Source organism: Anomaloglossus baeobatrachus, chromosome 7, assembly GCF_048569485.1.
Source record: "Anomaloglossus baeobatrachus isolate aAnoBae1 chromosome 7, aAnoBae1.hap1, whole genome shotgun sequence".
Lineage (NCBI taxonomy): Eukaryota > Metazoa > Chordata > Amphibia > Anura > Aromobatidae > Anomaloglossus > Anomaloglossus baeobatrachus.
This window is the reverse complement of record NC_134359.1, coordinates 17,688,492-17,832,670: the sequence shown is the minus strand read 5'-3', so window position 1 is coordinate 17,832,670 and position 144,179 is coordinate 17,688,492. Positions and strand designations below refer to the sequence as shown.

The window sequence follows — 144,179 nt, the reverse complement described above, 5'->3', positions numbered from 1 at the left end:
ATGACAATGAAGTCGGGTGAAGTTCACCCGAGTTCATTCTGACAGTGCGGCTCTGTCTGTGTCTGCTGTCATCTGCCATTAAGCTCTGCTGCATGGCTGTCTGTGTCTGCTGTCAGCGGCCATGTAGCAGAGCTGAATGGCAGATGACATAGTAAAAAATACGCATTACACACGCATTACACACGCATTACACACGCATTACACACGCTAGTAAAATCATTAATTTATTCAGAAAAAGCATTGCACTTGCGTTGCACTCGGACCTAACGTGAACTAAAATCAGCCGAGTTTTTTTCAGCCCAGTCGGACCGATTTTACTCGCATAGATGTGTTTCCAGCCTTAGCAGGAGCTGAGTGCGCACACACAGGGTCAGTGCGCGCGCACACACACAGGGTCAGTGCACACGCACACAGGGTCAGTGCGCGCGCACGCGCACACAGGGTCAGTGCGCGCGCACGCGCACACAGGGTCAGTGCAGGTGCGCCTTCATTCCACTCTGCAGCCTGCAGCAGTGGCTAGGTGCACACAGGATCACCCAGTATCAAGTGTGCGCTGCAGAAAGGAGAGATATAACAGAGTGCACTTGCACTAACATGAAAGGACGGTGATTCAATTTAGCAATGCTCAGCGAGCTCTGTCCATCAAGTACCCCGCAACATAATGATTAAGTGGGTAAAAGAGGGAACTGAGCCCTTGGTCTCACTGAGGGTCCATGGAGCAGCCCTTGTTTATATGCTGCTTGCTCTCTGGCATGCACAGGGTAACACAACCAGGGTATAATAAAAAAAGACACACAAGGCAAAAACTGTATATAAATAAAAGAGATAAACACAGAAGCATCATACGGATTGGATCTGTATTGGGCTCCGTTCACATCTGCACTAGGATTTTTCATCTGTATAATGTAAACTTACTTTTCAGGCCCAAATACAACATAACAACATACGCCAGTGCTGCCCCAGTGGCATAAAATGGGGTCGGCTGCAGCGTCCGTCATTGCAGAGTAATGGGGTTCGCTGTAGTGTCCGTCATTGCCTAGTAATGGGGTCGGCCGTAGTGTCCGTCATTGCAGAGTAATGTAGTCAGCTGCAGCGTCCGTCATTGCAGAGTAATGGGGTCGGCTGCAGCATCTGTCATTGCAGAGTAATGGGGTTGGCTGCAGCGTCCGTCATTGCAGAGTAATGGGGTCGGCTGTACCGTCCGTCATTGCAGATTAATGTAGTCGGCTGCAGCGTCCGTCATTGCAGAGTAATGGGGTCGGCTGTAGTGTCCGTCATTGCAGAGTAATGGGGTCGGCTGCAGCGTCCGTCATTGCAGAGTAATGGGGTCGGCTGCAGCGTCCGTCATTGCAGAGTAATGGTGTCGGCTATAGCGTCCACCATTGCAGAGTAATGGGGTTGGCCGTAGTGTCCGTCATTGCAGAGTAATGGGCTCGGCTGAAGCGTCCGTCATTGCAGAGTAATGGGGTCGGATGCAGCATCCGTCATTGCCTAGTCACGGGGTCGGCCGTAGTGTCCGTCATTGCAGAGTAATGGGGTCGGCTGCAGCGTCCGTCATTGCAGAGTAATGGGGTCGGCTGCAGCGTCCGTCATTGCCTAGTCACGGGGTCGGCCGTAGTGTCCGTCATTGCAGAGTAATGGGGTCGGCCGTAGTGTCCGTCATTGCAGAGTAATGGGGTTGGCTGCAGCGTCCGTCATTGCAGAGTAATGGGGTCGGCTGTAGTGTCCATCATTGCAGAGTAATGGGGTCGGCTGTGTTTTCCGTCATTGCAGAGTAATGGGGTCGGCTGTAGCGTCCGTCATTGCAGAGTAATGGGGTCGGCTGCAGCGTCCGTCATTGCAGAGTAATGGGGTCGGCTGTAGCGTCCGTCATTGCAGAGTAATGGGGTTGGCTGTAGCGTCCGTCATTGCAGAGTAATGGGGTTGGCTGTAGCGTCCGTCATTGCAGAGTAATGGGGTCGGCTGCAGCGCCCGTCATTGCAGAGTAATGGGGTCGGCTGCAGCATCCGTCATTGCAGAGTAATGGGGTCGGCTGTGTTTTCGGTCATTGCAGAGTAATGGGGTCGGCTGCAGCGTCCATCATTGCAGAGTAATGGGGTCGGCTGCAGCGTCCGTCATTGCAGAGTAATGGGGTCGGCTGTGTTTTCCGTCATTGCAGAGTAATGGGGTCGGCTGCAGCATCCATCATTGCAGAGTAATGGGGTCGGTTGCAGCGTCCGTCATTGCAGAGTAATGGGGTCGGCTGTAGTGTCCGTTATTGCAGAGTAATGGGGTCGGCTGTAGTGTCCGTCATTGCAGAGTAATGGGGTCCGCTGTAGTGTCCGTCATTGCCTAGTCACGGGGTCGGCCGTAGTGTCCGTCATCGCAGAGTAATGGGGTTCGCTGTAGTGTCCGTCATTGCATAGTAATGGGGTCGGCCGTAGCGTCCGTCATTGCATAGTAATGGGGTCGGCCGTAGCGTCCGTCATTGCATAGTAATGGGGTCGGCTGCAGCGTCCGTCATTGCAGTCTGCTGAGACTTTATCACATTATTTGGATCTCCATGTGTGATATATCTAAAAACCGAGAAAGAGAAGAAAAAAAAATCAATAAAAAACCCCAATAAAGCCATAGCCTGCTTGTTGACTGTTTCCTAGACTACTTGTTAATGGCATCCATATAACCACAGTTTTTTTCTACACGGTATAAAAAAAAAGGGAAAAATAAACATGCATAAAGCCAGTGTGATATTTTACAAAAATAGAACACAGAGGCTGCCGTCTCCCCCAGGTCCAAATAATATCCCTCTGCCTTATATAGGGATTAGAAATGACAAAATATAATCCAGGGGTTGCATGTAATAATCCAGGAGGACTGTGGCCGGACTCTGCACCAATCTTCAGGTAACAAAATTGATGTCAAATTATTGCATGAAGATCCGGCAGCAGCCATTGAAGTGTTGGTTCTGTATCACATGCTGCTATACAACACCAAAGCGATAGTTCTGTATACTGCTGAAATAATACCCCGAGGGTACGGCGCCGTGTGGCCCCGAGGGTACGGTACCCCGCATCTTACCATCTTTCTTCGCCTTCTCCAGGATCCTCAGCGCTGGACATGCTCCTCCTGTCACTTCTCACCACCCCGATATTCCTGGGGGGATTATTCGCTTTTATTTTAGACAACACAGTTGAAGGTGAGAACGAGCCGAGACCAGACGACGCCTCCAACCTCTTACATGTGATTATATCTAACCATTACATAGAAGCTCCAGAGCGGTCACCACGGAAGCTCAGGCCACGGATTTGTGTCATTAAACTAATGAACTCTGAAAATAATTTATAATATACATCTATGTCTATTTTCTGTATTCTGCACCTATGCAGACCTACAGGTGAAAACAGAGGTTTCCCTCCGCTCTCTATACAGACACATCTGCATGTTTTTCCCCTCTCCTCTCTATACAGACACATCTGCATGTTTTCCCCTCTCCTCTCTATACAGACACATCTGCAGGTTTTTCCCCTCTCCTCTCTATACAGACACATCTGCAGGTTTTTCCCCTCTCCTCTCTATACAGACACATCTGCAGGTTTTTCCCCTCTCCTCTCTATACAGACACATCTGCATGTTTTCCCCTCTCCTCTCTATACAGACACATCTGCAGGTTTTTCCCCTCTCCTCTCTATACAGACACATCTGCAGGTTTTTCCCCTCTCCTCTCTATACAGACACATCTGCATGTTTTCCCCTCTCCTCTCTATACAGACACATCTGCAGGTTTTTCCCCTCTCCTCTCTATACAGACACATCTGCAGGTTTTTCCCCTCTCCTCTCTATACAGACACATCTGCAGGTTTTTCCCCTCTCCTCTCTATACAGACACATCTGCATGTTTTTCCCCTCTCCTCTCTATACAGACACATCTGCATGTTTTCCCCTCTCCTCTCTATACAGACACATCTGCAGGTTTTTCCCCTCTCCTCTCTATACAGACACATCTGCAGGTTTTTCCCCTCTCCTCTCTATACAGACAAATATGCATGTTTTCCCCTCTCCTCTCTATACAGACAAATATGCATGTTTTCCCCTCTCCTCTCTGTACAGACACATCTGCAGGTTTTCCCCCTCTCCTCTCTATACAGACACATCTGCAGGTTTTTCTCACTATCTGACATGAAATGAGAATAAACCTTTCTTGTTTTCGGTCAATTAGGAACCAAAATTATTTCTAGTTGCTAAATGCCAGAATAATGAGAGAGAAAATGATTTCAGGCATTTATATTACTTTCTGCAAAGTCAGAGGTTTCCATACACTAAGAGTACTGTGCCTTTAAACAATATGGGACCGCCCATATGATGATGTCATGTCTTTGTAAGCTTCTGATAGGATTATTGGCAACATCTGAGTTAATTAGAGACACACCTGTGGATGTATTTTAATACACCCATAAAACACACGGCTTATTTGTGTAGCATCATGAAAAATCAAAAGAAATTAGTCAAGATCTCAGGAAGAGAATTGTGGACTTGCACAAGTCTGGTTCATCCTTGGGTGCAATTTCCAGATACATAAAGGTGCCTCATTCATCTGTACAAACAATTATACACAAGTACAAACAAGATGGGAATGTCCAGCCATCACACCGCTCAGGAAGGAGACGGGTTCTGTGTACCAGAGATGAACGTGCTTTGGTTAGACATGTGCATATCAACCCAAGAAAAAAGCAAAAGACCTTGTGAAGATGCTGGCGGAAGCTGGTAAGATTGTGCCATTATCCACAGTGAAACGAGTCCTGTATCAACATGAACTGACAGGCCGCTCTGCCAGGAAGAAGCCATTACTCCATAAGAAACAGGAGAAAGCCAGATTCATGTTTGCAAATGCAACAGGAACAAAGACCTGAATATTTGGAAATGTCTTGTAGTCATAAGAAACTAAAATTGAACTGTTTGGCCATAATGACCATCGTTACATTTGGAGGAAAAAGGGAGAAGCTTTGAAGCCTAAGGCTAGTTTCACACTTGCGTTGAACGGTATCAGTTGCATTGCGTTGTGTGACGGATGCAACGGATGTGTTGCATATAGTGGCACAACGGATGCAACGGATGCTGCAAAACAACGGAATCCGTTTAGATTTTTTTTTTTTACAGTTTTACCGGCGGCAGACTATTGTGAACGATCAGCTGATCGCTCCCAGTAGCCGGCCGCCGGGTGATCAGCTGATCGCTCCCAGTAGCCGGCCGCCGGGTGATCAGCTGATCGCTCCCTACAGCCGGCCACCGGGTGATCAGCTGATCGCTCCCTGCAGCCGGCCGCCGGGTGATCAGCTGATCGCTCCCAGTAGCCGGCCGCCGGGTGATCAGCTGATCGCTCCCTGCAGCCGGCCGCCGGGTGATCAGCTGATCGCTCCCTGCAGCCGGCCGCGGGGTGATCAGCTGAGCGCTGTCACTTGCCGGCCACCGGGTGATCAGCTGATCGCTCCCTGCAGCCGGCCGCGGGGTGATCAGCTGAGCGCTGTCACTTGCCGGCCACCGGGTGATCAGCTGATCGCTCCCTGCAGCCGGCCGCCGGGTGATCAGCTGATCGCTCCCTGGAGCCGGCCGCCGGGTGATCAGCTGATCGCTCCCTGCAGCCGGCCGCCGGGTGATCAGCTGATCGCTCCCTGCAGCCGGCCGTGGGGTGATCTGCTGAGCGCTGTCACTTGTTGGCCGCCGGGTGATCAGCTGATCGCTCCCTGCAGCCGGCCGATCAGCTGAGCGCTGTCACTTGCCCGACGGCTGGGCGCTCAGCTGAACGTTCGGCCACCGCGAGCCAAAATAAAGTTTGTGATTTAAAAAAAAAAAGAGCATGCGCAGTGAAATCCAGAGGATTCCGCTGCTCAAAACAATGTTACATGCTGCGTTCCTCCCGCTGGGCGGAAGCAACGGAGCGTCGCCCAGCGGAAGCAACGCAGATCCTTTTGGTACAATCTGTCATCCATACAAGTCTATGGGAAACAGCGGAATCCGTTAACGGATTCCGCTGTTTTCCAAAAGGGCGGATTGTAACGGAAGGAAAACAACGCAAGTGGGAAAGTACCCTAAGAAAACCATCCCAACTGTGACACACGGGGGCGGCAGCATCATTGCGTGGGGTTGTTTTGCTGCAGGAGGGACTGGTGCACTTCACACAATAGATGGCATCATGAGGAAAGAAGATTATGTGGCAACTGAAGAACATCTCAAGACATCAGCCAGGAACTTAAAGCTTTGGCGGAAATGGGTCTTCCAAATGGACAATGACCTGAAAAAACTGCCAAAGTCAATGTTTTGGAGTGGCCATCACAAAGCCCTGATCTCAATCCTATTGAAAATATATGGGCAAAGCTGAAAAGGCTGGAGCGAGCGGCGACCTCCAAACATGGCTCAGCTACACCAGATCTGTCAGGAGGAATCGGTCCAAATTCCACCAACTATTGTGAGAAGCTGTGGAAGGATCCAGAATATTTCCCCCAAGTCACACAGTGTAAGGGCAATGCCACCAAATACTAATGACATGGACGGATACCTCTGGTTTCAACTGTACTTATGTACATGGATCGGGGCTGAAAATAAACCCTGTGTATTCTGAAGTCAGTTACAGCCCATTCATGTGAAACACTAGGACTCCAGGACCAGAATACTCATGTCTTTTTGTAGTCTGCAGCCATAGAGACACATAGGTCTGCATAGGAGCTGCGTACACAGTACAGTACATTTCTTATCGCAGCTTTTTGCGCTTAGATTATTTTTCCACTTTGGCTAGTTTCACACTTGCTTTGGACGGGATCCGTAGCATTGCGTTGTGTGACGCATGCAACGGATGTGTTGCATATAGTGGCACAACGCAATGCTACGGATCGTACAACATAACGGAAAGCTTTTTTTTTCTTTTCTTCTTACAGTTTACCGGCAGCCGACTATTGTGAACGATCAGCTGATCACTCTTAATAGCCGGCGGCCGAGCGCTCTCACAAGCCGGCGGCCACATATCCATTCACCCAGCTCTGCCCCCCGACAACTGACAACTCCGTGATTGTAGAAGGAGAAGACAGCAGACTGTTGTCAGGACCAGGCACAGATGTGGAGCTGGGATGTATCCGGAGCCCGGACCCTCCTGAGGCTTCTGCATCTTTACTGCAATAGTTATATGGCTTTGTAAATGGTTTAACTCCATGTAACGACTCCTGCCCGTCTCCTACAGAACTATCCCCCAAAGATTCATCATTACCGAACAGAATCCAGATCTACAAGGAGGACTGACAAGACTAAAGATGTAGGAGAAAGGGAGAAGCCAAGAAGTTAGTTTTATACTCCAGAGCTGAACTCACAATTCTGCTGGTGGAGTCACATTCCTTGAGTGCAGCTCTGGAGTATAATACAGGATGTAACTCAGAATCCGTACAGGATCAGTAATGTAATGTATGTACACAGTGACTGCACCAGCAGAATAGTGAGTGCAGCTCTGGAGTATAATACAGGAGGTAACTCAGGATCAGTAATGTAATGTATGTACACAGTGACTGCACAAGCAGAATAGTGAGTGCAGCTCTGGAGTATAATACAGGAGGTAACTCAGGATCAGTAATGTAATGTATGTACACAGTGACTGCACCAGCAGAATAGTGAGTGCAGCTCTGGAGTATAATACAAGAGGTAACTCAGGATCAGTAATGTAATGTACACAGTGACTGCACCAGCAGAATAGTGAGTGCAGCTCTGGAGTATAATACAGGAGGTAACTCAGGATCAGTAATGTAATAGATGTACACAGTGACTGCACCAGCAGAATAGTGAGTGCAGCTCTGGAGTATAATACAGGAGGTAACTCAGGATCAGTAATGTAATAGATGTACACAGTGAGTTGCAGTCAAACCCGCCCCCACATTGAGTGACAGCTGTCTCACTGCAACCAATCACAGCCGCTGGTGGGATTGTTTATATCGTGCAGTACAATAAATAAATAATTTAAAAAAAACAGCATGCGGTCCCCCCAATTTTGATACCAGCCAAGGTAAAGCCACACGGCTGAAGGCTGGTATTCTCAGGATTGGGAGCCCCACGTTATGGGGAGCCCCTAAGCCTAAAAATATCAGCCAGCAGCCGCCCGGAATTGCCGCATCCATTAGATGTGACAGTCCCGGGACTCAACCCGGCTCATCCCGAATTGCCCTGGTGCGGTGGCAATCAAGGTAATAAGGAGTTAATGGCAGCAGCCCATAGCTGCCACTAAGTCCTAGGTTAACCATGGCAGGCGTCTCCCCAAGATACCTTCCATGATTAACCTGTAAGTGAAAATAAATAAACACATACACCCGAAAAAATCCTTTATTTGGAATAAAAGACAAAAAAACCCACCCTCTTTCACCACTTTATTAAAATCCCCAAATACCTCCTCCAGGTCCAGCGTAATCCACATGAGGTCCCGCATCCAGCTCAGCTACATGAAGCTGACAGGAGCGGCAGTAGAACACCGCCGCTCCTGTGAGCTCCACGCAGCAACTAAAGTGAATCGCGCTGTCAGCGGGGACGTCACTGAGGTAATGCCGGTGAGTGTGTGTGTGCGGTGATGATGGGTGCGGTAGTGCCGGTGTGTATGCGGTGATGATGAGGGCTGTAGTGTCGGGATGTGTGTGGGGATGTCGGGATGTGTGTGGGGATGTCGGGATGTGTGCGGTGATGTCGGGATGTGTGCGGGGATGTCGGGCTGTGTGCGGGGATGTCGGGATGTGTGCGGTGATGTCGGGATGTGTGCGGTGATGTCGGGATGTGTGCGGGGATGTCGGGATGTGTGCGGTGATGTCGGGATGTGTGCGGGGATGTCGGGATGTGTGCGGGGATGTCGTGATGTGTGCGGGGATGTCGGGATGTGTGCGGGGATGTCGGGATGTGTGTGGGGATGTCGGGATGTGTGCGGTGATGTCGGGATGTGTGCGGGGATGTCGGGATGTGTGCGGTGATGTCGGGATGTGTGCGGTGATGTCGGGATGTGTGCGGTGATGTCGGGATGTGTGCGGGGATGTCGGGATGTGTGCGGGGATGTCGTGATGTGTGCGGGGATGTCGGGATGTGTGCGGTGATGTCGGGATGTGTGCGGGGATGTCGGGATGTGTGCGGGGATGTCGGGATGTGTGCGGGGATGTTGGGATGTGTGCGGGGATGTGTGTGGGGATGTGTGCGGGGATGTCGGGATGTGTGCGGGGATGTCGGGATGTGTGCGGTGATGTCGGGATGTGTGCGGGGATGTCGGGATGTGTGCGGGGATGTCGGGATGTGTGCGGGGATGTCGGGGTGTGTGCGGTGATGTCGGGGTGTGTGCGGTGATGTCGGGATGTGTGCGGGGATGTGTGCGGTGATGTCGGGATGTGTGCAGTGATGTCGGGCTGTGTGCGGGGATGTCGGGGTGTGTGCGGGGATGTCGGGCTGTGTGCGGGGATGTCGGGCTGTGTGCGGGGATGTCGGGCTGTGTGCGGGGATGTCGGGATGTGTGCGGGGATGTCGGACTGTGTGCGGGGATGTCGGGCTGTGTGCGGGGATGTCGGGATGTGTGCGGGGATGTCGGGATGTGTGCGGGGATGTCGGGATGTGTGCGGTGATGTCGGGGTGTGTGCGGTGATGTCGGGATGTGTGCGGGGATGTGTGCGGTGATGTCGGGATGTGTGCGGTGATGTGCGGATGTGTGCGGTGATGTCGGGATGTGTGCGGTGATGTCGGGATGTGTGCGGTGATGTCGGAATGTGTGCGGTGATGTCGGGATGTGTGCGGTGATGTCGGGATGTGTGCGGTGATGTCGGGATGTGTGCGGTGATGTCGGGATGTGTGCGGGGATGTCGGGATGTGTGCGGGGATGTCGGGATGTGTGCGGTGATGTCGGGATGTGTGCGGTGATGTCGGGATGTGTGCGGTGATGTCGGGGTGTGTGCGGTGATGTCGGGGTGTGTGCGGTGATGTCGGGGTGTGTGCGGTGATGTCGGGGTGTGTGCGGTGATGTCGGGGTGTGTGCGGTGATGTCGGGATGTGTGCGGTGATGTCGGGATGTGTGCGGTGATGTCGGGATGTGTGCGGTGATGTCGGGGTGTGTGCGGTGATGTCGGGGTGTGTCCGGTGATGTCGGGGTGTGTGCGGTGATGTCGGGGTGTGTGCGGTGATGTCGGGGTGTGTGCGGTGATGTCGGGGTGTGTGCGGTGATGTCGGGGTGTGTGCGGTGATGTCGGGGTGTGTGCGGTGATGTCGGGGTGTGTGCGGTGATGTCGGGATGTGTGCGGGAATGTCGGGATGTGTGCGGGGATGTCGGGATGTGTGCGGTGATGTCGGGATGTGTGCGGGAATGTCGGGATGTGTGCGGGAATGTCGGGATGTGTGCGGGGATGTCGGGATGTGTGCGGGGATGTCGGGATGTGTGCGGGGATGTCGGGGTGTGTGCGGTGATGTCGGGGTGTGTGCGGTGATGTCGGGGTGTGTGCGGTGATGTCGGGATGTGTGCGGTGATGTCGGGATGTGTGCGGTGATGTCGGGATGTGTGCGGTGATGTCGGGATGTGTGCGGTGATGTCGGGATGTGTGCGGTGATGTCGGGATGTGTGCGGTGATGTCGGGATGTGTGCGGGGATGTCGGGATGTGTGCGGTGATGTCGGGGTGTGTGCGGGGATGTCGGGATGTGTGCGGTGATGTCGGGATGTGTGCGGTGATGTCGGGATGTGTGCGGGGATGTGTGCGGTGATGTCGGGATGTGTGCGGGGATGTGTGCGGTGATGTCGGGATGTGTGCGGGGATGTGTGCGGTGATGTCGGGATGTGTGCGGTGATGTCGGGATGTGTGCGGGGATGTCGGGATGTGTGCGGGGATGTCGGGATGTGTGCGGGGATGTCGGGATGTGTGCGGGGATGTCGGGATGTGTGCGGGGATGTCGGGATGTGTGCGGTGATGTCGGGGTGTGTGCGGTGATGTCGGGATGTGTGCGGTGATGTCGGGATGTGTGCGGTGATGTCGGGATGTGTGCGGTGATGTCGGGATGTGTGCGGTGATGTCGGGATGTGTGCGGTGATGTCGGGATGTGTGCGGGGATGTCGGGATGTGTGCGGGGATGTCGGGATGTGTGCGGGGATGTCGGGATGTGTGCGGTGATGTCGGGGTGTGTGCGGGGATGTCGGGATGTGTGCGGTGATGTCGGGATGTGTGCGGTGATGTCGGGATGTGTGCGGGGATGTGTGCGGTGATGTCGGGATGTGTGCGGGGATGTGTGCGGTGATGTCGGGATGTGTGCGGGGATGTGTGCGGTGATGTCGGGATGTGTGCGGTGATGTCGGGATGTGTGCGGTGATGTCGGGATGTGTGCGGTGATGTCGGGATGTGTGCGGGGATGTCGGGATGTGTGCGGGGATGTCGGGATGTGTGCGGGGATGTCGGGATGTGTGCGGGGATGTCGGGATGTGTGCGGGGATGTCGGGATGTGTGCGGGGATGTCGGGATGTGTGCGGGGATGTCGGGATGTGTGCGGGGATGTCGGGATGTGTGCGGGGATGTCGGGATGTGTGCGGTGATGTCGGGATGTGTGCGGTGATGTCGGGATGTGTGCGGTGATGTCGGGATGTGTGTGGGGATGTGTGCGGTGATGTCGTGATGTGTGCGGTGATGTCGGGATGTGTGTGGGGATGTCGGGATGTGTGCGGTGATGTCGGGGTGTGTGCGGTGATGTCGGGATGTGTGCGGTGATGTCGGGATGTGTGCGGTGATGTCGGGATGTGTGTGGGGATGTGTGCGGTGATGTCGTGATGTGTGCGGTGATGTCGGGATGTGTGCGGTGATGTCGTGATGTGTGCGGTGATGTCGGGATGTGTGCGGGGATGTCGGGATGTGTGCGGTGATGTCGGGGTGTGTGCGGTGATGTCGGGATGTGTGCGGTGATGTCGGGATGTGTGCGGTGATGTCGGGATGTGTGCGGTGATGTCGGGATGTGTGCGGTGATGTCGGGATGTGTGCGGTGATGTCGGGATGTGTGCGGTGATGTCGGGGTGTGTGCGGTGATGTCGGGATGTGTGCGGTGATGTCGGGATGTGTGCGGGGATGTGTGCGGTGATGTCGGGATGTGTGCGGTGATGTCGGGATGTGTGCGGGGATGTCGGGATGTGTGCGGGGATGTCGGGATGTGTGCGGTGATGTCGGGATGTGTGCGGGGATGTCGGGATGTGTGCGGGGATGTCGGGATGTGTGCGGGGATGTCGGGATGTGTACGGGGATGTCGGGATGTGTGCGGGGATGTCGGGATGTGTGCGGTGATGTCGGGATGTGTGCGGTGATGTCGGGATGTGTGTGGGGATGTGTGCGGTGATGTCGTGATGTGTGCGGTGATGTCGGGGTGTGTGCGGTCATGTCGGGGTGTGTGCGGTGATGTCGGGGTGTGTGCGGTGATGTCGGGGTGTGTGCGGTGATGTCGGGATGTGTGCGGTGATGTCGGGATGTGTGCGGTGATGTCGGGATGTGTGCGGTGATGTCGGGATGTGTCCGGTGATGTCGGGATGTGTGCGGTGATGTCGGGGTGTGTGCGGTGATGTCGGGATGTGTGCGGTGATGTCGGGATGTGTGCGGTGATGTCGGGATGTGTGCGGTGATGTCGGGATGTGTGCGGGGATGTCGGGATGTGTGCGGGGATGTCGGGATGTGTGCGGGGATGTCGGGATGTGTGCGGGGATGTCGGGATGTGTGCGGTGATGTCGGGGTGTGTGCGGTGATGTCGGGGTGTGTGCGGGGATGTCGGGGTGTGTGCGGGGATGTCGGGATGTGTGCGGTGATGTCGGGATGTGTGCGGTGATGTCGGGATGTGTGCGGTGATGTCGGGATGTGTGCGGTGATGTCGGGATGTGTGCGGGGATGTCGGGATGTGTGCGGGGATGTCGGGATGTGTGCGGTGATGTCGGGATGTGCGCGGTGATGTCGGGATGTGCGCGGGGATGTCGGGATGTGCGCGGTGATGTCGGGGTGTGCGCGGTGATGTCGGGGTGTGTGCGGGGATGTCGGGATGTGTGCGGGGATGTCGGGATGTGTGCGGTGATGTGTGTGGGGATGTCGGGATGTGTGCGGTGATGTGTGTGGGGATGTCGGGATGTGTGCGGTGATGTCGGGACGTGTGCGGTGATGTCGGGACGTGTGCGGTGATGTCGGGACGTGTGCGGTGATGTCGGGGTGTGTGCGGTGATGTCGGGATGTGTGCGGTGATGTCGGGATGTGTGCGGGGATGTCGGGATGTGTGCGGGGATGTCGGGGTGTGTGCGGGGATGTCGGGGTGTGTGCGGTGATGTCGGGATGTGTGCGGTGATGTCGGGATGTGTGCGGTGATGTCGGGATGTGTGCGGGGATGTCGGGATGTGTGCGGGGATGTCGGGGTGTGTGCGGTGATGTCGGGATGTGTGCGGTGATGTCGGGATGTGTGCGGTGATGTCGGGATGTGTGCGGTGATGTCGGGATGTGTGCGGTGATGTCGGGATGTGTGCGGTGATGTCGGGATGTGTGCGGGGATGTCGGGATGTGTGCGGGGATGTCGGGATGTGTGCGGGGATGTCGGGATGTGTGCGGGGATGTCGGGATGTGTGCGGTGATGTCGGGATGTGTGCGGGGATGTCGGGATGTGTGCGGTGATGTCGGGATGTGTGCGGTGATGTCGGGATGTGTGCGGGGATGTCGGGATGTGTGCGGGGATGTCGGGATGTGTGCGGGGATGTCGGGATGTGTGCGGGGATGTCGGGATGTGTGCGGGGATGTCGGGATGTGTGCGGGGATGTCGGGATGTGTGCGGGGATGTCGGGATGTGTGCGGGGATGTCGGGATGTGTGCGGTGATGTCGGGATGTGTGCGGTGATGTGTGCGGTGATGTCGGGATGTGTGCGGTGATGTCGGGATGTGTGCGGGGATGTCGGGATGTGTGCGGGGATGTCGGGATGTGTGCGGGGATGTCAGGATGTGTGCGGGGATGTCGGGATGTGTGCGGGGATGTCGGGATGTGTGCGGGGATGTCGGGATGTGTGCGGTGATGTCGGGATGTGTGCGGTGATGTGTGCGGTGATGTCGGGATGTGTGCGGTGATGTGTGTGGGGATGTCGGGATGTGTGCGGTGATGTCGGGATGTGTGCGGGGATGTCGGGATGTGTGCGGTGATGTCGGGATGTGTGCGGTGATGTGTGTGGGGATGTCGGGATGTGTGCGGTGATGTCGGGATGTGTGCGGGGATGTCGGGATGTGTGCGGTGATGTCGGGATGTGTGCGGTGATGTCGGGATGTGTGCGGTGATGTGTGTGGGGATGTCGGGATGTGTGCGGTGATGTCGGGATGTGTGCGGGGATGTCGGGATGTGTGCGGGGATGTCGGGATGTGTGCGGTGATGTCGGGATGTGTGCGGTGATGTCGGGATGTGTGCGGTGATGTCGGGATGTGTGCGGTGATGATGAGGGCTCTCTCTCGGCTAAAGAAAACTTATTTCACTGGAATCTGTGGCCTTTATTATCACACTTTTTGCAACGCAAGTGTGAAACTAGCTAAGGACGGCAGCCACAGTTTCCTGCCGAGGACTGCGGTACCCGGAACTCGGCCCGGGGGCAGCAGAACTGAAGGAGAGTGGGCCCCCCAGCTCTCCAGGGCCCCGACATTTGCCCCGGTATGCCGGGTGCTGACGCCGGCCCTGGCTGTCTCTCTCCATATGTCTCTTTTCGCGGTCAGGCAGCAGTGCACAGGCTCCTTCCCTGTCGCTGTCTCTCTCTATATGTCTCTTCTCGCGGTCATGCTGCAGTGCACAGGCTCCTTCCCTGTCGCTGTCTCTCTCTATATGTCTCTTCTCGCGGTCAGGCTGCAGTGCACAGGTTCCTTCCCTGTCGCTGTCTCTCTCTATATGTCTCTTCTCGCGGTCAGGCAGCAGTGCACAGGCTCCTTCCCTGTCGCTGTCTCTCTCTATATGTCTCTTCTCGCGGTCAGACAGCAGTGCACAGGCTCCGTCCCTGTCGCTGTCTCTCTCTATATGTCTCTTCTCGCGGTCAGGCCGAAGTGCACAGGCTCCTTCCCTGTCGCTGTCTCTCTCCATATGTCTCTTTTCGCGGTCAGGCAGCAGTGCACAGGCTCCTTCCCTGTCGCTGTCTCTCTCCATATGTCTCTTCTCGCGGTCAGGCAGCAGTGCACAGGCTCCTTCCCTGTCGCTGTCTCTCTCCATATGTCTCTTCTCGCGGTCAGGCAGCAGTGCACAGACTCCTTCCCTGTCGCTGTCTCTCTCCATATGTCTCTTCTCGCGGTCAGGCAGCAGTGCACAGGCTCCTTCCCTGTCGCTGTCTCTCTCTATATGTCTCTTCTCGCGGTCAGGCAGCAGTGCACAGGCTCCTTCCCTGTCGCTGTCTCTCTCTATATGTCTCTTCTTGCGGTCAGGCCGCAGTGCACAGGCTCCTTCCCTGTCGCTGTCTCTCTCTATATGTCTCTTCTTGCGGTCAGGCCGCAGTGCACAGGCTCCTTCCCTGTCGCTGTCTCTCTCCATATGTCTCTTCTCGCGGTCAGGCAGCAGTGCACAGGCTCCTTCCCTGTCGCTGTCTCTCTCTATATGTCTCTTCTTGCGGTCAGGCTGCAGTGCACAGGCTCCTTCCCTGTCGCTGTCTCTCTCTATATGTCTCTTCTTGCGGTCAGGCTGCAGTGCACAGGCTCCTTCCCTGTCGCTGTCTCTCTCTATATGTCTCTTCTCGCGGTCAGGCCGCAGTGCACAGGCTCCTTCCCTGTCGCTGTCTCTCTCTATATGTCTCTTGTCGCGGTCAGGCCGCAGTGCACAGGCTCCTTCCCTGTCGCTGTCTCTCTCTATATGTCTCTTCTCGCGGTCAGGCTGCAGTGCACAGGCTCCTTCCCTGTCGCTGTCTCTCTCTATATGTCTCTTGTCGCGGTCAGGCTGCAGTGCACAGGCTCCTTCCCTGTCGCTGTCTCTCTCCATATGTCTCTTGTCGCGGTCAGGCTGCAGTGCACAGGCTCCTTCCCTGTCGCTGTCTCTCTCTATATGTCTCTTGTCGCGGTCAGGCCGCAGTGCACAGGCTCCTTCCCTGTTGCTGTCTCTCTCTATATGTCTCTTGTCGCGGTCAGGCTGCAGTGCACAGGCTCCTTCCCTGTCGCTGTCTCTCTCTATATGTCTCTTCTCGCGGTGAGGCTGCAGTGCACAGGCTCCTTCCCTGTCGCTGTCTCTCTCTATATGTCTCTTCTTGCGGTCAGGCAGCAGTGCACAGGCTCCTTCCCTGTCGCTGTCTCTCTATATGTCTCTTCTCGCGGTCAGGCTGCAGTGCACAGGCTCCTTCCCTGTCGCTGTCTCTCTCTATATGTCTCTTCTTGCGGTCAGGCTGCAGTGCACAGGCTCCTTCCCTGTCGCTGTCTCTCTATATGTCTCTTCTCGCGGTCAGGCAGCAGTGCACAGGCTCCTTCCCTGTCGCTGTCTCTCTCTATATGTCTCTTCTCGCGGTCAGGTCGCAGTGCACAGGCTCCTTCTCTGTCTCTTTGTGCTAATCTCTGCCATTTGGTGTGAGCGCGCTCCTCCCAGGAAATCTCTGTGCTCCCGTCTATGGGGCAATCCATGTAATTTATCTGGAGAAGACGCACAGCTGCTCATTCTCCTCTGTGGTCCTTATTAAGAGCTCGGTGTCATGATCTGTATGGAGCGAGTGTTACTCACCCCTACTTGCTAGATGAGATGTAGTGTGAGTCTATGAGCTCCACCAGTGGGAAACACGACCCTGTAATCTGCAATATTACCCGGGTGCGGAGGTGCTTGTGGGATTAACTCTTCTTTGACCTTTACCCTCCATGACATATAATATGTCCACTCGACATGTATCCACTCTACTCGTATCCACTCTACGTGTATCCACTCTACTCGTATCCACTCTACTCGTATCCACTCTACATACTGTATATCCACTCTACATGTATCCACTCTACGTGTATCCACTCTACATACAGTATATCCACTCTACTCGTATCCACTCTACGTGTATCCACTCTACATACAGTATATCTACTCTACGTGTATCCACTCTACATACTGTATATCCACTCTACCCATATCCACTCTACATACTGTATATCCACTCTACTCATATCCACTCTACATACTGTATATCCACTCTATCCGTATCCACTCTACATACTGTATATCCACTCTACTCGTATCCACTCTACATACTGTATATCCACTCTACTCGTATCCACTCTACTCATATCCACTCTACATACTGTATATCCACTCTACACGTATCCACTCTACTCATATCCACTCTACATACTGTATATCCACTCTACTCGTATCCACTCTACTCATATCCACTCTACATACTGTATATCCACTCTACGTGTATCCACTCTACATACTGTATATCCACTCTACTCGTATCCACTCTACTCATATCCACTCTACATACTGTATATCCACTCTACATACTGTATATCCACTCTACACGTATCCACTCTACGTGTATCCACTCTACATACAGTATATCCACTCTACTCGTATCCACTCTACTCATATCCACTCTACATACTGTATATCCACTCTACACGTATCCACTCTACGTGTATCCACTCTACATACAGTATATCCACTCTACTCGTATCCACTCTACTCATATCCACTCTACGTGTATCCACTCTACATACTGTATATCCACTCTACACATATCCACTCTACGTGTATCCACTCTACTCGTATCCACTCTACGTGTATCCACTCTACATACTGTATATCCACTCTACACGTATCCACTCTACATACAGTATATCCACTCTACTCGTATCCACTCTACTCATATCTACTCTACGTGTATCCACTCTACATACTGTATATCCACTCTATCCGTATCCACTCTACATACAGTATATCCACTCTACTCGTATCCACTCTACGTGTATCCACTCTACATACAGTATATCCACTCTACGTGTATCCACTCTACATACTGTATATCCACTCTACCCATATCCACTCTACATACTGTATATCCACTCTACCCATATCCACTCTACATACTGTATATCCACTCTACTCATATCCACTCTACATACTGTATATCCACTCTATCCGTATCCACTCTACATACTGTATATCCACTCTACTCGTATCCACTCTACATACTGTATATCCACTCTACTCGTATCCACTCTACTCATATCCACTCTACATACTGTATATCCACTCTACACGTATCCACTCTACTCATATCCACTCTACATACTGTATATCCACTCTACTCGTATCCACTCTACTCATATCCACTCTACATACTGTATATCCACTCTACGTGTATCCACTCTACATACTGTATATCCACTCTACTCGTATCCACTCTACTTATATCCACTCTACATACTGTATATCCACTCTACATACTGTATATCCACTCTACACGTATCCACTTTACGTGTATCCACTCTACATACAGTATATCCACTCTACTCGTATCCACTCTACTCATATCCACTCTACATACTGTATATCCACTCTACACGTATCCACTCTACGTGTATCCACTCTACATACAGTATATCCACTCTACTCGTATCCACTCTACTCATATCCACTCTACATACTGTATATCCACTCTACACGTATCCACTCTACGTGTATCCACTCTACATACAGTATATCCACTCTACTCGTATCCACTCTACTCATATCCACTCTACGTGTATCCACTCTACATACTGTATATCCACTCTACACATATCCACTCTACGTGTATCCACTCTACTCGTATCCACTCTACGTGTATCCACTCTACATACTGTATATCCACTCTACGTGTATCCACTCTACATACAGTATATCCACTCTACTCGTATCCACTCTACTCATATCCACTCTACGTGTATCCACTCTACATACTGTATATCCACTCTACACATATCCACTCTACGTGTATCCACTCTACTCGTATCCACTCTACGTGTATCCACTCTACATACTGTATATCCACTCTACTCGTATCCACTCTACTCATATCTACTCTACGTGTATCCACTCTACATACTGTATATCCACTCTATCCGTATCCACTCTACATACAGTATATCCACTGTACTCGTATCTAGACTACATACTGTATATCCACTTTACATGTATCCACTTTACATGTATCCACACTTCTATGGCAGCAGACTATGACACAACGCCGATATGCATCGGTATCTCTTCTACAACATGGACAATGGAAACCAACACGACCAATAATTATTGAGGGTTCAGTAATGGGGGGTCCAGATGTGGTTGGGCTTTGGTATTTGTAGGAGGGCGGCAGATTCACTCTTCATCCCTCACATTTAACCTCCTCCTGACACTCATTTCTCTCCATTTTTAGTCTAGATGTGACAGTGGCCGGTGTCCAGATCACACAGGCGGCGGCGGTGGCCTCTTCTGGTTCCTTTTTGGGGATGAGGAATCCTCTATAACGTCCTTATTCCCCGGTAACGCATTGGATGGGAATGGAGTGGACACAAGAAAATAGGCTCCATTGCAAAAACAGTATAAAGCTCCTTTATTTTCTACTGTAGCACGTCCACCGCCCTTAACATGAGAAAGAGACATTGTCATGTGTAAGGCCAGCACCGGGAACCGAGGGGCAAACCCAGCATTTCCCGTGCGCCCCCATCCAATCCCTCATTGATATCTCATCCACCAGAAAGACATTGATAGAAGAAGCATTGACCATTATGGGCTGTTTACAGTTTATGGTAGCCATGGGTGCCCTGCACGCTGCCTATATGCTGCACCCTGCCTGCACGCTGCACCCTGTCTGCACCCTGTCTGCACCCTGTCTGCACGCTGCACCCTGTCTGCACGCTGTCTGCACGCTGTCTACACGCTGCACGCTGTCTACACGCTGCACGCTGTCTACATGCTGCACCCTGTCTGCACGCTGTCTACACGCTGCACGCTGTCTACATGCTGCACCCTGTCTGCAAGCTGCACCCTGTCTGCACGCTGCACCCTGTCTGCACGCTGTCTGCATGCTGCACGCTGTCTGCATGCTGCACCCTGTCTGCACGCTGCACCCTGTCTGCACGCTGCACCCTGTCTGCACGCTGCACCCTGTATGCATGCTGCACCCTGTCTGCACCCTGTCTGCATGCTGCACCCTGTCTGCACGCTGCAGTTGCTGCTTCAAAGTGCATCTGTCACCTGAAGTCACAGTACAAACTGCACTCATTATTATATGAATCTGTGAAGCCCCACAGGTGTAGTGTCGGTGCATTACCTTCAGGGACTCCACTCGGCTGGATCTGGTCACAGGTAGGAGATCTTCTTCTTGTCGTGACGCCACTCTCAGTATTGCGGCCAGTAGGGACCGCCACTGCAGGTTGAGGGTCGCCTGGGGCTGATGGTGAGTGCAGTTAGTTGTAATAGCCTCCTGAGAGTGAGGCAAGCCCCAGGGCCCGATGTAGGTGCGTAGTACCACAAGTCGCAGAATAACTCCACACAGGCAGAATGTCTTTCAGGGTTTTTACTCACTTCAGGTGGCAGGGTGAGTAGCCCGGGCGTAGCTGGGATGAACCAGGCGGGAACCAGGTGTCCTTCAGGCTGACTTGTGAGGGTGACTACTAACTCGCCTTCCTTAGCCCTTTTTGGTTTGGGGTGACCCCGACTTTTAGTCCCTATGGGGGTCACCCAGGGAAGTTGCTGAAGCCTCACTCCCCTTCGTTTGCCGTGTGCTTGTTGCCTGGGCCAGATCACTCCAGCTTCTTGCCTCCTGTGAGCTATGGGCCCTAACTGTGGCTACGTGGCTGCGGCTTTTGTGGTGTTGTGGCGTGGGCTTTGAGGGCCCCACACCGGCAGGTTTAGCAAAAGAAAGCTGGATCTATCTCCGCTTCGGGATCTGCCGCCCGTTTGGGCCTGGTTCTCCCTAGCAGTCTCCTTACTTCCCACTCTGTGCTCTCTCTCTAGCTGGAGATGGGTTTCGGGTAGCACTCCTAGGTGACCGTTCTCCCCCGTCGGTAGCCACTGCGCGGACGCTGTCAGACTACAGCAGCCCAGGGGAAGGGGTCAGCTCCTCTCGGAGCTCCCTGGACTCTGCTCTGAACCGGCTCACATCTGGGACCTTCACTGCTGCTCCTGTCTGAGCTTCCCTTTCCTGCTCCTCACTCCTCCACACTCTGCTGCAGACTCTAGACTGTTTTCTCCTCCTTCTCTTTTCCCTTTTGTGCCTGCCTACGCCACCTAGCAACCAGACTCTCTTACCACACCCCTTGAGAGGAGATGGAGGCTTTTGGCCCCCTCCACTATTCCAGTGGAGGCGAAGGCTTTTCCCCCTCCTGGGATCCCCAGGGGTCCTCTCATGGGTACATGTGTGAGACCTGGTCACTATGCGCCTGTGTACCACACCCCGGTCAGCCTTCTGGATTACCTGTATTGTACTGTCCCCAGCATGGGTGCAGTACTCAGTGGTGCCTGACCAGGTCAGGGGCGCCACAAATCTCATGGACCTGATGAGGCTGGTGGGTTAATGTTGAAAATAAATGTCAGAATAACTGTGTAATATTGATATTAAAATTAGTATTTTATATTTCCAGCTGAAAAGTGAGAAAGTCCCATGAATTCAGTCTCCGCCTACCCAGCCTGACAACTATTCAGTCTCCGCCCACCCATCCGGACTGACAGCTATTCAGTCTCCGCCCACCTCAGCCTGACTGACAGATGCAGCTTGTACTGAGTAGTCGGCGTTCTCTGCAGCAGGGAGGAGGGACAGTGAGGAGCTGTATATCAAGGATGATGGGGCTGAGATTACGAATACACTTTCAAAAAGATTGAAACATTATGTATTGGATTTCCACAGTATGTACACCGGCCTCATCAGGTCTAAGAGATTTATTAAACAAAATCATGTCAATCAGTGGTAAAACCATTTCCAGTGATCCAATAAGCAGCGTCCTGTCACAGCTCAGTAATGTGACCGTAAGGGCTCATGTCCACTTGCGTACCGCTTCCCATGCGAGAGCATCAGAAGCGATCTGCTAATGACCCTGTGCTGCGGGTGTCAGCTGAGGCTCATGCGACTGTGATGCGATCTTGCGATCTCATCACAGCTGCGGAGAAGAGGGAGGGAGCACTTTCTCCCCATCTCCTCCGCTGCCCGTCTCTGCGTATATTGCACTGTGATCCGATTACATGCGAGTGCAGTGCGATGTTGGGGGTGTGTGAGCTGAGACTCGCTGCAAAGCGCAGCATGCTAAGATTGCACCGAGGGCACGATTCGTACCGTAGAAAATTAAGCAAGAGGACACTGTCCCATAGATTAACACTGATGCTAATGCATTGCGATCTTTTTATCAGATCGCACTCGCACATGAAAATTGCAAGTGGACATGAGCCCTAGTGCAAACTAGAAACCGAAGGGAAGGCGTATTTAAGTACCTATGATATAGTGATCAGCGGCGGACATACCATTAGTGCAAACTGTGCAGCCGCAAAGGGCCACAAGAGGTAAGGGGCACCTATTACTACCTCCAGAACAGGTGGAATTGTGCATTTTGGTCAGTTCTTGGGCTGCAAAGGGCCCATATATTGTTCTTGCACAGGGAGCGTTTTCTGTCTGTCTGCCAGTGATACCGTAGAGATGTTTACTTTCCAGGAATGAAGGAGTCATGTAATTTAAACCTTAACCTATTATCTACCAATGTCCTTTTTTTGGGACGCCTAATCTTTTGCATAAAATTCATTAAATTAAATTAATTATTAATTAATTTATTTAATTTATACATTACATTCATAAATTAATGAATCTAATGTATAAATTAAATAAATTAATTAATGATTAATTAATTTAAAAAAAGAAAATTACATTTAAGCAAAATTATGCTTAAAGGGGTTATCCGGCTTCTTTTGACTTTTTTTCATTATTACACTATTGGGCTACATTGGGGCAGGTAAGTAGATAGAGACCACTTACCTGCCCCGCTGTCAGCCCCTCTCCCCCGGCTCAGAGCGGTCATGTGACCGCTCCTGCCGCGATTTTGCTGCTTCCGGCCTTTGCACGTCTACATGGGCAGGGCCATGTTGACATGCAAATCTGGGACAGCATGTCGCCTCCCTGCTGGGCTGTACAGTGTTTGGAGTAAACGCCCCCGTTCCCTGCCCCCTCCCACACATTCCCCCCGCACCCCGTACTCTGCCCACAACCTCCCACACACGCCGTAGTCTCCCTCCTCCGCCTCCTGTGCCCAGCTACGTGCGCCCTGAATTGCAGCCGAGTCAGTGTCCAGTTCAATAAGGCAAGGAACACTTGTTGTCCGATACACTGCCAGCGCTGTGTCCCCAGCGCTTTATTATGTGGACTGCCTGACGCCCTGGGAACTGTTCCCCCCCCCCATTTCACCCCCCCGCCCCCCCCCCCCCTGTCAGTGTTTGCCCCCCTCTGCAGTATAAGCTGCCTCTCATTCTCAGCCTGCAGTGCGTGCATCCACGGGGATGACGAGCGCTGCTTCACTGCCCGTGCAGTCTGTGTCCCGCTCCCTGCCAGCCCCGCAGCTGCCCGCACTGCAATGTCAGTGTCTGCCCGCAGTATCTGCAGCTTCTCACGCCGCGGGGCTGGCAGGGAGCGGGACACTGACGCTCTCCCCGCTGTGACGCACAGATCGCTGTGTGTGACAGCGACGAGAGCGACGAAATGAAGCGAGCAGGAGCCGGCATCAGGCAGCTGCGGAAAGCTGTAACCAAGGTAAAACATCGGGTAACCAAGGTGGTTACCCGATATTTACCTTAGTTACCAGCCTCCGCCGCTCTCGCTGCCAGCGCCGGCTCCTGCTCTGTGCACATGTAGCTGCAGTACACATCGGGTTAATTAACCCGATGTGTACTGTAGCTAGGAGAGCAGGAGCCGGCGCCCAGTGTGCGCGGCTCCCTGCTCTCTGCACATGTAGCTGCAGGTTAGATTAGATGACATAATTACCTGCAGTAACGATCTCCTGCCTCCTGACGTCACCGCGGTCACTGCCTTCTCTGCCCGTCTCGCGGGCGGCCCGAGACTGTCACTAGCAGTGACGTCACGGGCTCTCGCGATACTGCGTAGAACGCGGCGGGCATAGAAGTCAGTGACAGCGCTGACGTCAGGAGAGCAGGAGATCGTTACTGCAGGTAATGAACTCATCTAACCTCCTGACGGCAGCGCTCGGCATCCCCTGCAGTGACCTGGGCTGACCTATTGATGTTAGCTCAGGTCACTGCACGGCTCTCCCAGCCAATGGGGAACATTTTGTTCTTCATTGACTGGGAGTCTCATTGACTATGGTATGGATCGCCGTGCGACACCCTTATTGGATTACGCCGGACCCGGATTTGATTGTTCTTGTCAATAAATTGTTGAAAGAGGGAATGTGGGGAGTGTTTTTTCAAATAAAAATTTTTTGGTTGTCTATTTTTTATTTCTTACTGACTGGGTTGGTGATGTCGGGTATCTGATAGACGCCTGACCTCACTAACCCCAGGGCTTGATGCCAGGTGACATTACACATCTGGCATCAACCCCATATATTACCCCGTTTGCCAACGCACCAGGGCGCGGGATGAGCTGGGGCAAAGCGCCAGGATTGGCACGTCCAATGGATGCGCCACTTCTGGGGCAGCTGTAGCCTGCTATTTTTAGGCTGGGGAGTGTCCAATAACGGTGGACCTCCCTAGTCTGAGAATAACAGACCACAGCTGTCCGCTTTACCTTGGCTGGTGATCCAATTTGGGGGGGACCCCACGTTTTTTGTTTTTAATTATTTATTTAATTTTAAATAACAGCGTGGGGTGCCCTCTGTTTTGGATTACCAGCCAAGGTGAAGCTGCCAGCTGTGGTCTGCAGGCTGCAGCCGTCTGCTTTACCCTAGCTGGCTACAAAAGATAAGGGGGACCTCACGTCGTTTTTTTTTTTTTTTTATTAATTCTTTATTTATTGGCTAAATACAAGGCTAAGCACCCCTTAGTGCCACATGAAAGGCACTAAAGGTGGCTTTACACACTGCAACATCGCAAACGACATCGCTGTAACGTCACCGGTTTTGTGACGTTACAGCGACCTCCCCAGCGACATTGCAGTGTGTGAAACACATCAGCGACCTGGCCTCTGCTGTGAAGTTGTGATCGCTAGAAATCGTTCAGGACCATTCTTTGTTCCTTTTGTTTCCCGCTGTGCAGCAAAGTCTCAGTGTGTAAAGGGGACTTTACAGCGACCACGCGGCTCTGTCTGTGTAGCATCATGATTAGCGGTCACCTGTGAAGGATTCACCGGTGACCGCTAATCCCCCGAGTGACTGAAGTTTCCCCCCCTCTCTCATACTCAACGATCCCCGATCCCCGGCTCTGCACGGCATTCACACTGCTCCAGCGGCTTTTCGTTTTTTGAAAAAGCCGGCCACTCATTAAACAATCTCGTATTCCCAGCTTTTCCCCGCCCACAGGCGCCTATGATTGGTTGCAGTGAGACACGCCCACACGCTGAGTGACAGGTGTCTCACTGCACCCAATCACAGCAGCCGGTGGGCGGGTCTATACTGTGCAGTAAAATAAATAAATAAATAATTAAAAAATCCGGCGTGAGGTCCCCCCCCATTTTAATACCAGCTAGATAAAGCCATACGGCTGAAGGCTGGTATTCTCAGGATGGGGAGCCCCACGTTATGGGGAGCCCCCCAGCCTAACAATATCAGCCAGCGCCGCTCAGAATTGCCGCATACATTAGATGCGACAGATCTGGGACTGTACCCGGCTCTTCCCGATTTACCCTGTTGCATTGGCAAATCGGGGTAATAAGGACTTATTGGCAGCCCATAGCTGCCACTAAATCCTAGATTAATCATGTCAGGCGTCTGACCGAGATTCCTTCCATGATTAATCTGTAAATTACAGTTAAAAAACACACACACCCGAAAAAATCCTTTATTAGAAATAAAAAACACTAACAAATTCCCTCATTACCAATTTATTACCCACAACAAAGCCCTCCTTGTCCGGCGTAATCCACGGACCTCCAGCGTCGCGTCCAGCTCTGCTGCATGCAGGTGACAGGAGCTGCATAATACACAGCCACTCCGGTCACCTCCACGCAGCTAATGAAGAGAGCCGCGCGATCGGCTGAGCTGTCACTGAGGTTACCTGGATGCAGCGGTGGCCGCGGGTAACCTCAGTGACAGTCCAGCTGATCGCGCTACTCAGCCGCCGCTCCTGTCAGCTCCACACAGCAAATGAGGTGAGTATCGCGATCAGCTGAGCTGTCACTGAGGTTACCCGCGGCCACCGCTGCATCCACCGTGTGTGTGTGTATGTCCGCTAAAGGAATAAGCTCTCATTTACAATAACGTTTTTTTGCACAGATGACCCATGTGACCCAGGGAACGTCGTAGACTACGGTTTCACATGAAAATTTAACCCTGCGCTTTACAGTCACTCTCCAAAAAACATGACTCCATTAAAGTGAATGGAGCCTGGAACTACAGTTTATTAATCTCAGCTGTGATTGGTTACTATAGTATCAAAGGACAGTGTTAGTATAAGAGGTAATAAGATGTCAGTGGGGAGACGGATAGAGAGAGACAGACAGGGAAAGAAAAGAGACGGAAAGCTAGAGACAGACAGAGACAGACGGTGAACGAGACAGACGGTGAACGAGACAGACGGTGAACGAGACAGACGGTTGCAGATGCAGATGCAGCAGACACAGTTGTCGACAGTCAGAATGAATGGTCATGTGACCACTCGTATGCAAGCTGCACACTCCACATTCTGAGCCCAATGTGTCAATTCATATAGTGACACATAGAGGGATAAGCCTGGAGAATCTATGTGTGTGTATATATATATATATATATATATATATATATATATATATATATATAATGTATATGTATACACATAACTATATGACACAAACCACGCACACACACACACATGTACCATACATACATGGCGTATATATCTACTATAGACTCACATTGGGTGCTATATATAGTCTGCCTTACACAGTATTCATTTATCTATAAGGGGTGAGGAACATGTAACAACTCTTTCTGTTACCATTGTGGATGTGAGCTGATTGCTGTGTCACAGATGAGAGAAGCTGGATCTCTGCTCTGTCACATGCTGAGAGGTCAGGTGCTGGGCAGAATACTGACAGCCATTGAATGTGCAGAGGGAGGGCAGGGGGCGTTCCTGTACACTGAGGCCGGGCAGGGGGCGTTCCTGTACACTGAGGCCGGGCAGGGGGCGTTCCTGTACACTGAGGCCGGGCAGGGGGCGTTCCTGTACACTGAGGCCGGGCAGGGGGCGTTCCTGTACACTGAGGCCGGGCAGGGGGCGTTCCTGTACACTGAGGCCGGGCAGGGGGCGTTCCTGTACACTGAGGCCGGGCAGGGGGCGTTTCTGGACACTGAGGCCGGGCAGGGGGCGTTCCTGTACACTGAGGCCGGGCAGGGGGCGTTCCTGTACACTGAGGCCGGGCAGGGGGCGTTCCTGTACACTGAGGCCGGGCAGGGGGCGTTCCTGTACACTGAGGCCGGGCAGGGGGCGTTCCTGTACACTGAGGCCGGGCAGGGGGCGTTCCTGTACACTGAGGCCGGGCAGGGGGCGTTCCTGTACACTGAGGCCGGGCAGGGGGCGTTCCTGTACACTGAGGCCGGGCAGGGGGCGTTCCTGTACACTGAGGCCGGGCAGGGGGCGTTCCTGTACACTGAGGCCGGGCAGGGGGCGTTCCTGTACACTGAGGCCGGGCAGGGGGCGTTCCTGTATACTGAGGCCGGGCAGGGGGCGTTCCTGTACACTGAGGCCGGGCAGGGGGCGTTCCTGTACACTGAGGCCGGGCAGGGGGCGTTCCTGTACACTGAGGCCGGGCAGGGGGCGTTCCTGTACACTGAGGCCGGGCAGGGGGCGTTCCTGTACACTGAGGCCGGGCAGGGGGCGTTCCTGTACACTGAGGCCGGGCAGGGGGCGTTCCTGTACACTGAGGCCGGGCAGGGGGCGTTCCTGTACACTGAGGCCGGGCAGGGGGCGTTCCTGTACACTGAGGCCGGGCAGGGGTGGTTCCTGTACACTGAGGCCGGGCAGGGGGCGTTCCTGTACACTGAGGCCGGGCAGGGGGCGTTCCTGTACACTGAGGCCGGGCAGGGGGCGTTCCTGTACACTGAGGCCGGGCAGGGGGCGTTCCTGTACACTGAGGCCGGGCAGGGGGCGTTCCTGTACACTGATGCCGGGCAGGGGGCGTTCCTGTACACTGAGGCCGGGCAGGGGGCGTTCCTGTATACTGAGGCCGGGCAGGGGGCGTTCCTGTACACTGAGGCCGGGCAGGGGGCGTTCCTGTACACTGAGGCCGGGCAGGGGGCGTTCCTGTACACTGAGGCCGGGCAGGGGGCGTTCCTGTACACTGAGGCCGGGCAGGGGGCGTTCCTGTACACTGAGGCCGGGCAGGGGGCGTTCCTGTACACTGAGGCCGGGCAGGGGGCGTTCCTGTACACTGAGGCCGGGCAGGGGGCGTTCCTGTACACTGAGGCCGGGCAGGGGGCGTTCCTGTACACTGAGGCCGGGCAGGGGGCGTTCCTGTACACTGAGGCCGGGCAGGGGGCGTTCCTGTACACTGAGGCCGGGCAGGGGGCGTTCCTGTACACTGAGGCCGGGCAGGGGGCGTTCCTGTACACTGAGGCCGGGCAGGGGGCGTTCCTGTACACTGAGGCCGGGCAGGGGGCGTTCCTGTACACTGAGGCCGGGCAGGGGGCGTTCCTGTACACTGAGGCCGGGCAGGGGGCGTTCCTGTACACTGAGGCCGGGCAGGGGGCGTTCCTGTACACTGAGGCCGGGCAGGGGGCGTTCCTGTACACTGAGGCCGGGCAGGGGGCGTTCCTGTACACTGAGGCCGGGCAGGGGGCGTTCCTGTACACTGAGGCCGGGCAGGGGGCGTTCCTGTACACTGAGGCCGGGCAGGGGGCGTTCCTGTACACTGAGGCCGGGCAGGGGGCGTTCCTGTACACTGAGGCCGGGCAGGGGGCGTTCCTGTACACTGAGGCCGGGCAGGGGGCGTTCCTGTACACTGAGGCCGGGCAGGGGGCGTTCCTGTACACTGAGGCCGGGCAGGGGGGGTTCCTGTACACTGAGGCCGGGCAGGGGGCGTTCCTGTACACTGAGGCCGGGCAGGGGGCGTTCCTGTACACTGAGGCCGGGCAGGGGGCGTTCCTGTACACTGAGGCCGGGCAGGGGGCGTTCCTGTACACTGAGGCCGGGCAGGGGGCGTTCCTGTACACTGATGCCGGGCAGGGGGCGTTCCTGTACACTGAGGCCGGGCAGGGGGCGTTCCTGTACACTGAGGCCGGGCAGGGGGCGTTCCTGTACACTGAGGCCGGGCAGGGGGCGTTCCTGTACACTGAGGCCGGGCAGGGGGCGTTCCTGTACACTGAGGCCGGGCAGGGGGCGTTCCTGTACACTGAGGCCGGGCAGGGGGCGTTCCTGTACACTGAGGCCGGGCAGGGGGCGTTCCTGTACACTGAGGCCGGGCAGGGGGCGTTCCTGTACACTGAGGCCGGGCAGGGGGCGTTCCTGTACACTGAGGCCGGGCAGGGGGCGTTCCTGTACACTGAGGCCGGGCAGGGGGCGTTCCTGTACACTGAGGCCGGGCAGGGGGCGTTCCTGTACACTGAGGCCGGGCAGGGGGCGTTCCTGTACACTGAGGCCGGGCAGGGGGCGTTCCTGTACACTGAGGCCGGGCAGGGGGCGTTCCTGTACACTGAGGCCGGGCAGGGGGCGTTCCTGTACACTGAGGCCGGGCAGGGGGCGTTCCTGTACACTGAGGCCGGGCAGGGGGCGTTCCTGTACACTGAGGCCGGGCAGGGGGCGTTCCTGTACACTGAGGCCGGGCAGGGGGCGTTCCTGTACACTGAGGCCGGGCAGGGGGCGTTCCTGTACACTGAGGCCGGGCAGGGGGCGTTCCTGTACACTGAGGCCGGGCAGGGGGCGTTCCTGTACACTGAGGCCGGGCAGGGGGCGTTCCTGTACACTGAGGCCGGGCAGGGGGCGTTCCTGTACACTGAGGCCGGGCAGGGGGCGTTCCTGTACACTGAGGCCGGGCAGGGGGCGTTCCTGTACACTGAGGCCGGGCAGGGGGCGTTCCTGTACACTGAGGCCGGGCAGGGGGCGTTCCTGTACACTGAGGCCGGGCAGGGGGCGTTCCTGTACACTGAGGCCGGGCAGGGGGCGTTCCTGTACACTGAGGCCGGGCAGGGGGCGTTCCTGTACACTGAGGCCGGGCAGGGGGCGTTCCTGTACACTGAGGCCGGGCAGGGGGCGTTCCTGTACACTGAGGCCGGGCAGGGGGCGTTCCTGTACACTGAGGCCGGGCAGGGGGCGTTCCTGTACACTGAGGCCGGGCAGGGGGCGTTCCTGTACACTGAGGCCGGGCAGGGGGCGTTCCTGTACACTGAGGCCGGGCAGGGGGCGTTCCTGTACACTGAGGCCGGGCAGGGGGCGTTCCTGTACACTGAGGCCGGGCAGGGGGCGTTCCTGTACACTGAGGCCGGGCAGGGGGCGTTCCTGTACACTGAGGCCGGGCAGGGGGCGTTCCTGTACACTGAGGCCGGGCAGGGGGCGTTCCTGTACACTGAGGCCGGGCAGGGGGCGTTCCTGTACACTGAGGCCGGGCAGGGGGCGTTCCTGTACACTGAGGCCGGGCAGGGGGCGTTCCTGTACACTGAGGCCGGGCAGGGGGTGGTTCCTGTACACTGAGGCCAGGCAGGGGGCGTTCCTGTACACTGAGGCCGGGCAGGGGGCGTTCCTGTACACTGAGGCCGGGCAGGGGGCGTTCCTGTACACTGAGGCCGGGCAGGGGGCGTTCCTGTACACTGAGGCCGGGCAGGGGGCGTTCCTGTACACTGAGGCCGGGCAGGGGGCGTTCCTGTACACTGAGGCCGGGCAGGGGTGGTTCCTGTACACTGAGGCCGGGCAGGGGGCGTTCCTGTACACTGAGGCCGGGCAGGGGGCGTTCCTGTACACTGAGGCCGGGCAGGGGGCGTTCCTGTACACTGAGGCCGGGCAGGGGGCGTTCCTGTACACTGAGGCCGGGCAGGGGGCGTTCCTGTACACTGAGGCCGGGCAGGGGGCGTTCCTGTACACTGAGGCCGGGCAGGGGGCGTTCCTGTACACTGAGGCCGGGCAGGGGGCGTTCCTGTACACTGAGGCCGGGCAGGGGGCGTTCCTGTACACTGAGGCCGGGCAGGGGGCGTTCCTGTACACTGAGGCCGGGCAGGGGGCGTTCCTGTACACTGAGGCCGGGCAGGGGGCGTTCCTGTACACTGAGGCCGGGCAGGGGGCGTTCCTGTACACTGAGGCCGGGCAGGGGGCGTTCCTGTACACTGAGGCCGGGCAGGGGGCGTTCCTGTACACTGAGGCCGGGCAGGGGGCGTTCCTGTACACTGAGGCCGGGCAGGGGGCGTTCCTGTACACTGAGGCCGGGCAGGGGGCGTTCCTGTACACTGAGGCCGGGCAGGGGGCGTTCCTGTACACTGAGGCCGGGCAGGGGGCGTTCCTGTACACTGAGGCCGGGCAGGGGGCGTTCCTGTACACTGAGGCCGGGCAGGGGGCGTTCCTGTACACTGAGGCCGGGCAGGGGGCGTTCCTGTACACTGAGGCCGGGCAGGGGGCGTTCCTGTACACTGAGGCCGGGCAGGGGGCGTTCCTGTACACTGAGGCCGGGCAGGGGGCGTTCCTGTACACTGAGGCCGGGCAGGGGGCGTTCCTGTACACTGAGGCCGGGCAGGGGGCGTTCCTGTACACTGAGGCCGGGCAGGGGGCGTTCCTGTACACTGAGGCCGGGCAGGGGGCGTTCCTGTACACTGAGGCCGGGCAGGGGGCGTTCCTGTACACTGAGGCCGGGCAGGGGGCGTTCCTGTACACTGAGGCCGGGCAGGGGGCGTTCCTGTACACTGAGGCCGGGCAGGGGGCGTTCCTGTACACTGAGGCCGGGCAGGGGGCGTTCCTGTACACTGAGGCCGGGCAGGGGGCGTTCCTGTACACTGAGGCCGGGCAGGGGGCGTTCCTGTACACTGAGGCCGGGCAGGGGGCGTTCCTGTACACTGAGGCCGGGCAGGGGGCGTTCCTGTACACTGAGGCCGGGCAGGGGGCGTTCCTGTACACTGAGGCCGGGCAGGGGGCGTTCCTGTACACTGAGGCCGGGCAGGGGGCGTTCCTGTACACTGAGGCCGGGCAGGGGGCGTTCCTGTACACTGAGGCCGGGCAGGGGGCGTTCCTGTACACTGAGGCCGGGCAGGGGGCGTTCCTGTACACTGAGGCCGGGCAGGGGGCGTTCCTGTACACTGAGGCCGGGCAGGGGGCGTTCCTGTACACTGAGGCCGGGCAGGGGGCGTTCCTGTACACTGAGGCCGGGCAGGGGGCGTTCCTGTACACTGAGGCCGGGCAGGGGGCGTTCCTGTACACTGAGGCCGGGCAGGGGGCGTTCCTGTACACTGAGGCTGGGCGGTGACAGCTCTGACTGAGGTTTGGCAACCAAGAATACAGGAAATTGTCATGTTTGTTGGAGCTAAATGTAAACAAGAGCTGCAGAGAATAAAGTGTGAATTCAAGAGAAACAAAAGTTAGAAAACAGAAAATAACAATGTAGGGGTGATTTATATGACAATACAGCACAGATTAGCTTACAATTTGTTTTGGAGTGTATGTCGGATAACTCCTTTAAATTTCAGTTTCATTTTTTTTTCATTAAAAATCTGTCATTCAATAAAAAAAAATGAAAATTTCTAATTTGGCAAGTAATGGGGTAATAAATTTTCTCATTATACATTATTTACTTATGTGATTATAGTTAATTATTCTTCATAATTAATAATAACAAAGAAATTGATCAGACAGTAAAAAGCTTGAGTTACTTCCTGCACTGTTCAGACCAGCCACTAGATGTCACTGTTGCTACGTCGTGTCCGTGCTCCCAGGAACGTTTGTTGTCAGCTCTGTGTCCTGGGGGAAGGTTCTAAGCGTCGGACTGGTTGGCAGAAGCAGGTAGGAACGTGGGAAAGTGGTCCTGTGTCTGGAGGGAGGGTTGTAAGTGCTGAAATCATTGTAACTGCAGGCTGAGTGAGTCTTAATGTGAATTGGTGTATAGAATAGTCTACATACATTTACGTTGTGTGAAAGCTACTGTTTGATGTTATCAGCTGCTGCAGTATCAGTGTTTATATAAACCTAATTCTATGTCCTCATTTCTCCTGACAGGTCAAGTGTCCGCACACTATGGCGCTGTCACCGCACATGGACCGGACGCTCTTGCAGCTGCCCTGGCAGATGCTGCACATCGCTGACTGCAGTTTCTTTGTGAAAGTTCATTTTACAGATTCTTCGTATTGTTTCCTTGTGTCTGATCTCAGCAGCGTGTGGTGCGAGGAGGCGGCCGCCGGGGTCATCGAGGAGCGGTCCAAGGTGAGGGACAATGGCCGAAGGTAACGCGAACGCACCGAGATACACACAGCAGAAGACGGAAACTGCAAGAAAGAAAACTGAGTGCTGAAAACAATATCTGCATCCACCTTCTTATATTATACTCCAGAGCTGCACTCACTGTTCTGCTGGTGCAGTGACTGTGTACATACATTACATGACTGATCCTGAGTTACCTCCTGTATTATACTCCAGAGCTGCACTCACTGTTCTGCTGGTGCAGTGACTGTGTACATACATTACATTACTGCTCCTGAGTTACCTCCTGTATTATACTCCAGAGCTGCACTCACTATTCTGCTGGTGCAGTCACTGTGTACATACATTACATTACTGATCCTGAGTTACCTCCTGTATTATACTCCAGAGCTGCACTCACTGTTCTGCTGGTGCAGTGACTGTGTACATACATTACATTACTGCTCCTGAGTTACCTCCTGTATTATACTCCAGAGCTGCACTCACTATTCTGCTGGTGCAGTGACTGTGTACATACATTACATTACTGATCCTGAGTTACCTCCTGTATTATACTCCAGAGCTGCACTCCCTATTCTGCTGGTGCAGTCACTTTGTACATACATTACATTACTGATCCTGAGTTACCTCCTGTATTATACTCCAGAGCTGCACTCACTATTCTGCTGGTGCAGTCACTGTGTACATACATTACATTACTGATCCTGAGTTACCTCCTGTATTATACTCCAGAGCTGCACTCACTATTCTGCTGATGCAGTGACTGTGTACATACATTACATTACTGATCCTGAGTTACCTCCTGTGCTATACTCCAGAGCTGCACTCACTATTCTGCTGGTGCAGTCACTGTGTACATACATTATTGATCCTGAGTTACATCCTGTATTATACTCCAGAGCTGCACTCACTATTCTGCTGGTGCAGTCACTGTGTACATACATTATTGATCCTGAGTTACATCCTGTATTATACTCCAGAGCTGCACTCACTATTCTGCTGGTGCAGTCACTGTGTACATACATTATTGATCCTGAGTTACCTCCTGTATTATACTCCAGAGCTGCACTCACTATTCTGCTGGTGCAGTCACTGTGTACATACATTACATTACTGACCCTGTACTGATCCTGAGTTACCTCCTGTATTATACTCCAGAGCTGCACTCACTGTTCTGCTAGTGCAGTGATTGTATACATGTGAGATTTGTCATTTCCCTCTTTCTCTGTAGGAGCTGAATAAGCGTCTGAAGGCTCCCATCTCCTCGTTTCTCAGTCATCTCTCTCAGTTCATCTGTCCTTTATTGGATTCTAAGGAGAAGACACCAAACACAATCTCTTGTACCCGCACCCCGGACGCCCTCCTGCTGCACGTGAAGAGTCAGCTCTCGGGGCTCCCATTTTACTGGGATTTCCACTGTAGAGAGGCCGACGTCAGTACGGTGAGACGATAATGTGACTGACAGCGGTGACATCTGTCTAAAAATATAAAATAATATTTCCAATGAGTCATCGTGTAAATCTTATATGATCGTCTTCTCCTGTTACATTCAGAGCTGCGTTCAGTATTCTGCTAGTTTCTTCTTAACTCTCATTTCTCTTCAAAAAATAAAACAATGTCTTGATAAGCGGGAGCCTAAAGCTTTCATCTGTCAGTCTGCAGAACCTTGAATGCAGCTCTAGATGTGAACGATGCAGAAATTTATTTTATTTTTAACAATTTCAGTGTTTTTCATCTAATTTTTTGACACCCTTAATTTGCACCATTTACATGTGATTTTTCATTAATTTTTTTAAAGCTCTATATATATATATATATATATATATATATATATATGTATATATATGTATATATATATATATATATATATATATATATATATATATATATATATATATATATATATATATATATCTCTGCCACGTAGCTGTATGAGAAGTCCAACTCCTGCTGCAGAAAATATTCCCCAAACCATGACACTTCCTCCACCGCCATCACTGACTTCTGAACACACTTTGGGTTCAGTCTTTCCCCCATTTGTCGATAAACATAATGTTTCCCATCAGACCCAAATAAATTAAACCTGCTTTCATCAGTAAAATGACCTGTGGACACTTCTCCTCTGTCCACACAACCTGCTCCTCACCAAAGGGGAGTCCAGCCTTGTGATTCTTTCTACTAATGAGAGGTTTGGTCACTGCAGAGTGGGCTTTCAGTCCAAATGCTCTTACACGTCGTGACACTGTATGATGAGACAGATCCTTACCCTGATCAGTGCTGAACTGGCGGCAATTCCAGCTGTAGTGATGAAACGATGACCCATGGAGATTCTCCACATTTTCCTGTCCTTTCTTGGATTTGTCTTTTGAGGGCAACCTGCCTTCTTGGGGGATTTGAAAGAGTTTGTGATTTTGGTATGATGCAATATTCTTGAAATCACAGACTTGGAATGACCAATTTCTCTTGCTATGGCTGATAGGGTCACCCCTTTGGCCTTCATCTGGACAACCTGCTGCCGGAGGCTTTCAGTCACTTTTGAATTTTAATGTCAATGCAAACTGGAAAGTTATTCTGTCAGTTACTTAGGGTTTGTCAGATAATGAAGGAAATTAGCACCAGGTGCAGATTAACACCAATAAATTGCAGGGATCTGAGAGTGTTCTCTAATTGTGATCCGTGTCGTTTGCATTTATCTAATTTACATTTTTATTATTTGCTTTACAATAAATTCAATTTATGAAATAAGCGGAAAATGCTGCGAGTTTCCTCGGATCTAATTACATAGGACGACACAAGGACCGCAACATTTAGGAAAGTGTGTGCTGTTCTCTAATTTTGATTTCCATGGTATATATAATTTTATATTTTTGTCATTGTGGGCCGGTATTGCGGTTTCCGGATGTTTTTAGCTTATTTATCAATTCTAACATTTTAAAAAGTAGCACATTTTTGATGCAAATGTGCTCCAGTCCCCTCCTAGACTGATATAATGTACGCCTGAATCTTTTGCACAAATTTAGCAATTGTTTTTCAAATGTTCCAATGATTAAAAAAAAAAAAGTTAAGAGTTTTCTTTGTCTTTTGGATCGAGTTGTGGTCGGTGATTGAAGATCTTGTGAATTGCTATGCGAGCACTAGATGGCGCCATTTCTCCAGATTTGTTTGCATTGATTCTGCCCTTCTCACCAGTGAGAAGATTTCTTTCCTTCAGAGCCTCTTGCAGTCGGCTGTAGTGACATGCTGGGACTTGTAGTTCCACATAATGAATGTTAGTTAGAAGAGATGACTCCTCTGTTTGTATATCAATGTACAAACAAAAGAAAGGGAATCATCGTCAGCAGAATTGTTTCCAGGAATGAAGGTGAAGTTTGAGGTCTTAATTATATAGGACCACGCGTTTCCAGATCTTTTTCAGGTCCTTACAAACACTAGTAACATACGCGCTTTATATGGGGGTTGGTGACCTGGATATAAAACACCAGTCCCTGTGAGACCAAAATTAATAAGACTTCAAACAGATAATGTTAAATAGGGGTTCCGAGGATTGAGATGAGCAGCACGGTGGCTTGGTGGTTAGGATGCTGGCTTGGTGGTTAGGATGCTGGCTTGGTGGTTAGGATTCTGGCTTGGTGGTTAGGATGCTGGCTTGGTGGTTAGGATGCTGGCTTGGTGGTTAGGATGCTGGCTTGGTGGCTAGGATGCTGGCTCGGGGGCTAGGATGCTGGCTCGGGGGCTAGGATGCTGGCTCGGGGGCTAGGATGCTGGCTCGGGGGCTAGGATGCTGGCTCCGTGGTTAGGATGCTGGCTTGGTGGTTAGCACCATTCAAATCCCATCAAGGACAACATCTGCAAGTAATTTGTATGTTCTCCCGGTGTTTCCTCCTAATAAATAATGATGGTTATGATGGAGGAATGGTTTGCAATGTGTCACCTGTCGTATGTGATGCAATTCTTTCCTCCTTTGGATGATGGGTGACGTTTGGTTTGTTTGCACCCCTCTCATAAAGCTGGAAACCACGAGTATTTCTAAGCTTCCTCTGTTTGATTGACAGGTGTGCCGACAATTCCTGCAGCCTCTGCTCTCCATGACGAAGGCCTTGGACTCTCAGTGTCAGGAGCTCTGCACATTATTGAGGAGGAAGGATGAAGAAATTCAGGATTATCAGGAGGGCGGCGCAGTGCTCTCCCGGGGTAAGGAACTGATTACTTACAGCTAGGATTGCACTTGATAAGGCCTTGTTCACACGTCCGTGATGAAAACAAACATTTTTCACGGTCCATGGTGTGTGCGTGTTCCGTGTGTGTGTGCTGTCAGTGTGCTCTCTCTGTGTCATCTGTGATGGCACACAGACAGCAAAAACATCTATACTTGCCTGTCTCCGGCGCTGCTGCTGCTTCCGGGTCCTCAGTGCAGTGAATATTCATGAGCATAATGAGCGGGCCCGGAAGCAAGAGAGACAGCAGCGCCAAAGACAGGTACAGTTAGGTCCAGAAATATTTGGACAGTGACACAATTTTCGCGAGTTGGGCTCTGCATGCCACCCCATTGGATTTGAAATGAAACCTCTACAACAGAATTCAAGTGCAGATTGTAACGTTTAATTTGAAGGTTTGAACAAAAATATCTGATAGAAATTGTAGGAATTGTCACATTTCTTTACAAACACTCCACATTTTAGGAGGTCAAAAGTAATTGGACAAATAAACCAAACCCAAACAAAATATTTTTATTTTCAATATTTTGTTGCGAATCCTTTGGAGGCAATCACTGCCTTAAGTCTGGAACCCATGGACATCACCAAACGCTGGGTTTCCTCCTTCTTAATGCTTTGCCAGGCCTTTACAGCCGCAGCCTTCAGGTCTTGCTTGTTTGTGGGTCTTTCCGTCTTAAGTCTGGATTTGAGCAAGTGAAATGCATGCTCAATTGGGTTAAGATCTGGTGATTGACTTGGCCATTGCAGAATGTTCCACTTTTTTGCACTCATGAACTCCTGGGTAGCTTTGGCTGTATGCTTGGGGTCATTGTCCATCTGTACTATGAAGCGCCGTCCGATCAACTTTGCGGCATTTGGCTGAATCTGGGCTGAAAGTATATCCCGGTACACTTCAGAATTCATCCGGCTACTCTTGTCTGCTGTTATGTCATCAATAAACACAAGTGACCCAGTGCCATTGAAAGTCATGCATGCCCATGCCATCACGTTGCCTCCACCATGTTTTACAGAGGATGTGGTGTGCCTTGGATCATGTGCCGTTCCCTTTCTTCTCCAAACTTTTTTCTTCCCATCATTCTGGTACAGGTTGATCTTTGTCTCATCTGTCCATAGAATACTTTTCCAGAACTGAGCTGGCTTCATGAGGTGTTTTTCAGCAAATGTAACTCTGGCCTGTCTATTTTTGGAATTGATGAATGGTTTGCATCTAGATGTGAACCCTTTGTATTTACTTTCATGGAGTCTTCTCTTTACTGGTGACTTAGAGACAGATACACCTACTTCACTGAGAGTGTTCTGGACTTCAGTTGATGTTGTGAACGGGTTCTTCTTCACCAAAGAAAGTATGCGGCGATCATCCACCACTGTTGTCATCCGTGGACGCCCAGGCCTTTTTGAGTTCCCAAGCTCACCAGTCAATTCCTTTTTTCTCAGAATGTACCCGACTGTTGATTTTGCTACTCCAAGCATGTCTGCTATCTCTCTGATGGATTTTTTCTTTTTTTTCAGCCTCAGGATGTTCTGCTTCACCTCAATTGAGAGTTCCTTAGACCGCATGTTGTCTGGTCACAGCAACAGCTTCCAAATGCAAAACCACACATCTGTAATCAACCCCAGACCTTTTAACTACTTCATTGATTACAGGTTAATGAGGGAGACGCCTTCAGAGTTAATTGCAGCCCTTAGAGTCCCTTGTCCAATTACTTTTGGTCCCTTGAAAAAGAGGAGGCTATGCATTACAGAGCTATGATTCCTAAACCCTTTCTCCGATTTGGATGTGAAAACTCTCATATTGCAGCTGGGAGTGTGCACTTTCAGCCCATATTATATATATATAATTGTATTTCTGAACATGTTTTTGTAAACAGCTAAAATAACAAAACTTGTGTCACTGTCCAAATATTTCTGGCCCTGACTGTAAGTATAGAAAATCATTTTATTTCAAAGTTGCGTGTTTTCTCCGGTACTTGTCACACTGATGTCATACAGATCACAGCAGTGTGCGGTCCGTGTGACATCAGTGCTGCCGGAGAGAAAATGGACTTGTCTCCGCGCGGAACACATGGACGCTCGTTTGTAAGAAAACATGGATGTGTGTCTGCAGACCCATTGATTTTAATGGGTCTGTGTATGTCAGTGTCTTCGGTATATATGAATACGGATGTCATACATACCAGAATCACGGACGTGTGAAGGAAGCCTTAGGCAAACATAGCTGGCATCTTCCAGAAACATCGCCACCCCTGTGCACAGGTTGTGTCTGGTATTGCAGCTCAGCTCCATTCATTATAATAGAACTGAGCTGCAATACCAGACACATCCTGTGTACAAGGGAGGCAGTTTTTCTGGATGACACCAGCTATGTATCTGGTATTAGACACAACAAACCCACTGGTCTATATTGGTGTCCTACAGGTCATAGAGATGTAATGATGACTAACACCCGTGCAGACTCCGTGACTGGCCACAACAAGAAGCAATGTAAAAGGAGACGTGTCTGGTATTGCAGCTCAGATCTAAAGTGAATGAAGCTGAGATGCAATACCAGACACATCCTGTGGGCGGGGGTGGCGCTGTTTGTTTTGTGGAGGGAATCAGACATATGTTACTAATCCTCTATATATATATATATATATATATATATATATATATATATATATATATATATATATATATATATATATATATATATATATATATATATAATATGCACCCTGAGGTGCATAGGGACATGGTGAGAGATTTTTTTAATACTGTTGTATACTTCGGCACCATCACATTATAGTCCCTATTTTGCACCAATATTTTGTGGCAGAATGATGTCCCTCGTCATTAATAAATTGACGCGTTTTACAATGTACAGGAATGATACATTTTGCACATGCACCATTTTTTCCCTGCAGTTTCCTTTGTAAATCTCCAAATCGTGCTGACCCTATATCGCCATCGTCATCAGTATCTGCGCTCGTGGGCTTGACTGGCCTTTGTCGGTTTGTGGACATTGATGCCGATGGTGAAGAAATTGCAAAATAATAAAATGTAGCTAAATATTTCCCATTATTTCTCAGATCGCCTCAGAACGGAGACTTTTGAGGAGGACGCCTTCTACAAGACTCTCATGAGTAAGGTAAGTGTCCAATCTCCAGAAGGGTTCAGGGTCCCATCAGACGTCAAGGACTGGACTGGGGGGCACAAGCTTATAGGGATTATCCTAATTTACCAAGGTGTCTTCTATCCATAGAGAAGGTAATAACCTGCAGATCACGTGGGGTCCCAGTGATCCCTAAAAAGTGCCTCTCAGTTTGAGTGATGGCCCCGTGCACCGATGCTTCACTCATTGCTGGTGCCGTGGGGGGCGCTGCAGTTCGTCATCTCCTGAGATATGATGGACAATGAATGAAGCGGATGTGCACATGCTCAATACAGACAGGACAATGAATGAAGCAAATGTGCACATGCTCGATACAGACAGGACAATGAATGGAGCAGATGTGCACATGCTCGATACAGACAGGACAATGAGTGAAGCGGATGTGCACATGCTCGATACAGACAGGACAATGAATGAAGCGGATCTGCACATGCTCGATACAGACAGGACAATGAATGAAGCGGATGTGCACATGCTCGATACAGACAGGACCATGAATGGAGCGGATGTGCACATGCTCGATACAGACAGGACAATGAATGAAGCGGATGTGCATATGCTCGATACAGACAGGACAATGAATGAAGCGGATGTGCACATGCTCGATACAGACAGGACCATGAATGGAGTGGATGTGCACATGCTCGATACAGACAGGACAATGAATGAAGCGGATGTGCACATGCTCGATTCAGACAGGACAATGAATGAAGCGGATGTGCACATGCTCGATACAGACACTACAATGAATGAAGCGGATGTGCACATGCTCGATACAGACAGGACAATGAATGAAGTGGATGTGCACATGCTCGATACAGACAGGACAATGAATGAAGCGGATGTGCACATGCTCGATTCAGACAGGACAATGAATGAAGCGGATGTGCACATGCTCGATACAGACAGGACAATGAATGAAGCGGATGTGCACATGCTCGATACACACAGGACAATGAATGAAGCGGATGTGCACATGCTCGATACAGACAGGACAATGATTGGAGCAGATGTGCACATGCTCGATACAGACAGGACAATGAATGAAGCGGATGTGCACATGCTCGATTCAGACAGGACAATGAATGAAGCGGATGTGCACATGCTCGATACAGACAGGACAATGAATGAAGCGGATGTGCACATGCTCGATTCAGACAGGACAATGAATGAAGCGGATGTGCACATGCTCGATACAGACAGGACAATGAATGGAGCGGATGTGCACATGCTCGATACAGACAGGACAATGAATGAAGCGGATGTGCACATGCTCGATACAGACAGGACAATGAATGGAGCGGATGTGCACATGCTCGATACACACAGGACAATGAATGAAGTGGATGTGCACATGCTCGATACAGACAGGACAATGATTGGAGCAGATGTGCACATACTCTATACAGACAGGACAATGATTGGAGCGGATGTGCACATGCTCTATACAGACAGGACAATGAATGAAGCGGATGTGCACATGCTCGATTCAGACAGGACAATGAATGAAGCAGATGTGCACATGCTCGATACAGACCGGACAATGATTGGAGCAGATGTGCACATGCTCGATACAGACCGGACAATGATTGGAGCAGATGTGCACATGCTCGATACAGACAGGACAATGAATGAAGCGGTTCTGCACATGCTCGATACAGACAGGACAATGATTGGAGCAGATGTGCACATGCTCGATACAGACCGGACAATGATTGGAGCAGATGTGCACATGCTCGATACAGACCGGACAATGATTGGAGCAGATGTGCACATGCTCGATACAGACCGGACAATGATTGGAGCAGATGTGCACATGCTCGATACAGACAGGACAATGAATGAAGCGGATGTGCACATGCTCGATACAGACCGGACAATGATTGGAGCAGATGTGCACATGCTCGATACAGACCGGACAATGATTGGAGCAGATGTGCACATGCTCGATACAGACAGGACAATGAATGAAGCGGATGTGCACATGCTCGATACAGACCGGACAATGATTGGAGCAGATGTGCACATGCTCGATACAGACCGGACAATGATTGGAGCAGATGTGCACATGCTCGATACAGACCGGACAATGATTGGAGCAGATGTGCACATGCTCGATACAGACAGGACAATGAATGAAGCGGATGTGCACATGCTCGATACAGACCGGACAATGATTGGAGCAGATGTGCACATGCTCGATACAGACCGGACAATGATTGGAGCAGATGTGCACATGCTCGATACAGACCGGACAATGATTGGAGCAGATGTGCACATGCTCGATACAGACAGGACAATGATTGGAGCAGATGTGCACATGCTCGATTTAGACACGACTCTGCAGAGTCCGTTTTTGCTCCCAATGATCAGATCCAAATTACTAAGGTTTTCCCCTCCTGTGAATAGGTGACCCCCTGCTAAGTTGGGAATCCCCTCTATTACAGAAACCTTAATGTGTTTGGCTCCGAGGGCCCCGAGTCCTGCACTCCGCTGTATCTGATGCAGGTATTCGGGGTGGCACCCATTGGCAGGAGCTTGGCGTTTCCTGGTATAACTTCAGCACACGCCTTATACAAGGTGTGTCTATAAACACACGGGGCTGCAGAGACTTGCCTCCGGTGCCTCCTGCCCGCGCGTTCCCAGAGTCTGGGCTGTCATTATCAGACGGAGGTCGCATTCATCTTATCTATGTGTCAGGTAATTAGCAAAGTGCTGATAATTATGTAAGAGATGGTGATACCCGGTGTGGATACGTGTGGATACCGCAGACCGCGTAATGGGGGGATATGGAAAACGCAATAAGGGGCACAACGTGACACATTCACAAAAAGGAGCAAAACTGGGGACACAGTTCTGTCTGAGTTCTTTGTTCTACCAGACACAACGAGGGCCAGCGAATAGATAAGAAAATAAGCGTTAGGTTTTCTTTTACCGTCACAGGTGGCCCAGAATGGCGAAGAGGGTAATGCCAATATCCCTGGTGTTCTAGGGCGGCAAAGGGATTAATGGCAGCTTGACTGATGGTTTAGCTAGTAGAGAGGTTAGTGCCCGGATCCCTGGTCGTCTAGAGTAGTGGCGAGGTTAGAGCTGGGCATCCTGCTGGTCTGGAGTAGTATAGAGGTTAGGGCCAGCCATTGTGGGGGTCTGCTGTAGTGAATAGGTTATGGCCTGCTGCTCTGTAGTGGACAGATTAGGGCCAGCTCTCCTGGTGGTCTGGAGTAGTGGACAGATTAGGGCCAGCTCTCCTGGTGGTCTGGAGTAGTGGTCAGTGGGTAGGGCCAGCTATTTTAGTGCTCTAGAGTAGTAGTGGACAGCTTAGGGCCAGCTATCCTAGTGGTCAGGAAAAATGAAGAGATTAGGGTCTGCTGTCCTGGTGGTCTGAAATAGTAGAGGGGTTAGTGTCTGCTGTCCTGGTGGTGTGGTAGAGTAATGGAGCGGTTAGGGCCTGCTGTCCCGGTGATCTGGCAGAGTAATGGAGAGGTTAGAGTTAGCTATCCTGGTGGTCTGGAGTAATGCAGGGGTCAGGGTCGGCTATCCTGGTGGTCTGCAGTAGCAGATAGGTTGGAGTCAGCTATCCTGGTGATTTGGAGTAGTAGATAGGTTAGGGCCTGCTGTTTTGGTGGTCTGGCAAAGTAATGGAGGGGTTAAGGTCGCTTATCCTGGTGCTCTGCAGTAGTGGATAGGTCAAGGTCTGCTGTCCTGGTAATCTGGAGTAGATTAGAGGGTAGGTTAGGGCCTGCTGTCCTGGTGGTCTAGGGTGGATGAAGGGTTATATTGTGATCCATGGTAAACGTACACTTTCATCTCAGTTCCCTTTCCCAGAAATATAACCATGTGTCTCAGGCGCTGACCGCTTTACATGACCTTACATTACAGCAAGCAGTGATCTTGAAAACCACAAGGAATTGATACAGAAAGTGTTTTGAGACATTGTTTGCCTTTTTATGGTACAATGAATAATCTTTCCGCACACCGGGGTATGATCGCTTCCCTTTGCTCTGCTGATGCCTCCGGTCCCCGGATCCCCTCCAGTCCCCCCCGGATCCCCTCCGGGCCACCCCGGATCCCCTCCGGGCCACCCCGGATCCTCTCCGGGCCACCCCGGATCCTTTCCGGGCCACCCCGGATCCTCTCCGGGCCCCCCGGATCCTGTGATCCTCTCCGGGCCACCCCGGATCCTCTCCGGCTGGTGCGGGGCAGATATGAGAACGTAGTGCGGCGCGGATCGGCCTTGTGTGTGGGCACGGCACTAATTAAACACTTTGTTTGAAAAGAAAACAAATGAAAAAAAACCCTCGTAGCCGCCACGCCAAAATTAACAGCCGGCAAAATGTTAATTAGCCCTAACCAAATGACTTTTCCGTCCCCGATCACCGGGGCATTAAAGGGGCCGCGCGTGGGTTTGTTGTTGCCGGCGACGTCACTTGTTGCTCTTGCAGTGTGTGAATCGCAGCTCGCCTCTTTGGTCTCGGCCGCCGCTCGTATTATTCCTAGCTCCTAATTCTTTTTTATCTCTCGTCTCGAGGCGTAATAAGCCGCGTCTAATTGTTTGTGTTGTGGAGAGATCATTAAGGTCTCACAACATTGTCAACCGCACATGGAGCTGGCTGCCGCCCAACGCAGCGCGCAGGGGCCCCCGCCTCGCGGGCTACAATGTATCCATTCTGCTCACATTCATCTTCATGGTTTACACCGAGATTTTCCCGTCATTTCTCACTTTTTGGCTTTTTTCACATTTTTGATGCTTTTGGATATCATGTGTAGCACTTGCATACACTTTTCACTAGATGATTTGCAGGGAGAAATACAAAGGGTGTAACGAGGAAATTGCGGCAAAATGCACAACGTCGTACAAGAAAAATGTATAACCACAAAGCAAAATCCGTGAAAAACACAAACCGGACATATATGCCAAGAAATGCCTTAAGGCGCCATTCACACAGCCATCCTTTCCTCCACGCCTTGTATCCGTTTTTTGCTAACAGAACACATAACCATTAGGGTCTGTGCCCACGATCAGGACTCGTTGTGTCCTGGATGCGGCAGGTCCTGACCTGCGGGGCTCCGAGACTCCTCCACTAGAGACCGCAGCTGCCCGTGCCCACGATCAGAGGATCCAGGCGCTGCGATCTCTCGCTTGTGTTCTCCCTACGGAGAACGCGTGCAACTCCGCAGCAAAGAATTGACATGCTTGTGGCTCGTAAAGCCGCACTGCAGGTCCGTTTTCGCTGCGGGCCACACACACAGAATGGGCACGGGATTTTTAGACCTCCCATCCACTGTGCTTGTACTGTACAACGCAGTGAAAACACTCTACATCCAAAACGCTGCAAACACTGATCGTGGGCATTTACTTTTTCAGTTTTGGGGACTGTTCACATGCACACTTTTTGCAGAGCAATTGTTTACAAATAAGATAAGGGGCATGTCCAAAATTCACATTGAAATCTTGCATTGAAGTCAATGGGAAAAAAAAAAACCGAGACCAAACGTCAGAGCCGGGGACCTAGAGCCGACCTAGAGCCGACCATTTTTCACTCTTATGGGTAGGAACGGTCGTTAAACTTTATACTGTATATATACAGTACTGACCAAAAGTTTGGACACACCTCATTCAAAAAGTTTTCTTTATTTTCATGATTCTGAAAATTGTAGATTGACATTGAAGGCATAAAAACTATGAATTAACACATGTGGAATGAAATACTTAACAAAAAAGTGTGAAACAACTGAAAATATGTCTGATATTCTAGGCTCTGCAAAGTAGCCCCCTTTTGCTTTGATTACTGCTTTGCACACTCTTGGCATTCTCTTGATGAGCTTCAAGAGGTAGTCACCGGAAATGGTCTTCACTTCACAGGTGCGCCCTGTCAGGTTTAATAAGTGGGATTTCTTGCCTTATAAATGGGGTTGGGACCATCAGTTGTGTTGTGCAGACGTCTGGTGGAAACACAGCTGATAATCCTACTGAATAGACTGTTCGCTGCTTTTTTCTTGCCATAATACAAATTCTAAGTAAAGAAAAACGAGCGGCCATCATTACTTTAAGAAATGAAGGTCAGTTAGTCTGAAAAATTGGGAAAACTTTGAAAGTGTCCTCAAGTGCAGTTGCAAAAACAATCAAACGCTACAAAGAAACTGGCTCACATGAGGACCGCCCCAGGAAAGGAAGACCAAGAGTCACCTCTGCTGCGGAGGATAAGTTTATCCGAGTCACCAGCCTCAGAAATCGCAGGTTAACAGCAGCTCAGATTAGAGACCAGGTCAATGCCACACAGAGTTCTAGCAGCAGACACATCTCTAGAACAACTGTTAAGAGGAGACTTTGTGTAGCAGCCTTCATGGTAAAATAGCTGCTAGGAAACCACTGCTAAGGACAGGCAACAAGCAGAAGAGACTTGTTTGGGCTAAAGAACACAAGGAATGGACATTAGACCAGTGGAAATCTGTGTTTTGGTCTGATGAGTCCAAATTTGAGATCTTTGGATCCAACCACCATGTCTTTGTAGGAAAGGTGAATGGATGGACTCTACATGGCTGGTTCCCACCGTGAAGCATGGAGGAGGAGGTGTGACGGTGTGGGGGGCTTTGCTGGTGACACTGTTGGAAAACCATTTCCGGTGACTACCTCTTGAAGCTCATTAAGAGAAAGCCAAGAGTGTGCAAAGCAGTAATCAAATAAAAGGTGGATACTTTGAAGAACCTAGAATATAAGACATATTTTCAGTTGTTTCACACTTTTTTAAGTATTTCATTCCACATGTGATAATTCATAGTTTTGATGTCTTCAATGTCAATCTATAATTTTCAGAGTCATGAAAATAAGAAAAACTCTTTGAATAAGAAAGTGTGTCCAAACTTTTGGTCTGTACTGTGTATATTATATATATATCCGGGGGCAAATGAAGGAACCGGTTGTGATCGCGCGGTGCCACATATTGTTATATTAAATTTACGCGCTTTTCACTGCATTATTTCTGTTAGTCTTTGATCAGCAGGCCCTGATAAATTCTGGATTATCAGTAAATCTTTGTTAGATTATCAATTTTTCTGGATTATCTGAAACTAATGAGAAAGATAATAGCATCTGACAGGTGCCAGATTATTGGACCTTCATGGGAACGAATGTTGGATTTGGCATCTGCTAGTCTGGATTACAGAACCATCCAGTATGCCGGATTTCATAGATCAATTATGAGAGATTCTGAATTATGACATAATCATTGAAAAACATTTACAGGCGCCATATTATCAGTCAGTCTTAAGAAAGTATCTAAGACTTTGTAAAGGCTGAATTATCAAATATTCAATCTTATTGCACAAACATGGAAAATTACGCACAAAGCAATGGGTGACGGATTATTTATCTGGATTATCAGATATTTATGGGAAAGATGGGCCTGATATATGCTGGATTATGAAATGTTCTTCATTATCAGGCATTTAGAAGAAAGTGTTTAGAACTTGAAATGTGCCATATTATCAAATATTCTGGATGATAAGAAAGTTTTAATAATGTTTAAGTGCAATATCATCCATTATTCTGTAGTATCGGACAGGCATGGGAAGGTAGGGCCCGATATGTGCTGGATTATCAAATATTCTGGATTAATGGACAGTCATGAATAAGTACATAAAATCTTATTGACGTTGTCTCTGAAATGATCCGTTCTCCTCCGTCTTCAGCGTCTGGATTTGTGATATTCTGCTTTATATCATAATTCAGAGGTGGAAACAGACGTCAGATTATCAGATTTTCTGGGCTGTGAAATGCCAAATTAAAGGAATGTAAGATATAGAGGTCTGTGTGTGTACATTCATGGAGAATATAGATAATGAGCAGAGAGTGCAGAGTGCCGTGTGAGCCCCTCTGTGCCCCAGCCATTAGTGCCGTGTGAGCCCCTCTGTGCCCCAGCCATTAGTGCCGTGTGAGCCCCTCTGTGCCCCAGCCATTAGTGCCATGTGAGACCCTCTGTGCCCAGCCATTAGTACCCTGTGAGACCCACTGTGCCCCAGCCATTAGTGCCGTGTGAGCCCCTCTGTGCCCCAGCCATTAGTGCCATGTGAGCCCCTGTGTGCCCCAGCCATTAGTGCCGTGTGAGCCCCTCTGTGCCCAGCCATTAGTGCCGTGTGAGCCCCTCTGTGCCCAGCCATTAGTGCCGTGTGAGCCCCTCTGTGCCGCAGCCATTAGTACCCTTTGAGACCCACTGTGCCCCAGACATTAGTGCCATGTGAGACCCTCTGTGCCCCAGCCATTAGTGCCGTGTGAACAACTCTGTGCCCCAGCCATTAGTGCCGTGTGAGCCCCTCTGTGCCCCAGCCATTAGTGCCGTGTGAGCCCCTCTGTGCCCCAGCCATTAGTGCCGTGTGAGCCCCTCTGTGCCCCAGCCATTAGTGCCGTGTGAGCCCCTCTGTGCCCCAGCCATTAGTGCCGTGAGCCCCTCTGTGCCCCAGCCATTAGTGCCGTGTGAGCCCCTCTGTGCCCCAGCCATTAGTGCCGTGTGAGCCCCTCTGTGCCCCAGCCATTAGTGCCGTGTGAGCCCCTCTGTGCCCCAGCCATTAGTGCCGTGTGAGCCCCTCTGTGCCCCAGCCATTAGTGCCGTGTGAGCCCCTCTGTGCCCCAGCCATTAGTGCCGTGTGAGCCCCTCTGTGCCCCAGCCATTAGTGCCGTGTGAGCCCCTCTGTGTGCCCCAGCCATTAGTACCCTGTGAGGCCCTCTGTGCCGCAGCCATTAGTGCCCTGTGAGGCCCTCTGTGCCGCAGCCATTAGTACCCTGTGAGGCCCTCTGTGTGCCCCAGCCATTAGTGCCGTGTGAGCCCCTCTGTGCCCAGCCATTAGTACCCTGTGAGACCCACTGTGCCCCAGCCATTAGTGCCGTGTGAGCCCCTCTGTGCCCCAGCCATTAGTGCCATGTGAGCCCCTGTGTGCCCCAGCCATTAGTGCCGTGTGAGCCCCTCTGTGCCCAGCCATTAGTGCCGTGTGAGCCCCTCTGTGCCCAGCCATTAGTGCCGTGTGAGCCCCTCTGTGCCGCAGCCATTAGTACCCTTTGAGACCCACTGTGTCCCAGACATTAGTGCCATGTGAGACCCTCTGTGCCCCAGCCATTAGTGCCGTGTGAACAACTCTGTGCCCCAGCCATTAGTGCCGTGTGAGCCCCTCTGTGCCCCAGCCATTAGTGCCGTGTGAGCCCCTCTGTGCCCCAGCCATTAGTGCCGTGTGAGCCCCTCTGTGCCCCAGCCATTAGTGCCGTGAGCCCCTCTGTGCCCCAGCCATTAGTGCCGTGTGAGCCCCTCTGTGCCCCAGCCATTAGTGCCGTGTGAGCCCCTCTGTGCCCCAGCCATTAGTGCCGTGTGAGCCCCTCTGTGCCCCAGCCATTAGTGCCGTGTGAGCCCCTCTGTGCCCCAGCCATTAGTGCCGTGTGAGCCCCTCTGTGCCCCAGCCATTAGTGCCGTGTGAGCCCCTCTGTGCCCCAGCCATTAGTGCCGTGTGAGCCCCTCTGTGTGCCCCAGCCATTAGTACCCTGTGAGGCCCTCTGTGCCGCAGCCATTAGTGCCCTGTGAGGCCCTCTGTGCCGCAGCCATTAGTACCCTGTGAGGCCCTCTGTGCCCCAGCCATTAGTACCCTGTGAGGCCCTCTGTGTGCCCCAGCCATTAGTACCCTGTGAGGCCCTCTGTGCCGCAGCCATTAGTGCCCTGTGAGGCCCTCTGTGCCCCAGCCATTAGTGCCCTGTGAGGCCCTCTGTGCCGCAGCCATTAGTACCCTGTGTGGCCCTCTGTGCCGCAGCCATTAGTGCCCTGTGAGGCCCTCTGTGCCGCAGCCATTAGTACCCTGTGTGGCCCTCTGTGCCGCAGCCATTAGTACCCTGTGAGGCCCTCTGTGCCGCAGCCATTAGTGCCGTTGGTGCCGTGTGAGCCCCTTTGTGCCCCAGGATCCTTGCCACTTCAAAGGCAAAAAATGGACGCCCTCAATTAAACGCCGCCGCGAGTAAACCTTCATCTAATCTCTGGAAATAAGAACCTTCTATTTCAGATTTTAATATGTCAACCCCCCCAATATGTCAACCCCCCCCTAAACCCTTGTGATAGTCGATAATCTGTTTGGCCGTTTTCATCAATATTTTCTCGCTGCCGTCTCTGTTAACGCTTCTGTCTCTTTATTTGCGTCCGCGGAGAAGCTCGGGCCATTCATGTAAACCATAAAACCATTAAAATAGCCCCGTATCCATATTTAGCCGCGGCGAGGCCGAGAGGTAAAAGCTAATAGAGGCCTGAGTGATGATTTTGGCTTTGGAACGACTTTAAAAGTTGTTCTCGAGGAGTGAAAAAAAAAAAATTGCAAAAAAAAAAAAAGTTCCTGGCTCAAAGCCGAAGCTACTGTACAAACTGTTAATAAAAGTCGGTGTGTATGTGTCTGTATGTGTATAAACGTATATAAATTTTATTAGTTAAAGGAGCCGGGGTAAAGTATGTGCCGCTGGCGGAGGGGGGGGCTCGCATCTTCAGAGGCATAGCTGGCTGCCCAGGACTCCTCAATTAGCCGCTGGAAGGAGACACGCTGCTAAGTCAACAAATTAGAGAGAGTCAAAAAGTGAATGTAACAGTCTGCGAAAAGCTCCCCCGAGGCCGAGGCGACAGAAAACAGTTGTTACAATGTGGCAAAGTGTTATACATAAATAGATTTAGAAAAGGGAGGGGGGGTACATAAAAAAGAGGCGCAGAAATAACTTTCAGCTTAGAAAAGTCAGGAAAGTTTTGTTCAGCCCTTTAATATGAAGAGTAAGAAACAAGCGTCAAGTCTTATTGTGCTATCCCTTTAAATGAAGATAGGCTCCGCCCCTTTAGGGTTTTGATAAACGTCTCGGGGGGATAAGTTGTTTGTAGCTTATAATCATCAGTTCACTTAAGTACTGACTTTTGCTTACATGTCAGAGCTGCAGTGTAAAGCATAGAGGAGGAGATAGGTCTGAAGAATATATGATTATTGTGCTATCCCTTTAAATGAAGACAGGCTCCGCCCCTTTATGGTTGCGATATCGTCTCGGGGATTAAGTTGTTTGTAGCTTATAATCATCAGTTCACTTAAGTATTGACTTTTGCTTACATGTCAGAGCTGCAGTGTAAATCATGGAGGAGGAGAATATATGATTGTGCTATCCCAGGCTCCACCCCTTTAGGGTTTTTATAATCGTCTTGGAGGGGTTAAGTTGTTGCTTATAATCATGAGTTCTCTTAAGAACTGACTTTTGTTTACATGTCAGAGCTGCAATGTAAAGCATGAAGGAGGAGAATATGATTGTTGTGCTATCCCTTTAAATGCCGACAGACTCCGCCCCTTTTGGGTTTTGATGTTTGTCATGGAGTGCGGGGGAGCAGTTGCTAGTAGCTTATAACCATCAGTTCACTTAACTACCAACTTTTGCTTTCACGTCAGAGCTGCAGTGTAAAGCATGGAGGAGGAAATAGAACTGAAGAATATATTATTATTGTGCTATCCCTTTAAATGCAGACAGGCTCCGCCCCTTTAGGGTTTTGATATGTCATGGAGGGGGGGAGCAGTTGCTTGTAGCTTATAACCATCAGTTCTCTTAAGTATCAACTTTTGCCTACACATCAGAGCTGCAGTGTAAAGCATGGAGGAAGAGAAAGGACTGAAGAATATTTGATTTGGTAGATGTTTGGACCCTCAATAGACACCGCTGCTGAGCTGGAGGCAGGAAGAATATAAGGGTATGTGGATATTTTAGAGGGGTCATATGATGTGAAAAAATGTGTTCTAGTCCATTGTCCAGGGTCATCTATCCATTTGGATGACTGTCATGTAATACTAGATTTGTCCTGCGGGGGCACTGTGAGCTTATGTGCATCTTCCGCTAGCAATTTTGGCTGATTGCACAGGGGTTTCTATAGCGGGTTAGCTTTTAATAAAAAAAAAAAAAAAAAGGACTCCCATTAAAAGAAGGGATAGTTTGTCATTAGGATAGGATGATCGATTGGGGTCCGACCTCACGGATCGTGTGATTGACACCCCACTTAAGCTACTGCTCCCTGCACAACCCGGTGCTCAGGAGATGCACCCCTGTGGCCGCAATGGGAACCGTTCATATGGAGAAGTCAGTCCCCCCTCCAATCATGAACTAATGGTTTAGCCCGGAGATTTAATACAGCAGCAAATGCAAACCAGGGATAAACCAATTAAGAAACGGGGGGGGGGAGGGAAGGGGTAATGTCACGCCATTTTGGAGTTATCCTGTAATTGCAAACATTGGCATTGTGTACTTTTCCATCAATGCAAACCTATTTATTATCTGTGGCCTCTTGTAAAAAAAAAAAAAAACCCCGTCTCCACGATGATATTGATGTGCGCGCGCGGTTTTGGCGCGAGTGGTGAGCGGCCGTATGTAATGAAGGTTGTGGCGTTGGCGGACAATAATAAATACCCCACCTGCTGTTTACCGTCTGGGGACTCAGAGCACATCCTTGTTACTTTCCCTCTTTTGGCCTTGTTTGCGGCGACCCACATTTTCCTAAAAGGCGCTGGTCTGTGAGTCACCTCTGTGTTTATCCAGAGGGCCCAGAATAGGCCGCGGGCGGCAGCTTCCCCCACACACACCTCTTTATACACCTCGGCTCCGGGCCCGAACTTCCACTTCATTGCTTGGTACACAATGTGCATGTGAGCCTCCGTCACACCCCGTAGTGTCACCCGCACACAAACACCGCCTTCCGGGATCAGCACCCGCCGCCTGGATTCTATGTATAGGACGCTTTATCTAATCACAGGGGGTGATATTGCACCCCTGCGGCCGCTGCAGGCCTCAATCTGCCCCAAAGTGGGCGTATACGCTGATATTTAGGGTGTGGCCTGTGGACAGTGCATCTTCTCTCTCTCTCTGTGCATGCTTGACTCCTCCCAGGCCTGTCCTAGGCCAATCAGATGTCTCCTCCCTATTGCTCCTCCCACAAGGTGCGGCCTCACAGACACAGAGAGCGGGAATCTGCAGCAGAGTCTGTAACACATGGAGGGTTGACATTTACATCCAGCCACAGATGATCCAGTGAAGGGTTTATTGCCTATTATGGCGCCACCTGGTGTTCAGACAGACACACCGCATGCTCACCCAATGAGCTGAGAGCGTCTGTACATACAGGGCCCCATTCATCAAATCTTTAAAAAGTCGCAAAATTTTTGCCTTCTGACGCCATCTCTGACATTTGTACGGAGCTGACACGGGGATGGTGACCGCCGTTCTTCAGATTTATGATGAGTGGTGGCGTTCACTGCTCCAGAAATCTTACTCCAGCAGGGACTGGAGTAGGATTTGTGCTGAGGCGCATGCCTCTCGTCCGACGCTCCTTATTCATTAAGTGGCGTATGCTTCTTCATGACTCCGGAGGATCTGACTCCAGCACGTCTCCTCATCATAACTAGCATTAACAATGCTGCTCTTGATGTATCGGGGGCCACAGACTTGGCCACGCTGCCCATAGCCAGGTCTTTGCTTAGTGTCCGTCTATGCACTGCAGGGCAGCCAATGGCAAAAGCTTCCCGCCTGCTTTGGTGGTATACCTGAAAGACTCCTATTGAAGGAAGGAAAAAAAAAACTGTCGTCAGCTGCCAGAGGGGTTGGGAGACTGATTCTATCCTGGCGTTGTGGGGCTCAAAGCACTGTAAAGCTATATTCAAAAATAAAACTGAGTGTTCACTTTAAGGAGAGGATGCCTTCTGCAGAGAAAGTAGGTAGAAACTATATGGTCAGCTGTCAGAAGGGGAAGAAGACTGATTCTGTCCTGATGTTGTGCAGGAAAAAGCACTATAAAGCTTCATTAAGAAATAAAACTGAATGCTCACTTTAAGGGGAAGATGCGTTCTGCAGGAAAAGTGTATAGAATCCTATATTGTCAGAGGGGGAAGGAGACTGATTCTATCCTAGCTCTGAATACTGTAATACTATTTTTAGAAATAGATCTAAGCATTCAATTTAAGGAGTAGACTCTTTCTACAGTGGAAATACATGTATGTTAAGACCATATTGTCAGCTGCCAGAGGGGGAAGGAGACTGATTGTATTCAAAGGGTGTGGAACCATGAGCACTACAAAGGTATATAAAGAAATTAAACTGAGTCTTCACCTTACAGGAGACTCTTTCTGCAGGGAAAGTATGTAGACACTCCATTGTTAGCTGCCAGAGGAGGAAGGACACTTATGATGAGTTTTTTAGTAGAAAAAACAAGGAATGAGAACTATAAAGCATTACAATATTAATAAGAGCATTTATTTTAAGGCGAAGACTTGTTCTGCAGCAATAGAATCTAGAGACCATATTGCCAGCTGCCAGAAGGGGAAGGGGACTGATTATTTTTACCATTAGTTTTAGAACAGAATCTCACTCTATATATTGCACCTAATGGAGCTTTTAGCACAGTGTATATGACAAAGACGTAATGCAGCATCTGTGCCATTTTGTCCAAGCTCCATACGACGTTAGTCTGGCTTAGTTGTTTAGGATATCATTAGGATCTGCAGCAGATTACAGTACAGATCTGATTCTTATACTGCAGAATCTTTATTGCAGTCTTCACCCTGATAGTGAAATTCACCGGTGGGCTTGGAGTGGATTTTTCCGTTTGATCTGGATGGATCCTAACCAGCTGTGCACCTGTTCTCATTCACTGACAGCAAGCAGAGATTGATACAGATCGAATATGAGAAAGCTGCAGAACCTTTTACAGTAAAGGAGCAGAAAACCCTTTAACTATGACAGGAAGGCCATAGGGGGAGAATATACAGTCCGGGGGTAAAGAGGAGCATATGGGGGGGGTAAGTTAGGGAGGAGCGGTTTCTCATTAGTTTAGGGGGTTCAGGACTGCAGTGTGGGGGTCTCGGGCCGCTCTGCTCCGGGTGCAGCTTCAGTCCGAGAGAGTAAAATCTAGAAAGAGAAGATTCAGTGTTTGCCTCCTGGAAAAAGAAGAAACCTCGGAGAGTTAAAAACAGCATCACAGTAAACAGTGGCGGCCGGCACAGAACCTTTATTAATGCCGCTCTGACCGCCCTCATCAGCGCCTGCCCAGGACCAATTTAGAAACTCCCCAAACCCCCACCACCGGCGTGTGTGCGCCTGTATATGACATTGGGGCTGCAGCGGTGTATATTATACGTTATGTATCACAGGCGGAATCTTACTGTTATTGTTTGTGGCTGGAGAATATGATGTCTTAAACGGACAGTACATCTAAATGGCATTCCAGGCTGAGGTCGCTGCCTGTAGTAATCTTCTTCCTGACTCCCTGCACCAATGACCGCTACTTTATGTCCCCTATTTCAAGTGCCGAGGACCTGCACAGACACACATGTCCATATCCGCACTATTGTCCATATCCGCACTATTGTCCATATCCGCACTATTGTCCATATCCGCACTATTGTCCATATCCGCACTATTGTCCATATCCGCACTATTGTCCATATCCGCACTATTGTCCATATCCGCACTATTGTCCATATCCGCACTATTGTCCATATCCGCACTATTGTCCATATCCGCACTATTGTCCATATCCGCACTATTGTCCATATCCGCACTATTGTCCATATCCGCACTATTGTCCATATCCGCACTATTGTCCATATCCGCACTACTGTCCATAGCCGCACTACTGTCCATAGCCGCACTACTGTCCATAGCCGCACTACTGTCCATAGCCGCACTACTGTCCATAGCCGCACTACTGTCCATAGCCGCACTACTGTCCATAGCCGCACTACTGTCGATACCCGCACTACTGTCGATACCCGCACTACTGTCGATACCCGCACTACTGTCGAAACCCGCACTACTGTCGAAACCCGCACTACTGTCGAAACCCGCACTACTGTCGAAACCCGCACTACTGTCGATACCCGCACTACTGTCGATACCCGCACTACTGTCGAAACCCGCACTACTGTCGAAACCCGCACTACTGTCGAAACCCGCACTACTGTCGAAACCCGCACTACTGTCGAAACCCGCACTACTGTCGAAACCCGCACTACTGTCGAAACCCGCACTACTGTCGAAACCCGCACTACTGTCGAAACCCGCACTACTGTCGAAACCCGCACTACTGTCGAAACCCGCACTACTGTCGAAACCCGCACTATTGTCGATACCCGCACTATTAAACTTTTATTTGCAAGTTTGGCAACTTTTCAGAAGGGAGATTCCTGACATGGGAATGAAAAGCGGGGTACAACATGTGTCGTGAAAACTTCTCTTGTTCCTCACCTATCTCGGATATGTCCCAAAAGTACTCTTTTAATATCAAATAATAGATTTAACCCTTTTAGTACACCCAAGAAGCAATTCTTACCATATACTAGGAGCACGCATATAGCACTTTATACATACACTAGATTTTACCTACCCTATATACAGACCCAAGACCAGAACCTCTTTAATAGACCCCAAAACCAGATCCCTCAGTATAGGGAAGCCACCCCTCACACACCGCTCCCTCTGTATAGAGATCCTAGACCAGACCCCTTTGTGCACAGATACCAATCCTGCGGTATTAGACCCCAGACTAGTGATGGGCGGACTCGCAGATACCCGGGATCAGCAGGTCCAACTGGGTTTTAAGTATAAAAAAACCTGGGTTGGACCCAGAATTGATCCTCTATAGCTGGCCTGACACCGGTTACCATATAGGTCTATGGGAACCCTAATCTGGCTCTTTAAAATGGTGGTAGAAGGGATAGGGGGGGGGATTGGACAAATTGCTTTATACTTACCAGTCTCCGCACGGCTGTAAAATTACTTCCGGGGCCGCCGCTCATTATCTTTCATGCATATTCACTGCTTCCCCCGCCCACCGGCAGTCCCTGAGCCTCTCGTTGGTTGCAGTCAGACATGTCCCCACCCTGTGTGGCATCATCTGACTGCTTGCAATCACAGATGCTCTCTGTGTATCTATATTGGTGTGTAAATAAATAAATTGTTGTAGGGTCCCCCCATATTATGATACCCAGCACAGATAAAGCATATGGCTACAGGCTGCTGCCCCCAGTCGTTCGCTTATCTTGGCTGTGTATAAAAATAAGTGGGACCACATGCGGCTTTTTTTTTTTTTTTAAATTATTTAAATAATTTTAAAAAATGGTGTGCGGTCCCCCTGAATTTTGATACCCAGCCATGGTAAAGCTGACAGTTGGGGGCTGGTATTCTCAGGCTGGGGATCCCCATGCTTATTGCCCCCCCAGCCTAAAAATAGAAGCCTGCAGCCGCCCAGGATTGTTGCATTTATTAGATGCGGCAATCCCAGAACTTTACCCAGCGCATCCCAATTGCCCTGGTGTGGTGGCAATCGGGGTAATAAGGAGTTATTAGCTGCCACTAAGCACTAAATTAGTAATAGGAGGCATCTTTGAGAACCCCCCATTATTAATCTGTAAGTGAAAATAAACACCAACAGTGAAAAAATCCTTTATTTGAAATCAAATATAAAAAAAACACTCCCTTTCATCACTTTATTAACCCAAAACTCCCAGGTCTGATGTTATTCACATCAGGTTCCACAATGATTCCACCTCTGCTACATGTGACGTGACATTGCACATGCATAGAATATAACCGCCCGCATGGAGCTTTAGGCAGAAAATGACTGAGCCTCAGCCATGAGCGGTGAGGTCACTCAGGTTATTTGCAGTCACAGCTGGAGGTACCCATGGTCCTCCACCTGTGACCACAGGTAACCTGACCTCAGGTGACCTCATTGAACTGAGTGACCTCACAGACCTGTATCTTTTTGCAGAAAATCGCATTTTTTTTCCAAAGAGATGCAGATTTGGTGCTGAAATTTCTACAGCATATTCCTGCACCCAATCTATACCACCTGACAAAAAACCATATCATAACATTATGCGGTTTTGACGCAACCGTGATGTGATTTTTTTTTTTTATTTTTATTTTTGCCAGGAGTTGTAGATTGGATGCATGAATATGGTATAAAAATGTCAGCACCAAATCTACATCTTTTGGCCAAAAACTACACAAAAACGGTTTTGATGCTGTTTCGTTGCGGTTTTCTGCCAGGGGGTGGAAATTTGGTGCTGCAATCTGGTGCAGACAATATTTATTTAAATAATTAACATAAATAAATAAATAAAAATCCACATGCATTCTTTTTATTTTGATACATAGCCAAGAGAAGTGCATGGCTGTAGGCTGCAGCCTGTAGCCGTATGCTTTATCTATGCTGGGTTTCATAATATTGGATGACCAATTTTTTTAATTAATTAATTCGTACACCAATGTAGACACACACGCCTCTGATTGAAAGCAGTCAGACACGTTGTCACACAGGCTGGGAGCGCTGTCTGACTGCAGCCAATCACAGACGCCGAGACTGCCGGTGGGCGGGGGAAGCAGTGAATATGCATGAATCATAATGAGCAGCCCTGGAACTACTGTTATAGCCATGCGGGAGACTTGGTAAGTATAGCGTGCCTGCTTTCCTGTGTTTTTTTTCTTTCTTTTATTACCTCAGTTGCCGGATCCGGATTGTTACCCGGAGTTCCCTGAGAGCTCGGGGCCTGAGGTCGGTGCTCGGGGTGTTATGAAACCGCACGGATCTGGAGTTTTAAAGTCAGGGTCCACCCCTCACTACCCTGGACCAGTCATTTCTTGTAAACTGACCGAAGACCAGACCCTTATGTCCCCACACCAGTGATTTCCTCTTTACAGGCCGAAGACCAGACCCTGCTGTGCTCGGACCCCAGACTAGTCATTTCATCTATATAGACCCCAGACCAGACAATATTGTGAACAGATACCAAGCCTGCTGTATTCAGACCCCAGACCAGTAATTTCCTGCATATAGATCATAGACCAGCCCCTGCGGTGCTCAGACCCCAGACCAGCCCCTGCGGTGCTCAGACCCCAGACCAGCCCCTGCGGTGCTCAGACCCCAGACCAGCCCCTGTGGTGCTCAGACCCCAGACCAGCCCCTGTGGTGCTCAGACCCCAGACCAGCCCCTGTGGTGCTCAGACCCCAGACCAGCCCCTGTGGTGCTCAGACCCCAGACCAGCCCCTGTGGTGCTCAGACCCCAGACCAGCCCCTGTGGTGCTCAGACCCCAGACCAGCCCCTGTGGTGCTCAGACCCCAGACCAGCCCCTGTGGTGCTCAGACCCCAGACCAGCCCCTGTGGTGCTCAGACCCCAGACCAGCCCCTGTGGTGCTCAGACCCCAGACCAGCCCCTGTGGTGCTCAGACCCCAGACCAGCCCCTGTGGTGCTCAGACCCCAGACCAGCCCCTGTGGTGCTCAGACCCCAGACCAGCCCCTGTGGTGCTCAGACCCCAGACCAGCCCCTGTGGTGCTCAGACCCCAGACCAGCCCCTGTGGTGCTCAGACCCCAGACCAGGCCCTGTGGTGCTCAGACCCCAGACCAGGCCCTGTGGTGCTCAGACCCCAGACCAGGCCCTGTGGTGCTCAGACCCCAGACCAGCCCCTGTGGTGCTCAGACCCCAGACCAGCCCCTGTGGTGCTCAGACCCCAGACCAGCCCCTGTGGTGCTCAGACCCCAGACCAGCCCCTGTGGTGCTCAGACCCCAGACCAGCCCCTGTGGTGCTCAGACCCCAGACTAGTCAATTCCTGTATATAGGCTGAAGACCAGCCCCTGCTGTGCCCAGACCCCAGACCAGCCCCTGTGGTGCTGAGACCCCAGACCAGTCAGTTCCTGTATACAGACCGAAGACCAGCCCCTGCTCTGCTCAGACCCCAGACCAGCCCCTGCGGTGCTCAGACCCCAGACCAGCCCCTGCGGTGCTCAGACCCCAGACCAGCCCCTGCGGTGCTCAGACCCCAGACCAGCCCCTGCGGTGCTCAGACCCCAGACCAGCCCCTGCGGTGCTCAGACCCCAGACCAGCCCCTGCGGTGCTCAGACCCCAGACCAGCCCCTGCGGTGCTCAGACCCCAGACCAGCCCCTGCGGTGCTCAGACCCCAGACCAGCCCCTGCGGTGCTCAGACCCCAGACCAGCCCCTGCGGTGCTCAGACCCCAGACCAGCCCCTGCGGTGCTCAGACCCCAGACCAGCCCCTGCGGTGCTCAGACCCCAGACCAGCCCCTGCGGTGCTCAGACCCCAGACCAGTCAATTCCTGTATACAGATCATTGACCAGACCCTGCTTTCCCAGACCAGTCAGTTCCTGTATACAGACCGAAGACCAGCCCCTGCTCTGCTCAGACCCCAGACCAGACCCTGCTGTGCTCAGACCCCCGACCAGACCCTGCTGTGCCCAGACCCCAGACCAGACCCTGCTGTGCCCAGACCCCAGACCAGTCAGTTCCTGTATACAGATCATAGACCAGACCCCTTTTTGTCTACAGACTGAAGATCAGACCCTTCTGTATTCAAACCCCCAAACCAGTCGCCTCCTATATATAGATCCACAATCCGTAAATATCCAGACCCCAGTATTTAGACTCCAGTCTACATATTTTGTTTACAGAACATAGATCAGACCCTGCTGTATTAAGACAGAAATTTGTCTCTTCCTGTGTATAAACTCAAGACCAGTCCCCTCCTTTTTTTTTTTTTTTTTTTATACAGACCACAGATCCCTTTTGCGTTCAGCCCCCAGACCAAACCCCTTTTATTTACAGACCCTCCTGTATTCAGAGACCGGACCATCTTTTTCTGTATACAGACCCCAGACTCTAGATGTTCAGCTACTGACTTCTCGCCATTTTGGAGCATAATTTTTCTGCAGAGAAGCCAGTATCGGGCAGGAACAGGTAACTAATCGTCTGGTCTGAGGTCTGTGAATGTGGAAGGGGCTGGCTTGGGGTCTGTAAACGGTCATCTGGCACCCTGGAGATTTGTCAGCTGATTCAGAAGTCTGGAATACACCCCGATTATCGGGAAGTCTCTCGGAGACAAGTAAAAATGATAAGATTCAGAGTTTTCTAACATGTTTCTTCCATCTTTCTCCGCTCTCTGAATGTTCCTAGTTTTGCTCCTTTTCTGCAATATTAGTTTGTCTCCCAGATTTCTCAAAAACTAAGTTTTAAGAAATGGCAATCAGATGACTGAACGGTTCGTAGAGACTTGGAGGAATTGTGCATTTAGAGGAAATATACTTGGAACATCCCACCAAGGACACCATCTGCAAGGAGTTTGTATGTTCTCCCCGTGTTTGCGTGGGTTTCCTCCGGGGTCTCCGGTTTCCTCCCACACTCCAAAGACATACAGATAGGGAACTTAGATTGTGAGCCCCAATGGGGACAGTGTTGCAATTCTATATAAAGTGCTGTGGAATTAACAGCACTATATAAATGAATAAATATTATTATTATATTATTATCCAGTCGGTGACCACGTAAGGGCGGCATTATGTAGCCGTTAGTGCAATCGCCTTCCTATATCGCCCCCCCACATCCGTGGAGCCAAAACAAGTGTAGCTGTGCGGCTGCAGGGTCGGAGCATTGCTATGATCCCTGTGCCGGGCGTCCCTGCGCTCGTGCTTATTTGGCTGCCGTTTCGCTGTGATAATGGGATGGATACAATGACAGGGCTGTGGTTGCTCCACCAGGGTAAGTGGTCAAAGCGACAACACAATGAAACCATTTCAAACCCATTGTGGCGATCGGCGTCGTGTTCTGCGAGTTACCAGAGAGCGCGTTACACGAGCAGCGCCAGACCTGCACAATTGCCATCATCTCTATCCACAAGCCTATTAAAATCCGCATTGTCATCGCCTGTTACATTGTTGCAAATTCTATTCTTTTGTTTCCATATTTTATCTTTTCAATCATGTAGCACCTGGTGATCCAGAATGGACAGTGCTAGATTAGGAAGAAAAAAGCTACCTATTATTCCCACTTGCAGGTGGTCAGACCACAATGCCGGCTCGGCCGGTGCCCAACAGCATAGCACGGTACGGAATAAGACGGTGGCATGAGGAGACTTGCACCCGTCAGCAGCAGCTTGTTTATGGTTCCCGATTACAAAAAGAGATTGCAAATAACCTGAAAAATCCGAAGAGTTATAGAAAAGATTCTGGATTTTATATTTTCTGATTTAAAAGCCAACGTTAAAGGTCGGGCTTCAGGAAGAGTGTTATTCCCACCACTGTGACATAGTGCTGGGACTGCAAGACCAACAACAAACACTGTCCTTAAAATGAAGGGGTCTAAACCTGGACAACCAAGTTCACACCATGCAGTATTTTGCAGCAATTTTCCAAAATTGGGGTAATATCGCAGCATTTGCAGTGCATTTGCATGGGAAAATCACGTAACTCTCTTCCTTTAAAGGGCCACGTGAGGTATTAAAGAGGATCACCCACCAGGATTTTCCTATATAAACTGAAGCCAGTGCTATACTGACACTATCAGGCTGATTCTATACATACCTTTAGTTGTGAGATCGGATGTATACTTTCTGAAATACAAGCAAGTAAAGTTTGTGAAATGCACTGTTACTTGATTGACAGCAGCTACAGGAAATCTAATAGGTGGGTCGGGTTTTGCTAGTTCTTCCTGCCCCTGTCTGCCTGCCTGTCCTTCCTTCCTTCCCCCTGTAACAACAGAGACAGGGGGGAGGAAGGACAGGCAGCAGACAGGGGGGAGGAAGGACAGGCAGCAGACAGGGGGGAGGAAGGACAGGTAGCAGACAGGGACAGGAAGAACTAGCAAAACCCAACCCACCTATTAAATATTTTGTAGCTGCTGTCAATCAAGTAACTGCATTTCATAAACTTTACTTGCCTGTATTTCAGAAACTATACATCTGATCTCACAACTAAAGGCATGTATAGAATCAGCATGATAGCGCCAGTATAGCACTGGCTTTAGTTTACATAGGAAAATCCTGGTGGCTGGTCCTCTTTAAAGAATGATTGAAAGGTAAAATTTATACAAAAAGTTTCCATATGTACCCTGCTTACCCAAAAATAGGCCCTAGTAGGCTTTTTGGGGCTTTTTTGAGTATGCTTTAAATATAAGCCCTACTCAGGACTACGCTAGACCAAGTAGCGCCCCTCACCCTCAGAAAGACCAAACACAGAGTAAAACAGCCCTGGCTCACATCACAAACTCGATTTCTCCAGCGATGCTCCAGGAGCGCCGAACGCCTATGGAGGAAAACCCGCACACCAGAAAACTTCATCCACTACAAGTTCATGTTAAGGACCTATAACTATTCCCTTCACCTCGCCAAACAGACCTACTTCACCAACCTTGTTTCCTCACTTGCCAACAATCCAAAAAAACTCTTTGACACCTTTCACTCCCTCCTCAGTCCCAAAGTACAGACCCCTGTCACAGCCCTTCATGCTGATGACCTGGCCTCGTATTTCACAGAGAAAATAGAAAACATCCGCCAAGAGATCAGCTCCCAGCCACCAAGCCCTGTGAATCCCATCCCTCCCCATATTCCATCCAGCTCACTTTCCACATTTGACCCAGTCACAGAGGAGGAAGTCTCCAGGCTCCTATCCTCCTCTCGTCCTACAACTTGCCCTACTGATCCCTTCCCCTCACCTCTACTCCAGTCCCTCTCTCCGGTTGTCGCCACTCACCTAACTAAAATCTTCAATCTCTCTCTCTCTTCGGGTATCTTACCCTCCTCCCTCAAACACTCTATTATTACTCCATTATTAAAAAAACCCTTCCCTTGATCTGTCCTGCACAAGCAACTACAGACCAGTCTCCAATCTCCCCTTCATCTTCAAACTCTTGGAGCGCCTGGTCTACTCTCGCCTCACCCGCTACCTGTCCTCTCACTCTCCTCTAGATCCTTTACAGTCTGGCTTCCGCCCTTTACACTCAACAGAAACTGCCCTTGTCAAAGTGACCAATGACCTATTGACTGCAAAACATAACGGTGACCACTCTCTGCTTATCCTTCTTGACCTCTCTGCCGCCTTCGACACTGTTGACCACCATCTCCTTCTCTCTATGCTCCATTCTATCGGCCTAAAGGACACTGTGCTCTCGTGGTTCTCTAACTATCTTTCTCGCCGTTCATTCAATGTATCATTTGCTGGCTCCACATCTTCTCCTCTTCCTCTCACTGTTGGGGTCCCTCAAGGTTCAGTCCTCGGCCCTCTTCTTTTCTCCCTCTACACTGCCCCAATTGGAATGACCATTAGCAGATTTGGTTTTCAGTACCATCTTTATGCTGATGACACACAGCTATACACCTCATCCCCTGAGCTCACCCCCGCTGTACTACAGAACAGAAGTGACTGCCTGACTGCAGTTTGCAATGTCATGTCTGCTCTCTATCTCAAACTTAACCTTTCCAAAACTGCCCGCTCCTGCCGCTTGCACCTCAAGAACATCTCTAGAATCCGCCCCTTTCTCACAATGGAAATGACAAAAACACTCACCGTGGCCCTGATCCACTCTCGCCTTGACTACTGTAACTCTCTATTAATTGGTCTCCCCCTAACTAGACTCTCTCCTCTACAGTCCATCCTTAATGCAGCAGCTAGGGTCATCTATCTGGCTAATCGCTACTCGGATGCCTCTGCTCTGTGCCAGTCATTGCACTGGCTGCCCATATATCATAGGATCCAATTCAAACTGCTTGTTCTCACCCACAAAGCTCTCCACAGTGCAGCACCCCCCTACATCTCCACCCTCCTCTCTGTCTATCAGTCCACCTGTCGCCACTCACCTAACTAAAATCTTCAATCTCTCTCTCTCTTCGGGTATCTTCCCCTCCTCCCTCAAACACTCTATCATTACTCCATTATTAAAAAAACCTTCTCTTGATCCGTCCTGCACAAGCAACTACAGACCAGTCTCCAATCTCTCCTTCATCTCTAAACTCTTGGAGCGCCTGGTCTACTCTCGCCTCACCCGCTACCTCTCCTCTCACTCTCTTCTAGATCCTTTACAGTCTGGCTTCCGCCCTTTACACTCAACAGAAACTGCCCTTGTCAAAGTGACCAATGACCTATTGACAGCAAAACGTAACGGTGACCACTCTCTGCTTATTCTTCTTGACCTTTCTGCTGCCTTTGACACTGTTGACCACCATCTCCTTCTCTCTATGCTCCACTCTATCGGCCTAAAGGACACTGTTCTTTCCTGGTTCTCTTCCTATCTTTCTGGCCGCTCATTCAGTGTATCACTTGCTGGCTCCACATCTTCTCCTCTTCCTCTCACTGTTGGGGTCCCTCAAGGCTCAGTCCTTGGCCCTCTTCTTTTCTCCCTCTACACTGCCCCAATTGGTCAGACCATCAGCAGATTTGGCTTTCAGTACCATCTTTATGCTGATGACACACAGCTATACACCTCATCCCCTGAGCTCACCCCCGCTGTACTACAGAACACCAGTGACTGCCTGACTGCAGTTTGCAATGTCATGTCTGCTCTCTATCTGAAACTTAACCTTTCCAAAACTGAACTTCTTCTTTTCCCTCCATCTTCCAACTTTCCTCAACCTGACATCTCCCTCTCTGTGTGTGGCACAACGATAAGTCCTAGGCCGCAAGCCCGCTGCCTGGGGGTTATACTTGACACTGATCTTTCCTTCACCTCCCACATACAATCTCTTGCCCGCACCTGCCGCTTGCACCTCAAGAACATCTCTAGAATCCGCCCCTTTCTCACAATGGAAACGACAAAAACCCTCACCGTGGCCCTGATCCACTCTCGCTTGGACTACTGTAACTCTCTATTAATTGGTCTCCCCCTAACTAGACTCTCTCCTCTACAGTCAATCCTTAATGCAGCAGCCCGGGTCACCTATCTGGCTAACCGCTACTCGGATGCCTCTGCTCTGTGCCAGTCATTGCACTGGCTGCCCATATATCACAGGATCCAATTCAAACTGCTTGTACTCACCCACAAAGCTCTCCACAGTGCAGCACCCCCCTACATCTCCACCCTCCTCTCTGTCTATCAGTCCACCTGTTCTCTACGCTCTGCAAGCGACTTTCGACTAACATCCACACTAATTCGAACCTCCCACTCCCGGATCCAAGACTTCTTCCGAGCTGCACCAACCCTCTGGAACGCTCTACCCCAAGAAGTTAGGACAAATCACAACTTACTCAGCTTCAGACGCACCCTAAAGACGCATCTTTTTAGGGCGGCCTATCACACTCCCTAATCAGATTCGATTCACATAGTCCCTCTACAACCTCTCACAACATAGCTCCACATCAAACTCCATGGCACCCAAAGGCATCTCAAGGCTCGGGCCCACTGGTCCAGGAAACCATTATCCAGCCCCATTTCCGTGAGATGGTTGGATTGTCATTGTAAATAAGCACTTGAACCTTGCCTCTCCCCCCATCTCATTGTAGATTGTAAGCTCTCACGAGCAGGGTTGTATTTTTTTTTTCCCCTCTAAATATTGTATTTCTATAACTGTTACTTGTTTGTATATGATCCTCCTGAATTGTAAAGCGCTACGGAATATGTTGGCGCTATAGAAATAAAGATTATTATTATTATTATTATTATTACTCCAAAAATAAGCCTTATTTGCGGTTTGATAAGGAAGTGTCCAAGCAACTAAAAAAAGTTAAAGAATACAGCAGGACTTTTCATCAAAGAAAGTAGACATCCTCAAAAGAGAGAAGACAGTGCCAACAGAAAACAGAATCCCCCCAAAAGAAAGCAGACAGCCCCTCCTGTCAAACAAGAAGCGCTCTCACCAGACCCTAAACAGTTGACAAGTGTCGATGGTGGATGGGCTCTCACACAGAGATCTGCGTCACTGTCAGGTTCCAGTCTTCATTACACTGCAGCTCTCACAAACAGATTGGGTACTAGTATCACTCCGCGCGTGTGATACTGCTTCCAGTCACCAGGGGGAGCCGGTCGCTGTAGAACGCAGGGGGACCTGACAGTGACACAGAGTTAGGAAGTGAATGGGCTCTCACATACAGATCTAATTGTTTGGGGTCTGTTAAGTGCGATTCTTTTAGGGGGTGTCTGCTTTCTTTTGGGGGTAAACTTAGCAGTACATAGAGAATAATACATTTAGATTTTGCCTTTCTTTTCTAAACTTCGTGGGTTTGGCCGTCCAGGAAAGTAAGAGGCTGCCAAACTCAACTGGTGATGATTTATCTTACCCTAGAACAAAAGGATTGGGCATATTAAAGTCCAGTATGACTGATCTCTCTCTGTTATAACATTATCAGCCAGGGAGGCGTTGTGAGGTTTCCACACCCTTTAGATAGTTGACATTTGACTATGATGGACTCCAGTTTGTGTCCCTTTAATCACGTATTTCATAAATCTGTAGGGGACACGCGATGGCCTTGTTGTTAGTGACAGCGGATGCCGGCTTGCATTGCTGGAAGTTATTTACGGCAGATAACCCCATCACCCCAACACTGTCCCTTTCTTCACCTCCCCAGCTCTGGACGATGGGACATAGAAAGCTTCCGGGGATGAACCATTTATAAGATACTGCTTTTCCTCTTAGGTGGGGTCCTCCCAGCGCATTTCTGTGATGAGCTGAAACGTGTCGGTCCTCCTGGCTCATTGTTTGTGTAATGTGCCCGGTGTGAGGCCGGCTGACCTGGGAGGAGAAGGGCTGGCACCGGCATTGTGTTCCAGGCAAAAAATAACTGTGTGTATTCTTGGAGAGGCAGGAAACGCTCGTACTAAGTGTATCCGAGTGACAGGGGACCTTGTGTCACCCCCAGCCCGGCTCTACTCCATCACCGGGAGCGTAGGAGACATGGAAGAGATCAAGCAGAAGCTCACGGGAAAGAGCCAAGGGATGAAACGATGATCCTCCAGTATCCTGCAACTCTTACTACTGCCTGACTGGCTGTCAGTAGAGAACCTGAATCCTGTGCTAACGGCACCTTACCAGACCACGGCAGTGATTTATGTACACGAGTATAACTATTATAATACTGCCCCCTATGTACAAGAATATAACTACTATAATACTGCTCCAGTGTACAAGAATATAACTACTATAATACTGCTCCTATGTACAAGAATATAACTACTATAATACTGCCCTCTATGTACAAGAATATAACTACTATAATACTGCCCTCTATGTACAAGAATATAACTACTATAATACTGCCCTCTATGTACAAGAATATAACTACTATAATACTGCCCCTATGTACAAGAATATAACTACTATGATACTGCCCCCTATGTACAAGAATATAACTACTATAATACTGCCCTCTATGTACAAGAATATAACTACTATAATACTGCTCCTATATACAAGAATATAACTACTATAATACTGCTCCTATATACAAGAATATAACTACTATAATACTGCCCCCTATGTACAAGAATATAACTACTATAATACTGCCCCCTATGTACAAGAATAGAACTACTATAATACTGCCCCTATGTACAAGAATATAACTACTATAATACTGCCCCTATGTACAAGAATATAACTACTATAATACTGCCCCCTATGTACAAGAATATAACTACTATAATACTGCCCCCTATGTACAAGAATATAACTACTATAATACTGCCCCCTATGTACAAGAATATAACTACTATAATACTGCTCCTATGTACAAGAATATAACTACTATAATACTGCCCCTATATACAAGAATATAACGACTATAATACTGCCCCTATGTACAAACAAGAATATACCTACTATAATACTGCCTCTACTGTATGTACAAGAAAATAACTACTATAATACTGCCCCCTATGTACAAGAATATAACTACTATAATACTGCCCCCTATGTACAAGAATATAACTACTATAATACTGCCCCCTATGTACAAGAATATAACTACTATAATACTGCCCCCTATGTACAAGAATAGAACTACTATAATACTGCCCCTATGTACAAGAATATAACTACTATAATACTGCCCCTATATACAAGAATATAACGACTATAATACTGCCCCTATGTACAAGAATATACCTACTATAATACTGCCTCTACTGTATGTACAAGAAAATAACTACTATAATACTGCCCCCTATGTACAAGAATGTAACTACTATAATACTGCCCCCTATGTACAAGAATATAACTACTATAATACTGCTCCTATGTACAAGAATATAACTACTATAATACTGCCCCTATGTACAAGAATATAACTACTATAATACTGCCCTCTATGTACAAGAATATAACTACTATAATACTGCCCTCTATGTACAAGAATATAACTACTATAATACTGCCCCCTATGTACAAGAATATAACTACTATAATACTGCTCCTATGTACAAGAATATAACTACTATAATACTGCCCCTATATACAAGAATATAACGACTATAATACTGCCCCTATGTACAAGAATATACCTACTATAATACTGCCCCCTATGTACAAGAATATAACTACTATAATACTGCTCCTATGTACAAGAATATAACTACTATAATACTGCCCCTATATACAAGAATATAACGACTATAATACTGCCCCTATGTACAAGAATATAACTACTATAATACTGCCCCCTATGTACAAGAATGTAACTACTATAATACTGCCCCCTATGTACAAGAATATAACTACTATAATACTGCTCCTATGTACAAGAATATAACTACTATAATACTGCCCCTATATACAAGAATTTAACGACTACCGTATAATACTGCCCCTATATAAAAGAATATAACTACTATAATACTGCCCCTATATACAAGAATATAACTATTATAAGGCCATGTGCCCATGGGCGCTCGTACCTGTGGATGTATCCGCAGGTACGAGCGCATGTTTCCCGCAGCTGCCCGTCGGCATTCGCAGCTATTTTTAGCTGCGAGATTCAAGCGGAATAGCTGCGGGAAACATGCAGACTTTCACACGATTTACCTGCGGACATCCCGGCCTCTATCTCCATAGTGGTGGGCCGGGATCTCCGCAAGTAAATTCGCATGAATAATTGACATGCAGTTAGGTGCGGCTGCGGGATCTCCGCAGGAGATTCCGCAGCCGCACTTTCCGCAGCGTGGACACAGACACTCCCCATGTCCCATAGGATAACATGGGGAGTGTCTGTACATGCTAAAACCTGTGGATTTATCTGGAAAATCCAGAAAAATCCGCAGGTTTTCCGTGGCAAACTCCGCAGCAAAAAGCTCCCGTGGGCACATGGCCTTATACTGCCCCTATGTACAAGAATATAATTACTATAATACTGTCCCCTATGTACAAGAATATAACTACTATAATACTGTCCCCTATGTACAGGAATATAACTACTATAATACTGCCCCTATGTACAAGAATATAACTACTATAATGCTGCTCCTATGTACAAGAATATAACTACTATAATACTGTCCCCTATGTACAGGAATATAACTACTATAATACTGCCCCCTATGTACAAGAATATAACTACTATAATACTGTCCCCTATGTACAGGAATATAACGACTATAATACTGCTTTATTTCCACATTTTTGCCGTGATATCTGTATATCCACGTCACGTAGCAGATACTAATTGTTATCATTCTTGTCCTTGTTGCAGTATTTCCCCGTCTGATCTGGACGGTGATGACCCGGTTTCTACCGTGACGTCATGTCAATTACAGTATTTACATCTTTGGCTTCTTTGGAGTCATCTTTTCTTGTAAACAAGGGCGTTTTCCTCCCCACATCCCCTGTAAATGTTGCCCCTTATTTATTGCCTGTACCATCTTCTGGAACCTTGGAAGGCGGCTCGATGCAATTATGGTTTGCTGGGAGCGGTCGCACTTCTTACTATTAGGGATAAGGTCACATGTGACTCCTTACAACCACATGTGAAGCGATTGCATGGAAAGCAAACAAGGCAAAGGTCGTCTAGTTCTTAGATAGGTTTGTGGCCTCCTGGGGTTCGGGAGGTGATGTGTTCTTGATTCACGGTGACGTGGCGGTGAGTCCGTGTCCTGCTCCGCCCGATCCTGCGTCCACTCATCTTGTTTGTCCATCTTACTCACTTCCGGTGTGGATGGATCTGCTCTATGCACCGTCTTGGGCTTTTCTCGGCTGAGACAATCTCTTCCTGTTCTGTGTCACCTCGCCATTTCTTAATTAAGGAAGTTTTGTCCTTAAAATTTCTGAGATTTCTCCTGAGTTGTTAAATGTAATTTTCAGCCTCAGTGATGAGGACGGTGTTCCCCTCCTTAGTCTGATCGTTATTTATTATTACTCCACAATTTGGCAAGTTTGGAAATTTTGCCCATTTTTGGGTCCATTTTGCGTGGTTAGAAATCACACACCGATTACCCTATTAGCTTCTCATGCCAATGTTTTCCAACCATTTTCTTAGTCCATACAGCCGAAAGAAAGACACCGACCATCTCCACAATGTGAGGGATCATAGAGGTCGTTGGTAGGTGAATGAATTTTTAAAATAACCCAACTGTGGCGTACCTGGAGCAGAGGGCGGCCATAAGCAGAAATTGTGTGCTCCCTGCTGATGTTGGTCACTGCCATAATACACCACAATTTGTTGGTATTGGTCCATGTTAACACATCCCAAAATATTCCCAATGTTGGTCCATCACAATACTTGCCAGATTTGGTCTATGCCACCCCATCCCACATTGTTCTGGTCCATCCCACCCCATCCCACATTGTTCTGGTCCATCCCACCCCATCCCACATGGTGCTGGACCATATCACACCATCCCACATTGTACTGGTCCATCGTATCCCATCCAACATTGTGCTGGTCCATACCACCCCATCCCATTCCACATTGTTTTGGTCCATCACATCCCACTTTGTTCTGGTCCATCCCACCCCATCCCACATTGTACTGGTCCATCCCACCCCATCCCACATTGTACTGGTCCATCCCACCCCATCCCATATTGTGCTGGTCCATTGTATCCCATCCCACATTGTTCTGGTCCATCTCATCCCACATTGTTCTGGTCCATCTCATTTTACATTGTTCTGGTCCATCTCATCCTACATTGTTCTGGTCCATCTCATCCCACATTGTTCTGGTCCATCTCATCCCACATTGTTCTGGTCCATCTCATCCCACATTGTTCTGGTCCATCTCATCCCACATTGTTCTGGTCCATCTCATCCCACATTGTTCTGGTCCATCTCATCCCACATTGTTCTGGTCCATCTCATGCCACATTGTTCTGGTCCATCTCATCCCACATTGTTCTGGTCCATCTCATCCCACATTGTTCTGGTCCATCTCATCCCACATTGTTCTGGTCCATCTCATCCCACATTGTTCTGGTCCATCTCATCCCACATTGTTCTGGTCCATCTCATCCCACATTGTTCTGGTCCATCTCATCCCACATTGTTCTGGTCCATCTCATCCCACATTGTTCTGGTCCATCTCATCCCACATTGTTCTGGTCCATCTCATCCCACATTGTTCTGGTCCATCCTTCCCACATTGTGCTGGTCCATCCTTCCCACATTGTTCTGGGCCATCCCATCCCACATTGTTCTGGGCCATCCCATATTGTTCTGGGCCATCCCACCCCACATTGTTCTGGTCCATCCCATCCCACATTGTGCTGGTCCATCCTTACCACATTGTTCTGGTCCATCCCACATTGTTCTGGGCCATCCCATCCCACCCCACATTGTTCTGGGCCATCCCACCCCACATTGTTCTGGTCCGTCCCATCCCAGAACATACAGGTTGATGCTCCTGCGATCCCTTGCAGGACAGGAGAGCCTTTCTCCTTGTGGTCCTCACCCCTCTCCTCTTGCGCCCCATGGACATGACATGACCGGACGGTTCTGAATTGAAGGGTCCTTTATATTCAGGAATGCATGTTTATGGCACTTGTGTATTACCGCTTCTTAGAGTTTTCCGTTCAGTACCTCTTTGGTTACATTTTACTATTGGTGGAGACTAGTGTTGAGCGGATTCAAACTGTAAAAATCCAGATCCGCGCGGTTTCAGCGTCCGATCCGGGTCCGACCCGGACGCGGGAATCCGGCTGCACGATCTGGATCCGGGATTTTTTTTTTTCTCTCTCCTCTCCTCTCCTCTCCTCTCTCTCACCTCTCTCACCTCTCTCTCTCTCTCTCTCTCCTCTCTCTCTCTCTTTCTCTCTCTCCTCTCTTCTTTCTCTCTCTCTCCTCTCTTCTTTCTCTCTCTCTCTCCTCTCTCTCTCTCCTCTCTCTCTCTCCTCTTTCTCTCTTCTCTCTCTCCTCTCTCCTCTTTCTCTCTTCTCTCTCTCCTCTCCCTCTCTTCTCTCTCCCTCTCTTCTCTCTCCCTCTCTTCTCTCCCTCTCCCTCTCTTCTCTCTCTCTCCCTCTCTTCTCTCTCCCTCCCTCTCTTCTCTCTCCCTCCCTCTCTTCTCTCTCTCTCCCTCTCTTCTCTCTCTCTCCCTCTTCTCTCTCTCTCCCTCTCTTCTCTCTCTCTCCCTCTCTTCTCTCTCTCTCCCTCTCTTCTCTCTCTCTCCCTCTCTTCTCTCTCTCTCCCCCCCCTCTTCTCTCTCTCTCCCCCCCCCTCTTCTCTCTCTCTCCCCCCCCCTCTTCTCTCTCTCTCCCCCCCTCTCTTCTCTCTCTCTCCCCCCCTCTCTTCTCTCTCTCTCCCCCCTCTTCTCTCTCTCTCCCCCCCTCTCTTCTCTCTCTCCCCCCCTCTCTTCTCTCTCTTTTTCCCCCCTCTCTTCTCTCTCTCTCCCCCCCTCTCTTCTCTCTCTCCCCCCCTCTCTTCTCTCTCCCCCCCTCTCTTCTCTCTCTCTCCCTCTCTTCTCTCTCCCTCTCTTCTCTCTCCCTCTCTTCTCTCTCCCTCTCTTCTCTCTCCCTCTCTTCTCTCTCCCTCTCTTCTCTCTCCCTCTCTTCTCTCTCCCTCTCTTCTCTCTCCCTCTCTTCTCTCTCCCTCTCTTCTCTCTCCCTCTCTTCTCTCTCCCTCTCTTCTCTCTCCCTCTCTTCTCTCTCCCTCTCTTCTCTCTCCCTCTCTTCTCTCTCCCTCTCTTCTCTCTCCCTCTCTTCTCTCTCCCTCTCTTCTCTCTCTGCCCCCCTCTCTTCTCTCTCTCTCCCCCTCTCTTCTCTCTCTCTCCCCCTCTCTTCTCTCTCTCCCCCCCCCCCCCTCTCTTCTCTCTCTCCCCCCCTCTCTCCCTCTCGTCCCGGATCCGCTCCCCATTCACATACATAGGTCCGGATTCCGGATTGGATCCGGACTTCTTTTCCAACCCACGACAGATCCGCCGGACCCGGATTATTAGAAGTACGCTCAACTCTAGTGGAGACCTGAGCGGTGCTACAAGGGTCCAGGCAGTGCGGACCCCAGGAGAAGCTTTTTGGGTCCAGACAGCGGAAGAGTTGGGATACCTTGGTTCCGGCTCATGATCAGGACAAGGCACACCAGTACCTGTGGTTTATAATAAAGAACAAAGCCCAGAAGGGTTAATAAGCCTTGGTTCTGCCCCCGTTGACTTGCGGTGGTTTTGCAGCTGATCCGCTTCCTGTGCGCACGGTTTTCGGTGTGATCAGTGTTTGCTTTTCTGCACGACTTTCTGTTTCCCAATTAGTGTAATTGCAGATGGGGGTTTTGTTTCCGATGTGTAACGCTTGGCAGTAATCTATGGAGTGGCGCACACTTGCCTCTCGCTCCCGTCATGTGGCGTGGCACGAGCTCAGAGCCGCGAGATACGAGGACCGAGCCGTGGTTTCTGGCCGGGCTTTTTTGTCTCCCCTCGTAAGGAAGCAGTGAACCTAAAGCAGATGCTGCGCGACAGAATGTGAGTGCGGTGTCTGCGCCGTGAGCCCCATAAAGCTGCCCTGTAATCACCCCGCCAGCGCTGCGCTGCTTCCTTGTAATAAACACACCCTATATTTGTCCTCCTCGCATCCTCCTCTGTAATAACACCATGGCACTGCGCGAGGATTGGCCGTTTTTGGTCAGATCTGTTAAGCATTTTGAGGGGAGACAAAGGTAAACAGATCAACATTTCTGCAGATCCCGCGACGATTTCTGCCAAAAGCGAACTGGATACAGATGCGTCTGCAGCACGGGTGCACATGTGACACGTATGTGATCTGGATACAGATGCGTCTGCAGCACGGGTGCACATGTGACATGTATGTGATCTGGATACAGATGCGTCTGGAGGACGATGCATACATGTGACATGTATGTGATCTGGATACAGATGCGTCTGCAGCACGGGTGCACACATGTGACATGTATGTGAACTGGATACAGATGCGTCTGCAGCACGGGTGCACACGTGACATGTCTGTGATCTGGATACAGATGCGTCTGCAGCACGGGTGCACACATGTGACATGTCTGTGATCTGGATACAGATGCGTCTGCAGCACGGGTGCACACATGTGACATGTATGTGAACTGGATACAGATGCGTCTGCAGCACGGGTGCACATGTGACATGTATGTGATCTGGATACAGATGCGTCTGCAGCACGGGTGCACACATGTGACATGTATGTGAACTGGATACAGATGCGTCTGCAGCACGGGTGCACACGTGACATGTCTGTGATCTGGATACAGATGCGTCTGCAGCACGGGTGCACACATGTGACATGTCTGTGATCTGGATACAGATGCGTCTGCAGCACGGGTGCACACATGTGACATGTATGTGAACTGGATACAGATGCGTCTGCAGCACGGGTGCACATGTGACATGTATGTGATCTGGATACAGATGCATCTGCATGAGGGGTACACATATGACATGTACAGTTAGGTCCAGAAATATTTGGTCAGTGACACAATTTTGGCGAGTTGGGCTCTGCATGCCACCACATTGGATTTGAAATGAAACCTCTACAACAGAATTCAAGTGCAGATTGTAACGTTTAATTTGAAGGTTTGAATAAAAATATCTGATAGAAATTGTAGGAATTGTCACATTTCTTTACAAACACTCCACATTTTAGGAGGTCAAAAGTAATTGGACAAATAAACCAAACCCAAACAAAATATTTTTATTTTCAATATTTTGTTGCGAATCCTTTGGAGGCAATCACTGCCTTAAGTCTGGAACCCATGGACATCACCAAACGCTGGCGCAGCCTTCAGGTCTTGCTGTTTGTGGGTCTTTCCGTCTTAAGGCTCTGTGCGCACTGGGAAGTGGAATTTTCTTGAGAAAATTCCGCATGCCCTCAAAGATTACCGCACCCGCGGTAAAAAACCGCGGGAAACCGCACCCGAAAACCGCATGCGGTTTGCCGCGGTTTTACCTCGGTATTATTCGCGGTATTGCCGCGGTTTTGCCGCGTGCGGGTTGGGATGTGCTTTATTGCATTCAATGCAATAAAGCACATTGAAGAAAAAAAAAAAAAAAGTCATTTAATTCTGAGAGTAGATAGACAGAAGAATAGATAGAGGGATAGATAGAGGGATAGATAGAGAGATAGATAGATAGATAGATAGAGGGATAGATAGAGGGATAGATGACAGATCGCTGCATTTCCCACGGTCGGCAGTGAGTTCACATTACCGGCCGTGGGAAATGACCGGTAATTACCTCTGCTGCTTTCATTCAGCGCTGTGTGTCAGTCGCGGCTGGATGGAAGCAGTGCAGGACGTCGGACCTGGATTACGCCGGAGCTTTGTTTGGGGGGGTTAATAAAATGGTGAACGAGGCTTGTTGGTTTTATTTAAAATAAAGGATTTTTCGGTGTGTTTTTTTTCACTTTACTTACGGGTTGATCATGTCAGCTGTCACATAGACGCTGCCATGATCAAGCCTGGAGTTAATGGCGGTGATCCGCCGCCATTAACCCCTTGTATTACCTTGCCACCACTGCTACACGGTGGCAAGAAGAGCCGAGGACACTCCGGCATTGCCGCATATTGCATGCGACAGTGCCGGGGCAGCTGCGGCTGATATTCTCGGCTGCGGGAGGGGGAGTGAGGCGGGGGACATTACCCCTGCCCCTCTCCCTCCCCAGCCTGAGAATACCGGGCCACCGCTGTGTGCTTACCTCGGCTGGAAGGTAAATATACAGCGGAGCCCACATTCTTTTTATTCTATATTTCCGTTTTCTTTCTATGTGTGTTCTATGTGTCCTGTGTCTGTGATCTATGTCTGTGATGTCTGTGTGTGTGATGTGTGTGTGTGTGTTTTGTCTCTGCACGGCTTCCTCTTCCTGTAATGACATCACTTCCCTGCAAAACCGCAAGCAAGTGATGCACATTACCGGAGGTAAACCGCAAAATACCGCAGGGAATAACGCAGGAAAACGCAGTGAACCGCACGGAATTTGCTGCCTGCGTTATTCCCTGCGGGATTTCATGATTAACATTGAGTCAATGGAGGGAAATCCCGCAGCGATGTGCGGAAAAGAAGTGACATGCACTTGTTTTTGCTGCGGGATTCCCGCAGCAAAACAAGCAGCTGTCAAATTCCGCCCAGTGCGCACAGGATTTTTTTTCTCCATAGGATTTGCTGGTGATTCACTGCAGAGATGTTATGAACATTTTCTGCAGCGAAACATGCAGCAAATCCGCGGAAAATCCGCGGCAAAATCCGGTAAGTGCGCACATAGCCTCAGTCTGGATTTGAGCAAGTGAAATGCATGCTCAATTGGGTTAAGATCTGGTGATTGACTTGGCCATTGCAGAATGTTCCACTTGTTTGCACTCATGAACTCCTGGGTAGCTTTGGCTGTATGCTTGGGGTCATTGTTCATCTGTACTATGAAGCGCCGTCCGATCAACTTTGCGGCATTTGGCTGAATCTGGGCTGAAAGTATATCCCGGTACACTTCAGAATTCATCTGGCTACTCTTGTCTGCTGTTATGTCATCAATAAACACAAGTGACCCAGTGCCATTGAAAGCCATGCATGCCCATGCCATCACGTTGCCTCCACCATGTTTTACAGAGGATGTGGTGTGCCTTGGATCATGTGCCGTTCCCTTTCTTCTCCAAACTTTTTTCTTCCCATCATTCTGGTACAGGTTGATCTTGGTCTCATCTGTCCATAGAATACTTTTCCAGAACTGAGCTGGCTTCATGAGGTGTTTTTCAGCAAATGTAACTCTGGCCTGTCTATTTTTGGAATTGATGAATGGTTTGCATCTAGATGTGAACCCTTTGTATTTACTTTCATGGAGTCTTCTCTTTACTGTTGACTTAGAGACAGATACACCTACTTCACTGAGAGTGTTCTGGACTTCAGTTGATGTTCTGAACGGGTTCTTCTTCACCAAAGAAAGTATGCGGCGATCATCCACCACTGTTGTCATCCGTGGACGCCCAGGCCTTTTTGAGTTCCCAAGCTCACCAGTCAATTCCTTTTTTCTCAGAATGTACCCGACTGTTGATTTTGCTACTCCAAGCATGTCTGCTATCTCTCTGATGGATTTTTTCTTTTTTTTCAGCCTCAGGATGTTCTGCTTCACCTCAATTGAGAGTTCCTTAGACCACATGTTGTCTGGTCACAGCAACAGCTTCCAAATGCAAAACCACACACCTGTAATCAACCCCAGACCTTTTAACTACTTCATTGATAACAGGTTAACGAGGGAGACGCCTTCAGAGTTAATTGCAGCCCTTAGAGTCCCTTGTCCAATTACTTTTGGTCCCTTGAAAAAGAGGAGGCTATGCATTACAGAGCTATGATTCCTAAACCCTTTCTCCGATTTGGATGTGAAAACTCTCATATTGCAGCTGGGAGTGTGCACTTTCAGCCCATATTATATATATAATTGTATTTCTGAACATGTTTTTGTAAACAGCTAAAATAACAACTTGTGTCACTGTCCAAATATTTCTGGACCTAACTGTATGTGAACTGATACAGATGCATCTGCATCGGAGTGCAGCTCTGAGGGCCGAAGTAAAGGAGGAAGAAATGTGAGCACCGGCTGTGAAGAGTCCAGCATGCTGGAGGTTTACGGTGTGGATGCTGATGGATGTGATTGTCTCCGGAACAAGTGTTCCTCAAAGAAATGATAGAAACGTCAGGGCTGATTGTAGGAATTCATTATTATCATTTATATTCCGTGCTATTTGCATGTGGGTTAACGCCATAATACCCCCACTCAGCTACTTTAACTTCATCTTTCCCTGTATTCTCCTGCAGGATCCGTCAACAGAAAGCAGCTGCTGTTTACAGCCCAAATAACACTGCATATGCAGAATACAGGCTGCAACAATCTGCATCCAGACCCTGCAAAGCGGATGCAAGCCTCTTAACCTAATGATACACATGCTCCTAGTTGAAAAGTGAGCATGTAATTATATATAACCCTGTGTTAGGGAATTGCTTGTTGAGGATTTTCCTTAGATCAGAATAATGGCACCAATCGGGAGATTTAAATCCTTTTTGCTCCAGTTTATGTCTTTGTGTATTCTGGGGTTGGATGTAGCAGAGGTAGAATTGTGCTGTCGGTCGTCTTTGCTTCCACGTACTCAGGCAGCTCCATTGTATAAACACGCCGCTGTCATCCCCCATAGTCTGGTGCAGCAGTGAGCGGGTTAATTCCACATATTTGGGCAGCCCATGGTATATAAATGCCGCTGTCATCCCCCATAGTCTGGTGCAGCAGTGAGTGGGTTAATTCCACATATTTGGGCAGCCCCATGGTATATAAATGCCGCGGTCATCCCCCATAGTCTGGTGCAGCAGTGAGTGGGTTAATTCCACATATTTGGGCAGCCCCATGGTATATAAATGCCGCTGTCATCCCCCATAGTCTGGTGCAGCAGTGAGCGGGTTAATTCCACGTGTTTGGGCAGCCCTATGGTATATAAATGCCGCTGTCATCCCCCATAGTCTGGTGCAGCAGTGAGCGGGTTAATTTCCCCCTCTTGCGTCACACTGTTGTGTTTTGGTGGAGCGAGTGAGCTCCAGCCGCTGACCAGGGCTTATCTTGGCCGGTTCCCAGCTGGGAGCACAATGGGCGTGAGTGTGATATGCCAGGAATGCTGTATTAAAACATTAGAAGAAGGAACACAGGGATGGTCAACCCATAAAAATAGCTCCGGCCCCGGCTGGCATGTCAGTGTTGTGGTTATCTTGTGTGAGTGGATGGCATCGTGGTGTGCGCTGTGAGAGGTGGGCATCTGGGTGTGCGCTGTGAAAGGTGGGAATCGGGGTGCGTGCTATGAAAGGTGGGCACTGGGGTGCGTGCTGTGAGAGGTGGGCACTGGGGTGCGCGCTGTGAGAGGTGGGCACTGGGGTGCGCGCTGTGAGAGGTGGGCACTGGGGCGCGCGCTGTGAGAGGTGGGCACTGGGGTGCGCGCTGTGAGAGGTGGGCACTGGGGTGCGCGCTGTGAGAGGTGGGCACTGGGGCGCGCGCTGTGAGAGGTGGGCACTGGGGCGCGCGCTGTGAGAGGTGGGCACTGGGGTGCGCGCTGTGAGAGGTGGGCACTGGGGTGCACGCTGTGAGAGGTGGGCACTGGGGTGCGCGCTGTGAGAGGTGGGCACTGGGGCGCGCGCTGTGAGAGGTGGGCACTGGGGCACGCGCTGTGAGAGGTGGGCATCGGGGTGCGCGGTGTAAGAGGTGGGAATCGGGGCGCGCGCTGTGAGAGGTGGGCACTGGGGTGCGCGCTGTGAGAGGTGGGCACTGGGGCGCGCGCTGTGAGAGGTGGGCACTGGGGCGCGCGCTGTGAGAGGTGGGCACTGGGGCGCGCGCTGTGAGAGGTGGGCACTGGGGCGCGCGCTGTGAGAGGTGGGCACTGGGGCGCGCGCTGTGAGAGGTGGGCACTGGGGCGCGCGCTGTGAGAGGTGGGCACTGGGGCGCGCGCTGCGAGAGGTGGGCATCGGGGTGCGCGGTGTGAGAGGTGGGAATCGGGGCGCGCGCTGTGAGAGGTGGGCACTGGGGCGCGCGCTGTGAGAGGTGGGCACCAGGTGCCAGGCTAGCACACAGCTCTACAATCAGTGGACCACAGATAGATGTGTCCTGTGCTATGTAAAGGGGTATTTTACGTAGCATTTATCCGCTATCCTCTGATAAATGCTAGATCTGGGGGGGCACTGACCAGTCACCAAATCTCATGACCCCGCTCTGTAAATCTGAGGCTATGAAGAGTGATAATCAAGTGGTTGCCGATCTTGTGCCGCTTCATTCCAAGTCTATGGCAGCAGAAATACTGCCATTAATGGGGGTCCCAGCATTTAGATGTAGGAATTCTCCCCTTTCCACTGAATATACTGTATATAGTAAATGCTTCTGGCCGCCGCTCTCCTCCGCTCTCCTCCGCTCTTCTCCGCTGTCCTCCGTTCTCCTCCGCTCTCCTCCGCTCTCCTCCGCTCTCCTCCGCTCTCCTCCGCTCTCCTCCGCTCTCCTCCGCTCTCCTCCGCTCTCCTCCGCTCTCCTCCGTTCTCCTCCGTTCTCCTCCGTTCTCCTCCGCTCTCCTCCGCTCTTCTCCGCTGTCCTCCGTTCTCCTCCGCTCTCCTCCGCTCTCCTCCGCTCTCCTCCGCTCTCCTCCGCTCTCCTCCGCTCTCCTCCGCTCTCCTCCGTTCTCCTCCGTTCTCCTCCGTTCTCCTCCGTTCTCCTCCGTTCTCCTCCGCTCTCCTCCGCTCTCCTCCGCTCTCCTCCGCTCTCCTCCGCTCTCCTCCGCTCTCCTCCGTTCTCCTCCGTTCTCCTCCGTTCTCCTCCGTTCTCCTCCGTTCTCCTCCGCTCTCCTCCGCTCTCCTCCGCTCTCCTCCGCTCTCCTCCGCTCTCTTCCGCTCTCTTCCGCTCTCTTCCGCTCTCTTCCGCTCTCCTCCGTTCTCCTTTGCTCTCCTCCGTTCTGTTCCGCTCTCCTCCGCTCTCCTCCGCTCTCCTCCGCTCTCCTCCGCTCTCCTCACTGGTCCGATTAGTCTCCAATTTCAAACCTATTGCTAAAAATTCTGCATAGCGTCGTTCCTCTGTTATTCATCCTGGAAATATATGAACAAATTGACAACTGGGTCTTATCATTTCCCTTGTCACCGGAAAAGCTGTACTGATAGGGAATGGAAATAACCATTGGTTTAAACTTTTCCAGGAGGAGTAAAAGAGGAACAGTACAAAAGGAAGCAAAAATTAACATACTGAAGAGTTATTAATTTATTATAAAGACTGATCTGTCAGGAGGGCTAACATCTGGTAAGATGGTTCCCTAATGACCCTAAACACGGGGGCACAGTAGCACCTGCTGAATGTTTCCTGTAAGGGCCAATCAGAAGTGAGCCCCGCCCCTGAGGACTAAGTCTCTGGACTCCTCCTGGGCAGGTGAGATCACTGTGGATTTTGCAGACTAGCAAAAAGTGGATGTTCTGGATGTCTTCTCATATGTTAGAGGGGCAGAGGACCCCCTCAGACACCAGGGTCTTGATGCAATTGCTAATTCTACACCCCTTCCCTCGCTCAGATTGCATAGGCCAGGCTACACTGTAGGTGACATCACTACGTGATGTTTTTGATGGCACTGGACTGGTTCTTTCAGATAGGACCAGTGATGTCACCGTGCCCATATGATGTCATCAGATCAGCCGGCCAAGCGTCCATTACTGGCGCCGTCCACTGACCTCCTGACGCGGGATCTTTCCTGGGGCCTTCATCTCCATCAGACTGAGGGATCCGAGAGGATTAAAGGCTCCAGAGGAGTAAATGACTCCGACACTTCGAGGCTGCTCTAGAAGACTCCTCCATGGCACCGAGGACCCGGCTCCCGGCGCCGCCCCCGCTGCGGTTTCTTGCTATTACTGCCCTGGTTCGGCTTCTGATTTCCAAAGTGAGGAGCAGATGAAAAGCCCAAGTCATGAGGGTGAAGGTGGAATTAATGGGCGCAGTGTGGCTTCATTAAGCCGCACGGTGCTCACCTGGCTATTCATAGCAGCCCTTTCATGAGAGCCTGTGCCTCATGGTCCTTTAGCCCGGAAAGGTTGGTGGCCGCAGTGTCTGAGAGCCCACATTGGGCCCCACTGTTTTCCTTGGTGTTTACTGTTCTCTGTGGGATGTGGGGTTGGCCCTGAGGACGGAAGACTTGTAGAATTAGGGGTGAGCCGAGAAGGTAACACACAAACACTCAGTCCTTGTACCTTCCAGGGGATGTGCAAGGAATAGCTCTGACAGAGCAGATAAATCACCGGGCGGCAGCGTTCAGGTCACCAGGGGTCAGCAAGGAGCGCACTCCTGGAAAAGCTGCACTGCTGTGCCCGGCAGAGCGTCTGCAAGTGCGGATGAGTGCAGCGTGTAACAGTGAGCTTCTGTGCGGGCACAGGGCGAGGGGCCCGGGCGCAGGGCGAGGGTCTGGCCGCAGGGCGAGGGTCCGGGGCGCAGGGCGAGGGTCTGGCCGCAGGGCGAGGGGCCGGGCGCAGGGCGAGGGTCTGGCCGCAGGGCGAGGGTCCGGGTCCGGGGCGCAGGGCGAGGGTCCAGGGCGCAGGGCGAGGGTCCGGGGCGCAGGGCGAGGGTCCGGGGCGAGGGTCCAGGGCGCAGGGCGAGGGTCCGGGGCGCAGGGCGAAGGTTCGGGGCGCAGGGCAAGGGGCCGGCCGCAGGGCGAGGGTCTGGCCGCAGGGCGAGGGTCCGGGGCGCAGGGCGAGGGTCCGGGGCGCAGGGCGAGGGTCCGGAGCGCAGGGCGAGGGTCCGGGGCCCAGGGCGAGGGTGAGGGTCCGGGGCGCAGGGTGAGGGTCCGGGCGCAGGGTGAGGGGCCGGGTGAGGGTCCGGCCACAGGGCGAGGGTCCGGGGCGCAGGGCGAGGGTCCGGCCAGAGAGGGCGAGGGTCCGGCCACAGGGTGAGGGTCCGGGCGCAGGGCGAGGGTCCGGCCAGAGAGGGCGAGGGTCCAGGCGCAGGGTGATGGTCCGGGCGCAGGGCGAGGGTCTGAGCGCAGGGCGAGGGTCAGGGCGAGGGTCCGGCCGCAGGATAAGGGTCCGGCTGCCACACTCATTGTGTGGACACGGCTCTGAAAGCTCCTGATACGTTCTGCAGTTTTCCTCACTTTCTACATCCCTGAAGAGTCCCTCTCTTCTGCCCAAACTTATATCTGTTTCTGGAAAAGCTGGGTGACCACCAACATGGCCGCCGACCATCCCCAAATCTGCCTGGTTAAGCTGATACATCCCATAGTGCAGATTACTAGATAGAGGTTCAGGGGTCTGGGAAAGCTGGGTGACGACGGCTGCAGGCACATGATACTGGGACCCGAGGCTTCCAGCAGAGCATCGCTCCGTCACTCTGCCTGGCCGAACACGTGACTGAATATGTGATCATCAGAACAGTCGCCTTCTTTCTCTGTGGTTCAGTTCTGAGCCTACATTCCCCCTGTAGCTTTTAGGGGTGCACAGGGGTCGACTGGGGCGCTCTGCCCAATCTGGACGTACACAGTCCCCTACAAAACAGCGTGCAATGCCCTGCATCTTCTGACACTTTTCTATCAAAGCTGTGAAGACCCTGTCAACAGTTCCCCTTCTTTAGACCAATTTTGATAACTAGTAACTGGTGCAAACTGGGAACACCCCACAAGACCTGCCATATACCGAGAACACCCCACAAGACCTGCCGTATACCGAGAACACCCCACAAGACCTGCCGTATACAGACTACACACCACAAGACCTGCCGTATACCGAGAACACCCCACAAGACCTGCCGTATACCGAGAACACCCCACAAGACCTGCCGTATACCGAGAACACCCCACAAGACCTGCCGTATACAGACTACACACCACAAGACCTGCCGTATACCGAGAACACCCCACAAGACCTGCCGTATACCGAGAACACCCCACAAGACCTGCCGTATACCGAGAATACCCCACAAGACCTGCCGTATACCGAGAATACCCCACAAGACCTGCCGTATACAGACTACACACCACAAGACCTGCCGTATACCGAGAACACCCCACAAGACCTGCCGTATACCGAGAACACCCCACAAGACCTGCCGTATACCGAGAATACCCCACAAGACCTGCCGTATACCGAGAACACCCCACAAGACCTGCCGTATACCGAGAACACCCCACAAGACCTGCCGTATACCGAGAACACCCCACAAGACCTGCCGTATACCGAGAACACCCCACAAGACCTGCCGTATACCGAGAACACCCCACAAGACCTACCGTATACCGGAAACACCCCACAAGAACAGGCATACGCCAAGAACACCCCACAAGACCCAGTGTATACGGGGTACACTTCAAGACCCCATATGGGTACATCCTATATATACTGGGAACACCCCACAAGTCCCCTATATTTTGAGAACACCCCACAAGATAAGCCTTATACTGGGAATAATCCACAAGACCGACCGCATTTTGGGAACAACCCACAAACCTGGCTGTATACCAGGAGCAGCCTACAAGACCCGCCGTATACCAGGAGCAGCCTACAAGACCCACCGTATACCAGGAGCAGCCTACAAGACCCGCCATATACCAGGAGCAGCCTATAAGACCCACCATATGCCAGGACCAGCCTACAAGACCCACCATATGCCAGGACCAGCCTACAAGACCCACCATATGCCAGGAGCAGTCTTCAAGACCCGCCATAAACCAGGAGCAGCCTACAAGACCCACCATATACCAGGAGCAGCCTACAAGACCCGCCATATACCAGGAGCAGCCTACAAGACCCACCATATACCAGGGGCAGTCTACAAGACCCGCCATATACCAGGAGCAGCCTACAAGACCCGCCCTAAACCAGGAGTAGCCTACAAGACCCACATATACCAGGAGTAGCCTACAAGACCCACATATACCAGGAGCAGCCTACAAGACCCGCCCTAAACCAGGAGTAGCCTACAAGACCCACATATACCAGGAGCAGCCTACAAGACCCACCATATGCCAGGAGCAGCCTACAAGACCCACCATATGCCAGGAGCAGCCTACAAGACCCACATATACCAGGAGCAGCCTACAAGACCCACATATACCAGGAGCAGCCTACAAGACCCGCCCTAAACCAGGAGCAGCCTACAAGACCCACATATACCAGGAGCAGCCTACAAGACCCGCCCTAAACCAGGAGTAGTCTACAAGACCCACATATACCAGGAGCAGCCTACAAGACCCACCATATGCCAGGAGCAGCCTACAAGACCCACCATATGCCAGGAGCAGCCTACAAGACCCACATATACCAGGAGCAGCCTACAAGACCCGCCCTAAACCAGGAGCAGCCTACTAGACCCACATATACCAGGAGCAGCCTACAAGACCCACCATATGCCAGGAGCAGCCTACAAGACCCACATATACCAGGAGCAGCCTACAAGACCCACCATATACCAGGAGCAGTCTACAAGACCCGCCATATACCAGGAGCAGCCTACAAGACCCGCCATAAACCAGGAGTAGCCTACAAGACCCACATATACCAGGAGCAGCCTACAAGACCCACATATACCAGGAGCAGCCTACAAGACCCGCCCTATACCAGGAGCAGCCTACAAGACCCGCCCTATACCAGGAGCAGCCTACAAGACCCGCCCTATACCAGGAGCAGCCTACAAGACCCGCCCTATACCAGGAGCAGCCTACAAGAACCGCCATAAACCAGGAGCAGCCTACAAGACCCACATATACCAGGAGCAGCCTACAAGACCCGCCCTATACCAGGAGCAGCCTACAAGACCCGCCCTATACCAGGAGCAGCCTACAAGACCCGCCCTATACCAGGAGCAGCCTACAAGACCCGCCCTATACCAGGAGCAGCCTACAAGACCCGCCCTATACCAGGAGCAGCCTACAAGACCCGCCCTATACCAGGAGCAGCCTACAAGACCCGCCATATACCAGGAGCAGCCTACAAGAACCGCCATATGTCTCTGCCCAACCACACTTGCTCGGCGGCTGGTCATGGCTGTGTATTTGTGCTCAGGGGCCGCTCATCATTCGGCAGAGTCTCCACCCCGGGGCCCCTTCACTTCTGTTACCTTAAATCTCAGGGACTACATTTTACTTAATACTCAGTGAATGTAATTCCGCAGCGCAGTGTATAATGACGCGGGGCGCACAGAGCGCTGGCTGCAGATCTGCCGTCATGTGGCGCAGAATGGATAAAACCCGCCATCTGTCTGCATTGTGCTCAGAAGGACCCTCACCTCATTATACCTAAAAGCGGCCTCTCGTCCCATTGGTTGGCACGGGGGATTAGCCAGGAATGTGTCTCCCTCTAATTACCTCTCATTCAAAGCTTCGCCTCGCTCTATCTTTCCCCTCGTTCTTGCTTCTTCCTCTAGTGGCGGAAAGCGATTACGCTGTGGTTTGCGTCCCGCGCTCCTTTTTATGTCGGGCACATGGCCGGCTTATTTTTGTAATGCATAGGTCTTGGAATGATGGAATTCCTCGGCTGCCCGCACTCTAATGTAGCTGCCTTTTTCAAGTGGTTTCAGCGTTACAGGTTTGAGGGCACAGGCCGCTGTTCAGTTAGATTTAATTACAGGGGCTCGTTCCTTTGCTCCCATTACTCACAGACTTTCTATATGGCCTTTCAATTTTTTTTTCCAGTTCGTTTGGGGCTGAATGGAGCTTTCTCTTGTCAAAGGTTTGGGGGCTGCAGAGGCAGACTGATATTTCACGTAGTGACAGTAGATCAGGCTGTGGAGACAATAGATGTGCCAGGGAAGGAAGAAATCACAGTGCAAGGTCAACCATGGGCATAATGTAGAGAAAAAGGAACATGCACTATCACGTGGTGCCAGCGGGGGGCGTAATGTTATGGGGGCTGCAGAGGCAGACTGATATTTCACGTAGTGACAGTGGATCAGGCTGTGGAGACAATAGATGTGCCAGGGAAGGAAGAAATCACAGTGCAAGGTCAACCATGGGCATAATGTAGAGAAAAAGGAACATGCACTATCACGTGGTGCCAGCGGGGGGCGTAATGTTATAGGGGCTGCAAGGTGAAACCAAAATGTAGGGGCACCAACAGCATTATTAGGGGCTGCAATAAGAAGCTAATCAGCGATCAGGCTGCAAAAAGAGACAAACAAGCAGAATAATGTGGTGCCAACAGGGGCCATAGTGTTTGCAGGGCTGCAGCAGATAGAAAGGAACATGCACGATCATGTGGTGCCAGCGGGGGGGGGGGGTGGGGGGGTGGGGGGGGGGCATAATGTTATGGGGACTGCAGGAAGAAACTAATCAGCGATCAGGCTGCAAAAAGAGACAAACGTGCAGAATAATGTGGCACCAACAGGGGCCATAGTGTTTGCAGGGCTGCAGCAGATAAAGGAACATGCACGATCATGTGGTGCCAGTGGGGGCCATAGTGTTTGCAGGGCTGCAGAGGAAAGAGCATGCACCATCATTTAGTGCAAGTGGGAGCGTAATGTTATGGGGGCTGCAAGGTCATTTGGCGCCAACAGGGGCCATAGTGTTTGGAGGGATGCAGAGAGAAAGGAACATGCACCATCATATGGTACCAGCAGGGGGCGTATTTATAAGGTTAAACCAAAATGTAGGGGTGCCAACGGCATTATTGGGGGTTGCAAGAAGAAGCTAATCAGCCAACATGCAGAATAATGTTTTTCCAACAGGGGTCATAGTGTTTGGAGGGCTGCAGAGAGAAAGGAACTTGCACTATCATGTGGTGCCAGCAGGGGGTGTAATGTTATGGGGGCTGCAAAGTGAAACCAAAATGTAGGGGTGCCAACAGCATTATTGGGGGCTGCAAGAAGAAGCTAATCAGCCATCAGGCTGCAAAAAGAGACCAACATGTAGAATAATGTGGCACCAACAGGGGCCATAGTGTTTGGAGGGCTGCAGCAGATAGAAAGGAACATGCACTATCATGTGGTGCCAGCTGGGGGCGTAATGGGGGCTGCAAGGTGAAGGGGGGCAGCAGGAAGACACTAATCAGCCATCATGCTGCAAAAAGAGGCCAATATGCAAAATAATGTGGCACCAACAGGGGGCCATAGTGTTTGGAGAGCTGCAGCAGATAGAAAGGAACATGCACAATCATGTGGTGCCAGCGGGGGGGGGGGGGGGGGGTTGGCGGGCTAATGTTATGGGGGCTGCAAGATGAAGGGGGGCTGCAGGAAGACACTAATCAGCCATCAGGCTGCAAAAAGAGACCAACATGCAGAATAATGTGGCACCAACAGGGGCCATAGTGGTATCGAAGCTGCCGGGAGAGAGCAAAATGCAGGATCCTTTAGTGCCTACAGGGGGTGAAATATTATATGGGCTGCAGAAACGATCCAGAATGCGGGGGGTACACAGTGCTAAAAGGGGGTGTAACAGGGGCAGACAAATCATTGGTACAACAACAACGGGGGCCCATTTCTACTTCCAAAGTCTTTGGAATTGTGCATTTTGATAAGTTATTTGACTGCAAAACTGCGCTCTCACGGCTGCACGGCCTGTGCGCTCTTGTCCTGCTCACGCAGCTGCACGGCCTGTGCGCTCTTGTCCTGCTCACGCAGCTGCACGGCCTGTGCACTCTTATCCTGCTCACGCAGCTGCACGGCCTGTGTGCTCTTGTCCTGCTCTCACAGCTGCACGTCCTGTGCGCTCTTATCCTGCTCATGCAGCTGCATGGCCTGTGTGCTCTTGTCCTGCTCTCACAGCTGCACGTCCTGTGCGCTCTTGTCCTGCTCTCACAGCTGCACGTCCTGTGCGCTCTTGTCCTGCTCTCGCAGCTGCACGTCCTGTGCGCTCTTGTCCTGCTCTCGCAGCTGCACGGCCTGTGCACTCTTATCCTGCTCTCACAGCTGCACGTCCTGTGCGCTCTTGTCCTGCTCTCGCAGCTGCACGGCCTGTGCGCTCTTGTCCTGCTCTCACAGCTGCACGTCCTGTGCACTCTTGTCCTGCTCACGCAGCTGCACGGCCTGTGCACTCTTATAGATTGTCACCCAATTTTCTCACTTCCAGATCTAACGACATGATGGCTTCTTCCACCCATGGATGACAATGACTTTCTGGCAGAAAGCTCCTTCTGGATTAGATCGCTTTCTCTAAAACCATCGAAATCCACAAAACGCCTAAAGTGAGAGCAGCTGCCGGTGTGCGAGCAATTTGATATGTAATCTGTATATGTTTCCGTATACATTTCAACCCATACCCATTAATTTTCTGTCGGCCACAATCCTGCAGTAATAAGGTGCACACAGACGGGCTATGGTTTATACACTTGTTAACCCTCTATGAGCTGCACACAGCCATGGTATGTATATGTGTATATATATATAATATATATATATATTTGCAGCGATCCCCTCCACTTTCCACTTTGCTCGCCGTGATGCAGCCTCTTTCGTTGGGTCTTTATGTACCTGCTCCCCCCGGCGTGCGGCCATCGGAGAGACTGTGCCTTTTTCCGGTAATTATTCCAATGACCAATCTGTCTGTGGCTTGCCCCGTGGTCTGTCCACACTGTTGGCTTCAGCTTTCTCCTCACCAGATGCTTTTGTGGGTTTTGCTTTTTTTTTTTTTTTTTTTTCTCCCAGTGGTCCGAGCCAGATTCTTAACCCCAGAGAACAAACAAGCCTATCACCGTCCGATGACGGACCATGGGGAAGGAGCTAAATAAATATTGATTACAGTGTGACGATACCTTGTGGTCTCGGGAGCGGAGGAGCGGCGTCACGGACCTTATGACATTTGTCTTGGTTATTTTGGAGGCCATTTAATGATATTAGTTTTCCAAATTTGAAATCCTTGGAAAAGGTTTTATGGACGGCGTTTGAGGTGCAGAATTGTCGTCTTTGTGCCTTGTGTGTAGCGAGCGGTCAGATTGTGGGGGCGTTATCCCACAATGTGTACATCTCGCTCGAAACGCGTGGAAGAAACCAAGATGCACACGCCTAGGACTGTCTCCGGACACCGAGTCCTGGCCAGGCTTCATCTTTGTATCACAGAGAAGCCATAGTTGGTAGGAGGATGATGATGATGATGGGCAGTCAGGCTGGTCCACTCGCTATGAAAGCCGTCTTCTCTAGAAGATCTCATGTTTTGGGTTGCACCTTTTTGGACACTACTTCAATAAATAATTTTGGTTGACCACCTTGAAATTAGACCTTCTGGTTCCTCGTAAAGATAGAAAGATGTTTTCTTCTTTTGTGGCTTTGACGTTGACATGGATATACCCATAATTATGGGTTCCGAGACGGTTTACCTTTACATACCGACACCCATACCGTGGTCACTCATATGCCCCTGTGAAGTGAGAAAGCCGAGCGTCAGTCCTTCTCCACAACTCCTTAGGAGCAGGGATGACGACTTAGTACGGGAGCAACTTTGGTGTTTGAAGTGCGAAGAAGGCTCTATTTTGGGTCTATTTTGGGTGCGTTATCCAATATTGCGAACTCCACCTTTACGACTGAAGAAGAAGCCTGATGTCTCACCGCTACGTTTCTCTTCGGACATTGAGTCCTTCCGTGTATCCTTGTGAAAGACATGGTTGATAGGATGATGAGCTTGGTCAAAATTGGTCAAAATTGGAACCTCTCCACCTCCCAAAATATTGGATACATTTATAGTGCTTGGTCTTCGTTCCTGCTCCATTCACTACAGACGTATCTCATGTCTTCGCTGGTGGAGAGGTTCCAATTTTGGACAATTCTTCGGTAAACAATTTTGGTTGACCATAGGACACGTAAATCACAATATTTGCATCATTTCTTACCAAAACCGATCTATTGGCAGCATTGGGCCCTGCCAAATGAATCCCAGACACAGAATAGGACACCCCTTGTGATCTATTAAATGGCTGAAAAGGTTTACTGGCGGATTTGTCTTACTACGTACGGGGAAGTACCAAGCGAACGGCGAAAGGGAAGGGGGGAGATGGTGACCCCTGAGAAAAACTACCGCTGGTCCCCGGGGTCCCTCACCACCCTAGATACCTATGCACCGAGCCAGATACCTGATCCCTAGTATCCCTAGTGCTGGACCCTAAATAGGGAATGGGTAAGAAGAGCTCTTCGTCAACCCCACTAAATACTAAAGGAAGGCACAAGCGCTGAGCTGGATACCTGAACCTAGGTATCCCTAGTGCTGGACCCTAAATAGGGAATGGGTGGGATGAGCGCTTTGTCAACCCCACTAAACGTTAAAGGAAGACACAAGGAGGTCACACGGGAGGAAAAAACATCAACTATTTATCCACAGATGACTCAAGTAGAAGTTCAGCAATGATACCACAGAGGAGTACAAGCCACCTGCTTGCAATCAAAGCTAGAATGAACTATCACCAGTCCCAGAAAGGAAGGAAGGGGTACATAAGCACCAAGAGAATGCTGAAGATCAGCAGCTGTGTCCCAAAGGGGGAAAGATTAATCCAGCAGAAAGTTACCTATACCAATAACTACTGACAGCAGGAACAATAGAAAGTCAGGGAGCATTCTGCACAGCCAAACACTGTGACCTTCTATTGCCAGAAACCACATGACTGTCACCCGTGACACTGCTGCACAGTGTGTAGCAGCTGCTCCCCAGCTCCTGAGCGGCCCTCTGATGTCATGGTGCTCCATTGTACATCATTAGTGGGTTTCATCTTTATGCAAATCTCCACTAATATCCAGACTGGACCCCGGCACGGCCGAATTCTCTGATAAGCGTTTTTTGTTTTTGTGCCATTTGAAATGGAAAATTTTCCGAAGTAATGACCTAATTCTTATCATCGGAACATGCAGAAGAAGAAAAAGGACGAAACTGGCGGAAAATTAATTGCAATTTGTGTCTATATTTGGGCTCTTCTGCTTTAATTATTAATTTAGTTAAATCTGTTCTGTTTGTTTGTTCTGAGCACAGAGACAATGACTTTTTTGTTCCAGCTTTTTACTTTTATTATTTCCTCTGATAATGGAGGTTACAGAGATCTCAGCTCCGCGTGTTATGGGGCAGGAGCCAGGACCGGGATCAGCGGCGCTGTGCGGGGACACTCTGCAGCAAGGGATTAACTCTGCTGCAGCGCCTCCGCAGGTGACATCGCGTATCACATGGTCAATCCAATAACACCGCCACTTGGGTCCTTCAGGACGTGCTGCAAAATCACACAGCCTGTGGACAGGTGTGACGAGAGCAGCCATGGACAAGATATCCCAACTATTATTGCGGGGAGAGCACAGTCTGCATAGTGCACGCAGTCACTGTGTATATGGCCGGAGGGGGGTCTGCACAGTGACTGCTGCATTTCTTTATACAGTCTTGTACTGGACAGAACTTGCTACAGTCGGGCACTTTCTGGAGCCTCAGTCTGCCTGCTTTCCATACCCTCGCTCCTGCACAGTGCTCTAACAATATGGAATACACTAGGCAAGAGTGATGGTCCCGGGGTGCTTGTAGGGAAAGCAAGCAGGCAGTCTGGGGTCCCATTGACAGTGGGATTCTGGAATATTCTCCCCTATACAAAGGTGTATAGAGAAGAACGTGCCACAGACCGAGCTCCAGCACTCCTCTCACTGTGCCCCCTGATGAAGCAGCAGGCGAAACACTTGTCAGGGAACAGGACAGTGTGGTGTTTGGCAGACACGGCTTGTGGTTGGTCAGTTGGCTTTGATGTTTCTATTTAGGAATTTGCAGTGCCTTGTGTATATATAATCGTATATAAGTTGGTCCTGCATTTGTCGCCTTTTGTAACTTCATTGTATTAAGACTACGTCCTGCAATCTGATGGCCACACGGTCCAATGCATTTTTATTTTATTTTATTTTTTTTTAGCCTTTTATGGTATTTTTTGTATATTTTTTATCTATAAAGTTATTGGATTCATTCTCATTATATGTAGGTTTTCATTTTTCAGTGTGACTCCTTTACGCAGTGTCTGCGTGCGCTTTAGAGACTCTGCTCCCCCCGCGCTCATAGTGGGGAGATCCCTACCCCTGATATGGCGTTCGGGTCCATGCACTTGGTAAAGAAAACTTTAGCACCAATTTTCTCACTGAAAACTGCAAAATACGGTAATTAGCATTAATGACAAAACCTATCTAAATGGCATTTTTAGCTTACAAAGAAAGAAAGGTTTTGTTGCTCCTTAAAAAGAATATATGACCAGAGATTGCCACCTAATCTGACAGCAGCGTAATGTAGGGGCAGAGACCCTGATTCCACTGATGTCACTTACTTGCTGTAGTTTGGGGGAAATCACTGTTTTATCAGCAAGCGATTATCACTAAAGAACTAGTAAAGCAGCTGCAAGATAATCCAATCATGTCCCCACCACTGATTGGCAGCTTTCTCCCTATGCACAGTGTACGCAGAAAGCTGCTAATCAGTGGTGTGGGCTGGGTTATACAAAGCTTAGTATTCAGAGAACTGGTAGATTTGCCCTGCTTTACACTGCAGCTCTGATTTTTCAGATTAACAGCCGTGTATACGTATAACTGCACAAAGAAATCCATACAAGAAGAGTTGATTTTTATTATTTTCAGGGCAGAATGAATGTAACAAGTAAGTTACTAAATTGCCATAAAGTAACTGCTGCAAAGACTGAGAGGAGGAGCCATAATAAGGGGGAGGAGCCAGAGATCTGATTATTTACCCCTTCTTTTCGTCCTCTTCACATTGGTGATGTTTTTCCTTTCCGAGGCCAATGAAACCTGATGTAGAGAATTATTGGCATCGTAGAGCGGCAGCAGAAAATCCTGGAAGTGCTGACACGCGTGTGTCCTGTGTATAACCCTCTCTATTGTTCTCTGGTGACAGCCCAGCCACCTTTCACCTTCCCGGCTGCTGGTGTAGACTCCCCTGAGACCGATCCGTCCTCCTGCCTGTAAGGGCTTAATAATCCCGTCAGCTGGAAATATTCCTGGATATTATAGGGCGACTTGCTCTGTATCTGTGCGGATCGGACAATGGAAAGTTATCTGGCTTCCTGTGTCTTTAAAAGGAAAGTGCTGCGGACCGGCGGCTGTATATTACTGCATAATGGAGGTGGACATAATACTGTAATGTGGTGCCAGGACGACTGTATGATAAAACGTCCACAAAAGACACGGGTCCTGGAGTAAATGGAGAATCTGCCCCCACACCTGTGACAACCCACATCTCCTCCTGTTTACATCACATAAGTACAAACTACTGCACATGGGATTCTTAGAGTATAACCATTTACTGTACATATAAATAATACCGCAATATAATGTACAGAAATCATCTCACCAGATATACACAAATATCATCTCCATAAACTCTACAGGGCCAAAAGTCACTCTCTGCTGTGACTCAGGGGCCTCGCCGCATGTAAAGCACACCTTTCCCCACAGCTGCTGAGTGAGAAATAACACACTCTCTGGCCATCACCTTTATTATGTAGCATATGTTCAGAAGTGGCAGCAGCATAAAGGACACATTATACAGCAGCATGGAGGACATTGTACAGCAGCATGGAGGACATTGTACAGCAGCATGGAGGACATTATACAGCAGCATAGAGGACATTGTACAGCAGCATGGGGGGGCATTGTACAGCAGCATGGAAGACATTGTACAGCAGCATGGGGGACATTGTACAGCAGCATGGAGGACATTGTACAGCAGCATGGAGGACATTGTACAGCAGCATGGAGGACATTGTACCGCAGCATGGAGGACATTGTACCGCAGCATGGAGGACATTGTACAGCACCATGGGGGACATTATACAGCAGCATGGAGGACATTATACAGCAGCATGGAGGACATTATACCGCAGCATGGAGGACATTGTACAGCAGCATGGAGGACATTATACAGCACCATGGGGGACATTGAACAGCAGCATGGAGGAAATTGTACAGCAGCATGAAGGACGTTGTACAGCAGCATGGAGGACGTTGTACAGCAGCATGGAGGACGTTGTACAGCAGCATGGAGGACATTATACAGCAGCATGGAGGACATTATACAGCAGCATTGAGGACATTATGAAATTATACAACAGCATGGAGGACATTGTACAGCAGCATGGGGGACATTGTACAGCAGCATGGGGGACATTGTACAGCAGCATGGAAGCATGGGGAACATTATACAGCAGCATGGGGGACATTATACAGCAGTATTGAGCAGTGTAACTGTGAATCCAGCATTGTGGATTGTGATAAAACACAAGAAAGCAGCAGCACAGAGGACATTATACAGCCATACAGAGCAGCGTTGCTGTGAATCCAGCACTATGGATTGTGATAAAACACTTACTAAAAAGCAGCAGCATGGAGGACATTATACAGCAGTACCAAGCATTGTAGCTGGGATTCCAGAAGTGGGGGTTGTGATAAATCACTTACTAAACAGCAGCATCATATAGGACATTATAGAGCTGTACTGAGCAGTGTAGCTTTGAATGCAGCACTGGGGTGAGATAAAATACTTGTTAGAAAGGAGTAGTAATATGGAGGGCATTATACAGTAGTAATTGGCACTGTAGTTGTGAATTCAGCACTGGGTTTTGACATAAAACACTTACTAGAAATCAGCAGCATGGAGGTCATATACAGCAGTACTGAGCAGTGTAGGTTTGAATCTAGCACTGGAGTGAGATTCAACACTTACTAGAAAGCAGCAGCATGGAGGACATTATACAGTAGCATGGATCAGTGTAACTGTGATTCCAGCACTGGGGGTTGAAATAAAACTCTTATTAAAAAGCAGCAGCATAGAGGATTTTATGCCTCAGTACTGAGAAGTATAGTTTTGATCGAACACTGAGGTGAGATAAAACACTTACTAGAAAGCAGCAGCATGGAACACATTATAGAGTATCACCGAGCAGTGTAACTGTGAATCCAGCACTGGGGATTGAAATAAAATCCTTGTTAGAAAGCAGCAGCAGGGAGGATTTTATGCCTCTGTCCTGAGATGTATATCTTTAAAACCAGCACTGGGGTGAGATAAAACACTTATTAGAAAGGAGCAGTAGTATGGAGGACATTATACAGTAGCATGGATCAGTGTGCCTGTGAATCCAGCACTGGGGGTTGAAGAAAACACTTATTAGAAAGCAGCAGCATGGAGCACTTTATACCTCTGTCCTGAGAATCTAGCTTTGAATCCAGCACTGGGGTGAGATAAAACACCTATTAGAAAGGAGCAGCAGTATGGAGGACATTATATAGTAGTACTTTGCACTGTAGTTGTGAATCCAGCTCTGGGATTTGCTATGAAACTTCCTAGAAATCCACAGTATGGAGGATATTATACCGTTATAATGAGCAGTGCAGCTGTAAATACAGCACAGGGAGGATGTGATAAAACACTTACGAGAAAGCAGCAGCATGGCGGATATTATACCTGTGTTCTGAGGGAAGCGAGGCGAGCCGGGGGTCACATATTGCGGGAGGAGGCGAGTCCCAGCCTCACAGACTATCGGAGACATTGTAATTCTCAGGCTCGTTGCTATTGTGGAAGGTGATTTTTTTTTTTTTTTAATTTTTGCATTTTTTTTTGTTTGATAATTTATAAGAATGACTTCATTGTATTTATACAGCTGGGGAAACGTTTCCTTCAGCGCCGACTGCACCGACCTTGAATATATTTGGATAAAGTTATTATATGCACGAAGATGTGACTATTTTCATAACCGAGATCTCCCTCCCCCGTCTGTCCCCGAATAACACCCACTCCCAGGATTGCACTCAGTGTCTCACTCTATTCTTGGAGACTCAATTGATTTTATGATCGAGTTAACTTTTGGTGGCTTTAGCAGCACCTGCCTGACACTGAGCGCAGTCACTGCTAATGCCATCTGTCCGGGGATCGATACTCTGCTACATTACAGCAGATTCTCAGCACAGCTCTGCCCCATCCTGAGAAATGTCTGTGCTCCACTATAGAAAACTGACAAATGTGTCACAGTACAGGGGTAATGCACACAGCGATGTCACAGTACAGGGATAATGCACACAGTGATGTCACAGCACAGGGATAATGCACACAGTGATGTCACAGTACAGGGATAATGCACACAGTGATGTCACAGTACAGGGATAATGCACACAGTGATGTCACAGTACAGGGATAATGCACACAGCGATGTCACAGTACAGGGATAATGCACACAGTGATGTCACAGTACAGGGATAATACACACAGTGATGTCACAGTACAGGGATAATGCACACAGCGATGTCACAGTACAGGGATAATACACACAGTGATGTCACAGTACAGAGATAATACACACAGTGATGTCACAGTACAGGGATAATACACACACTGATGTCACAGTACAGGGATAATACACACAGTGATGTCACAGTACAGGGATAATACACACAGTGATGTCACAGTACAGGGATAATACACACAGTGATGTCACAGTACAGAGATAATACACACAGTGATGTCACAGCACAGGGATAATGCACACAGCGATGTCACAGTACAGGGGTAATGCACACAGTGATGTCACAGTACAGGGATAATGCACACAGTGATGTCACAGTACAGGGATAATGCACACAGTGATGTCACAGTACAGGGATAATACACACAGTGATGTCACAGTACAGGGATAATACACACAGTGATGTCACAGTACAGGGATAATACACACAGTGATGTCACAGTACAGAGATAATACACACAGTGATGTCACAGTACAGGGATAATGCACACAGTGATGTCACAGTACAGGGATAATGCACACAGTGATGTCACAGTACAGGGATAATACACACAGTGATGTCACAGTACAGGGATAATACACACAGTGATGTCACAGTACAGGGGTAATACACACAGCGATGTCACAGTACAGGGATAATGCACACAGTGATGTCACAGTACAGGGGTAATACACACAGTGATGTCACAGTACAGGGATAATACACACAGCGATGCCATAGTACAGGGATAATACACATAGTGATGTCACAGTACAGGGGTAATACACACAGCGATGTCACAGTACAGGGATAATACACATAGTGATGTCACAGTACAGGGATAATACACACAGTGATGTCACAGTACAGGGATAATACACACAGTGATGTCACAGTACAGGGATAATACACACAGTGATGTCACAGTACAGGGATAATACACACAGTGATGTCACAGTACAGGGATAATACACACAGCGATGTCACAGTACAGGGGTAATACACACAGCGATGTCACAGTACAGGGATAATACACATAGTGATGTCACAGTACAGGGATAATACACACAGTGATGTCACAGTACAGGGATAATACACACAGTGATGTCACAGTACAGAGATAATACACACAGCGATGCCACAGTACAGGGATAATGCACACAGTGATGTCACAGTACAGGGATAATACACACAGCGATGTCACAGTACAGGGATAATACACACAGCGATGTCACAGTACAGAGATAATACACACAGTGATGTCACAGTACAGGGGTAATACACACAGTGATGTCACAGTACAGGGGTAATACACACAGTGATGTCACAGTACAGGGATAATACACACAGTGATGTCACAGTACAGGGATAATGCACGCAGCGATGTCACAGTACAGGGGTAATACACACAGTGATGTCACAGTACAGGGGTAATACACACAGTGATGTCACAGTACAGGGATAATGCACACAGTGATGTCACAGTACAGGGGTAATACACACAGTGATATCACAGTACAGGGATAATGCACACAGTGACTTCACAGTACAGGGATAATACACACACTGATGTCACAGTACAGGGATAATACACACAGTGATGTCACAGTACAGGGGTAATGCACACAGTGATGTCACAGTACAGGGATAATACACACAGTGATATCACAGTACAGGGATAATGCACACACTGATGTCACAGTACAGGGATAATACACACAGTGATGTCACAGTACAGGGGTAATGCACACAGTGATGTCACAGTACAGGGATAATGCACACAGTGACTTCACAGTACAGGGATAATACACACAGTGATGTCACAGTACAGGGGTAATACACACAATGATGTCACAGTACAGGGATAATACACACAGCGATGTCACAGTACAGGGATAATGCACACAGTGATGTCACAGTACAGGGATAATACACACAGTGATGTCACAGTACAGGGATAATGCACACAGCGATGTCACAGTACAGGGGTAATACACACAGCGATGTCACAGTACAGGGGTAATACACACAGTGATGTCACAGTACAGGGATAATGCACACAGTGATGTCACAGTACAGGGGTAATACACACAGTGATATCACAGTACAGGGATAATGCACACAGTGACTTCACAGTACAGGGATAATACACACACTGATGTCACAGTACAGGGATAATACACACAGTGATGTCACAGTACAGGGGTAATGCACACAGTGATGTCACAGTACAGGGATAATACACACAGTGATATCACAGTACAGGGATAATGCACACACTGATGTCACAGTACAGGGATAATACACACACTGATGTCACAGTACAGGGATAATACACACAGTGATGTCACAGTACAGGGATAATACACACAGTGATGTCACAGTACAGGGATAATACACACAGTGATGTCACAGTACAGGGATAATACACACAGTGATGTCACAGTACAGGGATAATACACACAGTGATGTCACAGTACAGGGGTAATACACACAGTGATGTCACAGTACAGGGATAATACACACACTGATGTCACAGTACAGGGATAATACACACAGTGATGTCACAGTACAGGGGTAATACACACAGTGATGTCACAGTACAGGGATAATACACACAGTGATGTCACAGTACAGGGGTAATACACACAGTGATGTCACAGTACAGGGATAATGCACACAGTGATGTCACAGTACAGGGATAATACACACACTGATGTCACAGTACAGGGATAATACACACAGTGATGTCACAGTACAGGGATAATACACACAGTGATGTCACAGTACAGGGATAATACACACAGTGATATCACAGTACAGGGATAATGCACACACTGATGTCACAGTACAGGGATAATGCACACAGTGATGTCACAGTACAGGGATAATACACACACTGATGTCACAGTACAGGGATAATACACACAGTGATGTCACAGTACAGGGATAATGCACACAGTGATGTCACAGTACAGGGATAATACACACAGTGATGTCACAGTACAGGGATAATGCACACACTGATGTCACAGTACAGGGATAATACACACACTGATGTCGCAGTACAGGGATAATACACACACTGATGTCACAGTACAGGGATAATACACACAGTGATGTCACAGTACAGGGATAATACACACAGTGATGTCACAGTACAGGGGTAATGCACACAGTGATGTCACAGTACAGGGATAATGCACACAGTGATGTCACAGTACAGGGATAATGCACACAGTGATGTCACAGTACAGGGATAATACACACAGTGATGTCACAGTACAGGGGTAATGCACACAGTGATGTCACAGTACAGGGATAATGCACACAGTGATGTCACAGTACAGGGATAATGCACACAGTGACTTCACAGTACAGGGATAATACACACAGTGATGTCACAGTACAGGGATAATACACACACTGATGTCACAGTACAGGGATAATGCACACAGTGATGTCACTTTCCCATATGTCATTATCGTGATACATTTTTGGCTGATTTTACATGGGACTGCAGATCACTATCTTTACCAGAGACTGGATATCAGGGTTGGATGTTCCTTTGTAACATACAGGACCATTAGGCGATGTTGCATTTTTGCTGCAGGTTTTTCTGTAGCTAGACCGGTTTTCTTGGCAATAAAAAAAGCTATTAACAAAAATCAGGTTTTGTTGCGTTTTTGCCTTTTTTCGTTACTTTCTCAGGTGACGAAATGCTGCAAAACAATGAAATAATTGACGTGTTGCAGTTTTCCATTTCAGTCAGGAACAAAACAGCAACAACGTGCAGATGTCCGGACTCAGAGCGTGCGCTGCGGCTGTCAGCGTAAAAAAACTGCACAAACGCCGCGTGTGACTATGGACATTGTCAGATCAAACTGTATAATGACAGATTCACCGCTGCTACATCTGTGTACTGCGCTCTGCTCATGTGTGCGATATTCTCCGTTCACCTCTGCTGTGTCTGTGTGTACTGCGCTCTGCTCATGTGTGCGATATTCTTCGTTCGCCTCTGCTGTGTCTGTGTGTGCTGCGCTCTGCTCATGTGTACTGCGCTCTGCTCATGTGTACTGCGCTCTGCTCATGTGTACTGCGCTCTGCTCATGTGTACTGCGCTCTGCTCATGTGTACTGCGCTCTGCTCATGTGTGCGATATTCTTCGTTCGCCTCTGCTGTGTCTGTGTGTACTGCGCTCTGCTCATGTGTGTGATATTCTTCGTTCTCCTCTGCTGTGAATGTCTGTACTGCGCTCTGCTCATGTGTGCGATATTCTTCGTTCTCCTCTGCTGTGAATGTCTGTACTGCGCTCTGCTCATGTGTGCGATATTCTTCGTTCTCCTCTGCTGTGTCTGTGTGTACTGCGCTCTGCTCATGTGTGCGATATTTTTCGTTCGCCTCTGCTGTGTCTGTGTGTACTGCGCTCTGCTCATGTGTGCGATATTCTTTGTTCCCTCTGCTGTGTCTGTGTGTACTGCGCTCTGCTTATGTGTGCGATATTCTCCGTTCACCTCTGCTGTGTCTGTGTGTACTGCGCTCTGCTCATGTGTGCGATATTCTTCGTTCGCCTCTGCTGTGTCTGTGTGTGCTGCGCTCTGCTCATGTGTACTGCGCTCTGCTCATGTGTACTGCGCTCTGCTCATGTGTACTGCGCTCTGCTCATGTGTACTGCGCTCTGCTCATGTGTGCGATATTCTTCGTTCGCCTCTGCTGTGTCTGTGTGTGCTGCGCTCTGCTCATGTGTACTGCGCTCTGCTCATGTGTACTGCGCTCTGCTCATGTGTACTGCGCTCTGCTCATGTGTACTGCGCTCTGCTCATGTGTACTGCGCTCTGCTCATGTGTGCGATATTCTTCGTTCGCCTCTGCTGTGTCTGTGTGTACTGCGCTCTGCTCATGTGTGTGATATTCTTTGTTCTCCTCTGCTGTGTCTGTGTGTGCTGCGCTCTGCTCATGTGTGTGATATTCTTCGTTCTCCTCTGCTGTGTCTGTGTGTGCTGCGCTCTGCTCATGTGTGTGATATTCTTTGTTCTCCTCTGCTGTGTCTGTGTGTACTGCGCTCTGCTCATGTGTGCGATATTCTTCGTTCTCCTCTGCTGTGTCTGTGTGTACTGCGCTCTGCTCATGTGTGCGATATTCTTCGTTCTCCTCTGCTGTGAATGTGTGTACTGCGCTCTGCTCATGAGTGCGATATTCTCCGTTCACCTCTGCTGTGTCTGTGTGTGCTGCGCTCTGCTCATGTGTACTGCGCTCTGCTCATGTGTGCGATATTCTTCGGCGGTGCACAGTTCCCGGCTTTGCTGGCTGGGGCAGTGAGGGGCGGTATGGCGGCGCGGTGGTCTGGTGACCCGCCGGGGCCGCAGTGCTGTCACCCGCCGGACACAGGGCCTGTGTATGTGAGCCTTTGTGGCCCGGGCCCCGTGAATGCCCTCTTTTGGTGGCTGCTGCAGACTGCTCCTCGCACTGTCTCCATGCCCCTTCCTGTCCTGTGCTCCTTACCTCGTAAAATATACAGTAGCCGGCATTGTTTCCGCTGCGCTAAACCTATCACTTCCCTGACAGGGGTCTCGCTGCGCCCCCTCCTCCCGCTCGGCTACCTGTATTGCGGTGACTCGCGTCTCCCATGCTTCTCCGCACTTGGAATGCCGATCCCTGATTGGCCGGTCTCCAGCCCAAACATCCCAATCCTACTTGACGGGGCCATCAAAGGGCCAAATCCCCTCCACCCCCAAATCCTCCATATTAATGCCGTGACCCTGCGACCCCCAGGACGCCTCGATTCCTTTTTTTCTTGGGAATGTTTTTGGCTGCAGCGTTGGCCCGCGCTCCCCTCGCTGCTCCCTGGGCTGAGGGTAATAAGGGGTCTGGCCGGCCGGGCTGACAGGCGGCCGCTTTCACCTCTCGGCTAACCAGAGTTATTTTCGCATGAATACCGGGGAGTGTCTCACCTTTTATTATGTTTGTTTTTCTGTTTGTGCGTGCGTGGGTATTTTTAGTTTTAAAAGACGGAAAAAAAAAAATAGTGAAAAGTCCCCCTTCTTACACAGGGCCTTACTCAGTCGGATTTCGAAGGTCGGTCCCTATGGACTCCGAACCCGAGAGTCAAGTTTCTCAATAAAACGGCGGGGCTCTGTCCCCAGCAGCAGCCAGACCAGGAGCCGCGAGAAAGCTGGGGCCAGACTCCTGAAAGCCCTTCATCTCCCCCATAAAGCCGCAGAGGTGCTGCGTGCACAGGACGGCTCCCGATAATGGCACCGGGAGAACACAACGGAATAATTAGATTTCCTCCGCTGCCGGTGCGGAGCGAGACGGGGTTAAAATTCCTTCCAGGAGACGTTTAACTCCATCAACCCAAGAGACGTGAAACCCAAAAGTGGCCACCGGATAAAAGTGCAGCAGCCAAGCTGGAGGCTCTGTGTATATATATATATATATATACTAGCTGTACTCCCCGGCTTCGCCCGGGTTAATAACTGCTGTTAACAAAATAGAATGTATTAATATTCCCGGGATAGAATAAATAGAATGTATTAATATTCCCGGGATAGAATAAATAGAATGTATTAGCGCCCGGGATAGTAACTGTCTCTCTGTTTCTCTCCCATTTTCTGTCTGTCTCCCCCTCTGTATATCTCTCTCTCTCTATCTCTCTGTCTCTCTCTCTATCTCTGACTGTCTCTGTCTCTTTCTCCGTCTGTCTCAATCTCTTTCCCTGTCTGTCTATCTATCTCTGTCTCTTTCTTTGTCTCTTTCCCTTTCTTTCCCTGTCTCATTCCCTGTCAGTCTGTCTTTGTCTGTGTCTGTCTCTTTGTGTCTGTCTCTTACCCTGTGTATGTCTGTTTCTTACCCTGTCTGTTTCTGTCTCTTTCCCTGTCTGTGTCTGCCTCTTTCCCTGGCTGCATTGTGACACGCTAACATTCCATATAAGGGCGTGGCTGCGCATTCTTCTGAAGTTCTGGCTGCACTGTGGCTCCCAGCTCCATTCGCTTTAATGGAGGCAGGTTTTTTGGCGAATAACTGTAAAGCGCGGGGTCAAAATTTCCCCTCAAAACATAGCCTATGACGCTCTCGGGGTCCAGACGTGTGTGTGCAAGATTTTGTGGCTGTAGCTGCTACGGTGCGGATGCCAATCCCGGACACACACACACACACACACACACACACACACACACACACACACACACACACACACACACACACATATACACACACAGACACACACACACACATATACACACACACACACACACATTCAGCTTTATATATTAGATGTGTAATGATCACTAATCCTATGGCTGATAACAGAAAGCTGGAGAGTGATGGAGGGCAACTCAAAGCCCGATTCATTGTTGCATTTGCTCCTCTTTTTGCTTAGTTTTTGGTGCATTTCACCAGTTTTTCTTCCTCCTTTAATTTGCGCCTTTTGTTGGCCCCCACCTTCGAGGTTTGTAGTTTCCAAACGTTTGCGGCTACTTTGATTGCGACTTTTTAAAAAGTTGCAAAATCTTGGCTCAAATGTATGAGAGTTTCTGTACACCAGACATGATGGCGGAAAGTTTTCAACATTTTCATGCAACTTTTTGTGCTAAAAAGTTGCAAAATAGGTAAAAAACATGAAGGGCTATTTTGGTTTTGCACAAAATTCCACAAAAACATGCGCCATTTTGAGGAGTTTGGCAGAAAAAACCATCAGCAAATATCATAAAACAAGTGATGAATCAGGGCCGAATATCAGAGGAATATCCAGCAAGGGAAATCTAGAATATCTTCATAGGACGGAGGCGAATGACCAAATCCTCTGTCCTCCAGCAAACGCTGCCACAGTCCGGCAGGCACCGCTGCGCCAATCATTCTCTGCAGATTGTCTATAGACAAGAATGTGTGGAAGGATCCTTGAAGAAAAAAAATGGGAGACCTCCTGACTGCTCGAAGATTTGGCAAATTTCCTGAGCACCACCAAAGTCTCCGACCGTCGGGGCGTCCTGCAGGTTATTTGGTATTAAATGTCATCATAGAGACCCCAGTGTCCAATATCATATTCGGGTGGATACGAAATGAGCAGAAAGACATATGACCCTAATTAGCGGCATGGTTTATGGTAAATAATAAAAACAATAACCACTCATCAGTCTGGCATTGTCTGTAACCGTTGGCAAACATGGAGTAAGACTGGTCTATACCCAGGGCTGGTGACGCACAGGTCTGTTGTAAAAGCAATAGACACATAATGATAGGAGATTTATTTTACTACAGCGATTTGTAGTTACATCATTTAATACATCAATAAAATGGTTTGGAGTCAAAATAATAATAATAATAAAAAAAAAAGATTCTGTCTGCAGCCACCACTACGGGGAGCTCCCTGTATACAGAGATACATGATAAGATCCTGTCTGCAGCCACCACTAGGGGGAGCTCCCTGTATACAGAGATACATGATAAGATCCTGTCTGCAGCCACCACTAGGGGGAGCTCCCTGTATACAGAGATACATGATAAGATCCTGTCTGCAGTCACCACTAGGGGGAGCTCCCTGTATACAGAGATACATGATAAGATTCTGTCTGCAGCCACCACTAGGGGGAGATCCCTGTATACAGAGATACATGATAAGATCCTGTCTGCAGCCACCACTAGGGGGAGCTCCCTGTATACAGAGATACATGATAAGATCCTGTCTGCAGCCACCACTAGGGGGGAGCTCCCTGTATACAGAGATACATGATAAGATCCTGTCTGCAGCCACCACTAGGGGGAGCTCCCTGTATACAGAAATTCATGATAAGATCCTGCCTGCAGCCACCACTAGGGGGAGCTCCCTGTATACAGAGATACATGATAAGATCTTGTTTGCAGCCACCACTAGGGGGAGCTCCCTGTATACAGAGATACATGATAAGATCCTGTCTGCAGCCACCACTAGGGGGAGCTCCCTGTATACAGAGATACATGATAAGATACTCTCTGCAGCCACCACTAGGGGGGAGTTCCCTGTATACAGAGATACATGATAAGATCCTGTCTGCAGTCACCACTAGGGGGAGCTCCCTGTATACAGAGATACATGATAAGATCCTGTCTGCAGCCACCACTAGGGGGGAGTTCCCTGTATATAGAGATACATGATAAGATCCTGTCTGCAGTCACCACTAGGGGGAGATCCCTGTATACAGAGATACATGATAAGATCCTGTCTGCAGCCACCACTAGGGGGAGCTCCCTGTATACAGAGATACATGATAAGATCCTGTCTGCAGTCACCACTAGGGGGGAGTTCCCTGTATACAGAGATACATGATAAGATCCTGTCTGCAGCCACCACTAGGGGGAGCTCCCTGTATACAGAGATACATGATAAGATCCTGTCTGCAGCCACCACTAGGGGGAGCTCCCTGTATACAGAGATACATGATAGGATCCTGTCTGCAGTCACCACTAGGGGGAGCTCCCTGTATACAGAGATACATGATAAGATTCTGCCTGCAGCCACCACTAGGGGGGAGTTCCCTGTATACAGAGATACATGATAAGATCCTGTCTGCAGCCACCACTAGGGGGAGCTCCCTGTATACAGAGATACATGATAAGATCCTGTCTGCAGCCACCACTAGGGGGAGCTCCCTGTATACAGAGATACATGATAAGATTCTGTCTGCAGCCACCACTAGGGGGGAGTTCCCTGTATACAGAGATACATGATAAGATCCTGTCTGCAGTCACCACTAGGGGGGAGTTCCCTGTATACAGAGATACATGATAAGATCCTGTCTGCAGCCACCACTAGGGGGGAGTTCCCTGTATACAGAGATACATGATAAGATCCTGTCTGCAGTCACCACTAGGGGGGAGTTCCCTGTATACAGAGATACATGATAAGATCCTGTCTGCAGCCACCACTAGGGGGGAGTTCCCTGTATACAGAGATACATGATAAGATCCTGTCTGCAGTCACCACTAGGGGGAGCTCCCTGTATACAGAGATACATGATAAGATCCTGTCTGCAGCCACCACTAGGGGGGAGTTCCCTGTATACAGAGATACATGATAAGATCCTGTCTGCAGCCACCACTAGGGGGAGCTCCCTGTATACAGAGATACATGATAAGATCCTGTCTGCAGCCACCACTAGGGGGGAGTTCCCTGTATACAGAGATACATGATAAGATCCTGTCTGCAGCCACCACTAGGGGGAGCTCCCTGTATACAGAGATACATGATAAGATCCTGTCTGCAGCCACCACTAGGGGGGAGTTCCCTGTATACAGAGATACATGATAAGATCCTGTCTGCAGCCACCACTAGGGGGAGATTCCTGTATACAGAGATACATGATAAGATCCTGTCTACAGCCACCACTAGGGGGATCTCCCTGTATACAGAGATACATGATAAGATCCTGTCTGCAGCCACCACTAGGGGGAGCTCCCTGTATACAGAGATACATAAGATCCTGTCTGCAGCCACCACTAGGGGGAGCTCCCTGTATACAGAGATACATGATAAGATCCTGTCTGCAGTCACCACTAGGGGGGAGTTCCCTGTATACAGAGATACATGATAAGATCCTGTCTGCAGCCACCACTAGGGGGAGCGCCCTGTATACAGAGATACATGATAAGATCCTGTCTGCAGTCACCACTAGGGGGGAGTTCCCTGTATACAGAGATACATGATAAGATCCTGTCTGCAGCCACCACTAGGGGGAGCTCCCTGTATACAGAGATACATGATAAGATCCTGTCTGCAGTCACCACTAGGGGGGAGTTCCCTGTATACAGAGATACATGATAAGATCCTGTCTGCAGCCACCACTAGGGGGAGCTCCCTGTATACAGAGATACATGATAAGATTCTGTCTGCAGCCACCACTAGGGGGGAGTTCCCTGTATACAGAGATACATGATAAGATCCTGTCTGCAGTCACCACTAGGGGGGAGTTCCCTGTATACAGAGATACATGATAAGATCCTGTCTGCAGCCACCACTAGGGGGAGTTCCCTGTATACAGAGATACATGATAAGATCCTGTCTGCAGTCACCACTAGGGGGAGCTCCCTGTATATAGAGATACATGATAAGATCCTGTCTGCAGCCACCACTAGGGGGGGCTCCCTGTATGAGATACATGATAAGATCCTGTCTGCAGCCACCACTAGGGGGAGCTCCCTTTATACAGAGATACATGATAAGATCCTGTCTGCAGCCACCACTAGGGGGGGAGTTCCCTGTATACAGAGATACATGATAAGATTCTGTCTGCAGCCACCACTAGAGGGAGCTCCCTGTATACAGAGATACATGATAAGATCCTGTCTGCAGTCACCACTAGGGGGAGATCCCTGTATACAGAGATACATGATAAGATCCTGTCTGCAGTCACCGCTAGGGGGAGCTCCCTGTATACAGAGATACATGATAAGATCCTGACTGCAGCCACCACTAGGGGGAGTTCCCTGTATACAGAGATACATGATAAGATTCTGTCTGTAGCCACCACTAGGAGGAGCTCCCTGTATACAGAGATACATGATAAGATTCTGTCTGCAGCCACCACTAGGGGGAGCTCCCTGTATACAGAGATACATGATAAGATTCTGTCTGCAGCCACCACTAGGGGGAGCTCCCTGTACACAGAGATACATGATAAGATTCTGTCTGCAGCCACCACTAGGGGGAGCTCCCTGTACACAGAGATACATGATAAGATTCTGTCTGCAGCCTCCACTAGGGGGAGATCCCTGTATACAGAGATACATGATAAGATTCTGTCTGCAGCCACCACTAGGGGCAGCTCCCTGTATACAGAGATACATGATAAGATTCTGTCTGCAGCCACCACTAGGGGGAGCTCCCTGTATACAGAGATACATGATAAGATTCTGTCTGCAGCCACCACTAGGGGGAGCTCCCTGTACACAGAGATACATGATAAGATTCTGTCTGCAGCCTCCACTAGGGGGAGATCCCTGTATACAGAGATACATGATAAGATTCTGTCTGCAGCCACCACTAGGGGGAGCTCCCTGTATACAGAGATACATGATAAGATCCTGTCTGCAGCCACCACTAGGGGGGAGTTCCCTGTATACAGAGATACATGATAAGATCCTGTCTGCAGCCACCACTAGGGGGAGATTCCTGTATACAGAGATACATGATAAGATCCTGTCTACAGCCACCACTAGGGGGATCTCCCTGTATACAGAGATACATGATAAGATCCTGTCTGCAGCCACCACTAGGGGGAGCTCCCTGTATACAGAGATACATAAGATCCTGTCTGCAGCCACCACTAGGGGGAGCTCCCTGTATACAGAGATACATGATAAGATCCTGTCTGCAGTCACCACTAGGGGGGAGTTCCCTGTATACAGAGATACATGATAAGATCCTGTCTGCAGCCACCACTAGGGGGAGCGCCCTGTATACAGAGATACATGATAAGATCCTGTCTGCAGTCACCACTAGGGGGGAGTTCCCTGTATACAGAGATACATGATAAGATCCTGTCTGCAGCCACCACTAGGGGGAGCTCCCTGTATACAGAGATACATGATAAGATTCTGTCTGCAGCCACCACTAGGGGGGAGTTCCCTGTATACAGAGATACATGATAAGATCCTGTCTGCAGTCACCACTAGGGGGGAGTTCCCTGTATACAGAGATACATGATAAGATCCTGTCTGCAGCCACCACTAGGGGGAGTTCCCTGTATACAGAGATACATGATAAGATCCTGTCTGCAGTCACCACTAGGGGGAGCTCCCTGTATATAGAGATACATGATAAGATCCTGTCTGCAGCCACCACTAGGGGGGGCTCCCTGTATGAGATACATGATAAGATCCTGTCTGCAGCCACCACTAGGGGGAGCTCCCTTTATACAGAGATACATGATAAGATCCTGTCTGCAGCCACCACTAGGGGGGGAGTTCCCTGTATACAGAGATACATGATAAGATTCTGTCTGCAGCCACCACTAGAGGGAGCTCCCTGTATACAGAGATACATGATAAGATCCTGTCTGCAGTCACCACTAGGGGGAGATCCCTGTATACAGAGATACATGATAAGATCCTGTCTGCAGTCACCGCTAGGGGGAGCTCCCTGTATACAGAGATACATGATAAGATCCTGACTGCAGCCACCACTAGGGGGAGTTCCCTGTATACAGAGATACATGATAAGATTCTGTCTGCAGCCACCACTAGGGGGAGCTCCCTGTGTACAGAGATACATGATAAGATCCTGTCTGCAGTCACCACTAGGGGGAGCTCCCTGTATACTGAGATACATGATAAGATCCTGTCTGCAGTCACCACTAGGGGGGAGTTCCCTGTATACAGAGATACATGATAAGATTCTGTCTGTAGCCACCACTAGGAGGAGCTCCCTGTATACAGAGATACATGATAAGATTCTGTCTGCAGCCACCACTAGGGGGAGCTCCCTGTATACAGAGATACATGATAAGATTCTGTCTGCAGCCACCACTAGGGGGAGCTCCCTGTACACAGAGATACATGATAAGATTCTGTCTGCAGCCACCACTAGGGGGAGCTCCCTGTACACAGAGATACATGATAAGATTCTGTCTGCAGCCTCCACTAGGGGGAGATCCCTGTATACAGAGATACATGATAAGATTCTGTCTGCAGCCACCACTAGGGGCAGCTCCCTGTATACAGAGATACATGATAAGATTCTGTCTGCAGCCACCACTAGGGGGAGCTCCCTGTATACAGAGATACATGATAAGATTCTGTCTGCAGCCACCACTAGGTGGAGCTCCCTGTATACAGAGATACATGATAAGATTCTGTCTGCAGCCACCACTAGGGGGAGCTCCCTGTATACAGAGATACATGATAAGATCCTGTCTGCAGCCACCACTAGGGGGAGCTCCCTGTATACAGAGATACATGATAAGATCCTGTCTGCAGTCACCACTAGGGGGAGCTTCCTGTATACAGAGATACATGATAAGATCCTGTCTGCAGCCACCACTAGGGGGAGCTCCCTGTATACAGAGATACATGATAAGATCCTGTCTGCAGCCACCACTAGGGGGAGCTCCCTGTATACAGAGATACATGATAAGATCCTGTCTGCAGCCACCACTAGGGGGAGCTCCCTGTATACAGAGATACATGATAAGATCCTGTCTGCAGCCACCACTAGGGGGAGCTCCCTGTATACAGAGATACATGATAAGATCCTGTCTGCAGTCACCACTAGGGGGAGCTCCCTGTATACAGAGATACATGATAAGATCCTGTCTGCAGCCACCACTAGGGGGAGCTCCCTGTATACAGAGATACATGATAAGATTCTGTCTGCAGCCACCACTAGGGGGAGCTCCCTGTATACAGAGATACATGATAAGATTCTGTCTGCAGCCACCACTAGGTGGAGCTCCCTGTATACAGAGATACATGATAAGATTCTGTCTGCAGCCACCACTAGGGGGAGCTCCCTGTATACAGAGATACATGATAAGATCCTGTCTGCAGCCACCACTAGGGGGAGCTCCCTGTATACAGAGATACATGATAAGATCCTGTCTGCAGTCACCACTAGGGGGAGCTTCCTGTATACAGAGATACATGATAAGATCCTGTCTGCAGCCACCACTAGGGGGAGCTCCCTGTATACAGAGATACATGATAAGATTCTGTCTGCAGCCACCACTAGGGGGAGCTCCCTGTATACAGAGATACATGATAAGATCCTGTCTGCAGCCACCACTAGGGGGAGCTCCCTGTATACAGAGATACATGATAAGATCCTGTCTGCAGTCACCACTAGGGGGAGCTTCCTGTATACAGAGATACATGATAAGATCCTGTCTGCAGCCACCACTAGGGGGAGCTCCCTGTATACAGAGATACATGATAAGATCCTGTCTGCAGCCACCACTAGGGGGAGCTCCCTGTATACAGAGATACATGATAAGATCCTGTCTGCAGCCACCACTAGGGGGAGCTCCCTGTATACAGAGATACATGATAAGATCCTGTCTGCAGCCACCACTAGGGGGAGCTCCCTGTATACAGAGATACATGATAAGATCCTGTCTGCAGTCACCACTAGGGGGAGCTCCCTGTATACAGAGATACATGATAAGATCCTGTCTGCAGCCACCACTAGGGGGAGCTCCCTGTATACAGAGATACATGATAAGATCCTGTCTGCAGCCACCACTAGGGGGAGCTCCCTGTATACAGAGATACATGATAAGATCCTGTCTGCAGCCACCACTAGGGGGAGCTCCCTGTATACAGAGATACATGATAAGATCCTGTCTGCAGCCACCACTAGAGGGAGCTCCCTGTATACAGAGATACATGATAAGATTCTGTCTGCAGCCACCACTAGGGGGAGCTCCCTGTATACAGAGATACATGATAAGATCCTGTCTGCAGCCACCACTAGGGGGAGATCCCTGTATACAGAGATACATGATAAGATTCTGTCTGCAGCCACCACTAGGGGGAGCTCCCTGTATACAGAGATACATGATAAGATCCTGTCTGCAGCCACCACTAGGGGGAGATCCCTGTATACAGAGATACATGATAAGATCCTGTTTGCAGCCACCACTAGGGGGAGCCCCCTGTATACAGAGATACATGATAAGATCCTGTCTGCAGCCACCACTAGGGGGAGCTCCCTGTATACAGAGATACATGATAAGATCCTGTCTGCAGCCACCACTAGGGGGAGCTCCCTGTATACAGAGATACATGATAAGATCCTGTCTGCAGCCACCACTAGGGGGAGCTCCCTGTATACAGAGATACATGATAAGATCCTGTCTGCAGCCACCACTAGGGGGAGCTCCCTGTATACAGAGATACATGATAAGATCCTGTCTGCAGTCACCACTAGGGGGAGCTCCCTGTATACAGAGATACATGATAAGATCCTGTCTGCAGCCACCACTAGGGGGAGCTCCCTGTATACAGAGATACATGATAAGATCCTGTCTGCAGCCACCACTAGGGGGAGCTCCCTGTATACAGAGATACATGATAAGATCCTGTCTGCAGCCACCACTAGGGGGAGCTCCCTGTATACAGAGATACATGATAAGATCCTGTCTGCAGCCACCACTAGAGGGAGCTCCCTGTATACAGAGATACATGATAAGATTCTGTCTGCAGCCACCACTAGGGGGAGCTCCCTGTATACAGAGATACATGATAAGATCCTGTCTGCAGCCACCACTAGGGGGAGATCCCTGTATACAGAGATACATGATAAGATTCTGTCTGCAGCCACCACTAGGGGGAGCTCCCTGTATACAGAGATACATGATAGGATCCTGTCTGCAGTCACCACTAGGGGGAGCTTCCTGTATACAGAGATACATGATAAGATCCTGTCTGCAGCCACCACTAGGGGGAGCTCCCTGTATACAGAGATACATGATAAGATCCTGTCTGCAGCCACCACTAGGGGGAGCTCCCTGTATACAGAGATACATGATAAGATCCTGTCTGCAGCCACCACTAGGGGGAGCTCCCTGTATACAGAGATACATGATAAGATCCTGTCTGCAGCCACCACTAGGGGGAGCTCCCTGTATACAGAGATACATGATAAGATCCTGTCTGCAGTCACCACTAGGGGGAGCTCCCTGTATACAGAGATACATGATAAGATCCTGTCTGCAGCCACCACTAGGGGGAGCTCCCTGTATACAGAGATACATGATAAGATCCTGTCTGCAGCCACCACTAGGGGGAGCTCCCTGTATACAGAGATACATGATAAGATCCTGTCTGCAGCCACCACTAGGGGGAGCTCCCTGTATACAGAGATACATGATAAGATCCTGTCTGCAGCCACCACTAGAGGGAGCTCCCTGTATACAGAGATACATGATAAGATTCTGTCTGCAGCCACCACTAGGGGGAGCTCCCTGTATACAGAGATACATGATAAGATCCTGTCTGCAGCCACCACTAGGGGGAGGTCCCTGTATACAGAGATACATGATAAGATCCTGTCTGCAGCCACCACTAGGGGGAGATCCCTGTATACAGAGATACATGATAAGATTCTGTCTGCAGCCACCACTAGGGGGAGCTCCCTGTATACAGAGATACATGATAAGATCCTGTCTGCAGCCACCACTAGGGGGAGATCCCTGTATACAGAGATACATGATAAGATCCTGTCTGCAGCCACCACTAGGGGGAGCCCCCTGTATACAGAGATACATGATAAGATTCTGTCTGCAGCCACCACTAGGGGGAGCTCCCTGTATACAGAGATACATGATAGGATCCTGTCTGCAGCCACCACTAGAGGGAGCTCCCTGTATACAGAGATACATGATAAGATTCTGTCTGCAGCCACCACTAGGGGGAGCTCTGGAGCTGGTTGAATACTAATTTGTTATTCAGTTTCTATCGCTCCCCCTAGTGGCAGCTGCTTTCACTGCAGTCTACAGGGCAGAGAAGCATCTACAAGTGATACAAGCTTACAGTATCCTGCACGATGTGTGTGTGCGTGTGTATATATATACGGTATATATAATATATATAATATATATATATATATATACTCGCACAGCGCTTACACATGATACATTTCTGCAGGCCGTAACGCTGACGTTGACCCGTGACCTCGCCAGGGCACCCGGCCGTCTTGGTCGTCGTTCCGTACGTGGAGGACGACCCCTGCGCACACGGTTGCAGTTTATGAGTTTTCGACACTCAGTAAAACGTGTGAAATTTCCATGTGTCTGATCCGTTAATATGATGTGTAAATCTGCAGGTGCCAAAAAAAACATATAATATTGTAGAACACGCTATAAGCCGATTACAGGGCCATGTGCTCCCCCTAAAGTGCTTAAAGGGACTCTACTCCTGAAGGCGGCAGCTTTTAAATGTGCAGCAGCAGAGCGGCTGATAACAGAGAGCAGGAGACTTGCATGCACCTGTGGCACACATGAGCACTTCTGGTTTAGTGTCCCTTTCTCACTGTCCTCCCCCCCATCACCATTGATCAGTCTGTCCTGAATGATACATAGTAACAAAGCTTCCGCCGTGAGCCGCTCCAGGAAGTGTTCAGCCCCCCCCCCAATGTGACTCCTCACTGACAGCAAGCGGAGTGATTGAAAATGCAACAAGCAAAGTATTCTGGAAAGTTGCAGCACCGCCAGGAGATACAGATGTAGCAGAGCTGAATGTGTTGTGCATCTTTGTAGCAGCGGAGTTTGTGTTTGAGCTAGAAGAACAGGTTGCTTTACCTGCAGTCCCATGTAAATAATGATTAATCACAGGCTCAGCTCTGCTACATCTGTATGTTGTAACTGCTGTTTTGCTTTTTCGGAGCCTGTGATGTCGTCAGTAAGTGGCGATCCGTCCCGTCTATTTATATACGTTCATATTATACCCCGTCCATGTAAATGGGAACTCTTATTTCTCGTCTGCGCCGACGGCCGTGAATAAGACGTTATCCTGTTTATTGGACATAATATATACTTGTAATCGAGCACTGTAAATATTTGCCCTCCCCCCTCCTCCCGGTGATTGCGGTGGCACCTCTGTGACAGGGTGCCGTGCGGCCGCAGTCTGATTGGACCGGTTGGCATCGGGGGTCCCCGCTCTCTCCCCTTACTGAGATCCCAGATGTTTCATGTCAGCCCTGACCATGGGGAGCGGGTCCGGCCCGTGCCAAGCCACAGTCAGCGGAGATCTGGAGACGGCAATGTACATATTCTGGCCGTGCAGGAAGCGGCATATTTTAAGGTGAAGACTTTCAATCCCCCCGTTGTGATCGGGGGTTCACGGCCTCCGGCTACCTAAGAAGGTGCTCTCTTCTCTTCCTCGGCTCTGACCTACTTAGTAAGATCTGATTGCTGGCAATGAAGCGTCCCGGCCCGTGCCCCTCGCCGTCTGTGTATGCCGCCCCGCTGACGAGTCCCACCTTGCCTTGTCAGGTTTCTCGCTTTTCAGAAGGTGACACCAAGGATCTAAGTTGCTCATTTTTAGACCTTCAATATAAATATCGTATGTGACTCGCATTCATAGTGTTAAAATCGGAGCAATTTTGGTGATTGTTTTGCTTAAAACTCTCCTACCGTTTTGTGTATACAGCTCATGCGCAGAACTATGCGTGTCCCTGGCTACAGACGACACAAGAACCCCCATGAGTCTACAGATGAGTGCTGCCTGCACTGGATACCAAGGAAAGACCACCCAAAAACTTCTAGTTTTGACCCAATAGATGAGCAATCGGGACGTTGCATGGTACCTGGGGGTCCAGGTTACTATGGGGAGTTGTAGCCCCCCACCCGGACTTTCACCTGACACCTCTGGAGGCTAAAAGCCAGCTACAGCCTCCACTGGTGTATATGGAATCGCAAAGATGTGACTTCCTACTTATTGCTTTTATAATAGTCCAATGCATTTAAAATATAAAAAATAAAGCAATTTTATATTTTTTTTTTTATTAAAATCATTCTTTTGTTTTGTGTATGCAGCTCCTGTGCAGATCTAAATTCAAATTCAAAATAGCTTTATTGACAGGACCAAGTACAAGTGGTAAAGATTGGGATAGGGGCTCCTCTGGGGTGTGGGCATGGAGGCTCCTCTGGGGTGTGGGCATGGAGGCTGCTCTGGGGGTGGGGGCATGGAGGCTCCTCTGGGGTGTGGGCATGGAGGCTCCTCTGGGGGTGGGGGCATGGAGGCTCCTCTGGGGGTGGGGGCATGGAGGCTCCTCTGGGGGTGGGGGCATTGAGCTTCCTCTGGGGTGGGTTCATGGAGCCTCCTCTGGGGGGTGGGGATATGGAGCCTCCTCTGGGGGGTGGGGGCGTGGAGGCTCCTCTGGCGGGTGGGGACGTGGAGGCTCCTCTGGGGTGTGGGCATGGAGGCTCCTCTGGGGTGTGGGCATGGAGCCTCCTCTGGGGGTGGGGGCATGGAGGCTCCTCTGGGGTGTGGGCATGGAGCCTCCTCTGGGGGTGGGGGCATGGAGCCTCCTCTGGGGGTGGGGGCATGGAGCCCCTTCTGGGGGTGGGGGCATGGCGCCCCTTCTGAGGGTGGGGGCATGGCGCCCCTTCTGAGGGTGGGGGCATGGCGCCCCTTCTGGGGGTGGAGGCATGGCGCCCCTTCTGGGGGTGGGGGCATGGCGCCCCTTCTGGGGGTGGGGGCATGGCGCCCCTTCTGGGGGTGGGGGCATGGCGCCCCTTCTGGGAGTGGGGGCATGGAGCCTCCTCTGGGGGTGGGGGCATGGAGCCTCCTCTGGGGTGGGGGCATGGAGCCCCTTCTGGGGGTGGGGGCATGGAGCCCCTTCTGGGGGTGGGGGCATGGCACGTCCTCTGGGGTGGGGGCGTGGAGCCTCCTCTGGGGGTGGGGGCATGGAGCCTCCTCTGGGGGTGGGGGCATGGAGCCCCTTCTGGGGGTGGGGGCATGGCGCCCCTTCTGGGGGTGGGGGCATGGCGCCCCTTCTGGGGGTGGGGGCATGGAGCCCCTTCTGGGGGTGGGGGCATGGAGCCTCCTCTGGGGGTGGGGGCATGGAGCCTCCTCTGGGGTGGGGGCATGGAGCCCCTTCTGGGGGTGGGGGCATGGCACGTCCTCTGGGGTGGGGGCGTGGAGCCTCCTCTGGGGGTGGGGGCATGGAGCCTCCTCTGGGGGTGGGGGCATGGAGCCTCCTCTGGGGGTGGGGGCATGGAGCCCCTTCTGGGGGTGGGGGCATGGAGCCCCTTCTGGGGGTGGGGGCATGGAGCCCCTTCTGGGGGTGGGGGCATGGAGCCCCTTCTGGGGGTGGGGGCATGGAGCCCCTTCTGGGGGTGGGGGCATGAAGCCCCTTCTGGGGGTGGGGGCATGGCACGTCCTCTGGGGTGGGGGCATGGCACGTGCTCTGGGGTGGGGGCGTGGAGCCTCCTCTGGGGTGGGGGCGTGGAGCCTCCTCTGGGGTGGGGGCGTGGAGCCTCCTCTGGGGTGGGGGCATGGAGCCCCTTCTGGGGTGGGGGCATGGAGCCCCTTCTGGGGTGGGGGCATGGAGCCCCTTCGGGGGTGGGGGCATGGAGCCCCTTCGGGGGTGGGGGCATGGAGCCCCTTCGGGGGTGGGGGCATGGAGCCCCTTCGGGGGTGGGGGCATGGAGCCCCTTCGGGGGTGGGGGCATGGAGCCCCTTCTGGGGGTGGGGGTATGGCATGTCCTCTGGTGTGGGGGCATGGAGCCTCCTCTGGGGTGGGGGCATGGAGCCCCTTCTGGGGGTGGGGGCATGGCGCCTCCTCTGGGGGTGGGGGCATGGAGCCCCTTCGGGGGTGGGGGCATGGAGCCCCTTCGGGGGTGGGGGCATGGAGCCCCTTCGGGGGTGGGGGCATGGAGCCCCTTCTGGGGGTGGGGGTATGGCATGTCCTCTGGGGTGGGGGCATGGAGCCTCCTCTGGGGTGGGGGCATGGAGCCCCTTCTGGGGGTGGGGGCATGGCGCCTCCTCTGGGGGTGGGGGCATGGAGCCTCCTCTGGGGGTGGGGGCATGGAGCCTCCTCTGGGGGTGGGGGTATGGAGCCTCCTCTGGGGGTGGGGGCATGGAGCCTCCTCTGGGGGTGGGGGTATGGAGCCCCTTCTGGGGGTGGGGGCATGGAGCCCCTTCTGGGGGTGGGGGCATGGAGCCCCTTCTGGGGGTGGGGGCATGGAGCCCCTTCTGGGGGTGGGGGCATGGAGCCTCCTCTGGGGGTGGGGGCATGGCGCCCCTTCTGGGGGTGGGGGCATGGAGCCTCCTCTGGGGTGGGGGTATGGAGCCCCTTCTGGGGGTGGGGGTATGGAGCCCCTTCTGGGGGTGGTGGCATGGAGCCCCTTCTGGGGGTGGGGGCATGGAGCCCCTTCTGGGGGTGGGGGCATGGAGCCCCTTCTGGGGGTGGGGGCATGGAGCCCCTTCTGGGGGTGGGGGCATGGAGCCTCCTCTGGGGGTGGGGGCATGGCGCCCCTTCTGGGGGTGGGGGCATGGAGCCTCCTCTGGGGTGGGGGCGTGGAGCCTCCTCTGGGGGTGGGGGCGTGGAGCCTCCTCTGGGGGTGGGGGCGTGGAGCCTCCTCTGGGGGTGGGGGCATGGAGCCTCCTCTGGGGGTGGGGGCGTGGAGCCTCCTCTGGGGTGGGGGCGTGGAGCCTCCTCTGGGGTGGGGGTATGGAGCCTCCTCTGGGGGTGGGGGCATGGAGCCTCCTCTGGGGTGGGGGATAGAAGTCCATGACACATCAGGCTCCTCTTAGTCTGTGACAGGTACTGCTGTATTGCCACTATGGCCGCTGCACTCTCCTCTTCCCCTGTAGTTTGGGCAGTTTCTCTTCTTCCTCCATGGAGGTGAAGTCTGGGAAGAGAAGGATCAGTGCAGGATCTATGTGTCTCCATGGTTACAGACTACAAACAAACCCGGTGTAGTCAGACCCTGCAGTCACGTGCTACTCTTCTACTGTCTGGAGGTCATCAAAGAGAGGCAGCGGGAGTAAATACAGGACCACTCAGAGCTTGTAGGTAGTCGGTAACCATGGAGACACAGAGGTGTGCAGAGGAGCTGCATACACAAAACGGAAGGAGAGTATGCAATGAAGACTTTGCAAGGTTGTTCGGTTTTATAGATCTTAGAGACATTGGAGCAATGAAATGATTGCAGAAGTATAAAGGGAATTGCTGTGATACATTGTAACGAGCGCTGCATGTGTGAGCAGGAGGGGATGTCTGCGTGTCTGGGACCCCCATGATGTCCAAGGCTCGGCTGAACCGTGCTGTCCTCTGATTTTGGCTTTTGATTTGGGTCTCTGCACTAAGACCCCAGAAATCAAAACCCCTCTGACAATGCAGCCTGCAGATAAAAAAATAAATAACTGTTTCCATTCACTGACTGACGGCAGAGATCCTGACACTGACGCAGGTGATGTATCGGCTTTTTTACCGGTGAGCAGAGCTGTTAATGCGCAGGATTAGGAGCGGAGCGCGCCGCCGGGCAGGAGGTTCAGCGCCGCGGATTACTGGATATTACGGGGTTTAGGATCCAGTTACTTTAGGAAATGGAGGCTCCAGATTAGTGACTCTCACTTCCCACCCGAGGGGGGCACTTACGCCACTCGCCCGCCACTTCCCCACTGTGGAGGGGTCAGTAGAAAATGGAATGTGTGGCCGATGGCCAGATGGTGAGTGTCGGTGACGGTGCCCCCTGGCACACAGTGGATATGGCACGCTGCGGGCCCGCCGGACCCCGTCACTCCCCGGAGGAAGATAAACATGTAGGCACTGAAAGATTCCTTCATCGCCGCTTGCTCCCGTCCAGACTGCCAGGAATGACACCCTGCGGGAAGAAAGGCCGGCTTGTGACCGAGCGCATGGGGGAGAGCGAACGGCCGCGCCATTCCTGCAACCCCCGAAATACAGCGACAAGTGGCAAGCGACAATGAAGGGGGCATCCGCCATGTGCCACTATATGATTGTGCTCCATCCAGAGCTGTACTCAGAATTCTGCTGGCTGACTCCCCAGCAAATATAAGCTAATAACTTCTCTCCTATGAACTTTTTATTTATTCTGTCTCTGGGAAATCTGGGGCACAGTACAGTTTTCCTATTGAGTTTCAGCTTATACTCCACATCCAGAGCTGCAATCTGAATTCTGCCAGATGCCTCCAGACCTTTGTAAAAACTAGCCATTGATTTGTCTTCGGCCGACTTGTTAACAGTTGTATTTGGATGCGTCTTAGTTTTCATTGTCAGGGAAAGCTGGGTTATATCCAATGTGACTTAGGTTACAGCTTCCCTTATCACTCATCTTTTCCAGACAATTGTATTATAATACGGTTCCCTGTATCCACACCTATAACTGAGCTATATACCGTACTCCAGTCACATCCAGAGCTGCATACAGAACTCAGCACAGTGGATTCCCCCCTATTATAACCCCTGCAGTCAGCCTCTCATCTACAGATAACATATCTCCCTTCTCGCATATCTATACTCCAATCACATCCAGAGCTGCATTCATAATTCAACCAGATGCCTTTTGGAGCATGCCCAGTAAATATAAGCCATTGAGTCGCCCTCTCTTATCTCCAGGTATATACACCCCCTATTCATATCTATAGGTGATCTAGAGAGAATTCGTATAATCTAATTACCTCCAGAGCTGCATTCATAATTCAAACAGATGCCTTTTGGAGCACGCCCAGTAAATTTAAGCCATTAAGTCACCCTCTCTTATCTCTGGTATATACACTTCCTTACTCATGTCTATAGGTGATCTAGAGAGAATTTGTATAATCTAGTTACCTCCAGAGCTGCATTCATAATTCATACAGATGCGTTTTGAAACACACTCAGTAAATATAAGCCATTGAGTTGACCTCTCATATCTCCTGGTATATACACTTCCTTACTCATGTCTATAGGTGATCTAAAGAAAAAATGTATAATCTAGTTACCTCCAGAGCTGCATTCATAATTCATCCAGATGCCTTTTGGCGCACACTCAGTAAATATAAGCCATTAAGTCACCCTCTCTTATCTCCTGGTATATACACTCCTCATTCATATCTATAACTGATCTAGAGAGAAAATCGTATAATCTAGTCACCTCCAGAGCTGCATTCAGAATTCATCAGGCTGCCCCTTGAATTCCTCTAATGACTATAAGCACTTGAGTCAAGCACTGTAGTCCCCTTATAGTACATCCCTATACTCCCATATGTATAACCAATCTTGAGTTACATCATATCTTCCAATCACCTCCAGAGCTGCATTCAGAATTCTGCTTGTTGTCTCTTGGAGTTAACATAGGTTTTAGTCCATACAATGGTGTAGAAGGAATTGTGTTGGCTGTGGGAGACCCTCGCCCTCCAAAGACCCAGGTCAGATGCCCATGGGCAGTTTGTCTCCCCCTGGTGGCAGGGACAGATCGCTGCAGCTGGTGGACACAAAGAAATATTCACACCCTTTTCTGGCAGTCAGAGCTCGGCCTTGTTGCCAGTTGTGTGTTGAATAGATGGGCAGATGATTATCTGCGGTGACCTGATCTGAGGCAGAAGTGCTGAGCCCACATGGCCCCGGGCCCGCGGGTAGCCGTCTGCTGGCCACCGGTGTCTCGATCTAGTGTCAGCCCGCCGGCCACTTCAATCAGGAGGCTGCAGTCTGATGGCGCGAGCGCTCCGGCCACATCGCGACGCGGCGCATCCTTTGGTTTAAGCAATTTGTTTTCTTATTTTGGATAAATATAAATTTGGGAGAATATTTTTAGATTTGTGGGGTCGCTGAACGCTGACTACATCCAATTCTGCACCCAGGGGGGCTCTTATTTATAGCAGTCACCAAAATGAGGCAAAGACTGAATTATGAGTGAAGCTGCAGAATAAGACAGGACCCCAGCGGAATAAAACCATGTCTCCAGTCACATCCAAAGCTGCATTTACAATTCTGGGAATCGGAGTGCAGCTCTGGATGCGGCTGCAGTAAAATACACGATGAATGACAAGTAGCTGAAAATTGCAACAATGTTCAAAAACTGAGAAATGCTCTACGGGGGTTGTGGGATCATCGGGACCATCTGTCCATACGGCCCATGGACAGCGTAAAGGACGACTCCGTCTGAGCTGCGGCCCGGACAGCACAATGCTGTGGGTCCCACGTATTAAAGGGGTTGGGACAGCACCTTAAAGGAGAATAGTGAGTGCAGCTCTGGAGTATAATACAGGATGTAACTCAGGATCAGTAATGTAATGTATGTACACAGTGACTGCACCAGCAGAATAGTGAGTGCAGCTCTGGAGTATAATACAGGAGGTAACTCAGGATCAGTAATGTAATGTATGTACACAGTGACTGCACCAGCAGAATAGTGAGTGCAGCTCTGGAGTATAATACAGGAGGTAACTCAGGATCAGTAATGTAATGTATGTACACAGTGACTGCACCAGCAGATTAGTGAGTGCAGCTCTGGAGTATAATACAGGATGTAAATCAGGATTAATACAGGGTCAGTAATGTAATGTACAGTCATATGAAAAAGTTTGGGCACCCCTATTAATGTTAACCTTTTTTCTTTATAACAATTTGGGTTTTTGCTATTTCAGTGTCATATATCTAATAACTGATGGACTGAGTAATATTTCTGGATTGAAGTGAGGTTTATTGTACTAACAGAAAATGTGCAATCCGCATTTAAACAAAATTTGACCGATGCATAAGTATGGGCACCCTTATCAATTTCTTGATTTGAACCCTCCTAACTACTTTTTACTGACTTACTAAAGCAGTAAATTGGTTTTGTAACCTCATTGAGCTTTGCACTTCATAGGCAGGTGTATCCAATCATGAGAAAAGGTATTTAAGGTGGCCACTGGCAAGTTGCTCTCCTATTTGAAGCTCCTATGAAGAGTGGCATCATGGGCTCCTCAAAACAACTCTCAAATGATCTGAAAACAAAGATTATTCAACATAGTTGTTCAGGGGAAGGTACAAAAAGTTGTCTCAGAGATTTACACTGTCAGTTTCCACTGTGAGGAATATAGTAAGGAAATGGAAGAACACAGGTACAGTTCTTGTTAAGCCCAGAAGTGGCAGGCCAAGAAAAATATCAGAAAGGCAGAGAAGAAGAAAGGTGAGAACAGTCAAGGACAATGCACAGACCACCTCCAAAGACCTGCAGCATCATCTTGCTGCAGATGGTGTCAATGTGCATCGGTCAACAATACAGCGCACGTTGCACAAGGAGAAGCTGTATGGGAGAGTGATGCGAAAGAAGCCGTTTCTGCAAGCACGCCACAAACAGAGTCGCCTGAGTTATGCAAAAGCACATTTGGACAAGCCAGTTACATTTTGGAAGAAGGTCCTGTGGACTGATGAAACAAAGATTGAGTTGTTTGGTCATACAAAAAGGCGATATGCATGGAGGCAAAAAAACACGGCATTCCAAGAAAAGCACTTGCTACCCACAGTAAAATTTGGTGGAGGTTCCATCATGCTTTGGGGCTGTGTGGCCAATGCCGGCACCGGGAATCTTGTTAAAGTTGAGGGTCGCATGGATTCAACTCAGTATCAGCAGATTCTTGACAATAATGTGCAAGAATCAGTGACGAAGTTGAAGTTATGCAGGGGATGGATATTTCAGCAACACAATGATCCAAAACACCGCTCCAAATCTACTCAGGCATTCATGCAGAGGAACAATTACAATGTTCTGGAATGGCCATAACAGTCCCCAGACCTGAATATCATTGAACATCTGTGGGATGATGTGAAGCGGCTGTCCATGCTCGGCGACCATCAAACTTACCTGAACTGGAATTGTTTTGTAACCAGGAATGGTCAAATCTACCTTCATCCAGGATCCAGGAACTCATTAAAAGCTACAGGAAGCGACTAGAGGCTGTGATTTCTGCAAAAGGAGGATCTACAAAATATTAATGTCACTTTTATGTTGAGGTGCCCATACTTTTGCACCGGTCAAATTTTGTTTAAATGCGGATTGCACATTTTCTGTTAGTACAATAGACCTCATTTCAATCCAGAAATATTACTCAGTCCATCAGTTATTAGATATATGACACTGAAATAGCAAAAACCCAAATTGTTATAAAGAAAAAAGGTTAACATTAATAGGGGTGCACAAACTTTTTCATATGACTGTATGTACACAGTGACTGCACCAGCAGAATAGTGAGTGCAGCTCTGGAGGATAATACAGGAGGTAACTCAGGATCAATACAGGATCAGGAATGTAATGTATGTATGCATACAGCGATTCCCCCAGCAGAATAGCGAGTGCAGCTTTTTTTTATTATATGTGAAGTATATGTAATTTACGTTTACTTACCAGAACGGGATATTCCGTTTACCCCTTTTTTTTACTGGACCCAAGAGAACCCCTCACATAGTGATAAGCTGTGAGCGCAGCTGTGGAGTATAATACAGGAGGTAACTCAGGATCAGTAATGTAATGTATGTACACAGTGACTGCACCAGCAGAATAGTGAGTGCAGCTCTGGAGTATAATACAGGAGGTAACGCAGGATCAGTAATGTATGTACACAGTGACTGCACCAGCAGAATAGTGAGTGCAGCTCTCGAGTATAATACAGGAGGTAACTCAGGATCAGTAATGTAATGTATGTACACAGTGACTGCACCAGCAGAATAGTGAGTGCAGCTCTGGAGTATAATACAGGAGGTAACTCAGGATCAGTAATGTATGTACACAGTGACTGCACCAGCAGAATAGTGAGTGCAGCTCTGGAGTATAATACAGGAGGTAACTCAGGATCAGTAATGTAATGTATGTACACAGTGACTGCACCAGCAGAATAGTGAGTGCAGCTCTGGAGTATAATACTGGATGTAACTCAGGATCAGTTATGTAATGTATGTACACAGTGACTGCACCAGCAGAATAGTGAGTGCAGCTCTGGAGGATAATACAGGAGGTAACTCAGGATCAGTACAGGATCAGTAATGTAATGTATGCATACAGCGATTCCCCCAGCAGAATAGTGAGTGCAGTTCCTTTTATTATATGTGATATATATGTAATTTACGTTTATTTGCCAGAACGGGATATTCCGTTTACCCCTTTTTTTACTGGACCCAAGAGAACCCCTCACATAGTGATAATCTGTGAGCGCAGCTGTGGAGGGCACACAGCAGTGATTCGGGCTGGGCAGACCCTGCAGGCCATTAGCTGTAGACACAGCGTTATTAGTAATGACTGGGTGACTACGGTAGTAGTGAGTGTATACTGTCAGCGTCCTATACGTGCTGCAGACATCACAGCCGGCTGATGCGGAGAACTGCACAGGATCGTCCTGTTACATTAAGATTAATGACTTGGTCACTGATGTTGCAGACGGGTATTTGGCTCTTCAGCCTCTCACATAGGCACCGGCTTTCTTCAATGTGTCGATGCTCATTGACTTCATTTAGAGCTTTGCCAAATGCAGAATCCTATTAAATAATGGGATCATTATAGGAATTGAAGTGTAAGCTCTTGGTGCAGATATTTGCTGCCTGTAGAAATGTTTCTATAGCGATGATTGGTGCATATGTGATGGACAGGCCCTCCACGCTGCCAGTAATTCATCAATCTGGAACTCTGTATCTGTCTGTTCCTCCATTATTCCTCCAGGAAAGGAAATGAAGGACTAAATCTACAATAGGGTGTAATTAATAGGAGGGGTGTAAGGGACTGTCAGCACTTATTGGCCAGTGAACAAAGGACTCAAAGAACTGACATGGCTTTAAAGACCAGGATTAGAAAAACATGGATAATTTACTCCAAAAACAGCGCCACCACGGTCCACAGGTTGTGTGTGGTATTTCTGCTCATCCCCATTCACTTCAATGGAGCTTGGCTGCAATACCAGACACAGCCCATGGATGGGTGTGGCGCTGTTTCTGAGAGATGGTGGCTAGGGTCTTTCTATGTGTCTCGTATCCCCCCACGGTGGTCGGAGAATTCCTCGATTCTTTTCTATGAGACTGTCAGATGCTGAGGGATGACAGACTGCGAGTGTTAGAATCCACAGTCGTGGCTGCTGTGGACTTTCAGTTGTAAATTATAGAAACTTGCAAAACGTTTGACCTTGTTCCTCCTCTTAATTCCTGCCCAAATCTTGGAAAAGTAGGAAGTCCTGCGCAAGGTTACGCCATTGTAACAACGTTCTTCCCGGGAATTTCTGTCTTATCGAGTGGTTGTGTAAGCGTACCTGTCATTTCAGGTGACTGTTCAGACTAAGCCGTCCTGTGTGTACATGAAGAATAACACTTTCTGGCCATTGTATGACCCCTTTAGGCTTTCACACATCCGTTTTTTGCTGTGCGGCACAATACGGCGCTTTGCAGAAAAAAACGCAACCTTTTTTTTTTTGCCGCCGGTTGCGTTTTTTCCGCATAGACTTGCATTAGCGCCGTATTGTGCCGCATGGCCTTGCGTTGCGTCCGTTTTTTGCCGGATGCGGCAAATTTAGCACATGCGGCGGCCGGATGGAACGTTGCCTGGCATGTGTTTTTGTGCGGCGAAAAAACCGCATCGCGCTGGATCTGGCGCAATGCGGCGCAATTTACAATGCAAGCCTATGGACGCCGGATGCGATTTTTTTTTGCACTGCACATGCTCAGTATCAAGCCGCATCCGTCAAAAAACGGACGGGCCGCATGGAAAAACTTATGCAACGGATCCGTTTTTTTTCGCCGCATCCGTTGCATAGGTTTTTGAGTCGGATTGAGCCGCACTGCAAAAACCAGATGTGTGAAAGCAGCCTCATAATAATAATAATAATAATCATTTTATTCATTTATATAGCGCTATTAATTCCACAGCGCTTTACATACATTGGCAACCCTGTCCCCATTGGGGCTCACAATCTAGAGTCCCTATCTGTATGTCTTTGTAGTGTGGGAGGAAACCAGAGAACCCGGAGGAAACCCACGCAAACACGCGGAGAACATACAAACTCCTTGCAGATGGTGTCCTTGGTGGGATATGAACCCAGGACCCCAGCGCTGCAAGACTGCACTGCTAACCACTGACCCACCACAAGACTGCAGTGCTAACCACTGAGCCACCACAATACTGCAGTGCTAACCACTGAGCCACCACAAGACTGCACTGCTAACCACTGAGCCACCACAAGACTGCAGTGCTAACCAGTGAGCCACCACAAGACTGCAGTGCTAACCACTGAGCCACCACAAGACTGAAGTGCTAACCACTGAGCCACCACAAGACTGCAGTGCTAACCACTGAGCCACCACAAGACTGCAGTGCTAACCACTGAGCCACCGTGCCGCCCCAGACTCTATTTCTAATTTTCAGTTGTCTCTGAGCTGGTGGGTGGAGACTATGTGCTCTGATGTCTCCCATACACAGCACACACAGACATGAGGGATTCCTGCTCTATTGTAGACTATGTTCATAAGCAGCAGCATGGAGGACATTATACAGCAGTCTTGAGCAGTGTAGATGTGAATCCAGCTCTGGGGTGAGATAAAACACTTACTAGAAAGTAGAAGAATCTATCTGCCTTGGTCTCGTCTCAAAAACTTAAATAGTCACCTGTAATCTAATTCCTCCTCGAGCTGTCACTCCTTTTTGTCTAAATTTATAAAAAAGAAACACCAATAGGTAGAAATAAATTCTACAGAGAACCGAATAAGGTCAGAAAGTAAGTCTTTTATTGATTAGGTGTGCAGAGAAACAATGAGAAAGTAAAGCACAAATGACTAAAGCACATGCATCTCATTAGCCACATGGTGACATGGTGTGAGTAGATGTAGGAGAAAGTGAAAGGAGGTATGGATGGTAAAATTTACCTGATTGTGGAGGGAAGTGGAGAAACAGCCCGCACATGCGACGCCAAACCCCTGTATGCAAGGTGTGGATTCGTATTGAATTGATGATGCCCTGCAACTTTGAAATTCACTTTTTTTTCTCTGTCTCGTTCCGTTTTCAAGATAAAAATGCTAACTCCGTTGTTTTCCACCAGGTGGCGCTATAGGTGGTTTCATTGCGTAGTGCATGGCTACTTTACTATACCTAGACACCACTTCTATGCCTATAACTGCTGCCATTCTCAAGTTAATGGCGGTGGACAGGATATGGGTGGACACACTGTATATAGGTGCAGTGTATACAGGATATGGGTGGACATACTGTATATAGGTGCGGTGTATACAGGATATGGGTGGACACACTGTATATAGGTGTGGTGTATACAGGATATGGGGGGACACACTGTATATAGGTGCGGTGTATACAGGATATGGGTGGACACACTGTATATAGGTGCGGTGTAAACAGGATATGGGTGGACACACTGTATATAGGTGAGGTGTATACAGGAGATGGGTGGACACACTGTATATAGGTGCGGTGTATACAGGATATGGGTGGACACACTGTATATAGGTGCGGTGTATACAGGATATGGGTGGACACACTGTATATAGGTGTGGTGTATACAGGATATGGGTGGACACACTGTATATAGGTGCAGTGTATACAGGATATGGGTGGACACACTGTATATAGGTGCGGTGTATACAGGATATGGGTGAACACGCTGTATATAGGTGCGGTGTATACAGGATATGAGGGGACACACTGTATATAGGTGAGGTGTATACAGGATATGAGGGGACACACTGTATATAGGTGCGGTGTATACAGGATATGGGGGGACACACTGTATATAGGTGCGGTGTATACAGGAGATGGGGGGACACACTGTATATAGGTGCGGTGTATACAGGATATGGGGGGACACACTGTATATAGGTGCGGTGTATACAGGATATGGGTGGACACACTGTATATAGGTGCGGTGTATACAGGATATGGGTGGACACACTGTATATAGGTGCGGTGTATACAGGATATGGGTGGACACACTGTATATAGGTGCGGTGTATACAGGATATGGGTGGACACACTGTATATAGGTGCGGTGTATACAGGATATGGGGGACACACTGTATATAGGTGCGGCGTATACAGGATATGGGTGGACACACTGTATATAGGTGCGGTGTATACAGGATATGGGTGGACACACTGTATATAGGTGCGGTGTATACAGGATATGGGGGGACACACTGTATATAGGTGCGGTGTATACAGGATATGGGTGGACACACTGTATATAGGTGTGGTGTATACAGGATATGGGGGGACACACTGTATATAGGTGCGGTGTATACAGGATATGGGTGGACACACTGTATATAGGTGCGGTGTATACAGGATATGGGTGGACACGCTGTATATAGGTGCGGTGTATACAGGATATGGGTGGACACACTGTATATAGGTGCGGTGTATACAGGATATGGGTGGACACACTGTATATAGGTGCGGTGTATACAGGATATGGGTGGACACTGTATATAGGTGCGGTGTATACAGGATATGGGTGGACACTGTATATAGGTGCGGTGTATACAGGATATGGGGGGACACACTGTATATAGGTGCGGTGTATACAGGATATGGGGGGACACACTGTATATAGGTGCGGTGTATACAGGATATGGGTGGACACTGTATATAGGTGCGGTGTATACAGGATATGGGTGGACACTGTATATAGGTGCGGTGTATACAGGATATGGGTGGACACTGTATATAGGTGCGGTGTATACAGGATATGGGTGGACACTGTATATAGGTGCGGTGTATACAGGATATGGGGGGACACACTGTATATAGGTGCGGTGTATACAGGATATGGGTGGACACACTGTATATAGGTGCGGTGTATACAGGATATGGGGGGACACACTGTATATAGGTGCGGTGTATACAGGATATGGGGGGACACACTGTATATAGGTGCGGTGTATACAGGATATGGGTGGACACTGTATATAGGTGCGGTGTATACAGGATATGGGTGGACACTGTATATAGGTGCGGTGTATACAGGATATGGGTGGACACTGTATATAGGTGCGGTGTATACAGGATATGGGTGGACACTGTATATAGGTGCGGTGTATACAGGATATGGGGGGACACACTGTATATAGGTGCGGTGTATACAGGATATGGGTGGACACTGTATATAGGTGCGGTGTATACAGGATATGGGTGGACACTGTATATAGGTGCGGTGTATACAGGATATGGGTGGACACTGTATATAGGTGCGGTGTATACAGGATATGGGGGGACACACTGTATATAGGTGCGGTGTATACAGGATATGGGGGGACACACTGTATATAGGTGCGGTGTATACAGGATATGGGTGGACACTGTATACAGGTGCGGTGTATACAGGATATGGGTGGACACACTGTATATAGGTGCGGTGTATACAGGATATGGGTGGACACACTGTATATAGGTGTGGTGTATACAGGATATGGGGGGACACACTGTATATAGGTGCGGTGTATACAGGATATGGGTGGACACACTGTATATAGGTGCGGTGTGTACAGGATATGGGTGGACACTGTATATAGGTGCGGTGTATACAGGATATGGGTGGACACTGTATATAGGTGCGGTGTATACAGGATATGGGTGGACACTGTATATAGGTGCGGTGTATACAGGATATGGGTGGACACACTGTGTATAAGCTGATTGTGGTGAAGAGCAGGGGCTGTTCTATGAGCGCGGGTGACTCTGTGACAAAGTGCTTCATAGCCGTGATAAATGGCGGCTCCCCGGGGCCGAGCTTCATGCCCTGATCTCCCGCCTCCGAGCGTCCGCTGACATCCCGGGCTGCTTGCGCCGCGCTCGCAGGTGAGGAGGAGTTAATCTTCGCCTCTGTCTCCCGCAGCGGTGAAAATAGCCCGGAGCGGAGATGGCGTCTAATGCTGCACAGAGATAGTGGAAGAGGGGGGAGCACGGCCCAAAATACTCCTCTCATGCTGCCCAGAGGACACATTAGTGCAAGACGACGGCTTTAATGTGGGAAATGGAACGGCAGCTGCTGTTCTCTGCTGTGCCCCTGTGATGTAAGCGCGGGCACTGGGCATGTACCAGCAGCCCCCAGTAATGGCACTGGCCATGTACCAGCAGCAGCCCCCAGTAATGGCACTGGGCATGTACCAGCAGCCCCCAGTAATGGCACTGGCCATGTACCAGCAGCCCCCAGTAATGGCACTGGCCATGTACCAGCAGCAGCCCCCAGTAATGGCACTGGCCATGTACCAGCAGCCCCCAGTAATGGCACTGGGCATGTACCAGCAGCCCCCAGTAATGGCACTGGGCATGTACCAGCAGCCCCCAGTAATGGCACTGGCCATGTACCAGCAGCCCCCAGTAATGGCACTGGCCATGTACCAGCAGCCCCCAGTAATGGCACTGGCCATGTACCAGCAGCCCCCAGTAATGGCACTGGGCATGTACCAGCAGCCCCCAGTAATGGCACTGGCCATGTACCAGCAGCAGCCCCCAGTAATGGCACTGGCCATGTACCAGCAGCCCCCAGTAATGGCACTGGCCATGTACCAGCAGCAGCCCCCAGTAATGGCACTGGCCATGTACCAGCAGCCCCCAGTAATGGCACTGGGCATGTACCAGCAGCCCCCAGTAATGGCACTGGGCATGTACCAGCAGCCCCCAGTAATGGCACTGGCCATGTACCAGCAGCCCCCAGTAATGGCACTGGCCATGTACCAGCAGCCCCCAGTAATGGCACTGGCCATGTACCAGCAGCCCCCAGTAATGGCACTGGGCATGTACCAGCAGCCCCCAGTAATGGCACTGGCCATGTACCAGCAGCCCCCAGTAATGGCACTGGGCATGTACCAGCAGCCCCCAGTAATGGCACTGGCCATGTACCAGCAGCCCCCAGTAATGGCACTGGCCATGTACCAGCAGCCCCCAGTAATGGCACTGGCCATGTACCAGCAGCCCCCAGTAATGGCACTGGGCATGTACCAGCAGCCCCCAGTAATGGCACTGGGCATGTACCAGCAGCCCCCAGTAATGGCACTGGCCATGTACCAGCAGCCCCCAGTAATGGCACTGGGCATGTACCAGCAGCCCCCAGTAATTGCACTGGCCATGTACCAGCAGCCCCCAGTAATGGCACTGGGCATGTACCAGCAGCCCCCAGTAATGGCACTGGGCATGTACCAGCAGCCCCCAGTAATGGCACTGGGCATGTACCAGCAGCCCCCAGTAATGGCACTGGCTGGGGGGCCGCAGGATGACGGCTGATGGACGTCTGGAGTCAGGTCATCGCTGAGTTTAGGTCTTGGTTGTCCCATTATTGGAGGTGGCGCTAGAAGCTGCGGAGCGTGGGGCACAAATGGAGCAGATACATTGTAGACCGCGGCCAAACACGGGACCACCGTAATGAGAGGGGACCCCATTATTTTCATATTCCTGCAAATATGGTCTAGGTCACTATTTTGTGCCATCTACGGGGTATGCCATGGATGCCGGTGCCGTCTCTGGGAGCCCCCCCCCCCAGGTAGAGGAGTTCCCCGGCGAATGGAGAATTGACCCTGTGTGTGACGCTCTCCATTGACTTCTGTGGGAGTGTTGACTTTACCAGGCCATTATCAGAACTCCCATAGGAGTGGACATGTCCGGCCGCCTCTCCGCAGCATCGTCCTGGCAGGAGCGGTGGCCGCACATTCATGTCCATCTCTATTGACTTGTACAGAATTTCTGATGATGGTAATAGAGCTGCAGATGGCACATGGCGGCCACCTCTCCATTCACAGCAAAAGAGACGTCTCAAATCTTAATGTGGCATAAAAATGAGGCTGAAGAGCTATCTGTAGATCTGAAGCCTCTGTCTCTCCAGCTCTATTCTCCTTCCAGAGTTACTTTAGAAAAAAGGCAACTGGGCGTGAAATAGAGCTGCAGTGACGGATGGGGAATAGAGCTGGAGTGACGGGTGGGGAATAGAGCTGGAGTGACGGGTGGGGAATAGAGCTGGAGGGACAGATGGGGAATAGAGCTGCAGCGACGGATGGGGAATAGAGCTGGAGCGATGGGTGGGGAATAGAGCTGGAGTGACGGATGGGGAATAGAGCTGGAGTGACGGATGGGGAATAGAGCTGCAGTGATGGGTGGGAAATAGCTGCAGTGACTGATGGGAAGTAGAGCGGCAGTGACTGATGGGAAATAGAGCTGCAGTGACGGACAGGGAATAGAGCTGGAGTCATGGATGGGAAATAGAGCTGGAGTGACGAATGGGGAATAGAGCTGGAGTCACGGATGGGAAATAGAGCTGGAGTGACGAATGGGGAATAGAGCTGCAGTGACTGATGGTAAATAGAGCTGGAGTCACGGATGGGGACTATAGCTGCAGTGACGGATGGGGAATAGAGCTGGAGTGAGGGAGGCTTCAGATCTTCAATAGCTCTACAGCTTCAGTTCCACATTAATTCAAACGCTGATTTCTCAGTAATGGAGGAACGGACCGGGCATGTACAGGTATTGCTGGACTCGTCTTTGATAGAGCCATGTGCACATATAAATAGGTTAGGAGTGAACTCCTGCTGACAGACTCCCTTTACACTGGAAGACTCCTAGGAACGCTGGTTTCATGATAACTGCGCAGTGTAAACAGGTTTTTGATTCCCCAATGAATGAGTAAAACGCTCTGATCAGCTCTCTATCTACTGAACTGCCAATCTGAACAAGCAGCGCTGCAGTGTAAAGCATAGTGGAGGCACAGTGCAGCAGCCTGTGATGAGAGGGGGTGGATTTCAGGCAACCTCAGATGATAATGATGCAGCTGAGCTGGAGCCATATATCATGACTCTGCCCCAAGAGAGAAGATATAAAATGATATAAGCCAATGTGCGCAGGATGTGCCAGCAGCGCGCTCACTGACTGTGGCCATGTCACCTCGTCCTTTGACAGCCTTGTGCACAGGGCCCGGCCCCCGGGGGACAATCTGTGGGTGCTGGGGAAGGAGACATGTCTCAGGAATGTCCTCTGCACCAGGCTGCACAGTCTGGGCCGCGTTATCAGCTCTTACGTCTTTTGCACAACCTTGAGTCGTTGTTTGTAGCAGATGTCGGGAGAACATCTTCCGAGCGTTATCTTCATTCGCCGTCGCAGAGGATCCTAGATATAAAGCTGCAGACCCTAGGAATGGGCCTTGGGCCTTAAAGGGGTTTTCCAGAATCTTTACAGGGCATTGGGGTCCCACTGCTGAGATCCGCACCGATCACAGAAGCAGATTGCTGTTTCCCCCAGTAAATGCACTGAATCTCTGCTGGGGACGGACGACTCCAGCGCTCATGTGATGTCTCCTATTGTCACGTAGATCATTGGAGCCCTGGACCCAGAAGAGCCGCTCTGGAGCAGCTCGGACAGGTGGTGCTGGTGCTCTGGAGCAGCTCGGACAGGTGGTGCTTGTGCTCTGGAGCAGCTCGGACAGGTGGTGCTGGTGCTCTGGAGCAGCTCGGACAGGTGGTGCTGGTGCTCTGGAGCAGCTCGGACAGGTGGTGCTGGTGCTCTGGAGCAGCTCGGACAGGTGGTGCTGGTGCTCTGGAGCAGCTCGGACAGGTGGTGCTGGTGCTCTGGAGCAGCTCGGACAGGTGGTGCTGGTGCTCTGGAGCAGATCGGACAGGTGGTGCTGGTGCTCTGGAGCAGATCGGACAGGTGGTGCTGGTGCTCTGGAGCAGCTCAGACAGGTGGTACTGGTGCTCTGGAGCAGCTCGGACAGGTGGTGCTGGTGCTCTGGAGCAGGTCGGACAGGTGGTGCTGGTGCTCTGGAGCAGCTCGGACAGGTGGTGCTGGTGCTCTGGAGCAGCTCGGACAGGTGGTGCTGGTGCTCTGGAGCAGCTCGGACAGGTGGTGCTGGTGTTCTGGAGCAGTTCGGACAGGTGGTGCTGGTGCTCTGGAGCAGTTCGGACAGGTGGTGCTGGTGCTCTGGAGCAGATTGGACAGGTGGTGCTGGTGCTCTGGAGCAGCTCGGACAGGTGGTGCTGGTGCTCTGGAGCAGATCGGACAGGTGGTGCTGGTGCTCTGGAGCAGATCGGACAGGTGGTGCTGGTGCTCTGGAGCAGATCGGACAGGTGGTGCTGGTGCTCTGGAGAAGATCGGACAGGTGGTGCTGGTGCTCTGGAGCAGCTCGGACAGGTGGTGCTGGTGCTCTGGAGCAGATCGGACAGGTGGTGCTGGTGCTCTGGAGCAGATTGGACAGGTGGTGCTGGTGCTCTGGAGCAGCTCGGACAGGTGGTGCTGGTGCTCTGGAGCAGTTCGGACAGGTGGTGCTGGTGCTCTGGAGCAGTTCGGACAGGTGGTGCTGGTGCTGCAGGACGTGCTGTGCAGGAAATCCAAACCGATGGGGCCATGAGCGGACATATCAGTGGTGCACCTTGTGCAGTCATATAGGGGCCCAAGAAGTAAGGGGGTGCCACTACTTCCAAAGCAGAAGCAGCTTCTGTGGGACTTTAATTGGACCATAGACTCTTCTTTCACAGGGTCCCTTTCCTGTCTGTGTCTGCCATTGGGTGTAGCAGAGCTGAATCGCTGATGCCTGGGGAGGGTGTAGTAGAACCAGATGAGCAAAGCTTGGGGGAATAGCAAAACTGAATCAGGAATGTTTGGGGGACGTAGTAGAGCTGGATCAGTGATGCCTGGGGAGGATATAGCAGAGCCGGATCAGGGATGCCTGGGGAGGAGGGTTGTAGCAGAGCTGGATCCTGGATGTCTGTGAGGGTATGGGAGAGCTGGATCAGGAATACCTGATGGGATGTAGCAGCGCCAGATCAGGAATGCCTGGGGGGTGTAGCAGAGCTGGATCAGGAATGCCTGGGGGGTGTAGCAGAGCTGGATCAGGAATGCCTGGGGGGTGTAGCAGAGCTGGATCAGGAATGCCTGGGGGGTGTAGCAGAGCTGGATCAGGAATGCCTGGGGGGTGTAGCAGAGCTGGATCACGGATGTCTGGGGGGTGTAGCAGAGCCGGATCAGAAATGCCTGGGGTGTGTAGCAGAGTTGGATCACGGATGTCTGGGGGGGGCGGACACAGCAGAGCGAGATCTGCAATATCTGGGGGTGTAGCAGAACTGGATTTGCAAAGCAACAGAGTGTTTACAGCGACGTAGCAGTGCAGGAAATAAGTAGTGGCAGGACCCAAACTACCTGAATACTGAGGCAGTAACTCACAGGTCTGCGTCTAGTTTCCATGGCAACCCGGAACGCAGAAGGAGCGCCCAGCACCGGAGCCAGATGAGCAGAATACAGTGGCAATCTCCGTCAGTCCTACAGACTATGGTGACTGCACACATCTGCAGCCTTGCACCTCTGTCTTCACTAACCATGTCATAAAGGTAGATTTAGTGTCCATCCTGCATGTACTGCCCCATAGAGCTCTAGAGAAGAAGCCGCGCTGTGTGATACTTTGTTATAGCAAAAAAAAACTCCTTGTTACTTTTTGTGCCTGTTCAAAACTACATGTGAAATGGATTGTGTTAGTCCAGTGGTTACTTCTGTCTCCTGGCATCACTGGTGCTCTCGTGCTGGCTCAGTGGTTAGTACAGCCTCCTGGCATCACTGGGGCTCTCCTGCTGGCTCAGTGGTTAGTACAGCCTCCTGGCATCACTGGGGCTCTCCTGCTGGCTCAGTGGTTAGTACAGCCTCCTGGCATCACTGGGGCTCTCCTGCTGGCTCAGTGGTTAGTACAGCCTCCTAGCATCACTGGGGCTCTCCTGTTGGCTCAGTGGTTAGTTCTGTCTCCTGCCATCACTGGGGCTCTCCTGCTGGCTCAGTGGTTACTTCTGTCTCCTGGCATCACTGGGGCTCTCCTGCTGGCTCAGTGGTTGGTACAGCCTCCTGGCATCACTGGGGCTCTCCTGCTTGCTCAGTGGTTAGTACAGCCTCCTGGCATCACTGGGGCTCTCCTGCTGGCTCAGTGGTTAGTACAGCCTCCTAGCATCACTGGGGCTCTCCTGTTGGCTCAGTGGTTAGTTCTGTCTCCTGCTATCACTGGGGCTCTCCTGCTGGCTCAGTGGTTACTTCTGTCTCCTGGCATCACTGGGGCTCTCCTGCTGGCTCAGTGGTTGGTACAGCCTCCTGGCATCACTGGGGCTCTCCTGCTGGCTCAGTGGTTAGTACAGCCTCCTAGCATCACTGGGGCTCTCCTGTTGGCTCAGTGGTTAGTTCTGTCTCCTGCCATCACTGGGGCTCTCCTGGTGGCTCAGTGGTTAGTTCTGTCTCCGGACATCCCTGGGGCTCTCCTGATGGCTCAGTGGTTAATATAGCCTCCTGGCATCACTGGGGCTCTCCTGCTGGCTGAGTGGTTAGTTCTATCTCCTGGCATCACTGAGGCTCTCGTGCTGGCTCAGTGGTTAGTACAGCCTCCTGGCATCACTGAGGCTCTCGTGCTGGCTCAGTGGTTAGTACAGCCTCCTGGCATCACTGAGGCTCTGCTGCTGGCTCAGTGGTTAGTACAGCCTCCTGGCGTCACTTGGGCTCTCCTGCTGGCTCAGTGGTTAGTTCTGTCTCCTGACATTACTGGGGTTCCTCCGCTGGCTTTGGGGCTAGTACTATCTCTGACCCGGTTTCTCTTGTGGTCTCTTGTAAGCTCTGGGGCTCCCCTCCAGTGTCAGTGATGAGCGCTGTCTCCTTACACTGGCTCAGTGGGTATTATTACTTCCAGACCCGGTCTCTAACTTCAACATGTGGGAGCTGTACATATAACTTCCATGTTCTTTTCATGTTTTATTTATTCCAGATAATTTGCCTTCCTACTAAAATCTACAAGTCTCTGGATTTGGCTTTCTGAGCCCTTTGTGGTTATTTTGCCCCCCCCCCCCTCCCCCCCGTTCCCTGATTGCTCCCGTCCTGATCGCGGCTTCATGCTCTCACATTTCCATATTGTGTTGTTTCAGAATATTCCGGAGCAGCGCGGATCGTCGGGGCTCAGCGAGCGGCTGCAGCAGTTATACCGCGATGTAGTCGTAGTTCAGTCACAGCAGGAAGCCGCAGGTGAGAGGAAAGGGTTAAACTGGAAAACCGGCCGCTCGTCCTCCTATGTCACCGAGATGGAGAAGGGGTGAAGGCAAGGACATTACCAGCCATAATACAGCAGGGGGCGCCTCAACTTTCCAGGCACCCTGAATGGCAAATGATGCATCTCTGTATAATCGCCAGTCAGGGCCTATAATGCCCCCATATAGCTGTAATCTCCAACTCAGGGAGACGCCAAACCTGGCCATTTATACAGGAGCCCCCCCCGATCTTCAGGAATACTCTATATGGTGCCCGACTTAGGACTCCAAGCTAAATGTGGCCCTCAGACCAGACCCCACTTTATTCATTCCACAGACCATATCCCTTTATACCGACCAGGACCCCTTTAAGGCTTCATTTAAGACCCCTGATCAAACTGCGCCTATTTAAACCCCGGAGCCAGACCCCCCTTTTTCCAAACCCCAGCACTTTATACAGACTGTAAACCAGACCCCATTTATATAGACATGAAACCAGAACCCCTTTATAGAGACAGGGCCCCTTTAAAAAAATAGGGCCCCCTTTTCACCATCATTTAAAGACCCAAAATCAGACCCCTTCCATTTATAGACCTGAGAACCTACATCACCTTTATATAGACACCAGACCATGTGCCCTCTGTATACAAACCTACCCTCTCCAGATCAGACCCCTCCAATTTGCAATCCCTAAAGTAGAGCCCCTGTAGACAGACCCCTTTAAAAATAGGCAACAGACTAAACCGCTTTATATGTATACAAACTTCTCCCCTGATGACAAAGCCCCTGATTGCAAACCCAAGATGTGGTCTCCTCTGCAGACCCCAGAACAGCCACCACCAGGAATGGATGGGGCGAGTGTGCGCGGGGGAATGGGGCGAGCGCGCGCGGGGGAATGGGGCGAGCGCGCGCGGGGGGAATGGGGCGAGCGCGCGCGGGGGAATGGGGCGAGCGCGCGCGGGGGAATGGGGCGAGCGCGCGCGGGGGAATGGGGCGAGCGCGCGCGGGGGAATGTGGCGAGCGCGCGCGGGGGAATGTGGCGAGCGCGCGTGGGGGAATGGAGCGCGTGTGCACGGGAGATAGGGTGAGTGTGTGCCAGGGAGTGGACGTGTCTGCAGAATACATCATTGCTGCAGTTGACGGTGGGTTAGGCTACTTTCACACATCAGTTTTTTGCCATCAGGCACAATCCGGCAAAAACCTGAAAAAATGCATCCGGTGTCTGTTGCCGCCGGATTCATTTTTTTCCTCCATAGACTTCTATTAGAGCCGGATTGTGCCGGATGGCTTTGTATTTCGCCTTTTGCTTGTCCAGCGGCCGGATGGAACGCTGAGGGGAACGTTTTTTGTCTCCGGCAAAAAAACGTATCGTGCCAAATCCGGCGCCGTACGGCGTGTTTTATAATGGAAGCCTATGATCCGGCGTAATGCGGCAAAAACCAGATACGGCCTCCGGATCCGTTTTTTGAACTGAGCATGCTCGGTATCACAACAGATCCGTCAAAAAACTGAAGGAACTGATGAAAAAAACTGATGCAACTGATCTGTTTTTTCGCGGGATCCGTCGCATCAGTTTTTTTTTGCTGGATCGATGCCAAAAAACTGATGTGTGGAACCGGCCTAAATGGTGCACTGGTCTCTGGGGTCCTAGTGGGGTCAGACTCCTCTCATTGGGACGTACATTGTCTTCAGCTGCAGGTGATGGGGTCCGGCCGCTGAAAGAAGAGTCACATGAAGGCGACGGCCACGTTTCTGCTGCGTCGGACCCTTCTACAGCTCAGCAGGAGGTGGACGATGGACCCAAACAGAAACCCTCCGAGGTGGGCTATGATCATGTGCAGGGCAGCGGACTACAACCCCATCATCTACTGCAGACACAGCGCAGAGCAATACTCTACACACATCCAGAGCTGCAGAATCCACTTTTACAGGGTGGAAACCTTTGAGGTGCCGTTTCACCTTCTGACGAGGGGGGGTCCTGGAGCTCAGTGCAGATCCCCCAGGCTCTTGTCCCCTCGGAGCCGCTCATCCCCTGCAGTATATCGTGTGATGTCACTGTGTGATGTCATCAGCGCCTCGCTGCTGCGCTTCTGTGTACTCTGGATAGGGAGGTGACTGCAGAAATGGGGGAGAAGCTGCGAGGTTTTTGCTCTGCTGATCAGCAGCCATATCCAGCGGGAACATTGTGACCCGCCAGCTGCTTTGATCTGCTGCCCACTACTGTCTTGTGACCTCCTGCGCTCGCTGAATGGGACCAGTCAGGTCACTGTGCTCGGAAGACACCGACAAGGGGAGAACGTCTGCGAGCTGCAGCTGAGAGCCGCACGGTGAGGAGTGGGGGCACTTAAAGGAGACCAGGCCCATATGAGGTCAGGTCTGTTAGGCCGCGTTCACACCCTGCGTTTGGGGTTACATATCTTGCTGGTCACGGGGCCCCCAGCTGTGAGAAGTGTTAGCTCCGTACAGAGAATCTGCTGATAGGTGCCAGGCATTCCGGTTCTATTCCCTGACTGCAAGCACAGATCCTGAAAATGTTGACATAATACAAATGTATATTAGAGAATTGCAGAACGTTCCTTTTTCCGGATACGACCTTGTTTTCCACAGGTGCCCCCGGACGATGCCCTGTCACTGACACAGCGCCCCTCAATAGTCGTAGCCAAGGCCAAGAAAAGGAAAGCCAAGGGGCTGTTCACATGAAGCCCCTCAGCAGGAGGGGGCTACACAGAGCAGGAGCCGTGGCCCCCGCAGCATCAGCTCCGCCATTCACAGCAGAGCACAGGTTCCCATCTGATAAGCTGTGGCCCCCTAGTGGTGAACGTGCAGATCACACCTGTCAGCATCTGCGGGAGTCAGGACCCGGCCGCCAAGAATCTGCTGCGGACGCTCATTGTAAACCGCGGGAAGACGTCTGCAGGGTCAGATATTGTCTAAAAGGGATTATTTCTAATAAATCTGTTTTCTTACAGATCTGACGCTTTATTGTGTGAAGCAAATTGGGAGGATCCGGAGCCACAGGGTCTATAATACAGGGCGCAAGGGATCACTAAAAACTGACTGACCACGGACCACGAGAAAGCCCCGGCCAACCCTGCACCGGACACCGCCGCAATACACAGGATGCTGGCATTATTGTATCTCCATTCATAGATTACACGCACATCTGACAATAGCCAGCAGCAGGAATATGGCCCACAGCAGCACAGAGGAACTCAGGAGCAGTAATGTATGTACTTAGTAACTGCACCAGCGGAATAGTGAGTGCAGCTCTGGAGTATAATACAGGAGGTAACTCAGGATCAGTAATGTAATGTATGTACAAAGTGACTGCACCAGCAGAATAGTGAGTGCAGCTCTGGAGTATAATACAGGAGGTAACTCAGGATCAGTAATGTAATGTATGTACACAGTGACTGCACCAGCAGAATAGTGAGTGCAGCTCTGGAGTATAATACATGAGGTAACTCAGGATCAGTAATGTAATGTATGTACACAGTGACTGCACCAGCAGAATAGTGAGTGCAGCTCTGGAGTATAATACAGGAGGTAACTCAGGATCAGTAATGTAATGTATGTACACAGTGACTGCACCAGCAGAATAGTGTGTGCAGCTCTGGAGTATAATACAGGAGGTAACTCAGGATCAGTAATGTAATGTATGTACACAGTGACTGCACCAGCAGAATAGTGTGTGCAGCTCTGGAGTATAATACAGGAGGTAACTCAGGATCAGTAATGTAATGTATGTACACAGTGACTGCACCAGCAGAATAGTGAGTGCAGCTCTGGAGTATAATACAGGAGGTAACTCAGGATCAGTAATGTAATGTATGTACACAGTGACTTCACCAGCAGAATAGTGAGTGCAGCTCTGGAGTATAATACAGGAGGTAACTCAGGATCAGTGATGTAATGTATGTACACAGTGACTGCACCAGCAGAATAGTGAGTGCAGCTCTGGAGTATAATACAGGAGGTAACTCAGGATCAGTGATGTAATGTATGTACACAGTGACTGCACCAGCAGAATAGTGAGTGCAGCTCTGGAGTATAATACAGGAGGTAACTCAGGATCGGTAATGTAATGTATGTACACAATGACTTCACCAGCACAAT

The 144,179-nt window shown here is 50.5% G+C and overlaps 1 protein-coding gene across 4 annotated transcripts; it reads left to right on the top strand.

Annotated features, from left to right (window-relative positions):
• The first annotated feature begins 32,977 nt into the window (after nt 1–32,977).
• Nucleotides 32,978–143,031, top strand: NHEJ1 (non-homologous end joining factor 1). Of its 4 annotated transcripts, none has more exons than XM_075318787.1 (8): nt 32,978–33,010; nt 33,224–33,427; nt 34,656–34,865; nt 37,477–37,615; nt 40,707–40,765; nt 139,965–140,061; nt 141,762–141,883; nt 142,671–143,031. In XM_075318787.1, exons 2-8 carry the CDS (start codon nt 33,242–33,244, stop codon nt 142,761–142,763), a joined length of 906 nt encoding a protein of 301 aa, XP_075174902.1. In that variant the 5' UTR covers nt 32,978–33,010; nt 33,224–33,241; the 3' UTR covers nt 142,764–143,031. The 4 variants fall into 4 exon arrangements, with proteins under 4 accessions (XP_075174902.1, XP_075174899.1, XP_075174900.1 ...); XM_075318784.1 differs by having other exon boundaries at nt 141,756–141,883; XM_075318785.1 differs by lacking the exon at nt 32,978–33,010 and adding an exon at nt 33,017–33,052 and having other exon boundaries at nt 141,756–141,883.
• Nucleotides 143,032–144,179: the final 1,148 nt, after the last annotated feature.

What these genes read in the sequence shown, in the direction of transcription:
- NHEJ1 (XM_075318784.1), top strand. Translation starts at nt 33,242, where the DNA reads ATGGCGCTGTCACCGCACATGGACCGGACGCTCTTGCAGCTGCCCTGG. An exon ending in GTCACAGCAGGAAGCCGCAG is followed by an intron (nt 140,062 to 141,755) that starts GTGAGAGGAAAG and finishes CATTGTCTTCAG; the next exon opens with CTGCAGGTGATGGGGTCCGG. An exon ending in CCAAACAGAAACCCTCCGAG is followed by an intron (nt 141,884 to 142,670) that starts GTGGGCTATGAT and finishes TGTTTTCCACAG; the next exon opens with GTGCCCCCGGACGATGCCCT.